The following is a 143,613-nucleotide window of genomic DNA, read 5'->3' as shown; positions in this document are numbered from 1 at the left end:
AGCCGTCTCAGAGACAACACTTCCCAAGCCCCCCACTTCCAGGACCACGGCCATCCCCATGGGTGCTCCACTTCCTCAACACTAACCTCCAGATTTGGGTCTCCAGTGAGACCAGACCTAGACAGATATCTGGCCCACCCAACATTCTCTACTTTATTGATCGAGAACTTGCAGCTACACAGTCGGAACCAGAGCTTGGAGCATCTTCTATTCTAACCAAGAAGTTAAATTATACTGAGGACTTCAGGATCTGTTCTGCAGAAGACACTGAGCAGGGCACAGCTCTGCCACCCAGCCACTCATTTTTCAAGCCTCTTCCTTTGTTTTGTGCGGCAGCAGTCAGGGGCCACCAGCCCAGTCTAGCGGGACCTGCCTCAACTTGAGAACTGGGCCTCATGGAGGCTGAGCTCCTTGTCTAAGGTCACACAGGTGTTCCAAGAGAAACAAAACGAAGGTCTCCCCAGTCCAAACACCTTTCTCCTGGGCTCACTGGGTTTCCTACAGAACCAGAGGGTTGCCCTGAGTTCTGCTGAACTTTCCCTTGGGATGGCATCCAAGAGATTCACAGCCTCGTTGGGGTGCAGCTGATTCCTCCTTCCTCCCCCTACAGTCAGCACTCTCTGCCATGGGTCCATCCTAACTCTCATTCTGTCACTTGTTACTCATTTGTTTCCAAATGAATTCACTAGAGGTTTCCCTCATCATTTTGTGAGTTCTGTCTAATATTCTCGGCCCTTACTTAGATGACCAGTCTACCTGATTACTCACTTGTTTCCTTTAGGTTCAACGAAGTACAAATTTCAATTTCCTTCCAGTTCTGAGAATTTAAAACCAATGCAGAACAGGCTATTTCACTTCTACTCTTGGAGGAAAACAACAACTAAAAGAAAACACCAGTTGATTGTGGTTTTATTAAAGCTTCCTAAATCACTGAAAATTATTCTAAAAATCTTGTATTTATTGCTTTTTAAAAACTGCATTTTTACTTTAAAATATATCCCTTTGTTACAGCAAGTCAGCCCTTGTCACAAAAAATTTAAAACAAAGAAAAACCAAGCAATATACCAACTGGATGCAATACTGCTACCAAAATACTGAAGCAGCCCTTTCTGTATCAACAGAAAACTTTAAACCAAGTCCATGATGTGAGGCTAACCTAGTGGAGAACAGCTAACTGAACTGCAGTCCGAGAACATAATGGTATATTAACTCACCATAAGAAATACATAGGAATTCAGAGAAGCACAGGGAAATGCCTGTCAAGGCAAACTATGGACAAGAAAAGCTTCTCGCGAAAGCAAACCTTGTAGAATCCTAATTGTCAAGCAAGGCCCCAAGGAGAAGGAAACAAGGGCACTGTGGGGGGGGAACCTTCGAAGATGCACACACAGTGTTGGGGTGTTGGCTACAGTTTTCCTAACTGGCTTTGTTACAAGAAAGCTTTGGGGAGGTGCGCTTTCTTCAGCTTCTTGAATGCCCTTTGACACCACGTGCCAATCATGATCACCTACACCTGGTCCGAGGGTGCTGGGTCCCCAGCCTGGAATGCTCTCCTTCCTCTGCTGCAAATCCTGGTCTCCCCAACGAAAAGCCCACCCTCTACAAGAAGCCTTCCCCCAATCCTCCTACTCATGCTGTATGTGCTTGCTTTGTATACTTTTTTAATGCTGTTTCTCCCATTAAGGTACAAGCTTGAGGGCTGCAACTGTCTTTCATCTCTTTTTATATACCTTGTGCTTAACATGTACAGTCATTTCAGTTCTCCAAATCTTTGTGCCCCTTTTAGGAGTTTTCTTAGCAAAGATACTGCAGTGGTTTGCCATTTCCTTCTTCTGCTCATTTTATAGGTAAGGAAACCAAGGCAGACAGGGTTAAGTGACTTGCTCAGGGTCACACAGCCATTAAGTGTCTGAAGCTGGATTTGAACTCAGGTCTTCCTGACCCCAGGCTAATCACTTTATGTACTATGGTGTGGCACATAGTTGCTTAATAAATGTTTACTGATTTTCTGTTGGGTGGGTATCATTCCAAATTGCTTTTGAAAATGGCTGAACCAATTCACAGCTCCATCTTCTCACTGTCCTAAAATACGGATGATTTGCATCTCTTGTCACGTCTGCCAATTTGCTGGATGCAGAAGTTGTTCTGGTGGGCATTTTTATTATTAATAACGTGGGGCAGTCTTTATATGGTTACGTTATGATTTTGAGGGAAGAGTTGTTTGTTCATATCTTTTAATCACTTATCCTTTAGGGAGTGGCTCATTTCCTAAAGGTAATTCAGAACCCTGTCAGAGGCATTTGATAAAAAGATCATTCCCTGACATTTCCTCTTATCCTAATTCCACTGCCTTTTAGAATGAATTTTTTTAAAATTTCATGCAATGGAAATTATGCATTTCTTTTTTAGGACTGTCTGCATCCTTTGTTTAATTAAGAATTCTCCAACATGTCACTGTAACCTGGCTTTATTAAAACTTTCAAAAATGGTATTAACTTTTCATATTCAAGTCATGTCTTCTTTGATCTTGTGGTATGGAGTGTACAATGGTGGCCTAACCCTAATTTCCTAAAGGACTAATTTACAATAAAGTTTAGTGTTAATAAAACAGCATAAATGTGAACAGCTAAATGAGCAGCCAAAGGACAATAGTTTTTTTTTTGGTCTAAATGGGTTCTCCATCCTTATTATTCAAGAGTATGAGTCTTTGGAGAGATGCCTTTTTTTTTTTAAATGGAGGATGAACAATGCATCTTTTAAAATCCATTTTAAATACTTCTCTTAAATTTTCACAGCCCATTCCTAAGGAGGTAAAAGCATTCTAAGTCATCTGAAGTCCAAAGGCAGGCTTGATACCTCACTCACTTCCTAGCTGTGACTGGGCAAGTCCCTCGCCCTTTCTAGGCCTCAAGCCTGCTCATCTGTAACATTAGAGGTTTGACTCTTTTCAGCTCTAAATCTAAGGTGCTATGTCACAGCAACAATGCAGAGAAAACACGAAGCGAAATGCACCAAGAGTTTCACTCCCAATGGTCCAAGAAACACCCTTTTAGGCTCAATTCTAAAACACTGGACCAGAGGCTCCAATCTGATGCTCAAGGTAACCTGCACCTTGTATACCTCAACTGAGAAATTTCCAGTGAACACAACATGTCCTGACCTAAGGCTTTGCAACAAGAGCTTCCAAATCCTAGGATAAAAGCCCCGTATCATTATTTTAGGGCACCATAAAACACTCAAACCTTTTCTAAAGCTTCTCTCCAGGACAGAAGTGGCTTATGGTACCCATCTTCTCTCACTAGACCCAAACTTAAGCCAACTCATTCTCCTACCATCCCGGTACCCAAGGCCATGTCCCTTAGTCTAGGGCTCACAGATGACAGTCTATGCTCAGGAAGCCTGAATACTACAAATGTCAGAATTTAAGAATACCTCCGAGGACCAAGATATGTCAATTCACATAGTGCATTTTTTTTAAACCCGTAAGACAAAGAAAATAGACAGGATAGAAATTTTTATTTCAAAGTAAAAGCAATAAATTTTTTTTCATTGATGTTCCTGGTCCTTTTGGTGTTAAAAATCACCATCTGTCACCCTTTTTCTGGAAGCATTTTGTCTAGATACCTAGTGTACTTCTGTACATGTATCTCTCTGAACTGGAAAGGAAAACTACTTGAAAGGAGATTCTGAGTATCATCTGCAGAGCCTTCCCCACAGCATAAACCTTATCAAGACTTAATGACTTAATGATCAAGAGAACATACAGTCAAATATATTCATTTTAAAGCTAAGGAACTGAGGCTCCAAGGAGTGATCTGATTCAAGGTTAGGGCTAATTTCTCACCCAAAACCAGTTTGGAAAGTCTGCCGGCCAGATCTGGGCTCTTCCTACAGACAAGAAGGAAGACAAGGTGTTCCAAGAGATCCTCAAGTTACTGAGCATGCTTCCATACTCCAGAAGAGCAGTCAGCCCACCAAGGAGGCAGATTATGACCCTTCCTAGGCTCAATATGGTGTCATGGGTTGTTGTGGCCAACCAAAGGTAGAAGAAAAAAAAAAAAAACCTCAACAAAGTCAGACAAAAACCAAAAAGGCTCCCCATCTGCTCTCCAATCTTTCAGAACTGAGTTTCTTCTCACTTTTTGGAGCTGGACCGATAGTCAGTCTTTCCAGTTTGATGGGCTCTGGCAGAGCCTGAGTCCCTGTCGGAACCTTTGAGAACCTCAGGTCACTGCCACACCATAAAGCCTAGGAAGAGGCGGTTTCCACCAACATCAAGGGTTTGGGCACTGTACGAGGGGCCTCACACGGGCACATGCCGTTAGGACCCAAACACTGGGTAAAGGTTAACAATTCGGAACTGCCTGGAGCAGGTCTCTCTTGTGGGTTTTGATGCTGGTCCCCTAACTACTAAACCACAGTTTCCACAAAATAAATGCAAGGCAGTTAGAGCATCAGCAATGGGGATTCTGAGGCAGAGAACATTCGAGAACGGGAGACAAGCGGTGGAGGGCTGCCTCGGAGAGCCGAGAGCAGGCCAAGTTGGGACCTGGCTGAGACAGGCTTTAAAAGCCAGACACATTTATGTTATATGTGAAAAGCAACAGGGAGCTTCTAGAGCTTATTAAGGAGTGAGAGTGGGGCACACTGAGAACATTTAGTGGGGAGAATCTTAGGAAAGGGAAGAAATGTTTTACAGAGTGCCTACTATGTTCCGGGCAGCATGCTAACCACTGTTTCCAAACAGTATATCATCTGGGGGGTGTGTGCCATTATCACCCACGTTTTGCAAACAGAGGTTAGCATCCAGCTTGGTCTTTTAAGAAAAGAATTTTAACAAACAGAAATGGAGGATGTGGAGGGATGGCAGATGACTTGAACCGATACTGGCTGGCAGGTGAAACAGAAAAGGGGGATGTAGTCTTTAAAGGTAGATGCAAACACAGTAAAGAACAGTTTCTTTGTGGTGGACATGGCCTTCTATTCAAGCACTATTCAGATGCCTCATGAAGGCACAGAGATGGGTACCAGGGCAGTTAAGAGCACCCAGGACCAGCTTTGCTCCAGCCACAGTGGTGGGGTGACTGCAGGGCAACACTAAAGTTGTAGAGGTTCAAAGAGAGGTGCCCACAGCAAGCCACAAGCTCTTGGGGCCCCGGGCTGGCCAATCGCCTACTGAGGCTGTGTTCTATCTGACCTAAGGGTTTTCAAATCCAGTGAAATCTCCACGTAGGCCTTATCTTGGCGCCTTCAATCGTTCAGTGCGGCGGCTGGCACAAAACAAGCACTGAGAAAAGTAGTGAATGGAGCTGGAAAACAGAATGCCAAGCACCCAAACGCTGCCCTGTGAAGACCCTATTCATAATGGAAAAGCAGCCTAGAAAGCCAACAGATGCTGCTGCTCCTGCCCGGCACCAGGAGAACCTGGGGAAGGGACTGGCTTTAACGCAAAGGTCCACCCTGCCCACTTGGACGCAGGAGCTACCCTCTGTTCTGAACTGGGCAGCACCCGCTCCTCCCTGCTGTAACACGAGGAGCCCCCGAGGTCGGGCGTCATTTTGGGGACCCCGGCTCAGCCCGATGGCCAGGCAATCACGGCCACAACCCCGCTTTCCTAATTCGGCCAGACCTCTGCTCGAAGAAGGGTTCCCTCCCCAAGCCTCCCGTGGTGTGACTCAGTTTCTCCATCCTGCCCCCGGGGCATCCACCCCGCCTGGAGAGTCCTACACGCCCCCTCCCCCAGCCAAGCGCGGGGCGCTGGGACAATGGGCAGCCCCCTCCCAGGATCCCAAGCCTGGGAGGGGGGCTCCCCGGTGACCCCGGTACTCCCCACCCGAGGCGACCCCTTAAGCGTCCGCCGGTGAGGGAGGGGTGCGTCTCCTGACCGGTCCCCTCGGATGGGAGCTCCCAAAGCGCTCCGAGCACGTGCCCCAGCCCGGACCCCGGAGGGCGGGGTCACCGCCCCCCGGCCCACGTGGGGCTCCCCCTCCCCCACTGGCCGGACCCCAGGCCCCCCCCCCCCCCCCCCGGGCCCGCCTACCGCGGGGGGCCCGGGCCGTTTGGGGGCGGGCGCCGGGCACGTGCGGGCCTAGGGCCGGCAGGGCCTCCGGCTGGCCCAGGGCCCCGCCTCGGGCCCGCTCCGCTCGGCCCCCCTCAGGCCCGGGCCCGGCCGCGCGGCCCCGCTCCCCACGCCCCCACCCCGCCCCTACCTGCCGCGCTCGCTGCAGCGCGTCCTTAAAGGCGTCATTGACGCCGCCACCGCCACCGCCGCCGCCCGAGCCCGAGGCCGGAGGGGGGACCGTTGAGTAGTCTGCCATGGCCCAGCTGCGGTGGCCGCTGCCGCGCGTCCCGGAGCTCCCTCTCCCAGCGCGCTGCTAAGAAAGAAAGAAAATGGCGGCCGGCGGGACCGGATCACATTCTTGCGCGACCATCGTGCCGTGCAGGGGGCGGGGACACCGGCAGGGAGATCTCGCGAGGCTGGGGGAAGGGGGCGGGGCGGGCGGGGAGGAATCAGGGGCCAGGGGTGGAGTCGGGGTGGGGGGTGGGGGGGTGCGGCGCGGCAGTTCTCGCGAGACCTGTAGATGACGCCGGGGGTGGGGTGGGGGGAATGGCGCTCGGGTCCCGCCTCCGTCGCCTTTCGTTGCTGCTGGCGGCAGGGCGCCCGCCCCCTCCGGCAAGCAGGCTTGGTAAGGTGCGGCGGGGCGACCGCGCTCGGTGTCTGGTAGGGAGAGGAGGGTGGGCGGCTGGCCGGGGGAGGGGCCGCGGTGCGGAGCGCGGGCTGGTGACGGAGCTCAGCGACTCGTTGAGGACTGGGGTGCGGAGAGTGAGGCGGCCATTGGGAGGGCGGGGATACGGGCGGTGACGTCAGCACGCCAGCGACGCAACAGTCCCAGAAGACGTCGGGACGTCGGGGCGGCCGCGGGCGGGGCAGGCGCGCGCTGCCCCGGGGCTTCCTCTGGCGGCGGGGCGGAAGCGAGAGGCGGGCGCCCCGGAGAAATGCCCCGCCGAACGCGGCCCGGGGGCTGCGGGGAACCTCCGAGAGCCGGCCTAGCTGAGGGAGCCCAGCATGGTGGTCGGGAGAGGGAAACGTCCGTGACCGAGGAGGGGGGCTCCCGCAAGGTGGGGTGAGTTGGGGGGACACGCCCTCGAGGACTGCCCTCCCCACGCCCCAGGCCTGAGTCGCCCCCATTCCGCTCGTTCCTCCCTTCGGTTGTTGGGGGACGCCCCTGTTCTGTCCAAAGCCCGGGGTGGGGGAAGAGCAAGGATGAGACAGCCCCCTCCTCTGGGGGCCCGACAGTGAGGGGGGAAGGTAAGATCGCCCCCTCCCCTGGGAAACAAGACAGTGGGGGGGGGGAAATAAGATCACCCCCTCCCCGGGGGAACACGGGGGGGGGGGGGGGGAGGGTAAGCTCACCTCATCCCCGGGGAAACAAGGGGGGGGGGGGGGGAAGATCGCCCCCTCCCCTGGGGAGAGAGATGATTAGATAAAACAGCCCCTGCTGTGGGGGAGGGGGGTCCAGAGAGGTCTTGGAGATTGGGATTAGAGGAAATCTGGCATCTTCTCTGTCATTTAGCCAGAGACTTAATCCGTGGGTTTCCTGGCTTCTCTCTTCCCCCTCTTCTGCCAGTTGTCCCCAAAGTGACTGATGACCTCTTAGTCCCAGGCCTCACTTCTCTCTGGGTTTTTGTGATAAAGCTCTCCTGGTCTTTTGTCCAAGTTGTGCCTTATCTCCAGTGTCCCCCAGAGCTCGGTCCAGCGTCCCCCATTCTCTTCTTGCTCTGTACTGTTTCACTGTGTGATCTCCTTGGTTACCTCTCCCACCCATTTGCTCTCTACCTCCCTTCTTGCATTAAATTGTTCTTCCCACAGACATTCTATAGTCTCTTGTCTCCCTTATTGTTGTGGAGCTTCTTACCCCCCCCCCCCATAGCCTTCACTCTCACCCCTCCTATCAACTCCTTGTCAGGTCCTGCCAGTTTTCTCTTGGTTTCACTCCTCTGACAGGGCCCTCATCACCTCCTGCCTAGACTGTTAGAAGAGCCCTTTCTAGTCCATCCTCCACTCAGCTGCCCCCCTCCCATCTGAATGCTCCAGTGGCCTCCCCCCAAGATCGACCCCTCTGATGTTCCAAGGCCTTCTTCCTTAGACTGTCCTAGACGACACTCCTTAGTGTGCTCTGGACACTCCACTGGGCTGGGGGCATTTTCACTCACTGTCTCTCATGCCAGGGCTTCTCTCCTTCCTTATCTCTGTCTCCTGGCTTCTCTGAATTTCTTCAAAGTCTTACCTTCTGCAAAAAGCCTTTCCTGATCCACCTTCGTACTAATGCCTTCTTCCTGCTGATTAGGCCGTGGTCTTGTATCTGTCCTGTTTGTATGTAGTTTGCATGATGTCTTCCCCTGTTTATGTGAGCTCCTTGAGTGCAGGCACTGGCTTTTGCCTTTCTTTATCTCCCTCCCTAACCTTGCATACAGTAGGCATTTAATACAAGTTTTTTGAATCGATTTGACTACTGCTTCCCTTGGGGTTCTGGGAAGAACCCTAGTGGGTTGGGGCATCTAGCACTCTAGTTGCATTTAATGTGTTCCTCATTGTTGATCAGCCAGTAAAGCTGTAAGTGTCTGGAAGGGTAGAGCAAGAACAGTAAGTCCACAACATTTGCCTCAGCTTAGGGGAGCCTGTACATCCATACCAAGGTCCTTGGGGATGGTGGGCTCAAATTTAAAGTAATAATGAGAATGGCACACACGCTGAGAAAACATGTGTGACTGTTTCAATCCTTCTGATAACTTGGCCCTAGAAGCCCTTTTCTTACTTCGTAGAGACCTCATGAGGTTCTCATCGGTAGCTAATGTTTATACAGCACTTACTATATATCAGGCACTATGCTAAGCTCTTTACAATTATAGTCTCATTTGATTCTCACAACCACCCTTTTTTACACTTGAGGAAACTGGAGCATATGGGTTAAGTGATTTGCCATGAGGCCCAGTGTCTGAGGCTGGATTTGAAATTTGGTTTTCCTGATTCCAAGCCCAGTGCTCTGTCCCCTGAGCCACCTCACTGCCCATAGCTCTCTGCTGGGCTTGGTGAATCAGTGCTTTTCTAGAGGTCACAGTCAGCATTTCTCTTCTTTTGAGGGAGGGGCCAAGATCCCTGAAACTGCTGCTTTCCTTGAGGGCCATCTTGTCGTTGGCCACGACTTTTATATCAAACTCACTGACTCAGGTTGCTGGTGGGACCTCTCTGATAGACCCAACTCACTGATGATCTCCAAACTCTCCTCTCAGGATATTCATTCGCTTTTGACAGATCTGGAAAGGATAAATCCAAAAGAAGCCAGGGCATCATGTGCACTTACTTCTGACTGCCTCTTTGGAGCCATGATTGCTGCAGTCCACAACCTCTCTACCACCCACTGGATTGATCAGCTGCCCATCTGAGCAAGTTCTAAGGAATGAAGCTGGACTGGCTATTTCTCTCTTTAGATTATGATAAAAATGTAAGAAAAGTTTTCTAACAATGATATCGCTCCAAAATCAGGTGGCCTTGTTAATAAGGCAGGGAGTTTCTCCTTGTCAGGGGAGAACTTCGTGTTGAGGATTTTTTGGGTCGGGTTTGGGATTGGAGTCGATGGCATCTGAGGGCCCTCTGAGATTTCGAGAGGTTGGAAGAGAAGAGGAGTGAGCACGTTCCTTGGTTGGTAACCGTCGGTCCACATTTCCTGAAGCCGAAGTGCTTTCCAGAAAGAAGAGCTGTATGGCTCAGGAGATGGGAAAGTTGGGGTGAAAGAGGTTCTGGAACCTCTTTAAGTACATTTGTGGGAACATAAAAGTGGAGCTAGGTTATAAAAGCTTGGAGTGCCTTTTCAGGCAAAGTTGTGGGGAACCCTTTTTGATGAGCAGTGGGGAGGAAGGCTAATTAGCAACAACTGCAGTAGCGGGAGAAATGCTCAGGGTCCTGGCGGTGGGAAGAGAAGATAGCACCTTGCAGAGATGTGTTGGGGAATACCTAGAGAGGAATCCTGCATGGGTGGTGCAGGAAGGAGGAGGAGGAGACAGTGAGCTCAGGTTTGGATAGGTTGACTAGGACACCTATGTCCAGTGGTCTTTGGGAAAGGCTTGGGAGTGGATCCACTTGCAGAAGAAGAGAAGAGCTCCGAGAATAGAAGCCTGCAGACTGCCTAGGGTAGGAGGCATTGGCAGGGTGAGCCGGCAAGGTCACGTGTCATCCGGCACTTCCAGGACTGAGCACAGCTTAGCTTTGGGGTTCAGCAGCAGGGAAGATTGGTTTTAGTACAGTGGTGGTGACCGTTGCAGGAGGAGACGTGAATACAGTGGACTTTTGTGAGGTAGCTTTCTGCTGCAGGGGATAGAGTGCTCTACCTGGTCAGGAACATCTGAGTTCAAATCTTGCTTCAGACTAGCTGTGGTTGGCAATTTATTTAACTTCTGGCTGAAAAAATACTCTGTATCATTCATTGAGAAATGCAGAATAACAGTCCTGAGGTTCCATCTCATACCATCAGACTGGCAAAGATGATAGAAAAGGGAAATGAAGATTGTAGGAGGCACTGTGGGAGGACATGACCATTTTGTATGGCGGTGTGGAAATACGTTAAATAGATCATTATTAGGTCTATACCCCAAAGAAGTCAAGGAAAGAGGGCAAAGACCCACAGTACAAAAACATAGCAGTTTCTTGTTGTAGCAAATAGCTTTGAGCTGGGGCACCTGTCACTTGGGGAATAGAATATTGTTGCAGTGTGAGAAATGGTCAAAGGGATGGTTTGAGAGAAACCTAGGAAGGCTCATAGGAATTGATAGAGAGTGAAAGGAGCAGAACCTGGAAAACATTTTATGCAATAACGATACCGTTGAACAGAAAAGACTATTTTGAAAATCTTAATTTGGTGACCCTGACATTACTGATGTTACTAATTGTTTAGTTGTATCTGTAGGATTCCCTGAATAAATCATCACATCATCTCCATGTGTTAATTTTGTTTCCTGTTTGATTATGAGGCAGATAAATCACTCAGTGGATCAGGTGCTGGACCTGGAGTCAGGAAGACCAGAGTTCAGATCTTACCTCCGATGCATACTAACTGTTTGACTCTAGACATCTAACCCCTGCTTTAGTTTCTTCATCTGTAAATGCAGATGATAACAGTATCTGCCTCCTAGGGTTGTTGTGAGGGTAAAATAAAACGAGATTATATTTATATTTCTATTTCTAAAGCACTATGCAAACCTTCAAGTGTTAATACAAATACAAACCAATGTTGTTATTTCCTCCAGTTATTTTTCTTATTTTGTTGATGGTAGTCAGCATTTCTAGAACTATATTAAATAATTGCTGGAGAAGCCTCTAGGGTAAGGGGTGGAGAACTGCGGCTTCCAGGAGAACACGTGGCCTTCTAGGTCCTCAGGTGTGGCCTTTTGACTGAGTCCACGTTTTACGAACCGATCCTTTTACTGCTCTAGGGTTTTTCTGTTACAGATAATGTTAACTCTTGTTTTTATATTGAGCTGTGTAGTTTGCCGTATTAAGTAAAAGTCCATTTATTCCTGGTTTTTTGACATGAGTGTTTTATTTTGCCGAAAGTTCTTTTTATGTATTGGTATTTTAGTTTTTGATTTTTTTTTTTGTGATCAGTAACCTGTTTATAATATTCATGATGTTGAGCCAACCTTGTATGCTTGATAGAAGACGTAAAGCTTTTCATAACAAACCCTTTTCAGGAGCAGGGAGAGTGGACCACCACTACGTTTGGGCTCTTCACATCATGGTTCAAGAGGAGCTTCTTGAGCAAGCAGAAATGGCACTGAATAATTAAGAAAACCAAGTTGAGAAAAGAAGCTGGACTACGCTAAGTATATATGGGAAGGTCTGACCTGGTGCAGACGATGTGGTGAGAGAGTTAGGAAGTCAATGTTCACGATGTCTGATGGAGGGGAGATGCCACAACGTGACTTGGGCCTTCGAAGCAGAAACAAGGTGATTTATTGACCAGTGTGTCCGTTTTCACAATACTCCAAATGATCTACTTATGTAAGATGCTCGTTATCACAAGGGAACACACAAACTTGCAAACACAGTTGACCGAAGGATGTAGAGAATACGAGATCCCAGTGTGCTGCTTGGTTAAGCTCCCCTGCCCTACATGTGTCAATCACGCAAAGTCCTCAGAAAAAGCAGGTGTCAGCCAGGTCCTGGAGGAGCTCCAGCACAGGAATCTCTGTTCCACAAAGCTTCCCTCCATAGGAGCTCCATTTGTATCAAGCCCTGTAATACGCTGCAGAGCCTTTGGATAATGTTTGGCCCAACCACCTGCAATGAGGAAAAAAAATCCAAGCACCTCAAGAGTAACTGTTCTCTAGACCAAAGGAGGCAGTTAGTTAGAGGCAGGGACTGAAAAGGAACAATTGAATGAATCAGATCAGAGGAAGCTGGTCTGCATTGCCTTTGGGAATTTGGGCAACATTCTTATAATAATCTCAAACTCCTTCCTGCCGAACACATACCTGTCTTAACACCAGTAACCTCTTGTGATTGGTGGCTGTGGGGAGCCTGGAGCATCACAATTCTCCAAACAATCAGAAATGAGTAGCACCCAGAGGGCAGTAGGGGCACATGACAGACATGAAAAGGCTGCAGTACATGTCAGATAAGCATTTAGGAAGGAGAAACTTCATAAAGGATGCCACCAAAGGGATATGTGAACAGAAAAAAAATTACGGACCAGCACATAGTTGTTCATCCTTCATTTTCAAAGAGGATCAATGACATCACGATGTTGGGGTAAAATAGCAGGTGATGGGTGATAGTCTTGACTCGTGGTTGAATTGGATTTAAGAGAGGCAAAGTTGGCACACTCCCTTCAGGATAATTGACGGCCAGCCCTCCCTGCTCTGAAAAACCGTAGAGGGAAGTTTTGGGTTTCTTACCAAGTTGAGGTTTAAGATTTATTTTCACTGATTACAAATCTGTTGCAGTTATTCCCCAACATGTAATTCATATTGTATTTCTTAACATGGAGTATTCAAGAGACAATAACCTGTCTCCTCAGAATTGCTGGATTAGGTAACTATAGGAATTTAAATTTGTCCCACCTTGAATAGCGCAGTATTGTAAGGAGAGTTGTAAGGAGATGGAAGACCATGACTTCTGGTCCATAATGTTGATTTATTCCGAGTCTGTGCACGTCTTTTAAACACATCCTCACTTTTTCTGTCAGAACAATCAATAAGCTCCTGTTCGGGCCAGGACTGTGTTTCTTGATGAGGATACGAATATCAAAGTGAGACATCTCGCTTCAAGGAGCTTACAGTCTGTAGGGGACACAACATACTTACAGATAAGTAAATAAGTATGAAATAAATACATAGGGACGGGACAGGGCTCTCCTGGACTTACTATCTCATCCCACAAATCCATTCAGTTGCCAGGTCTTGGCATCTTTATCTTAGCAACATCTCTTCACTCACAGAGCTGCCTCCTTAGTTCAGGCCCCCCCTTGCCTGGACTCTTCTCATCACTCCTGTCCATTCTACACATTATCTCTAATTTGCCTTGATGGATGTAATAACTTCCTTTTAAGCACCATAATCCAACCAAATGGCCCTTTTCTCAGAGCTTAAGCTGACCTTTGAAGGAAGCTGGGAGTGCATTCCAGTTATGGAGGAGACAGTCTTTGAAAAGCCAAGTAAACTGGCAGTGGATAGCATAAAGGCCACTTTGGCTAAATCGTTTTGGGGCGGAGCATAATGTGTAATAAATCTGGAAAGGTAGACTGGAGGTGATTTATTATGAATTATCATACATGTAATATATAACTATGTAATATACATTAAATACCAAATAGAGGTATTTGATCCAAAAAGCAACAGACACCAGAGCCTTATTTTGACAGGATAGAGAGGTGGATGTGACGTGATCAGACTTGGATGGATTAGAGAGGGGAGACTTGATAAGGGCCTGAACTAGGGAAGGGATAGTTATCACAAAGGAGAGGAAGAGATGGATGGATGTGAGAAATGTGAAGATAGAATTGACAGAGTATAGAAATATTGGAGGAGAGTATGGAATCGGTTTTTGCCCTGAGGTTGAAAACTTGGCACTGGCAGTTTGGTAGTACCCTTGACAGAAATAGGAAAAAGGAGGGGGAAGATAAGAAGCTCTACTTTGGGCTAGCTGAGTTTGAAATCCCCAAGGAACACCTGGTTTGAGATGATCACTGGGCCCCAGAGGAATATTGTATTTGGGAGTTCTGATGATAGTGTTGCTGCCATGGAAGCTGATGACGTCACTGTGCCGGTCAGAGAACTGACCAGAAAACTCAGAGAAGTGCCAAGAAAGATGAGAAGTGAGAAGAGGCCTTTTAGTTTGGTGAGTGAGAAACTGTCAGCATTTTGGAAGAGAACAATTTCAGTTAGAAACCAGATTGCTTTGAGGTGTTGAGAAATCAGTGAATGGGAGAGAGGAAATTGTGGCAACAAGTAAACAGAACCTGTTTTTTCTTTTTTCTGACAGAAGAAGAATATTGCCAATTCTTACAATTGAACCTTGCTACAATATTAGTTGTGGAGTAGATGTTAGTATAATGTTGGTAAATCTTGAACTCCATATAAGGCGATGAAGACTGAGGAAATCCAACCCAGTTAAATACGTGAAACACCTCTGGGCAGATCACTCTAAAAGCATCCTTTCCAGCCATGTGTGAGATTGGACTTCCTCACCTCCATTGCAGCACGCTATCCATTGTACCACCCGGCTCCTTTCAGGTTCAGTGTGTAAGCCTATGGATTCTTGAAAGGTATACACAACAGTGGTTCTAACCTCCTCTCCCAAGGCATAACCAGTTTTCATTGATATTTGATCTAAAGGTAGGATGTCTGTTAAAATGTGGTCATATTGATTTGGCTGTGATTGAAGGAAAAGTTAGTAATGATTATATTCAGATGTGTTTAGGGTAAAGAAATAAATAGCAATTGAGTGGAAGTAGGCAGTTTCACTCAAAGGTAGAGAGTGTCCATCCATTCAAGGGTTGTTCTATTCAAAAGTATCCACTTATCCTAGGTGCTTAATGATTTTTATTTTAATAAAATAATTAAATTATAGTGACTAACTAATATGACAGTCAAATGAGATAATGTACGTAAAGTGCTTTGCTAGTCTTAAGGCCATATGGTCTATTATGGTCTTTAAGGTTTGTGAAAGACTGTGCATATGTAGTGCCCCTTCTGGGCTTATACCTGTGCAGGCACTTGCACTTACAGGTTGAGTTCCCCAGGGGGAGGCTAATACTACTCTCATTGCTCTAGGGGTAATCCGTGAAGGACTATTGTTTTATTTTATTTGGGGGGGGAGGGCCTAGGCAATGGGGTTAAGTGACTTGCCTAGGGTCACACAGCTATTAAGTACCAAGTGTCAGAGGTCAGATTTGAACTCAGGTCCTCCTGAAACCAGGGCCGTGCTCTATCCACTGTGCCACCTAGCTGCCCCAGGACTATTGTTTTAGTATGTAACTCTGGAGTCCCTGTGTACTCTGGGAAGGCATACAAAGAATAGTTGGTTGGTTCAAAGTATGTCTCCTCACAAACTGGTGCATGCCACTCTCTTCTTGCTCGCACAAGGTCCCAGGGAAGACTGGGTTCAGAGTACAAAGGTAAGGAAGCACCAATACAGAGAACAGCTGAGCTAGAGGGCTGGCTTGCAACTCTTGGGACCAGAAAACCCTTTTTTCTTTTCCTGGCATCTTTATGAAATTCTCCTTCAGTATAGCACCTGCTGGGTTCCCTGCCCCTCCTGAGTGTGTAGCTAGCACTTCATGGAGGCTCCTGCTACCTAAAGCCATCTTCTCTCAGGGGCCTCTCATCCCACTACTCTGGTTGCCATTTGGCTCTTCCTCTCTCTGGACCTTTGGATCTCCTAAACTCATGAGGTTGGTTGCCTGAACACTTTCATCTTGGAACTCTCACTCAACTAAGATCAGAAAAGAGTAAGTAGACAGAATGAGGCAGCCGTGTGTGAGCCCAGCTGCTGTGCCATGGCCAGGTAGGAAGCACGACAGGGTTAGGTCAGAGTTGTTGTGTCTCATTCAAAACCACAAAGGAAAAACCAGGGAGAAAGGACAGCTGATTCCTATTGTACGCCCACTCACTTTTGCCTCAGCAACCCCCAAGTCACAAGCCGGCTCTGCAGCCAGTGAGAAGATTTCTCAGTCATATGTGGGCAGAAACCTGCTCCTCAGTTTCCCCTTGCTGGCCTGGACAGAGATAACCAGACCGAGAGGGCATGGGCATGTGCTGGTGGCTGGCTCCAGAAGCTGCTTGGTTCTCACAGCCAGCTTACTGGTGACTTGCCCATCATCTCAACGAGAGGAAATCCTGGTTTGGCTGCCGTTTGACGTACAACCTTGGGTTTGGTACCTCACCGCTCTGGGATTCTATTTCTCCGTCTGCCTAAGCAGGAACTAGGTGATCTTGAAGGCACTTGCTAGCATTGACTTTGTCATGTGACTTGTGTGAATACACCTGTCTTCAGTTTGTGCTGTACTCATTTGGCCTGGATGCTGCTGCACTTTATAAACTTGCTGAATTGTTTTTCTTCGTATGTTTAAGTTCTATTTCATGAGAGCAGAGATTACCTTTTTCACTCTAATACAGCCTGTGGAAGAGTTAATCAACACGTATCGAATGGCTTTTTGGTGAGGTGGAGAAAGAAAAAAAGTAAGTTGTATTTCCTTGTGAATAAGACACAGGTTAGGGACTATCTGATCGCTGAACACTCAAGGAGAACTGTGATCTCACGGATTTGAACATGCGCTCCACCGGTTAAGATTCCACCTGTGTTCTTGCCTGCCTGCACATCCATGAAGTTCTCAGGGCCGGCCTGGCTGAAACGTATCATGGAATAATTGAATGTTTGGGTTTTTATTTTCAGTTCCATATTTTCTCTCCCTCTAGCCTCTCTTTCACCCATTGAGAAGGCAAGAATTATGATACCCATTATACGTATGGAGTCATATGTAACATTTTCACATTAGCCATGTTCAAAAAATAAAAAAAGAAATTAAAAAAGGAAAAAAATATGTTTAAATATGAACTCTGAAGTTCACCAGTTCTTTCTCTGAAGGTGAATAGCATTTTCTGTCCTGAGCCCTTTGGTGTTCTGGTGAATCATTGTATTGATCAGAGTTCACGCCTAACTCTTTCACAGTTGATTGTTTTTACAGTATTGTTGTTACTGTGTAGGTTGTTCTGCTTCTGCTTGCATCACGTTGTATAAGTTCACATAGATCTTCCCAGGTTTCTCTGAAACCATCCCCTTCATCATTTCTTACAGCAAAATCGTATCCATCACGTTGATATACCATGACTAGTTCAGCAGTTCCCCAATTGATGGGCGTCCCTTCAGCCTCCGTGAATAGTTGAGTATCAAAGCCTCTAGTGGTGCTGTGAGTGTCCTTTATTCTAATCCTTGGTTTTCTGTATGAACAGCTGAATCCCAGAGAAGTTGATGGCTTATCTAGAGCTAAGCAGCCAGCTAGTCATTGAGCCAAAATGAAAATGCAGTTTTTCTGACCCCCTCTTCTGTATTCTGTCTATGATGTCACTGAATTGGTTGCATCAAATAGTGGTACGTACTAAATGAAGGTGTGCTGTTATTCTCAGTTTGTTCTTCTGTTTCTTAGGGTTATAGTGGGGGAGAATTTAACCAAAGGTTATTTATAGTGACTCAGAACCATATGTTGATTTTTCAGTTAAGAATCATTAATAATTCTTGTAAAAATCTTATTTTTATCCTAAATCTTCCTTTAGAAAAGGATTATTAGATTAATCTTTTCTTCTTTCCTATAAAAACAAACAGATAATAGACCTGAGAATATATAAAATTACATTCGAATAAGCTTTTTTTCCCCCTGAAATAGGACTCTTCTCTGTTTTGACATGTCTCTTTATATTTATAGTAGTGATCTCTTTGGAATTTGCCTCCTGGTTTCACTTGCTCTTGTCTGTCACTTCATTGAATCCTATTCTAACTTCATTTTTTTTATACATTTGGAGGAGTTATTAAAGGATAATAAGGAAAAATATTTGTATTTTTTAATATTTTGCTTGAAATTTTATTTTTAGATAAAATAAACATTTGAAACACCCATATCATAGATCTTAGTGATCATTTGTCCAGTCCTCTTAATCTTACCAGAATCTTATTAATAATATAAGTTTAGCAAATAATTATTTTAAAATACAGTATAGAACTGAATTCTTTTGAGTACCTCCTGTATATGAGATACTGTGCTAAGTGGTACAGGAAGGCATATAAAATAATTAAGAAATATTCCCTCCTTTTGAGGGACTGACAGCTTAATGTAGGGGGGGAGACCAATAAGTAAGCAAATAAAAGTAAAAACAATGGAACGTCCCAAGATAATAAAGTACAATGGAGGGTAAGTGTTGGGGTATTGCACACTAGCTATGAAGCATGGGGCAAAACTTTGACAGGCTAGAGGTAGCATTTCAGGCAGAGAGAACAGTTTGGACCCTGGTGTGGAAACAGGAGTGTAGGGGGCATGGTCAAAGAAAAGTGAGCAATCTCATTGACTTGAAATATGAGGAAGAAGAAGTATGACTTCGAGGTATAATGTGAATTGTCTCAAGGTAAAGCCCTTGTTATCCTGGAGAAATCTCGCTTTTGGATTCTTAATAGCTTTGTTACCATGACTGTTTAGCCAAGGGGTGGATAGCCAGTAGGACCTAAAAGGTCTTTTAAGCCAAAGCAGCTCTCTATCCCAAGGAAAGTATAAACTAGTAAAACTTATTACCAAGGCTTCATCTTTTCCGTGATTCTAAGAAACGCTGCATTTTATCCCAAGCTGATAGTGTTGGTTGTTAGGAAAGGTTTTTGTTGTGTTGAGTTGTTATTCAGTTGTATCCAACTCTCTTGTGACCTCATTTGGGGTTTTCTTGGCAAAGATGCTGGAGTGGTTTGTCCTCTCCTTCTCCAGCTCATTTTACAGATGAGGAAACTGAGGCAAACAGTGATGTGGCTTGCCCAGAGTCACACAACTAGTGTCTGAGGCTGAATTTGAACTCAGGTGCTTACTCCAGGGCCAGAGCTCTGTCCACTGTACCCCCTGGCTGCCTGATGTTCAGAAAGGACTGTATTCTTACTAACAATTAATGGCCTTTTGAAATTCTCCTCTTAACATTAGCTGTGTGACCATGGATAGGTCACTTAGCTTTTCTCAGCTTCAATTTCCTCATCTGTAAAATGGAGATAAGAATAGTAAATAAATAGCTCACAGGGTTGCTGTGATTTATGCCGAGTGCTTTGGTGATGAGATATGGTGATAAAATGGAGTAAAAGTTTTTATCTCAATTTCCATATCACTAAAAGCGAGTGATTTTCTCCTTAAATTGTATTTAGGAGGCGTGAACAGCAGACGCATTCCAGAAATATGTTGATCCGTAGCAGCACCACTGGGATCAGTTGCACAGTCTCCCAAGGGATAGTCCTGGGTCGTGACTTACAGTTCTGACCCTGCCATTCATTGACCACTGCCTCAATTTCTTTGATCCTCCACTTCCTACTCTGGTTTCTGAGCCGTAAAGTTGTATAAATGTAGACGTTTGTTATTATTTGTATCGACATCCTGCCATTCGCTAAAGTGGTTTATTACTTCATAGTCATCCACTTCCCTTCTTCAGACCTTCCGGTAATTGTGGTTTTGTTAGAATGGACACTCTCTTGGTGCAGATTGCAGCCCATCTCTGAAACTAAGCAGATAGTCTTTGAGAAATGCCTTGACTGAAAAATTAAGTACTTAGCCAAGTCACATTTATGTAGTGCCTACCGTGTGACAGATGCTGTTAAGTGCTTTACAAATATTATCTCCTTCAATCTTCATAACCTCCCTTGGAGGTAGATGCTATTATTATCCCCATTTCATGAGGCAGACAGGAGAAATGACTTACCCAGGGTCATTCACCTACTAAGTGTCTGAGGCCAGATTCCAACTCAGGTGTTCCTGGCTCCAAGTACAGAGCTGTATCTACTGTGCCACAGCTGTTAAGAGACATTGTGAATTTAGCTAGTGTGGTACATGGGCAGCAAACATACCACGCTCATTTCAAAAGTCTTTGCAGCTTGGTGGCACCTCAGGCACGGCCTCTGAGCACCTGGAAGTCATCTGGCATTATTGATAAAGCATTGCAATAAGACTTTAGGTAGCCCTAACCTTAAATGCCTCCGACTCTAACCCCCACCTCCCTCATTTTAAATGTCTTCTCTTCTCAACTAGGTTACAAGCCCTTAAGGACTTCCCTTATACTGTGTGTGGATGTTTCCCACTACTTTTCACGTAGGCCTTAAAATGTGCCATAATATGGATGAGAGATTGTTAGACATATTTCCAGATAATCAGACCCTAAAATATAACATTATTCTGAAATCCAACTTCCCAAATATCCTGCTAATTTATTTATGTGTTTAAAAAACACAGCAGTTTTACAGTGATATCAATTGTCCCAACTAGAAAAACACCTCTCTGGGCACTTTAGTTAGGACTTAGAAAGGCTGGTTGAACCGAACAGTTGCATTGAGGTTACTTAATAAAACGAGCAGCATTTGAATATTGTCTCCATAGAGCACTGACTGTATCAATCACTGAACAGCTACAGTCTTGGCAGTAGATGGCGGGACCCGGAGATCATAACGGACCGTTGATTCACAAGTACCATCACTAATTTTTTGACAGACCTAGGCCATTCTATGCATTGTGTATTGCAAATTGTTGCTTCAGATTTGAAGCTGATGATTCAGATTCAAGAGAAAGCTCTTGAAATTTTTTGAAAACTAGTGGAGACCTACAAAAAAATGAGGAGCTAAGCAGTGTATCTATAGCTCAACTCAAAAGGTCATCTCAGCCATCCAGAGGGTCAGAGTGTGCTTTCATCTTCTTCTTGCTAATTTAAGGCAGCCCCTCCTCCTTTTCCATTCTTAGTTCTCTTACTTAGGCATGTGCAGTGAAACAGCTGTTTGTACTTTTGAGGAGCTCAGTTGGCTGTGCTGTTGTGTTGTTGGGAACCAGGGAATGGCTGGATCCTCGAGTGCGCTCGTTCCTTTCACTTTGGGCTGCACACACAGATTCCACTCACAGTCCTAGCCAAGTAACCCATTTGCCGCCACGTAACCCATTTGCCTCCAAGTAGTCTTCTGCTGGGATTTGAAAAGGAGAAAGAAAAGGTGGTAAGCCCCAACAAAGGAAATTCCTTTTGCCCCCTCTTCCCCAGGGCAGGTTTGACTTAGAGTGGTATAGAGAAGTGTGCTTTGGGGTGGGTGAGTGTGGCTGCATCAGTAGAATCCTTCCCACTCTCCCAGAGCCCACTGCCAGCTTGGCCGATTGTTGGTCCGTGGTGCCAACTTGCTGAATTTCTTAAAACTCACTCCGTTTCGTAAGAATGGACGTATATTTTTGGAGATCATCTTTTAAATGACATTGTTTTTGTGGAAATGTGGGAGTCTTGATAAACAGGATTGATTTCCTCTCTTGAATATACTGCTTGTCAGTTCCTCTGCTCTTTTCCTGTTCTCTTCGCTGGAAGGAAAGTCTTGAGAGACCGAGGTAAGACACTTTCTCACTCAGGTGTTTTCATTCATCCAAATTGTAAATGCTTCCTTAGTGCCCGGTAGTGCTAGATGTAGTTTTTTGTAAGGTACAAAAACATGATAACAATAACTGACATTTAAAGTTTGCAAATCACTTTACAGACCTTTTCCTGCTTGATCCTTACAGCCATGTGAGGGAGGTGCTGTTGACCCATTTTACAGCCGAGGAGATCGAGGCTCACGATAAGTGACTTGAAGCCAATATCGGAGGTAGGAGATGAACACAAGTCTGTAAATCCAAGTGCAGTGTTCAGGCCACTAACCCTTGTTGCCTCTAATCCTTGCCTTCCTGGAGACTGCAGTCTTATTGCAAAACAAGAATAACACTTAGGAAGCGGTAGCAAGCAACACTAGGAAGCATGTGAATGCAGGAGGACAAGACGTGGATTGCGAAGGCCCTAGGAGGGTGAAAGGGAAGAGATGAATGAGTGCTCAGGTTCAGGGTTGGTCAGCAGGGGGCTTAGACTGAGGGGGGGGGAGGGGAGGAGGAGGAGGAGACTCCAGCTGGGAGCACACAGTCACACGTCCAAAGCTAAGGTTATGATCTTCTCCTCCAAACCTGCTTATCCCACCAGGGCCAGTCCAGTGTGTGGTAAGCATCTTCTTCAAGTGTGCAGAGTGCTTGATATCTGTGCATGTGTGTCCACATACGTGGTTATGCACGTGTTTGACACAGACACGGGGGTATAATATGTGTACCCTGAGTTAGCTCTTCCCCAGAACCTTGTCTGGTAGGTGCTCCAGGTGTCCCCATTACAGATGAGGAAGCTCTGAGTCGGAGAGATGATGTCTTGCCAGTGGCCACGTAGCTGGTAACTCTATGTCAGGTCACTGCTGACTCCATGTCTAGCATTTATTAAACACCTACTGTGTTTCAGACACTGTGCTAGGTGAGGGAGATACAAAGTTCAGGTCACAACCATTTGTGCCCTCGAGGGGCTTACTCTCCATTGAGGAAACAACATGCCCACATATAAATAGATACAAAACGTAATGTTGATGCCAGGTAATTTCGGGGGAGGCACTCGGGATTGGGGAGCAGCAAAGGCCTCATGTGAGAGCTGGCTTGAGCTGAGCATTGAAGTAGGTGAGGAGGGGGAGGGTATTCCAGGGATTGGGGAGAGTCAGCCTAAAGGTGAAGCCACAGGAAATAGCGTCATCAGGTTTGTCTGGGGAACTGGCCAAGGCTGGAGAGGTGGATTGTAAAGGGCTTTAAATTCCAAACACGTGTGTTGTGTTGGGTTCTAGGGAGAAGGGGGAGTCACTGGAGTTGATGGAGCAAGGGAGTGATGTGGTCAGGCCTGTGCTTTAAGATATCACTTTGGGGGCTATGCGTAAACTGGATTGGGGAGGAGAGTGGTTTGAGTGAGGCAGAGGCACAAATTTAAAGACTATTTTCCTGGCCCAGTTTATGAAGAGGGGTGTGTATGACTGTGCTGGGGGAGAAAGGGATGGATGAGAGAGCTGTTTTGGAGATAGAATTCACTTGGCGATTACTGGGGTGTGTGAAGAGAGAGTGAAGAGTCAGGGAAGCCTCCTAAAGATGCAGACCTGAATGACGGGTAGGATGGCGGTGTCCTTGGCAGAAATAGGGAAGTGCGGAGAAGGGAATAAGTTCTGCTTTGGACATGATGCCTTCTCTCCATGTAATTTTAAAAAACCCTATACAACTAATTAAAACAAACCAAAACAGTGGAGCAGTTTGGGAAGTGGGTGAGGTTGAATCCCCTTACTTGCCTGACATTTTTGAGTTTTTCAAATGCTGTGTTCACAAATCCCTTTGGATAAGCGATGGCATTGATGCCCCTTTTAGTGGGTGAAGATTTTGTTGGGTAGAGGTCAGGCTGAATAACAGCTGAGAGTTACCTGGGTTAAGGTGGTGTTTGAAGCCATGAGAAGCTGATGGGTAGAGAATGGGTAGAGAAGAGGGACCGAGGCAGGGGCTTGGGGGGGACACCCATATTTAGGGTGTGGGATATAGATGATGATCTATAAAAGGATTGGACAGACGAGTGGGAGAAGACCAAAAAATAATCATTGCTAATAAGAACTAGCATTTATTGAACACTTTAAAGTTTGCAAATCATTGTACAAATACTGCATAACTTGAATTTCACAGCAACCCTGGAAAGTAAGTAATTATTCCTGTTTTACAGGTGAGGGAACTGAGGGAGGCAGAGGATAAGTCTCTAGAGCCCAGGGTCACACCGTTAGTATCTCAGGTCAGATTTTAACTTGAATCTCACCCATTCTATCTATTGTACCACCTGCCTTTTGTACTACCAACCAAGAAACTGTGGTACCACAAAACTCAGAGAGGTCCAGAAGGGTAAGGATGTTGAAAAGGCTATTGGTTGTCCTTTGGCATGTCTGACAACTGGTTTTACTTTGTTGTATGGCACTCATTTCTCTCCTATTATTTAAATTTTCTGTTGTTTATCGCTGGTCTTTAAATATGGGTTGTAAAATCTTTCAGGTCAGTGACTTGTTTCATATACATACACACACACGAACACACACACACACACACACACTTGCAATTAATAATCTCCTTAAATGTTTGTTGATTTATTGACTAGAAGAGAACCTGATTGGAGTTAAAAACCAGAGATTCCTTTCGGTAAGGGTATACTTACTCCCAGATCACTAATAGTGGGATTTCAGTGTTTTGCACAGTATTGCCCTCCATGGTTCTTTTCTTCTCCTTTCAGGGTAGTCTTGAGCAGATGAAGCAAAAATCAACCCATCCTTTTTGCCAAATACTTGTTCCTGTGTGTCTTCCTTTAGAACTGTAGGCAGTACCTTCCTCAGTTTGTTATCGTTTGACAAATCTGATACATATATCATCTGCTTTTTTAGCTTACTAATGTAAATAGGTTTAAAAAATTTTTTCCCTCAAGACAATTTAGGTAATTCTCACTTCTGGGGAATTTTTTAAGACAAAATTACTTTGGATGAAAGGTCAGACTGATGCCCTTGAAAAATGAAAGAACAAAACCTCACTCATTTAGGAAGCATTGATTGAGCACCTGCAGGATATCGGTACCCAGCAGATCTGAGACTTCACTGAGGTGGGACAGTTTGCAGCCCACCCTGTGTAACTCTGCTCTGAGCCCTTTCTTAGACTAGCCAGCAGCCATTTTCACATTCTCTTGTTGTAATGTGAATACAATGGAGTGTATGACCTAGTAGCCGTCTTTTCTACCCATATATTCCACTATTTCTCCTAAAAAAGATGAGTTCATCCTCTGTAAGGTTTTGCAGTTTTCTCACTCCCACTGCATGTGTCTCCTTTGCTCATTGACCCTCCAGTTCAGGTCTTCAGAGGCTGTGATATTTCATGACAACTCTATATTATATCACCAGAAGAATACTGCCTTTTGTTTTGGGGTCATTCAAAGACTGCCTTTGACTTGCTTCCATTTCAGATCTGAGCCCAGCTCTGTGGTGGTGTCAGTCCCAGATAGATATGTTGGTGGATGAGCTTCATGGGTTGTCCGTCCAGTCTGGACAATGGGTATTCTTCATCTACTTGGTAAGGCCAGCCTCTCCTGAGTGCTGAGGGGATCTCCTTTTGAGACCCTGTGGTTTTATGGGGCTTGATGGTGTGTCTTTGGAGACCCTTCCCATCTGTAGCAAATGCCTCTTTGAACTGGCAGCTGTGCTGGACCTCTTCCCTTGACTGTGGTGAAATGGCCAGTTTTCAAGCCTTCCCTAATATTTATGATCAGAGTGTCGCCATTGTTTTCTCTAGTTACATCTTTCAAGGTAACATACACAATGCCTTTTTATCATCTGCAGCTGGTGCCTAGATTTCAATTAGTCTTATGGTGTTTGGGGGAAGGATTGCAAGTGCTTCTCCCTGAAATCAAGATGATCAGATAGCCTGTGAAATGAGAGTGGTTGGCCTTTGACTGTGTGATAAAGCCAGGCCTGCCAGCTCATCTTTTTTTCTTCTCCAGGGAGAACCTGTGGGCCATCTTCCCACTTACCTGCAGTCTCCTTCTGTCTTCAGGTTTTATGATTTTCAACATTGATGTGGTTCATTTTTGCCAACCTAATGATTGATCTTTAGCTCCCTCAAGTACTGCAGAACAGAAAGGGCCATACAGGGTTGAGGAGGGCCATTTTGTGTCTCTCTGCTTGGCCAAAGACTTCACCTCCATGTGACCAGCTTGTTGGTTGTGTACCTCTCTATCCTTTGTGGAATTAGTCCTCAGAAAGCAGACATTCAGCATAGGAGAGCTCTCAGAGCCCGTGTCCCACTGGCAGAGACTTCGGTAGCATTTCCAGAGTGCTGCCCAGCACATGGCAACTCTGATCATTACAACAACCCTGGGAGGTAGGGGCAGCTATTATCCCCATTTTACAGGTGAGGAAACTGAGGCACAGAGAAAGCGTGACTTGTCTGAGGAAGGATTCAAACGAGGCTTCTGGACTCTTCCTTATCTACTGTGCCTCCTGAGTCACCGTCATGCCAACACGAACATGGTTATAGGACTTTAGAAAGGGTATCCCGAGGCACATATTTACTAGCTGTGTGACCCTGGGCAAGTCTCCCTAACCCTAAATGCCTCATCTGTAAGTGGAGATCATATTAGCACCTACCTCTCAGAATTAAGCTAGATAAAATGCTAGCCATTGTATTTTTAAAAATAGTTTCCGTTATACTTCGTTTTTCTACAGTACCTCTTCTCTCCTCCAGACTTCTTCCTCTTAACTGTGGGTGCCTCTCAAGGCTCTGCTCTGGGTCCTCATCTGCCTTCGTTCTCTATCCTCTTGATCCCATCAGCTCCTGTGAGTTCACTTATGTCCAGTGGGTGCTTTCTCCTCTCTTGGGAACTTGAGTCCTGAATCACCAACAGTTGGCTGAAAAATTCCACGTGGATATCCCACAGGTGTCGCTTCTTGTCTCTTTGTCCCAAATCCATCTATCCTTCCTGTTTCCCTTTTTCTCTCGAGGGTGCCATCATCCTACCGTGGGGTTAACCTGATTGTTTTAATTCTCTTTTGCCCCTACAAGTTGCCAAATCCTGAAAGAGCCTTCTCGTTGCCTGGTACGTAGTAGGTGCCTAATAAATGCTTGTTGACTGACTGGTCTTTCTCCTTGCTGCCGTCCTCATTTCACACATTTGCTAAATTGATGTTCCTGAAAAAGAACTGATCATATCCCCCTTCTCTTCACTCTGTACTCTTCCATGGCTCCTTAGTGCCCTTGGTAAAAGCCCAAATCCTCAGCCTGGAAACATAAGCCTCTTGGTGGTCTGGATCCTCCCTGCCTTTTCTGTCTCATTTCATGTGAGTCACATTGGCCTCTGAGCTGTTGCTTGTGCTGTTCGTTGTTCTTCGCCTTCAGCTCACCATCTTGTCTCCACACTTTTGCACCAGAAGCCCCTCATAGCTGGAATTGCCCCCCTCCTCTCCTCTGGTTTTTCCAGATACATGCACCATCCAGGAGCCAGTTGGCAAGACCTCCTCCCCTCCACCTCCTCACCCTGTGACTGCCTCTCCTTTGACTGGCACTCTGATTTTCTTGAAATCAGTCAGTCCACAAGCTGTTAGAAGTGCTACCTATGTGCTACGCCCTGGGGATACAAAGAAAGGCCTGTTGTTTTGTATTTACTCGGGGCAGGGAAGATTTCATTTGTCTTTGCATACAGTGCCACGCATGCAGCCAGTGCTTAACAAGTGTTTGATTGAGGCAGTGTTAAGCACAACATAAAAATGAAAATGTCAGCCTATCTTTGCTCAGATTTCTTTGAAACAAATGACTAAGATGCTTTTCACAGGAAGAATTTGTACAATAATAAAATAGTTAACACTACCCTCTCAAAGCGCTGTGGAATTGCATCCCTGGCAACCATTGAAATACTGTGTCCACCTCAATTCCCAAGTGAAGAAGACTCACCAAGGCCAAGAGGGGCCATGTTTCTCTCTGAGGCCCTCTGCAGTGGTTCTGCCCAGCTGCCATATGATGAACATTCTTCAGACAACAACCTTGATTAATTCATGAGTTCATACTTACTGGTTAGATATGGGCATTGTTAGTGATTACAGTCATGCAGATTTGTTAGACTCAGGCCATTAAAGCAGGTTTTTTCTGTGTAACATCAACTTCCTTTTATAACCTCATGGAATAATTAATCAGACCACACAAAGATTTGGAAAAAGGTTATTTCCAGTATTAACAATCTGGTGTTTGTATAGTATTGATTGGCGAGTTGCCATCAGAATAAACTATGTTTTAGCTCAAACAAATGACATAAGTATTTGGCAGTGATCCATCCCTGTATTTAATCAGGGGCTCTGTCATTTTCCTTCTTGACACTCGTCGGACAAAACAAACTCTGTAGTATAACCGTGTAAGTAGGCCTTGTCCATTGGTTATGGGTTATGAGTACAATGGCACAGAATGGAATGAGCCACATTTTATGTAGATCTAAAGCAGATTTAGCAACAATCTTAAATGTTGTGTGAGGATGTTCCATCTTGTACCAGCTGTGAGCAGGGAGCTCTTTTTTGTGCCAGGAAATGTCAAGCTGAATTTTCTTTCTCAGCCTCTTGCACGCATGGCAATCCCCCTGACTAGTTCTGGAGTGTGACGTCATGGTCCGCCATACTGTTTGCGCGCAGTTCAGGGTGCTCTAGTATTATTCACTTTTCATTGGGACTGTGTGAAGCACTTGCTTATACAGTGAGCAGTAGCTCAGTTTTCTGAATTAAAGATGTGACGATAAAATCCACAGTGAAAGGGAGACTCTGGGCAAGGCACGGAATCAGCCGATTTCAGACTTGGAACAGGCTTCACGCCACCATAACATCCTTGACAAGCAAGGGGGCCTTCAGCTTCTGGGCCTTCCCCAGGCAGCCCATTTCTGCTTTTGGATAGGCCTGTTAAGAGGCACCTTCCACCCTTGTTCTCTCTGGAGCTTCTTTCCTACTCTTAGCCCAAGGTTCCTGGTTCTTCCTTAAATTCTCACATGACCTGGAGTCAAGCCTCTTCACCAGCTACACACCTGATTTGGGGTGATCTCCAGTTTATCAGAGGCCTCCCTAGACTGCAGGCAATGCCCAGAACTGAACATAATGCTTGAGATCCCCGTCTTGTGCCTCTGTCAGTGAAGCCTAAGATGTCAGCTTCTTTGGCTGACCCATCACTGATGACCTATAGGGAGGTTTCGGGTCACTAAGATCCTCAAATCTTTTTAGGACAAAACTTCTCTCCAGCCATGCTTCCCCCAACCTGTACTTGCAAATTGGATTTTTGAAACCCTAGAGGGAGACATTACTTCTATTCTTATTGAATTTCTATTTATTCCTAATTCCTAATATTATTCCTATTGAATTATTTGATTCAGCCCAAAGAACCCAAACCTCTTTTGCAGCTCCATCCCCAGAAATTGATCGGCATTTAGTAGTTTTTGTTCCTAGTGTGTTATTTTCAAAATTCTGTTAAGAGGTAATAATAATAGCTACCTGTAAGATGTTTCCTTCTTTTAAAATGAAAGTTGAAATTATTCCACAACATAATAGCCAGTGTTTGCATAATGCTTTGATGTTTGTGAAGCACTGCATGTGCTTTGATCCAGAGATCTCATTATTGGGTGTGTGGCCCAAGGAGGTCAAAGACAGAAAGGTCCCATGTCCACCAAATGGGCCATTGACTAAATGGCCACGAAAATTGTATGACGTGAATATTAATGTGCCACGAGAAACGGTGACTGTGCAGAATTTAGAGAACCGTGAGAAAACAAACAAACCAAGGCAGAATTAAGTGAGCAGGAGCAGAAGAAAAACACACACACACACACACACACACACACACACACGAACTGAAACAATGTGAAGGGAAGAAGCAAACAATAGTTTAGACTTAAAAATATGTAGATATATCTGTTGGTTTCTCAGTGTTGATTACTGAAGGAAATTCTCAGGGTAAATCACTGGTGTAATTTACGTATCTATTGTTTTGAGGGCTAACTTCCTAATACAAATGTTAAATATTCATCTGTTTGATGTTTGTCACCTACTGTGTGCAAGATACTTTACTAAGCATTGAGATAGATGCAAAGATAAATCAGGTCTGACTCCAACCCTAAAGGAGTTTCAGCTCTAATGGGAGAAATAAGACCCATAATTGTTGACAAAATATATGTCAGTAAGAGGTGTGAAATAACCAGGGAGAGGTATCACCTGAGCTGGGTCTTGAAGCAAGAATGGAGTTGTGGTGGTAGATACTGAGATGAAAAACAGTTCGAGGGACGGGCAATGATGTGAGCAAAGGCCCAGAGGTGGGAAACTATGAGAAGTATTTGGGAGACTGGTGAAGTGCAGGAGGAAAGAACACTGGAAAGGGCATAGATGGCCAGGTTGAAGAGGGCTGAGAATTTCTGGGGGAAGGAATTTTGGGTTTTTATTTGGCAGCCATTGGGACGCTTCAAGATTTTTAAACAGTGGAGTGGTGTATAATAGGAACATTAATCTGGTTACTGATTGGGAAGGGAAAAAAGCATTCATTAAGTGCCTGCTGTGTGCCAGATACTGTGCCTAGGTCTCATTTGATCCTCACAACAACCCTATAAGGTTGGAGTAATGATGATGATAAACATTTAATATCATATTTACTATGCTAAGCACTTTACAAATATCCCACTTAATCTTCATAACCCTGGGAGGAAGGTTGCTGTTTATTATCTCTATCTTTTCTGAGTCGAGGAAACAGAGGTGAAGTGGCTTGCCCAGGATCACACAGCTGTAATGGGTCTGAGGTCACATTTGAACTCAGGTTTTCCTGACTTCAGAGCCAGTGCTCTATGCATGATGGTGCCCCCTACCTGCCCCTTTTATTTTCCTAATAGATGAGGAAGCTGTTTTAATTGTCCATGCAAAAAGCAAACACCACCTGAACTAGAATTGGGGGATTGTAAATAGTAAAGAGGAAACTCAGGGGGGCAAGATGACTAATTTGATGATTTGCAGATGACTCATTTTGCAGTGGCAAATAGAGCTTTGATAAATAATCACTTCATTAACCTTCTGCATAATTACAAAATTGGAATACATCACTTCTATAAAGATGTCCTGGGTCTGTCTCTGAGTTATGGAAAACATGCTGTAAAGTTTTGTCAGACCACAAAAATCAGCACTTTGTAGAAAGGAAATTGATTGGTCCAGACATGTAATTTAATTGAAATTTACCTTTGTAATTTAAAGAAATGTTGCAACCATTTAAACTAACCAACCAAAATAACTACTAGCTGGACAGTTTGGCAAATTGATGAATGAAAGCTTTGACTCCACTTGAACTACTTTATATGCCAGGTTTCTTCCTGGCAGTTTCCATGAATCCCCTTGGATCAGGTGCAGTACTTTTATGGTTTGTATTTCTCCATCCTCTCCTGCCTACTTTGGTCTAGACCACTGGTACATCTTGGTTTGTACAGCTGATTGTATGATTGTATTTCCATTAGTGTGTCGAAAACAAATCTTAAACCCTTCACTGAACATAGCATAACCCTGATAATATTTATGGCCACTAGAAAACGATTTGGTCTGGTGATAATTTGCATTTTCCTCAGTGCCACCCACCAGAAACGCTTTGGACATTTTTCATCATGGGCTCTGATGTTCAACATCCCTTGATGTAATTTTTAAAGAAACTCAGTGTTTTTCCTAGAAAATACATTCTCACTCTTGGGTCACTTTCTTGGATTCATGCCCGTTGCTTCGGGTGTTTGTTCCTGTCCTCGAATTCTTGGCGTTGGGCATTTTAGAATAATTGAAGTGAGAAGGTGGCCTCACAGGGTTGTGCTTTTCCCCTAATACGAGATCAGGCTGTTCCCAAAGGTTCAATGCCATTGTTAAGTGATTAAAGAACACTAAACCTTGGAGCCTCCCCATGTGCACCTCTGGCCTCAGCTCTTTGGCCTCTGAGGTGAGAATCGAAAGACAGCAAAGAAAAACGGGGTCACCTTTGTCCAGTGCTTTAAGGTGCGTCACGAGCTTGCCCCACAGGTTCTGGGGGATGCATTGCAGCTGGTAGCACTGCCATTTTACAGAGATATGGTGACTTGCTGATGGACACACAGCCAGGGAGTGTCTGATGGGAGAGTTGAACCCCGGGCTCCCAACTCCACCTTCACGACTTTTCCCGTAATATCCATGAGTTCTTTTATTTAGGTCTTTAGGGCAGTTTTTAAAATGTTTAATTTTTTCTTTAATCTCTGAGGGAGAAGATTTTGAAAAACCAGGGGCCACGGATGCCAAAGGAGGTAGAGATGAGGAACCTCCAAGAGGGTTGGCTCCTCACGACCTCCCATGACCCCCCACGGGGTCAGAGATTTAGAGCTGGAAGGGACAAGAGCCCCCTCATTTCCACAGATGAGGAGATGGAGGCCCAGAGTAGTTAGAGGCAGTCTTTTTCAGTTCCCACTGAGGGCAGTTGTCTGAGGTGGCATTCAAACCCAGATCTGCTGGAATCCCAGCCCGACATGGTAGGATACACTCTGGCATTTTGGTATTTCCCTCCTGAAGCCCTCTCCAAATGAGAGTGACTGTCTTTGAAAGACCCCAGATTACAACAGGACATGGTGTGATATGTACTGCCAATATTTCTCCTCACTGTTCTGTCTGTATTAGTAAAGGCACTAAGGTTGAGGTTAAAGGCTGCCTGCCTTCCCCTCTTTTGGCCTCAGTTTCCGTCCATGTGAAACAAGGAGGCGGAACCAGACGACCTTTCGGGTTCTTTCCAGTTTTAGAGCTCAGCTCCTAGGATCCTGTAACGAGCATTAGGACAGTAACCTGATAGGTGATTTTCTGCCAGCATTTCAAAGAGTCAAGAGGTTTTCAGCTGAAAACTGTATAGTCATCTCATGACTCGGGATTGCCTTGTTTGAAGTGACAGAATTCTAGTGTTCCACTTTAAGAACCAAACATTTGTTTGATTAGATAGACGGATCCTCTTGTGTGACTTCACGTGTTACAAAGCAGAGTAGCTAACCTGGCATTAGTGTTGAAGTATCTTCTGAATTTGCAAGAACCGATGGTGACTTTTGGCATTTATTCTGGGTTATTTTCCTTCACCTTTGTTAGCTTGCCATTTTTAAAAGGCAAATTAGAAAATAATTTGTTAGGTTTGTAGAACCTGGTGCTATCTTAAAATAAAAATAGGAGAAAGTGTAAACCAAATAAGCTTGGGTTAAAGATTAAATTCTTTAAAAGCTAACTTGAAATTTAGGTGCTTTTCTGAAGAGTGTTCGGAGGCAGCACTCTTTGATCTTGTTTTCTGTAGGATTCTTAATGACTGTCTTATGATACAATGTTTCTGATCTGGAACAGATAGAGAATAATCAGGCTGTTGGCATGTTGTTTCCCCAAGCATTTGGGCCTCTGAGAAAGAGAGAAACACGTAGTAAAGCGAGAAGGAAGGTGAATAGTTAATTAGGAAGGAGAGGAAAACAGCTCCGTACTTTGGCCAGAGGCAGCCTGGGAAGTGACGTGCTGTAGCGTTTGCTATTCTAGAAGGTGCAGAGAGGCGTAGTATAAAACGGGAGGACCAGGAGAGAGGCTGTCTCTGTTTGGCTCTAAATGAGCAGAGGGAGGGAGGGAGGCAGGGAGGAGGCAGCTCACTTCTTGTGCTACTGAAGGAGCTGGCCCTGGGCTCCCGCCGCAGCTTTCCAATGCCCAGAGAGGTTTGTTTTTCTTAGGGTCCGTCTCTCGCTGAGACCAGAGATACAGCTGTATATTTCTTCTTACATAAAGGGAAATCTAAATTCATTTCAAGACATTCGGAATGGGGAAAGACTATTATTCCATTTTGGGGATTGAAAAAGGAGCTTCTGATGAAGAAGTTAAGAAAGCTTACCGAAAACAAGCCCTCCGATTTCATCCGGACAAGAACAAATCCCCTCAGGCAGAGGAGAGATTTAAAGAGGTGGCCGAAGCCTATGAGGTTCTGAGCGATCCTAAAAAGAAAGAAATCTATGATCAGTTTGGGGAGGAGGGTAAGTGTTGTGTGAGAGAGAGAGTGTGTGTGTGTGTGTGTGTGTGTGTCTGTGTGTGTGTGTGTCTGTGTCTGTGTGTGTCTGTGTGTCTCTGTCTGTCTCCCTCCCGCTCTCCGTCTCCTAGTTCACTAGGGCTCTCACATGTGTACATAGGGGAGAAAATAACCGGATTTTGTCCTGGTTTATTGTTTGTTTGAATTGTGTATGGTGAGAATGAGAATAGCAGTGATTCGACTGTATTTGCATAATTTGCTGTTTGAACACATTTTCACACTGCACACTTTCCATGATTTGGCTTAGGCTCAGTTTTTGAAAAGAAGCTTAAAACCATTCTGGGCACTGAGTTTCAGAAGTTATGCCCAACCTCTTTTGGAATTTGTTTTATTTATTTGAGATATGAATAAATAGCCTTTTGTTCTTTTGGGTCTTGTTTGATAATGAAAATTAGAGGGATTTGTATGTATTTTATTTTTAATTTTAAAAAGCAGAAGATTAATCCCCATAGATACAGGAACTCTAGAGGAGACTGAAGAGGACGGGACAGCCCCCAGAAGTGGGAGCCCAGGCATCTAGTTTCTAGCTTGTTTTTGGCTTTGTGCCTGGAAAGGAAAGAATTTGCCTGATGTCATAAAATACCAGAACAAGTTTTTAGCTTAATTGTAAACAGTAAGCATGTGCCAAGAAAAGGAGGCCCCTGAAATGTAATTTTTTACCCTAAAATGGCTACCAGGTTAGAGCCTTGTTTGACTTAGTCATGGAATCTCAGAGCTGGAAGAGACCTGAACATTTCAGACAAAATTGTTCAAAATTTTAATACTGAGCCAAAAGCATGCTTTTCTTCCCCTCCCCCACCTCCATGTTTTTACATATATTAAGAGATTAGATACTGGCCAGAGACAATCTAGGGGCAAAATCCATCTCATCATTTTGTCAATTTAGAATTTGTTTTCAAAGTTACCCTTCATCTCTTCCTAATTTTGAAGAGGAAACTTTGAGAAGGCTCTCTTGTGAACTGTGAAGGGAAAGAGGGCAGGGGTCTGTTATTAATAGATTTTTCATAATGTCTGTGGATCAGTACTAAGTCATTAATTGGGGTCATCTTTGTTTTCATCGTGGCAGCCATAAGGGAGCTGTGGGGTTTCCCCTGGACCACAGGAGCATCACTTACTGAGCTTGTCCCTGTAGATAGTACTTGTGCTATGCTCTGATAGAAGTTATCTCAGTTTAATTTTGCCAAGTAACTGCAGTTTTTTCTAATCTCTAAAATGTAAATAACCAACTTGATGGAATATTATACTTTTCAACTGGTTATTTTTTGCATAGATAGCTCCTGCCAGATTCTTGCAAAGAAAATATTGGAAAAGGCATAAATATTAGGCAGTTCAATGCTACCAAAAGATACTACTTTTTAAAAAAAGTCATTTGTCATATAAGAGAGTTTGAGCAATCTAATGATAAAATTGTTGTTGTGTTTGTCCTTCGTTCTCGAATAGGACCATGACATCAGGGCGGTGACATGACTTGTAATTGACTTTGGTTTGAGTGAGGGAGGGCTGTGCAAGGTCACCAGCCTCACTTTCTCCTCTAGAGCCATCTGGGTCCAGCGGCCAGATATTCATCAGGACGGCTGGAATGATAGAATATATCCTTATGGCAAACAAAAAGTTGTTTTGGGGGGGGTGTCTAATAAATTTGCCTAAATTTCAATGATTGCCCAAGTTTTGCCACAATAAATAAGCCACAGTCAGTCAGTGTGCTTTTATTAAGTGCCTCCTATGTACTAGGCACTATGTCTTTAACACTGAAGATACAAAGAAAGGCCTGAAGAACATTTAACCTTATCATAAACCTTATATAAACAAACTGTACCTTTGCCTTGGCTTAACAGTTCACGGGATGGTGGGCCAAAGACCTCAGTCAAGTCCTCTGCTACATACCGCCTCCAAGACCCTAGGCAAGCTGCCTAAACTCTCAGTCCCCCAAGACTGTCTTTCACAGACATGCCGCCCACATTGGAAGGAGTGTTTCCTCATCTGTGAGCTCCTTATACCAATGAAATCGGAGCCTGGTCCCTATGCCTACCGTTAAAGACCTCATTGTTCTGTCTCTGTGTCTACCCATCATCCGAATTCATATTCCCGTAATCGCAGCCCTACATGGCCCCCAGCGTTGTGTGCCAGAGCTCGCTTTGGGAATGAGCTTCAGGTTTGGAGCCTCTACTTAAGGTGCTCGGATTAAGGAGGACAAACATTGTGTTAAAAAGGAGGGACCAGTGAGAGACTTTAAAAAAACAAAAAACAAAAACAAACCACAACTACCAAGCTGCACCTCATGGTGAAATGCCAGTCGCTGTGTTGGTTTTGCCTTTTTGTCTCACTACATGTAATGGATGCATGTTCCAAAAAGAACCTTGTGGAAATCTAGGATGTGTTAAGAATTCTGACCCTTAGAGAAAAATGGAGGATTTAACAACAGTACAATTAAAATTGTATACAATAAAAAAGGATCATAGAATCATTCAACTTTAAAATGAGGCCTTTGAAAAAGAATGATATATCCTGAGAAGGAAACGTAGGGTTCTTCCTCATAGTTCTAAAGATAGACAAATGATCAGAAATCATCTATAGAAAACTTCACAGAAGAATTTTAGTGTCTTTTGTATTTTTTTATTCATATTTTATGTAAGATGGTTTTATTTGTAAAATAAAATCTTACTTTTTTATGGTTTGCTGAATGCTGTATAGATACTAAATAGTAAAATCGGCATTATCTGCCGTTTGCTCAGGTGTGCTAATCTTTTCTACTTCCTTCTTTTCTACATATTAATGTATCTTTCCCTTATTTTGCCAAATGAATCTATTGCAGTAAAGTTATATGCAAATCAAATAATTTTAGATTCCCAAAGAGAGCTTGCTATTTCAAAGAAACTAATCATCCCCCTCCTCAATTTATCCTTTTGGTAAATTGAGATTTTTCTCTATCAGGTTTGCTTCCATTTCCTCCATCCTTTATCCTCTGATTCCTTTCCATTGCTTACAATCTTAACCAAGTCTTCACTTTTTTCCTCCCTCCCCCAACAAAAATCCAAAAAAATCTTGGCTTAACCCTTTCATTCCCTCAGGCTGTCCTAGCTCTTTCCTTCAAAACTAATCTAGGAAATCAGTGTTAGGTTCACTGCTTTCATATTCTTAACTGCTTACCTGTCTCCCTTCAGCCCTAGTGTCTCCAACACATGTCTCTAGCAGGACTCACCCTAGTTCCCTCTTCCTGTGGAGGGCACCAGACTCTTTTTGAGCAGCCCAGGTCTGTAGCCTTGGCATCATCTTGAACTTGTCCGTCACCGTCCCTCAGCCCTGACTTCCCTCTCCTCCATCTCCTCAGCACCTCTCACCTGGACGTTTCCCTTCAAGTGCGTCCTCCACACAGCTTCCCAAATGGCCGCCACCCTGACTTCTGACTGACTCTCAAGGAAGATACAAACTCCTGATTTGGGGTCACTAACGCCTGTCATCATCTAGTGCTGTCATGCCTTTCGATTGTTTTTTCCTTTGTTGTAGTCCCTACATTCTAATTTCCTGCCTGATACACAGCCTACCGTCTGTGACCTCCACGCCTTTGCATTGCCCTTCCATTTCTAGCTCTCCTCTCCATCTGTCCCTGTCTACCCCCAGACGCAGGCCAGCCAGCTCTCATGGGCCTTGAAGCATTCCTGATCTCTCGGACTTTACCTTCGTAGAGTTGCCACGGTTCCTTTGCTAGTTTAGACCGTTCCTTGGAGCTTGATTGTCTCGAGGCCTCAATACAAATTCCCAAGTCTGGCCTCTAACCTTTTACCTTGTTCTCCTCCATCCATTCATGCTGGCTCTTAGCTGTGCAGGCCACACCTGAGTTGTGTTCTCTCCGGCTCCTCTTGCTCCTTCCCTTTTCAGTAGCAGCTTCGCTGATGCCCCTGTGCTGAGAGTCACATCTCCCTCCTCAAAACGTCTTGGAGCACTTTACCTCCTTCGCCCCTCTCCTGGGAGCATACATTTAAGGCCCGAAGAAAACCTCAACATTTTATGAATGAGGAAAGGGAGACCCAAAGAGCCTCAGGGATTTCCCTGAGGTACCCCAGGTGGCAGGTGGTAGAGGCAGGATTCAAACTCGGATCCTCTGCCTGCCTGTCTGCAAGGAGACAGATGACGTCCTTTTTTTGTTAAGAAAATCACCAATGCCAGCCTATGGAACAGGTGCTAATTCCAGGGTCAGAGGGCTCAAAGGACCCCAGGGGACCATTCTGGGAGGCCTTTCTTTGCACTGCCCATGCCAGTGCTTCGGGTTTCATCTGGATCAGGAAGAGCTGGCATGAAGGACAGGCCACAATGTCCAGGTCTTCTTGGTGTTCCTTTTTCAGTAGAGATGCTAGAGAAATGGAAGTAGATGGAGATCCTCCTAGTGCCTTTGTTTTCAGCATGAACGGCCACCTCAGTGAGAGGTAATGAGCTGTGGTACATGGGTCCTTCACAGTATTTCTGCATGGCAGAGAGAGGGACATGATTCAAGATCGGACTCCGATTAAAAATAGAACTGGACTCAATGGACAGGAGTTGGAGGGAGAGGGATTGCAACTCAGGATAAAAGAAAACTTCCTTCACATTTAGAGTTGTCCCAAGAGCTAAGAAGTCCTTGTCACCAAATGTTTTCAAGTGTGTGCGCACATGTGTGCGTGTGTGCATGTATATGTACGTGTGTGTCTGAGCCTTTGGGGTGGAGTGAGAGGTGGAGGGAGGGGATGGCCACTTCTTAGGGATACCATGGTGGGGGGCTCATTCCTTAGTAAAGTATTGGACTAGATCAGGAACTCTTTACCCATTTGGTAGCAGTCTGGAGAAGACGTTGAAGCCCTTCTTGAAATCATGTTTTTAAAGACAGAAAATAAAATACAGAGGTGTACAAAGAAGACCAATTATATGAAAATAGAATTAACAAAATTTTTGAAGTTGATGGATCCCAGCTTCAGAATCCTTGGGCTAGATGGGTATGTGGGTTTCTGGGTGTCAGTGAAAGGTGTTGGCTTTGGTAGTGAAGGGCCTCTGGCTCTTGGCTAGTGGGAAGATATCCAAATGAACGTTTTCTCATTAGACTCTATCCTTTGATTGATGGAGTTGTTGTCTTAACTTGGCCTCTGCAAGTGAAAGAGGTGTCAGGAAAAGATGTCCACTCTCCTGCAGAGGGGAAGGTCAAGCCTTAGATGATGGGGAGAAGACATTCGGATGGAGGACAAAGCATGGGGAGGGGTGCCTCTTGGAGGGGAGAGCTGGGTTTTCCCAGTGAAATTTTTACTTGTTGGAATGATTATGCATCTTTTGTTGTGATTGTTGTGATTTCTTCTATAATCTGAAGCAAAGAATTACATTTTTGTAGGTGGGATTTAGCAGGATATTTAGCCTCTTGGAGCTTTCAGCCCTGTCCTTATCATAGTCTGTTAAAATTTCCTCAGTTTTTTTAGTCTTTTACATTTTATTCTGTATGATTTTTTTGATGGGGAATATTTGAGGCCCCTCCAGAAGTTTAACCAATGCAGAGTCGAATGACAAAACCCTTGACTCTCTTAGACTCCTCAGAGATCCTGTGATTTTCTAGCTTTTCAGCTTTGTGTATATTCTGTCTCTAATCATGGCCTCTTAGTGATGTGGGGACAGTGGCAGTGCCCTGAGGAGTCAGGGAGCGGCAGCCGCAGCTGACCCAACAACCATGTGTTCCCAGAGACTCTTGGATATCTCTCTTTCAGTAGGGCTCTGTTTGATTGAAGTGGCAGGCTTAGATTAAACTGTGATATTTCGAAAAATGATATTTTCCATTGAGGGCCTTCATGATTAGATTTCTACCCTTTCCATACCTGAAAAGTCTTCTCTTTTTATTCTTTACTAGGAAAGTGAGATTTTAGGGTATTTTTTTTTAACAGCTCCTGGTAAAAATTTCCTGTTTTAGTGTTAGTGCCAGTCAGTAAGCATTTATTAAGTACCTACTGTGTGCCAGACACTGTGCTAAGTGCTGGGGAAACAAAAGAGGCAAAAGAAAGTCCCTGCCCTCGAGGAACTTAGAGTCTAATGTGTACAAGCGCCTGTGGCTTGAAATTCCTGGCTCAAGTAAAGACCTGGTTTCTGAATATTAATTTGCTTATAGAAAGACTATTGACTTCTCTCTTTAAAAGTTACAAGTCAGAAGTCATCTCTGTGGGGTGAAACATCAATGCAATGAGAAGTTTGTCACACCATTTGTTGTTTTCCTTCTCTTTCACTGTGTTACGCTGCTCTTTAGGATGGTAAAACATTGTCAAAGAACAACAACCCTAGACCCGAGAGTCGAAAGTGACACAACCTTTTAGATGTTTAATTATGAGAGGCAGATAGAAGGCCAACCTTGGAGCAGGAAGACATAAGGTTCGCCATCTGCCCCTGAGACAAGCTGGGTGACCATGGCCAAGTCACTTAACCTGTTGTGTCCCCAGGCAAATCAGTCCTTAGAACAGGGAATTAGACTTAACTGTTCACTCTGGAGAAATCACAGATGAAACACACCCTGTGTTATCAGGCCTAGGGTTGTAAAGTAGGCATCTGTATTTTACGTCGCACGGGTCTTTCTAACATGTTGCTCATCTCATCCAGGTTTGAAAGGAGGAGCCGGTGGGACTGATGGACAAGGAGGTACCTTCCGGTACACCTTTCATGGTGATCCTCATGCCACGTTTGCAGCGTTTTTCGGTGGTTCCAGTCCTTTTGAAGTCTTCTTTGGTAGAAGAATGGCTAATAATAGAGATGCTGAAGAAATGGAAGTAGATGGAGATCCTTTCAGTGCCTTTGGTTTCAGCATGAACGGGTATCCCAGGGAGAGGAACTCTGTGGGTTCATCCCGACCCAGGCAAGACCCCCCAGTTATCCACGAACTTAAAGTCTCTCTTGAAGAAATCTATAGTGGTTGTACCAAACGGATGAAGATTTCCCGAAAAAGGCTGAACCCTGATGGGAGAAGTGTTCGAACAGAAGACAAAATTCTCACCATTGAGATAAAAAAAGGATGGAAAGAAGGAACAAAAATCACTTTTCCAAGGGAAGGAGATGAAATGCCCAATAGTATTCCAGCAGATATTGTTTTTGTCATTAAAGATAAAGAGCATACGCAATTTAAGAGGGATGGATCAAATATTCTCTATCCTGTCCGAATCAGTTTGCGGGAGGTAAGTGATAAACAGGATCTGACTCAGTTTGTGCTGTGAGCATCTAGGAAATGGGTGTGGAAAACACCTCCTGACCCTAAGGAGCTCTGAGTGCCCAGCTGCGCTGTTGGGATTGCCACAGAAGTGGGGTGAGCGTGGGACACGTCGGTGCATGTCAGTGGGCCCCCAGCTCTGCCACTTGTCAGTGGGAGTGGGCTCAGTGGCCTTGGAATGACTTTTAATCCCTGTACAAACGTGAGGGTTAGTTATCTCGGTAATGGAAGCTTCCAGTGCTGTGTGTTCATTGTAGTATATGTTAATGATGGTTTGTAACCTACTGTTTAAAGGAATAACTTTTATCTGTTTTGTAAATTAAAACTGTGGACCTTGTGTATGAAACCCTAACGACAATCCTTCCACAAATCCGTGGTTTCCTTGGCGTGGTTGTGCCTTCCACTGAGCCCCCTCATTCAGCTGCCAAAGGCTTTTTGAGTATTCCCAGAGAGATCCCGAGAGGTGCCGCGTGCGTGGTGGAGAAGGCACTGGATTTTAACCGGAATCCTGGCTCTTGGCCACCCACCGGGTGACTGAGGGAGGTCCCTGCCTCCCTTGGGTTCAGTTTGTGCATTTTCCTTTGCATCACACAACTGACCCACCTCCTTTTCTGGTCATAAACATCTAGAAAATGTCTGTTACATGTGCAAGCTGATGATGCGCTCTGATGGACTTCTGTCCCTGTGCGTCTTTCCTCGCCCTTTGGCCAGCGTCACCCGGCGGGCGATCGTTTACCCAGTGTCCGCCACCTAAGCAGTTCCATGCCCAGTTCAGCATTCCCCTGCCACACTTAAGGATGGTGCCCATAGTGATCGATTCATTGACTGGATCAAGCCTATGGGTCAGGGTCTCGTCAGAGTGCATGGGTGACATTCTGCCACGAAGACTGTGCATTTGATCTCTACAGTCTAGATGAAAAAATGGAAAAAAACAGTATCCTAAAATGTTCGTTTTGAATTGAAGCATTATGTGAATGCAGTAGAAAGGGAAATACGTAGCTTATAATAGTCACGGCCTTCTTTCTAAGGCATCGTTTCCTACACTGCCAAACAGTATCCTAAAATGTTCGTTTTGAATTGAAGCGTTATGTGAATGCAGTAGAAAGGGAAATACATAGCTTATAATAGGCACGGCCTTCTTTCTAAGGCATTGTTTCCTATACTGCTAAATGTAATGCCAAAAAGGAGAGGATATGCGTACGTTGGATCAGTGTGACCTTCCTTGCCAATCCAGCAGTTCTCAGTTCTCTCCTTTCCCACTTCTTGAGTAGTTTGTCCCCCTGATCCCAGGGCAACGTGGAGGCAAGACTCCCCCACTCCCCTCTTTTTTGTCGATGGACCTCAGTTGAACAAAATTGTATTCAGCACTGGCAGCAGGCAAAGCGTGCTACTAAAGTCTAAGGATAGGCCGATGAACAGTACATTGGCCCCTGTCCTCGATGGGAGTTTGGAATAAAAAGTTGGATGGTCTCTGACAGTTGTGGTTACAAGATTTGCCTTAGTTATAATTGATGTCATCTTTTTGCATCTGATTTTTTTTTTTGCGCTAAGCTTTTAAAAGATAATGTGACAAGCTTCTACTTTGTTCTTGATCTTCTAGGCCTTGTGTGGCTGCTCCATCAACGTCCCCACAATTGAGGGAAGAACCATCCCGATGTCAATAAATGAAGTTGTGAAGCCTGGAATGAGGAGAAGAATCATAGGCTATGGACTGCCCTTTCCAAAAAACCCTGACCAGCGGGGCGACCTGCTCATAGAGTTCGAGGTGAACTTCCCTGACACCCTGTCTTCAGCATCCAAAGAAGTCCTTCGGAAGCATCTTCCGACCTCCTAGGAGGAGGGCGCACTCACCTGGTTACCAGGGTTTTGGCAAGGCACTGAATAGACATACCATAGACAAAGTGGGGTGAATGCCTTGAGGGTTCAGTGATATGCTTGAATAGAGAGGGTCAAATAAAGGGCAAGAGGGAACTTGCAGTTAAATATGGAGAAGAAAACCACTTCTGTATTTTATTTTCTTCTTAACCAGAAATTTCATTCACAATTTTGCATATGTGTAAAATTTAGTTGTTTTGTGAAGCTAGTGTATGTATTGCTAATAAAGTACTTGATTACGAAAGTACTTTATTTCTCATATATCTACATCATCAATAGATGCTGCCATTTATACTGGAGAGCAGAATTCATAGATGAAATGACATGTACTATGCATCTTCAGGACATTTTAAAGAGGCTATTTAAAAATAGAGAAATTAGGTTTAAATCTGCTTCTATAGTAGTGCTATAGGGCTGGTACCCTGATAGAGAAATTGCCTGGTAGATAGATTTCATTACTTTGATTTTCAAAATGTGAATTTATGTCAAGTTATTTTTTCACCTGTGGAAATCCTAGTTGCCTGAACTACTGGGTATTTTCAAAATATCAGGCTCCTTTAAAATGTCACATGTGTGATTTTTATCTGTGAAAGTAGAATACATATGCATAGGCATGTATGTACTTATATACATGCCTGTCAACATATATGCTGGGCTTATGAAATTAGAGACTCAGCAAGCACTGGCATCAGTGATCTATTTTAAAATGGATGTGCTCTTCAAGGCTCTTGTTGAGTCCGTTTTTCAGCTCTGTCATCATATTCTCATAGTGTATACAATCATAGGCTTTATGAGTCAATTTAAGTAGTTCCTGGAAAGGAACCAATAATCACTAGTATAGTGTTACAACCAAAATACAGGGAAAAACAGTAACTGCTGCTTGTAGTAATGTTGCTACTATATAATATGTGTATGCATGTAAAATATTTTGTTTCCATATGTACAGTATTGTATTTCTCATGTTTTTAATTTAAAAATTGTAAACTTATTTTTAACTTTCTTTGCTTTTGTTACCATAGTGAAAATGATCTTTTGAAACAGTGTGTTCAGTAAAATTTTCTGATCCCTGGGTCTAGATTTATTCTGCATGTCATATTTATAGTACTTTGTTAGACTTTAGTTATGTCAAGTATACAGAACCCTATCACAATTGAAAAATCATAGTAATGAAATTTGCATTTCACAAATGAGATCTTCAGTAAGCTTATACTTTTGTTATAAAATCAAAAACTCATAAAATAGCAATGAATTAAATTATTCCTGCTTATCATTCCATTTCCTCATTCATAAAAGATTCTTCTATGGCCATGTTTCTCAGACTGAAGTTAGGAGCCTTCTCAGAAGCCACAGAAACATTGCATGGAGGCGTGGTAGCACCATTCTATTTCCGTTTTCCTCTTCTTTACCTTCCCCTTCTTCCTGGATAACACCACCATCACCACATTTCAACCATTTGATCCAGTTAATATCTTTTGTGTCAATATTACATTTAATTCTTACCATGCCTTTTTAAAATTGAATGATGATATAGGATATAGGAACTCTTCAAAATAGATAAAATAAGCTCGCTTGTTTTTGGAGAGGGTAAGACAGTCATGGGATAAAAATAAAATTATTGCTTTACGGTCATTGAAGCTATGTGGACTGAAAAAAGGCAAAAGTCTACCATGTCCATTTCCTACATGGCTTCAGATCCCAGAATCAAGATTTATAGGGGACTTACTGATATTTTGACATGAGGAAGTTCATAAAGTCGATGCTGAACAAATATTTATTAGGGAATGAATGTAGAGACGAAGTCGGATTTTCTACCCCAATCAGAAAAGTAGTACTCTTTAGTGCATTAGACCTTCCCGTTTCTAGGATGAATACTAAGGGACCATACATGCTAGCACAGTTATGAAGAAAACACTTTGTGAAGCTTCAGAAAATGCTCTACGAGGTTAGGGGTACAGAACAAACGAGGTGTTTGCAGACTTTCACCGAGGCATGGCCATAGACGTATAGCCTTTTTTGGGTACAAGGATCAGAGCTTGTTTTCAGTGATTTATTTGTAAGAGAGAATTGCCTTAACTGTGGATGAAGGAAATGTAATAAGAAAATGGAGTTGTACTTATGTCATTAGTAAATTGTTTACAGTTACTGATGTAGATCTTTATAACCAAAGGATTATAACTTCCTCACTGAATATAATACTTCAAAATTGAAATACCCATTAAATTTAGCAGCAAAAAGCTTCTCTGAGGTATAGTAACCTCAGATGTAACACTAAGTATGTGTCTTGCTAATTTCAAATTGTGTCATACTTTATCTGGGAAACTTAAGTTTTATAGATTTAAATATAATTTTGACTGTCATTGCACATTAGCTATAATTATTGAAGCAAAGATTAGAGTAAAATAAATGTCAATTTTATTGTTATTTGCAATAGTTTAATAACTACTTACCCTATGGTCCATTAATATCTCACTATAAAGGCCATGCATGTTCATTTAAAATGCATTTTGAGATTTTATTAAAAACTGTGTAAACTCTGTAGTGCAAATTATGCTAATTAGAAAACTTCTATAGTATGTATTGCAAGACCAAAGTGGGCTCAATTTTCTTTTCAGAAAATAGTGCTACCTCTTTATGTCATGTATTTGTGCTTTTGTTGAGTTGGGTTCCCAACAGTCTTTATCTTAGAGAGTTCTCTGAGGCTTAGCGAGATTAACACAGCAACTCAATGTCTGAGGTGGGATTTGAACTCAGGTTTTCCTGACTCCAAATCTAGGCACTACCGGTAAGACATGATTAATTAGCAACAGACAAGTAGCATATGAGAATTTAACTGATTAATTTTGTGGCTTTTCAGTAATAACACTGTTGCTTATTAAAGGAGCCACAAAGTTGATACATTTAAAAGAATATGTTTATTTCATATAGTATGCTTATTTATTAGAGTTCTATAATAGTTTTATCAAAGAACTCAGAGAATATGTACAGACTTTAAATGAGATGATTCCTAAGTTAAAACTATAACCGAGAGACTGTTCGTGGAACAATAATAAAGCTGAATAAAATGAGATAACCTAGTGAACTGATTTTTCTACCATGAATCACCAAGGGGCTACTGAGGCTCATCATCTTTTGTTAGGAAATGGGGAAAAAAAGATCTTGGTAAACATTTTGAATTTGGGCATTGCAGTCTGGGGGGAAAGAGCCCTGGTCACGGAGTCCTGTTCTGCGTCAGTCACTGTGTGATACTGAGTTAGTCGCTCTTTTATCTGGCCTCAGTTGCCTCATCTCTAGAATGACCAACTATTTGGAGATTGTTGTGAGGGAAGAGCTGTGTAAATGAACGTTCTCCCTAAATGTGTGATAGTGGCTTTTATTGATGATGATGATGACATTTGCTAAGCAGCAACATCCTTATAAAGCCATTCTGAACATTGTATACGTGGTTATTTCAAAAAGCTCCTGTAAAATTTGAGGATTTCAGAGTGGATCTCATAGGGATGGATTAGATTTTTTCCCCTTGTAAATACGATGCCCTTTGAGGCACTCAGCCATAATAAGTTTGTTTCTGTTACTTCCAATTTGCCAAATTTCAAAAAACTTTTTTACGTGCATTGCAGAGGCAAGTCAATCTCATAAAGAATGTTAAAGGAACATCTAGGAGGCAGAGTCAAGATGGTGGAGTGAGAGCATTTTTTCCCAACTCACCCAACATACGTTCTCCACAATAATCCATAAACGTGCCAAACCGAATTCTGATGGGGAAAGCCAGGAAAAAGTCACAGTAAGCCTTTTTTTCCATCCCAGGGCAGCCTAGGAAGACAGAGAGGTCTGCAGACAGTGGGGTGAGGGCTGGCCAGGAGCACAGTGTGGCAGAGACGGTACAACAGTGGGGATCATTCTAGGGTAAGGGGGCTAAGACTGAATACCGTGGGGGCCAGGGCAGAAAGAGATCCTAGGGAGACCCCTGAACCAGTGTTGGGAGCAGAGCAGGTACACCCCCCACCCCATGCCTGGGCACAGATCCAGGGCCAAGAGGACCAGTCGTGAATGTAGAGACCCTGGCTGTGTACAGGAACAGGTTCCAAACACTGAGGTCCATGGTTCTGAGCCCAAGAGCAGAGTGGAGACTCATTGCTAACCTTGAGCTCTGAGAATAAGCCTGTAATGAAGTAATCCAGGGCAGAAAGCCAAGACCAAAGTGGGGAGAAGTCAAGCGATTCAGCCCCTCTGACCCTACAGGACATCCCAGCAGCAGCCTGTGGAAGCTCAACCTTACACAAGCCAACAGAACCCAACCTGGGCCAGGAACGTGCAGAGCTCATACCAGGAGGGCAGTGAACAGACTGTTCCCCAATTAAGACCACTTTGAAAGCACTGAAACCTTGCAGGCCCCAAACTGCCCCAGAATGAGCTGTGGAAACAGTAGAGAGACATACAAAGACAGAAGCTCAGGTCAGACATCTCCCTCTCCCCAAGAAGTGAGCGTAGCCCAGCACTAACATTATACAAGTGCAAACTCAGGAAGGAGACAGGAAGAATAAGCAAACAAAAAAGAACCCCAACTAGTAAGAGCTAACATGGTGTCTGGGAACCTCAAGACAGACTCAGAAGAAAAAAAAATAACATCTACATGCAAAGCTGCAAAGGAAAAAAAAGTGCAGGCAGGACACAAGTCCAACGACAATTCCTAAAAGAGATGAAGAGATTTTTAAAAGAACAAAAAATTATTTTAAAAAGCAAATAAAGGCAATAGAAAAAATGGGAAAAGAAATCAGAGCTATTCAAGAAAGTTATGAAAAGAGAAGAGCTTTGTAAAAGAGGTATAAATCTTCTGAAGAAATTAGCTCCTTAAAAATTAGAATTCCAAATGGAACCTAATGACTCCAAGAAATAATAAAAACAAAGTCAAATGACTTTAAAAATAGAAGAAAATGTGAAGTATCTCATAGGAAAAACAAGGAATCTGGAAAAATAGATTGAGGAGAGATAATTTAAGAATCATTAGACTACCTGAAAGCCAACAACAAAAAAAGAGCCCAGACATCGTATTTTTAGAAATTATAAAGGAAAATTAGTTGCCCAATTACCTTAGAGCCAGAGGACAAGGTAGAAGTTGGAAGAATTCATTGTGACCTCCTTAAAGAAATCCCAAAATGAAAACTCCCTGATCTCTCTGTCTCTCTCTCTCTCTCTCTCTCTCTCTCTCTCTCTCACACACACACACACACACACACACACACACACAAATACTGTAAGCAATCAGAAAAAAATAATTCAGATACCAAGGAACCACAATCAGGATTGCATGAGACTTAGCAGTTACCACTATAAAGATATGGAGAACTTGGAACATGATATTCTGGAAGGCAAAGGATCTAGGATAACAGCCAAGTGTGAGCTATCCAGCAAAACTGAACATAATCCTATAGGATAAGGGGGTGGGGTGGGCATGCAACAAAATAGAACACATTCAAACATCCCTGATGAAAAGACCAAAGGTGAAGCATAAAAAGGGAAACATGAGAGAGAAGAAATGCTAAAGTACTGAACAAGGTTAAATTGTTTCCATTCTTATATGGGGAGAGGATGCCCTGTAAAACTTTATCATTGGGGCTGTTAGAGGGAGTGTGGTTCGACAGAGGGCTTATGTGTGATTCTGTTCTGTTGGGATGATCTCAAGAAAAGAATGGAAGGGTGATGAAAAGGAATGCACTGAGAGAGGGGAAGGGAGAGGAAGGAAGGGGAGAGATAATGTCACATAAATGGGGTATTCGAGGAAGAGTTTACACAGCAGAGGAGGCAATGGTGGGAGCCATATTTGGACCTTGTTCACATCTAAATTGGTTCAAAGAGAGATGAATAAACATATACACAGTTGGGTGCAGAAATCCGTCTTACCTGAAGAGAGCAAAGGGTAAACAGAAGGGGAGAGGGGAAATAAGAGAGAGGGTAGATTAAGGGAGACAGTGATCAGAAGCAAAACAGATTTTTGAGGAAGGGACAGAGTGAAAAGAAGGATAAGTACAAGAAAAAAGGATGGAGGGAATACATAGCAATCTTAACTATGTATATAAATGGGATGAATCACCCATAAGATAGAAAAGGATGAAACAGATTAGAAACCAGAATAATCCAAAAACGAATTCTTTGCAAGAAACACACATAGAGTTAAAGTAAGGGTCTGGAACAGAATATGTCATACTTAGGCTGAATTTAAAAAAAAAGTAACCATCTCAGACAATGCAAAAGCAAAAAATAGGCTTAATTAAAGGAGATAAACAGGGCAGGGAAACTTCATTTTGCTAAAAGGTACCATAGACAATATCAATACTGAGCATATAGGCACCAAATGGCATAGCATCCAAATTCTCGAAGGAAAGAAAGTTAAATGTAGTTATAGGAGGAAAACAACAGTAAAATTATACTAGGTAAATCTAACCATAAAGTAAGAAGTTAAGAACATTAGTAGAATTTAGAAAAGTTAGATATGATAGACTTCCAGAGAATATACCTATTTCTCAGCTGTGCACCTTCACAAGAATTGATCATAAAAATCTCACCCACAAGGGCAGTAAAGTAGAATCATGAAGTATCTTTTTCTGACTATAATGCAATAAAAGTAACATTCAATAAAGGGCCTTGGAAGCATAGATTAAACATTAACTAGAAACGAAATACTCTAGACCTAAAGAATGAATTGGTCAAAAGTCATAGAAAGAACCAGTAATTTCATTAAAGATAATGACAACAATGAGAAAACATACCAAAATCTGTGGGATGCAGCCATAGCAATACTTAGGGGAAAATTTATATCGCTACACCCTTACATCAATAAAAGAGAAAAAAAGCGGATGGAATTGAGCATGCAACTAAACTAAGAAAAAACAAAAATCCCCAAAGAACAGAAATCTGAAAAGCAAAGGAGATATTAACCAAATTGAAAGCTTAAAGGAAAAAAAACCCACATTGAACCAGTATGTAAAACTAGAACTGATTTAAAAAAACCAATAAAATAAATATTAGATAATCTTAGAAGGATGGAAAAAAGCCAAATTACCAGTACCCAAAATGAAGAGGATAAATTCACAACCAATGAAGAGGAAATGAAGGCAATTATTAGGAATTATTTTGCCCAGCTACGTGCTGACAAAACTGACAATCTAAAGGAAATGGCTAAATGTTTACTAAAATATGCGTTGCTCAGATTAGCAGAACGGGAAATAGAATATTTGAATAGCCCCTTCTTAGAAAAAGAAATTGAGCAAGCCATACGTGAGCTCTCTTAAGAAAGGGAAGAAAAAAAATGTGACCAGATGGATTTACAAGCTAATTCTACCAAACTTTTTATTTTTTTGAGGCAATCTGGGTTAAGTCACTTGCCAAAGGTCACACAGCTTGTAAGTGTCAGAGGCCAGATTGAACTCAGGTCCTTCAGACTCCAGAGCCTACCGAACTTTTAAAGAGCAGTTTGTTTCAATACTATGTAAGTTTAAAAAAAAAAAAAAGGTAAAGAAGTCCTATGATACAAATATGGTCATGATGTCTAAACCAGGGAGAGTCAAAACAGAGAAAGAAACCTATAGATCTAATTTCCCTAATGAATATTGATGTAAAATTTTAAATAAATACAAGCTAGAAGATTACAAAAATATATCACAAGATCATACTCTGACAAAGTCAGATTTATACCAGGAATGCAGGGCTGATTCAGTATTAGGAAAACTATCAGCATAATTTACCCACATCAATAACAAAAATCACAATTATTTCAATAGATGCAGAATAAGCTTTTGACAAAATACACCACCTAATTCTATTAAAAGCACTAGAAAACACAGGAATAAATGGAGCTTTCCTGAAAATAATAATAGCTATCTCTTGACTTGCAAGTGAACTGGATTTCAGTGAGGCAGAGCTTCACTTTTTCCTTCAGAGTCATTAGAGTCCAGTGGCAAAACAAAAGTCAAGAGGACTGGCAAAGGCCCAGGATGCAGTGGGTGACCTTGGCCTTTCCAAATTAAAGTCTTTCCCAGGGTTTAGTTCATCTGAGGGAACAGTAGCTGCCTAAAACCAAGAGTGAGCATTCTCTGTAATGGGGATAAATTAAAAGCTTTTGTAAGAAGATAAAGAGTGAAGCAAGGATGTCCATCATTATTACTATTTGATATTGTGCTAGAAATTCTGACTCTAACAAGACAGGAACAAAAATAAAAGAGTAAATAAAGAGGAAACAAAACTCACTTTTTTACAGATGATATGATTGTTTATCTAACACACCATAGAGAGTCAACTGAAAAAGCTAATTGAAACAATTGGCAACTTCAGCAAAGTGGCAGAATATAAAATAAACCCCCACAAATCATCAGCATTTCTGTGTAATTTCAACAAAATCAAGCAGGAAGAGATAGAAAGAAAAATTCTATTTAAAATAAATAGAGACAGTATAAAATACTTGGGAATCTATCTGTCAATACACACACACACAGAGGAACTACATGAACAGAATTACAAAACAGTTCACACGAAGATCTAAACAGACCTAAATGATTAGAGAAACATTAATTACTCATGGGTAGACTGAGCCAATATAATAAAAATGGCAATATTACCTAATATAATTAATTTATGTATTCAGTGTTATATCAATCAACCTCTCAAAGAATTACTTTATAGTTAGAAAAAAAACCCAACATAATTCATCTTGAGGATCAATGCAATCAGTGGGGAAAAAAATGGGAAGGGAGGAGGCCCAGCAGGACCTAACATATTTCAAACTCTCCTACAAAGCTGTAATCATCAAAATAATTTGGCACTAAATAAGAGAAATGCTGATCAGTGGAACAGATTAGGTACACAATATCCCCTAAGCAAATAAAGATCCCAGATATTCAGACAAGAACTCACCATTTGACAAAAATTGTTGTGAAAACTGAAAAGTAGACAGGCAGAAACTGGGCATAGACCAACATCTCCCATCATATCCCAAGAACAGCTCAAAATGGGTGTATGATTTAGACATAATGGCGGACATCAGAAGCAAATTAATAGAACGGGCAAGAAACTGCCTATCATACCTGTGGTTGGGGAAGACCACAGAAGAGATAGAGAGGTTAATGGGAGGTAAAATGGAGAATTTTAACTATATGAAATTCAAAAGTTTTTGTATTAATAAAACCAACGCAACTAGAATTAGAAGAAAATAGGAAACTGGGAGGGGGAAAATCTTTGCCACAAATCTGATAAAGGCCTCATTTCTAAAATATATAGGGAATTGAGTCAAATTCACAAGAATGTCATTTTCTAATTGACAAATGGTCAAAGGATATGAAAAGACAGTTTCCAGAGGAAGAAATCAAATTCATCAATAGTGACATAAAAAATGCTCTGAATCATTAATAATTAGAAAAAATGCAAATTAAAACAACTCTGAGGTGCAATCTCATACCCGTCAGATTGCCAAAGATGACAGAAAAGGAAAATGACATGCAGGAGGGGATGTAGAAGAATGGGTTCACTAATAATCCATTGTAGGTAGAGCTGTGAACTAGTCCAATATTCTGGAAAGTAATTTGGAGCTAAGCCCAGAAGGCTTTTAAACTGTGCACTCCCAATGACTCAGCAATACAACTTAGGACTGTACCCCAAGGAGATCAAAGAAAGAAGAAAAGGACTCTTATGTACAAAAATATAATAGTTCTTTTTGTGGTGGCTAAGAATTGGAAACTAATTGGATGTCCATCAATTGGGGAATGGCTAAACAAGCTGTGGTATATGACTGTAATGGAATGTTATTGTGCTATGAGAATGACAAGCAAGATGATTTCAGAAAAACCTGGGAAGACTTGTATGAACTGATGCAAAGTGAAGTGAGCAGAACCAGGAGAACAATCTGCATGATAACTGTGACATTACAAGGGTAATCAACTAAGAAAGACTTAACAGCTGATCAACACAATGACACACCACAATCCCAATTCCATAATTCCTCATGATGAAACATACTGTTCATTTCCAAATAAAGAACTGATGAACTCAGTGAAGATTGGAGTATATATTTTTCTTCTTTCTTTTTCTTTTTTTTGGGGGGTGGAGGTGGGACTTGACTAATGAGGAAATTTGTTTTGTATCATCCTATATTAGGTTTGGGTTTTTTTTTGCCTTCTCATTGGGTATAAGAGGGGTTAGGGAAGGGAGAGGATTTGGAACTAAAAAAAAAAGGAATTACAAAATCTCTGCTACTTTAAAATAAATTTTTAAAAAGAAAAATTCAACTTTTTTGTCTTACTAAAATTTTGCTTCAAATATTCCTCAAAATAAGTAGGTAATGTTAACCAAAGCTTAAACAAAAAAAAGTGTATGTTATAGTGACTTTGGTCATAAAGAGATCAGACGTGATTTTTGGCAACTTTATCAACTCATGGATTTGATCTATGCATAAACTAAACATGTTATTGATGTTAATTTCTATATGCTTGTTGCTATAGTAATGACTTAGAAATTGTTCCAAGTATTTCAAGTAGAAGTTTTTATATAGTGTAGAAATTTCCAGTTTCAAAGCCGTGGGAGTTTTGGTTTTGTTGTGTTTTTTGTTTTGTTTTTTACCAAAATGAACACATCATAATTTAAATTAAATTAAATGCTCCATAAACACGTGATTAGATTAGGCAAGAGTAGAAGACCTCAAACATCTGGAAATTCTGACTCGTCTTGTCAGTTCAGCATATTATTATGAACTTTTATTATACATATAAAAGAGATAGGTATAGATATTTGCTTTGAAAGGACCAGTCCACACTACTGAAGTTACTTGACTAATTCAGGCTATAAGCCTTGCTTTTCTTTCCCTTTAGTTATATATGTATGTACATATGCATATATATGTATATATGTGTGTGTCTATATATGTATATATACATATGTGATATTACCAAATTTTAACAAACACTTGCCATAGTATGACTGTGAAGGAGGGGATTCTTATTATCTCCATTTGTTCATTCCAAGTAGAGAAAGTAAAGCCGTGACTTAAGGAGATGAATGAAGCCATCCCATGCTGAGTGACTTTTCAGTGAAAACAATGAATGATGGATGATGCCTTACCTTCTTCCCCTGCATTCTCATTGATTTTGTGCAAGGGATGGGGACTTGGGATGTAGTTGGAAAGGTCAGATCCAAGCCACTGACCTTTCATTATTCTGTGGGAACAGAGACTGGGCCTTGCTCATTTTTCTAGCCTGCCCAGGATCCAACTTAGGAGGAAACAAATAAGTATCTGTGGAATGAATTAATGAAGAGTGTTCTATGGAAGCGCTCTGGGGATTCCAAGATGTGCAGTGTATCCTCAGGTTCTACAACAAGATAGAGTTGTGGGAGTTGGGATCATGCCACTTTTTAACTGCTTTACTTATTTAGATGCTTTGGCTTAGGTTGAGCTAGAAGTCTGCCTCACTGTAACTTTGACTCAGTGGTCCTAGTCAGGTCCTCAAAGGCCAGTCAGAACAATTAAAATTCTCTTGCTGGGCCATCTTTAAAAAGTTAAGGAAATAAACATGTGCCTCTTAAATCTCTACTATATTAAATATCTAAAATCTTATCAACCATTCAGTGTATGGCAGGAAGTCGGAATTGTCTCATTAGCCTAGATGTCTTCTGATCAGGCCTAACTTGTCTGAACTCAAAGACTAAATTCAATCCAAGGCTAGATACAGTCTTCCAGATGTGGTCAGTATAGTCTAGTAGAAATACCACATCTGTCATTCTGGGTACTTTACTTCTCGATGCATGAGAATGAAATACCTATTGAAGTATCTGAAGTTCCAGCAAGAAAATTAAGCATTGTGTCAGTGATATGAAAGAGTAACATGGGCAGAGCCAAGATGGCAGAGTGAAAGCAGTGACTTGCTTGAGCTCTCCGTCAAACCCCTCCCAATACCTGTAAAAAATAGCTCTAAACAAATTCTAAAGCAGCAGAATCCACAAAAAAACAGAGTAAAACAAATTTCCAGCCAAAGACAACCTGGATGGCTGATCAGAAAGGTATATCGCCCCAGGCGGGGAGAGGAGCGCAGTTCGGCATGGGTGCGCAGGCTGCAGCGAACCTGGAACAGGCCTCAGGGGACTGAATCGCAGGCAGCTGTGGTGGTTTCCAGACTTCTCAACCAACAAATGCCAAGGACAACTTAGAAGGTCAATGGGAAAAGTCTGTGACTGCAGCGAGAGAAGAAGCTAGGTCTCAGCCACCACCAGGGCAACGGCTGCCTCCTCAGCTTCTGGCCCACAGACTGAGGGGGAATCGAGTGGCCAATCAGAGGGGGATTGCAAGGATCTCTTTGTCAGTGCTGAGGCAGGAATCTCTTGCTTTGCCCGTGCTTGCATCTGGGTCACAATTCTGAGAGGCGGTCCTGGGGGGAGGAGGAGAACTGGCATGCTGGAGCTTGTTGTGATGGTGGAGAGGAAACACCTCGCTCCTTATCATAGCATCTTGGAAGAACTGAAAATTTACAGGTCCCTAGAAGTATCTCTGAAAACAGCTGTATAAACCCCCAAAGCTTGGGACAGTACATTCTCCGCATTGGAAGCAGACTCTTACCTTAACAAAGAGTTTAAAACTCAAGTAATTGGTTGGGATCATGAGCAAGCAGCACAAAAAGAGTCAGACTATATTATCTTACTTTGGTGACAAAGAAGATCAAAATATACAACCAGAAGAAGAAAATAAAGTCAAAGCTCCTACATCCAGAGCCTCCAAGAAAAATATGAATCATTCCCAGGCCTTGGAGGAGCTCAAAAGGGATTTTGAGAAGCAAGTAAGAGAAGTAGAGGAAAAACTGGGAAGAGAAATGAGAGTGATGCAAGAAAATCATGAAAAGCAAGTTAACAGCTTGCTAAAGGAGACCCAAAAAAATACTGAAGAAAATAATACCTTAAAAAATAGCCTAACCCAAATGGCAAAAGAGGTCCAAAAAGCCAATGAGGAGAAGAATGCCCTAAAAAGCAAAATTGGCCAAATGGGAAAGGAAGTTCAAAAGATTACTGAAGAAAATACTTCCTTAAAAATTAGAATAGAGCAATTGGAAGCTAGTGACTTTATGAGAAATCAAGACACTGTAAAACAAATCCAAAAGAATGAAAAATTAGAAAGCAATGTGAAATATCTCATTGGAAAAACAACTGACCTGGAAAATAGATCCAGAAGAGAGAATTTAAAAATTATTGGACTATCTGAAAGCCATGATCAAAAAAAGAGCCTAGACATCATCTTTGAAGAAATGATCCAGGAAAACTGCCCTGATATTTTAGAACCAGAGGACAAAATAGAAATTGAAAGAATCCACCAATCTCCTCCTGAAAGAGATCCCCAAAGGAAAACTCCTAGGAATATTGTAGCCAAATTCCAGAGTTCCCAGGTCAAGGAGAAAATATTACATGCAGCCAGAAAGAAACAATTCAAATATTGTGGAAACACAATCAGGATAACACAAGATTTAGTAGCTTCTATATTAAGGAACTGCAGGGCATGGAATATAATATTCCGGAGGGCAAAGGAGATAAGATTACAACCAAGAATCACCTACCCAGCAAAACTGAGTATAATTCTTTAGGGGAAAAAAATGGTCATTCAGTGAAATAAAGGACTTTCAAGCATTCTTGATGAAAAGACCAGAGCTGAATAGAAAATTTGACTTTCCAATACAAGACTCAAGTGGAACATGAAGAGGTAAACAGGAAAGAGAACTCATAAGAGACTTATTAAGGTTGAACTGTTTACATTCCTGCATGGAAAGATGATATTTGTAACTTAAGAGACCCTTGTTAGTATTAGGGTAGTTGGAGGGAAAAAATTATATATATATAGGTAGATAGATAGATAGATAGATAGATAGATAGATAGATAGATAGATAGATAGACAGATAGATAGAGGGCACAGGGTGAGTTGAAGATGAAGGGGTCATATCTGGAGAATAAAATTAAGGGGTGAGAGAGGATTATACTAGGAGAAAAAGAAAGGGAGAGGTAGAATGGGGTAAATTATCTCACAAAAAAAAAACAAAAGAAAAGGCTCTCAGTGGAGGGAAAAGGGGGAAGGTGAGAGGGAATGAGGTAATCTTATTCTCATAGGATTTGACTTAAGGAGGGAATAACATACACATCCAATTGGGTATGGAAATCTGTCTTACCCTACAGGAAAATAGGAGGGGAAGGGGACAAGAGAATAGGGGGATGATAGGAGGGCAGAATGGGAAAGGAGGTAATCAGAAGCAAATACTTCTGAGGAGGGACAGAGTCAAAAGAAAGAATAGAATAAATGGAGGGGGGTGGGATAGGATTAAGGGAAATAGAGTTAGTTTTTCACAGCATGTCTACTATGGAAGTGTTTTGCATAACTGCACATGTATAGCTTATATTGAGTTGCTTGCCTTTTCAATGAGTATGGATGGGGAGGGAGGAAGGGAGAAAATTTGGAACCCAAAGTTTTAAAAACACATGTTTAAAAAAAAGTTTTCACATGCAACTGGGAAATAAGAAATAGAGGAAATGGGGTACAGAAATCTATCCTGCCCTACAGGAAAATAGAAGGGGAAGGGGATAAGAGAAGGGGGGAAGAAATAGAAGAGAAGGCAGACTAGGGGGAAGGGGTATTCAGAATGCATGCCATCTTAGGGTGGGGGGAGGGGTGAGATGGGGTGAAAATTTGGAACTCAGCATCTTGTGGAAGTAAATGTTGAAAACTAAAAATAAATTTATTAATTCAAAAAAAAGAAAAAAAAGGGTAACCTGGGCTTTTACTCTACATATTTGGAAAGGGCTTCATTTTTCTTGCCTGCTCAATGGATGGGGGATGGGGAAGAGGGAGGGAAAGAATTTGGAATGGAAAATGAAATTAAATTAAAAAAAACTAATAACCTATGACCTTTGTGCCATTTATAATGTTAATCAATATAAGTTAAACCAGCACCGTTTTGAAATACTAAGTAACATGAGCTGCACATTAATGGAAACTATGGAAATAGCTCATGTGAAGAACGAGTTCAAATCTGGCCTCAGACACTTATGACCCTGGACAAGTCACTTAACTCTGTTTGCCTCAGTTTCCTCATTTGTAAAGTGAATTGGAGAAGGAAATGGCAAACCACTCTAGTATCTTTGCCAAGAAAACCCCAACTGGGGTCATGGAGAGTCGGACATGACTGAAATGACTGAATAACAATAAATATTCCATGTGGTTGAGCAAAATAGAAATACAATAGAATATCAGGGAAGTTAGTTCTCCTGGCTGGTTGTTTAGTAACATAAATATAATTTATTATCTTTTGATTTTCCTTTCAAAGTTAAGATGAGAGCAAAGATGATAAATTGTTATATTTGTATAGTTCTGTTTACATGCTTCTGTCATGAGCCAACCCGCTTCCTGGTAGCTTATGAACAAATGAGGGACTCCAAAACTATCTGAAATAACCATTATGTTACACTAGATTGTAAGTCAGAGGACTTGAGCAGATCACTCAACCTCTTCGGGCTCCACTTTATTTATAAAATGAGGAAGTGGTCCAATGGAAGGAACCTAACTTGGCACATTGAACTTTAGTTGTGGGTGCTATATCTGAGTCCTGTCTCTGCCAGCTTTCCCTATATCACTGTGGACAAGGCTCTTGCCATGTCTGGACCTCATAGCCTCCATCTAGAAAATGAAGGGGATTGATCAGATTATCTCTAAGCTCCCTTCTAGCTCAGAGTCTGGGATCCCATGAGCTCTGTTAATTTAGTGCAAATAAAGGGAGCTCTTTTGTAATTGAGCACCACATATATGTGGTCTGTATCACATATGACATCTTACGGATTTCTGTTTGGGGTGATGAATGAAATAAACAAAAATCCCAGTTTGCAGCATTTTAAACCATATTTAATGTGTTCTGTTCAGAATCCACCTAAATGCTGGAAGAGTAATGACACCCATCCCTTCTTGACTGTAGGATATCAAAGGTGGCTTTCCAAGTTGACTGCAGGGCATCTCCTCCTCCTGGGTTCATTTACTAACCACATGTGAAGCATCTCACAATGTTCTTCCATTTAGACTGTGGTTCAGTTAGAAATTGAAATCTAAGTTAAGAATATTCTTTGAATAGAAAATACACAACTTGGAAATACTGGACATGTGCCTCTTGGAACAAAACTTGAAGCAATGATATTCTAGCTCAAGAAAGCACTGTGCAGAGATTATAGAACACCTTTTCCTCTTGTTGTCACAAGGTCTTCCTGTAGGTAGGTCTTGCAGGCTAAGAAGGATTTGGGAAAGAATGAGTCTTGGTTTTGACATTATTCAGATGAAGAACATAGTCTAGTCTAAAAAAGGAAAAGCTTATAGAAGGAATATACAGTGAAATAATTTATTAACTAGACTGTTGGTTGCATTTTCTAAAATATCTATTACCCTTCTTTCTTGCATCTTGTGAAGAGAATTTAATCCATTGTGTAATTTGAGCCCCAAAGCCCATTGATGGAGGACTCTCTTTTCATTGATGGAGAGATGCAGTCTCTTCAGGCTCTTCTGGCTTTCATATTCAAGAGAGAAGGTAGATAATACCAACTCCTCTCATGTCAGCTTCTTCCTCAGGTTTTTTTTTTATCCCTTCATCAACTTGAAGAAGGCTTGTCATTGTCCATCTTCTCTCTTGAGGATGGAAGTCAGAAGAGTCCCAAGACTCAAGAGACTTTGTTCAGGTGCAGGGATTTCATCTCCACAAAGAGGAGCAAGTTTCACACCAATGGGCCCTGGGGATTGGGTTACATTTGATTTAGAACTCTCAATCTTGTGGTGCCTGTAGGTTTAGGTATCCTGAAAAGCACTTTTTAAAATGATATAGTAACAGAGGTATTTATAAAAGATGTAAGAAATTGATTTGAATCTATACCAACTTTGGGATAAATACAATCGTGTTGGTGATGCTGTTGTGTGTACTAAACCTTTGTCATAATCTTTTGTCATACTTTTCTTCCTCCTAAATAAGGTAATAAATATTTGTGAGTATCTCTTCACTGTGATAGATCCTTAAAACTGGAATGTAAAGGAGAATTCTGGTTATTCAAGCATCTTAGTGGTCTTGTCATTCCTTGAAGTTTAATTTGACCTGTGTTACTTGTCCATCCTAAGAATCCTTTGCTTCAACCAAAGTAATCTCCTTATTCTTCCCAGGTTTGGGGGATGGAAACCTCATCTGCAGCACTGGTTCTTTACTTGTGTGGGTGTGTGTGTGTGTGTGTGTGTTGTGGGTGGGTCTCTTTGATCATCTACTGAAATCTGTAGAACTTCTCTCAGGGTGTTTTTAAGTGCAGAAAATACAATACACAGGCTTATAAAGGAAATCAACTATACTGAAATAGTCCTCAAGCTATAGAAAAAGTATTGATTGACTTCAGATTTAGAATCTCCGATCTACAAGTTCTACATAAAGTCCTTAGTGGTATCTTTAAATATCAATTTTAGGTTATCATAGAAAAAATTGTAAGCAAACTAATTATGGATCAAGACGATTGCATTCCACAGTGTATTCCCATTCAGTTCCTGGGACAAATGAAAAAATGCCTATATAAGACAAGAAAGTAAATTGTTCAATGAATGAATGACTGACAGAATTAAAGTCCAAATCAGCTGTGAGATGAAAGTTCAGTTTGCTTCTAAATGCTTTTTACAGATTTTCTTCCCATCATACCTTCAACTTCAAATTATTAAAATTTAAAAAAAATTTTTTAAAGCACATAAAGACATTATGAATACAATTTTAGCAAAGAACTTAGAGCAGCTCCAATATCCTAATAAATTATGCCTATGTATACTAGTACAGTACCTCAGGATAGATAAAAATGGAAACAGGCCCTTTTTCTTAGTGTTAGTGAATTTAGCTTCAGTGCACATCCCCTGGGTAGTAGTGGTAGGGCAAGGGTTAATTGTAAAAACAGAATCACCAACAAAACATTGCATGTCACACAGAGGAACCCTCTAATCTAGCTGTCTACCCTTGCCAGCATCCAAACCATTCATTCCTAGATTGTGTATGAAAGGAAACTATTAAGGCATTGACCTACAATCTTTTCCTAGGATTTCTTTCCTCTTAGCCATCATCAAATGAATGACATTAAAGTAACACTGGGAATTGGAAGGTGTGCACCAAAGGTTCCGTTTTAAGCAATCAAGCCTCAGGGATTTAAAACCACGGATCTATTCATTGTGTTTCTGTGTATCTGGATGAAATTCACAGGCATTTAGGAAAGTGCTCTCGTTTGCCACTGTTATTTTCAGTCTGAGAAGGGGCACTCCTGGGATATGTAAAAATGGGCCATGTACCCATCCACCCATCCCTGAGGAATTAGAACTTCTCTGGTTTGTCTAGTTCTGTTCTCTGATCAGAATTACAGTCAGAAATGATTGGGAAGAGGAATGTTATATCAATGTGTAAGGGAGCTTGGTCACCTGCATGCCCCACATCAATCTAGGCATCTCTCTCCCCTTGTAAAGCCATGCCAATAGACATATCTGGACAACTGACAACTCTGGGTTGATTCCTATTCACTAAGGCTGTCATGCACAGTTTCTCCCCTTAGAAATGGGCAATGAGAACAACTGAGGCACTGATAAATCTGTCCTGCAGAATCAGACATGTCCAAGCCAACTCTGTCTGAGAAGGGAGACCATGGACAATATTCTTTAAAAAAAAAAACCACCTAAATTTTGTTTTTCAGTCCACAAAAATCTGCCTTTTCTTCCTCCCATCCCCAGCCCTCACACTGGCCATGTCCAAAGGAAAAAAAAAGTGTGTGTGTGTGTGTGTGTATGTGTGTATACACACATACATATATATTAAAAAGTTTACATACAACAAATAACACTAGCTAGCATTTATATAGTTTTAATGTTTTAAAGAGTTTTAATGTTTGCAAAACACTTTATAAACATTCTCATTTGATATCAAACAAAAATCTACACAGTGGTCATGTCCAAAATTGCATGTCTCTTTCTGTACCTTGAGTTTATTTGTAAAACACAATGCCTCACACACTTTAATAAAAACTAACTACTACTGTTAATATTACAAAAGAATCAAACAATCGCCCAGTACTTCTGTTATGCTCTCCTGGACTGTAGGAAAGATTCCTGGGACGGTTGGGAAACTCATGAACAGATTTTCCTCTCCTGTCAGTTTGCACTGTCTGAGCAGCAACTCAAGGTCCAGGTCTCTTGCCCACTCAGAGCATAGCTTGGGCTTTCAGATTCTAGTAGGATCCCATCAGGATATTGGAGCTCTCCAATGTAGCTGCCGAAGATAGGAGCTTTCATTTCTTTGGTTCGATGGTTGGTGTCTGGTAATCAGGCCACAACCAAACAGGAGAGGCAGCCTGGCATTTGAGGTCCTGTCCCAGGCTCACCCAAGTAAGCACATGTTCTTGCTTCCATGTGCTATCCCACATGATATTCCAGAGCTAGGGGCACAGGGAGAAGAAGGAAAAGTTCTGTATCAGAAATAGCAAGAAGGCCAGTTGGACATAGAGGAGACATGGAAGGTGTAAGAAGACAGGAAGGGACTAAGTCATTTCATTCCCAAACTCAGGAGTTTAGAGTTAATCCTTGAGGGAAAGAATAGCCACTTGAATTTATTGAATGGGGAGAGGGAATATCACCTTGTCAAGTTTGTGCTTCAGGAAAACCACTTTGGTCGCTGTTTGGAAGATGGATTGGATCGGGGACAGATTTGAGGTAGAGGGACCCATGAGGAGGTTATTACAATAGTCCAGTGAGAGGTGATGGGGGTTGACTAGAGTGTTGACTGTGTGACGAAGAAACTGCGACAAGTAGGAGGGATGTTGTGCAAGTAGAATCAACAAGACATAAAATTGATCTGGACACGGAAGAGGGTCAAGGGAAGTGAAGAATAGAAGATACTGAGGTCAGGACCAGCCAGGACTTGCTGATCTCATTTTCCTCCTAAACCTATTAGTGCTAGCAATGGACTTTGCCAAGTCAGAGAGAACTTCCGAGTATTGGATCTTGGAGGTTGAACCTTTGTGGATGTTGAAGCAATCAAGGCTATGGTCATCCTCATCTGTGGCTGAGGGAGAATGAAGGTGTAGGTCAAGAGAATGAGGAAGAATGATGATCTGGGAAGCCCCTCCATGTTTGAGCCTCTCTAGACTCTGTGAGACTGGTTGCAGTGTACATTGACAGTATATACTGGGATAAGTGCAGAGCTAGAAGGAAAGTCTGCACTGAACTCTTTGAGGAAGGAGGACAAATGAGCTGGTGACCACTGCCACCAGGGTCTGGATAGATAGAAGTACAAATGAGAAGAGGTTGCTGAATGGAAGGGAGAGGTCTGGGAGTGGCAAGGAGGATGAGAAGCAGGCTTCCTCTCCCTCCTGATCTAATAGGTCCGCAGGCACGAGAAGAACATCTAGTCAGCGCTTCAACCAAGGATGCTATGTCTTCTGGAAGGAACCAGGTTTCACTGATTGCAAGGAAATGAAAGGGGAGTGAGAGAAATAACTCATTCAGTAAGGGCCATTTGGTAACAACGGAATGGGATTCCAAAGGGCAGAACCAGATAAGGGTACAGCAGAGGCAATGAGGAGTGATGTCAGGGAAAACCTGCTTTCTCCTAGGTGCACAGGGATTCAGAAAAGAGAAGGGGGAGAGTAACTAGCCCAATGACAGTAGATCGTCACACTTCACCCAGTGACAATTGCACTCCCTGCCCCCTCCCCAACCTAAGTTTATTTAATATTCTTCCTCGGGGATGAGGGAGGAAGGGCAGGGGATGAGGCCTTGGGTGGGGTCCATGGGGGGGGGGTCAAGAGACTTGATGTCTGGGCCCTTTTTTGACCAATAGTAGATTCACTTACTATCTCTTTAATCATGTGGTCTAGAATTTTGCCAGAAGAGAAGTCAAGCTCCCAGGCCTAGAGTTTGCAGGCTCTCTTCCAGTTGTTCTCCAGCCTTTTGGCTCAGAGTGTTCCTTAAGGGCTAGAATCCAGAACCTAGAACCTTTAAGTTGGTAACATTCTAGGAGAACAGGTGGGTGAGGATAGGTGTGGTTTCCATTCAAGAAGACCCACCATTTTTGTAGAGTTCATTGTGAGTTCAAAGTACAGTTTGTTTTGAATTTAGTATATTCTGTTTATTTTTTGAATACTATACTTACCACAGTACATATGCTGGGTAGGTAAATTTTATATTTAAACGATTTCCTCTGAAATAACATAGCTTTCAAAACTTCAAGACACACCTTGTGAAACTTGTGCATAAGCATTCCTGGCGCCCCCTTAGGGTACCACTCCTATTCTCTTGCTTCTTTGTGAAATAAGGACATTTGCCCTTCTCTAGTCATGCAGCACTGATGGTAGATTAGCACGCCTGTCTGCCAGTCCCTTTGGTCTGTTACAATGTAGTTCATCTGGTCCAGGTGACTGGAACTCATTATGAGAAGCTAGGGGCTCTCTTCCAGTCTCCCTGTTAATCTTGGATATCAACTTCCCGTCAGTCATTTTCATTCTGTCCTTTCCCAACTGTCCAAAGGTCATTCCTCTTGGCACAGGAAACAGAAGGCAACAAGGACTGAGCCGCCCACTCTGCTCTCAGTGCTTAGTTACTCGCTGTCCTAGGCATCCCAGCAACAATCTTCAATCTTCCTCTTTCCCGCAACAGACCTGAAAATCTCCTTTTTGTTCCTTAGCCATCTATCCTCAGCAACCTCAGCTCACATGCCATTGGTACCCATCCTCTGTTACCACTCTTTGCTTCCGACTCCTGTGCTTATCTTTCAAGAGTTGAAATTGATTGATGAGTTCTCTGTGTATTCGCCTTAGTAGCTACAGTCAACTTTTGTTTTTCCTCTTTCTAACACTGGATTTCAGTATAATTGGTGTCCTTTGTAATCCTATGTATTTTATTTTTAATTATTTTTTTCAATCAACAAAATTCCTCCTCTCTTTCCTACCTCCTCTATTCCTCAATAAGAAAGAATAAAAAACAAAACCCATTACAATCACGAATAGTCAAGCAAAAGCAAAACAAATTCCCGCATTGGACATGTCCAAAAAAATGCCTACAAAAAAATCACCTCTTTATCAGGAAGTGGGTAGCATGTTTCATCATGAGTTCCCTGCAATTGTGATTGGTCATTACATTGATCAGAATTCCTAAATCCTTCAGATATTGTCAGTATATAAATTTCTCCTGGTTCTATTCACCTCACTCCTCATTAGTTCATACAAGTCCTCCCTGGTTTCTCTGAAACAATCTCCATCATTTCTTACAGCACAATAGCACCCCACCACAATCCATGCCTCATACTTCTTCAGCCATTCCTCAGTTGGTGGGCACCCCTAAGTTTCCAGTTCTTGCCACTATGAAAAGGGATACTGGAAATGTTTTTGCTTATTTTAAGTAACGTTTGTTTTGCTTAAGGTTCATCCCTCCCTTAATTTTCACCCACCCCATTCTTCCCATTCTCATGTATTTAGAGGGTTGTCTGAAGCTCAGAGAGATTGTGAGCTGTCAATGGTCACATAGCTAGAAAGTGTCAGAAATGGGATGGAAATTCAGATCTTCCTAATTCCTAGTCCATCACTCCATCCACTATGCCACAAAGACACACACACACACACACACACACACACACACACACATGTATGGATCTGATTTCAAGCATATAACACCTTGAGTAACACAATGATCTTGCTGCTAGTATACCTTTTAGGCAGAAAATAAAAGCAAAAGTCCTTTGAATCATGATTATGTTTCTGAGAAATTTGATGTTGTTTCTTTATGTGTTTGCTTATCTGCGTCATTAGCATATCCGCTTACAGTAATGGTGGTGGTACATTCTTCAACTTGAAAAGGCTACAAGCCAAGATTAAAGTGGAGGGAGTGTTGGTGCATGATTATCTTTTTGCAGATGATTGTGCACTCGATGCAGCCTCTGAAGTTGAGATGCAACAAAGTATGGATCGATTTTCTCTGTTGCTTGTGCTAATTTTGGCCTAACAATTAACACCAAGAAAACACAGGTGCTCCCGTCAGCCTCCACCACACTATCCATACGTGGAACCGTCGGTTACAGCAAATGGAGACGTTTTGAATGCTGTGGATAAGTTCACTTACCGTGGTAGTGTACTTTCCAGGGATGCACACATTGATAATGAGGTTGACACATGCATTGCCAGAGCTAGCTCAGTGTTTGGAAGGCTCTGAAGGAAAATGTAGGAGAGAAGAGGTATTAGACTGACTACCAAACTGAAGGTCTACAGAGCCATTGTGCTGACCTTATTGTTGTATGCCTGTGAAACCTGGACAGTCTGCCAGCTCCTTGCCAGGAAACTGAATCGCTTCCATTTGAATTATCTTGGGAAGATTCTGAAGATCACCTGGCAGGATAAGATACCAGACACTGAGGTTCTTTCTTGAACTAAACTGCCAAGTATTCAGACTCTATTGCAGAGAGCGCAACTATGATGGGCAGGCCACGTTGTTCGAATGCAAAACATAGGCTTGCCAAAAAAATTATTTTATGGAGAACTCACACAGGGCAAGCGCTCATATGGTGGTCAGAAGAAGTGATACAAGGACACTCTCATGGGCTCTATAAGAACTTTGAAATTGATTGTGTGAGATGGGAGACACTGGCGTAGGATCACAGGACCGCCCAGCATGGCGTGCCCTCATCAGAGAAGGTGCTGTGCTCTATGAGCAAAGCAGAACTGAAGTAGCTCAAAAGAAATGTGAGATGCCCAGATTTAGAGAATCTACCCCAAATGTTCACATGGACTATTTGTGCCCCACCTGTGGTAGAATATTCTGAGCTCATATTGGACTGATCAGCCATAGTCTGACACACACATAGTGATATAATTTTGGTTGTATTTGAGAATGAAGGACAACAACCAATAGTAATGGTGATTAGTCAATCAATTAATAAACATTTATTAAGTTCCTATTATGTGCCAGGCACTGGGCTATGGACTGGGGATGCAAAAAAAGGCAAAAGACAGTCCCTGCCTTCTATGAGCTCATAATCTAATGAGAGAGAGACAGCACACAAACAATTACATACAAACTACATACAGGATAAATGGGAAATAATGAATAGAGGCAAAGGCATTAGAATGAAGACAGACTGGGAAAGGCTTCCAGTAAAAGATGAGATTTTTGTTGGCACTAAAAGAAGCCAGGGAGGTCTGTAGTCTGAGGGGAGAAGGGAGAGCATTCCAGGCATGGGGGACAACCAGAGAGAATGCCCAGGGCTGAGAGATGGAGGGTCTTGTTCATGGAACAGTCAGGAAATGAATGTCACTGGATCAAAGAGTTCTTGGGGAGGAGTAAGATGTAAGAAGATTGGAAAAGGAGTAGGGGACCAGGTTATGAAGGGCTTTGAATGACAAGCAAAGGATTTTGCATTTGATATCAAAAGTGACAGAGTTAGAGTTTATCGAGTAAAGGGGTGAAATAGACCTGTGAAAAATCACTTTAGTGGCTGAATAGAGAACGGACTGGAGTGGGAGAAACTGGGGTTGTACTTGAGGGATGTAATAAAAATTGAAACAACAGGGTTTGGCACCATATTCGATATGGGAGTTGAGAGATAATGGGAACTCCGAGAGGACACCTAGATTGAGAGCCTGAGGAGGGAGAATGGTGGTCCCCTTGACAGTAATATGAGGGAGGCTAAGGGAAATGAGAATGAGTTTAGTTTTGAGCATGTTGAGATGTCTACTGGACATCCAGTTTGAGATATCTGAAAGGCAGTTGGAGATTTGAGACTGGAGGTCAACAGAGAAGCAGGAAAGGTAGATTTGAGAATTCTCAGCATTAAATCCATGGGAGCTGGTGAGATCACCAGAGAAGTAGTATTTCAGTAGAAGAGAAGAGGGCTCAGGATAGAACCCTGAGGGACACCTAGGGTTAGTGATCTGGCTGAGGACTCAGCAAAGGAGACAGAGAAGGATCGCCAGAGAGATGGTGAGAGAACCAGGAGAGAGAGAGAGGTGTCTGGAAGACCTGGAGAGAAGAGAGCATGGAGGAGAAGAGGACGATCTCCAGTGCCCAAGGTTGTAGAGAGGTTAAGGAGAATGAGGATTGAGAAAAGGCCATTGGATTTGGCCACTGAGATCCTTAGTAACTTTGGAGAGGTCACTTTGGGCGGAATGAAAAGATCCGAAGGAGTGAAGAAGAGAGCTGGAAGAAAGCAAGTGGAGGCCTTTGCTAGGCATTTAGTCAGGAAGGGCAGAAGAGTCATAAGACGAGGAGCCAGACACTCCTCGAACTTGTGTCTGGTGCCTTCCTTCCATCGCCAGCTGGGGCCAGCTTGTTTTTGAGAGAACGGGGCAAGGAGCTTCGTCCGCTGCCCGACAGCAGCTCTCCCTGCCATCGTCTCCTAGCCAGCTTTCTCAGGTGAGAAGAGCGTCCCTCTAGCCTGCCATCTTCTATCTGTCCCAAACATCGCCTTCCACCTGTGCCTGCACAAGGCAACTTTCCCCCTCACCTGGGCCGCCTCTTGGACTCTTAATTTCTTCCTCCTTATAAATAAACTGCGTGATCTCGGCCAATCACCTCCTCTCTCTGAACCTGTTTCCTTATCCATTAAATGGAGATAACACTCGTTCTGCCTTCTTTCCTCAATCAGCCACCACGCATTCATTAAGCTATCAGTGGGAATAAAAGGACAAAAGAGAAACGATCCCTCCTCTCAGGGAGCTCACATTCTCCTGGGGTGACAGCGCGGAAGGGGGTTGGAGCCATCAGCCTCAGCCAGCCAGAAGGTCCTTGGCTAATGTGGGCTCTTTATCATGGTGTCTGGAGAGGCGCGTGGTACAGGAGGTGTGAGCCAGCCGAGGTCTTTGGGGATAAAGCCTGGGGGTAAAGACCTGCCCCTGACGCCGACACGCTCCGGGGCCCTGAGTAATGAAGTCACTGAGCTGCCCGTGCCCCCGACGGCTTGCGAACAAAGACTCGAAGACAAGCTGCTGATGGGCATCGCTGGAGGGAGGTAAGGAATCCTCAGTTTCCCACTGGGAAGAAACCAAAGTGCAAGGCCCGAGTAAAACCGGCACTTCCACTGCACTTTAAAGTGGGCAAATCCGCTTATAGACCCGCTCGCCCAGGACTCTCCCAACCCCAGGCGAGGGAGGCACCACAGCTATTATGTAGGATCACCCGTTTGCGTCGGGGCCTGCAGTGGATCTGAGGAAGGAATCGGGGATGTTCCTTTCGGAGAAGGGAAGGCTGGGGACTGCGGCTCGCGATAGCTGGGTTTGTTCGTTCTGTGGAATTAGGGAGATCAGGCTTGCCGGTTGGGCTCTAGGAAGAAGGAGCCGGGGCCACGAATGGGGGAAATTGCCAAGAGGCCGGTATTGGTTGACGTTGTCCCGAAGGGGTTACCTCAGAAAGACGGGGCGGGGGCAGTTCGCTTTCATTATCGGGTTCTTTTTCTGTTTCGGTTAAACTAGACTGCGCTTGAGGCTTCTTCCGACTTTCCATTCCTTCTACTCTGCGAAAACGCAGGCTCAGAGGGGTCAGGCGATTGAGCCCAGGACACACAGCGAGTGTCAGACAGGGGAACCTCTTGATTCCCAGTTAGGCACTCGAAGCCATGTTTGACGCGTATTTTCCTATTATCCTTCCCGGGGATCCTGGAGACCGAGGGTAGCCCCCTCACCCAGCGCGCCTCGCCCCGGTTCCCCGGGGCGGGATTTCTAACTCCAGTCCTGTCATGGAGACCGGAACCGTTCACCCTGAAGTCCCATCTTCTCCCTGGCTCCACTCCCTCGGTTGCATCCTGGAGCACCCCCCTGGCTCGCTTCCCTTGACTCCCCAGAGGCGCAGCGGCCGTCGGAGCGGGAGAGGCCCGTGGGGCCGAGGCGATGCCTGGCCAAGGAGGAAGGCGCAGGCGACACCTCGCTTCCATTGGCCGGCGTCCGCCTTTCACCTGGGGCACACCCAGCCCAGGCCTGCCCAGCCCCTCTGGCCCTGCCCTCGGGCCTCTCAGAGCAAAGTCCGCTGTCCTCGCCGCTGTCGCTGCGGGTCCGATAAGACGCGGCTGCCTGTGCCAGCTTCCTGACCCCAACGGGCGCACAGACGCCCGGACGCCCGGAACCCCGTGGGGCCCCCTCCCCGCCCAACCGCGCCCCCTGACCAGCCAAGATGCCGCTGGGACTTCGGGGCAAGAAGAAAGCCGGGCCCAAGGACGCGTCCAAGCTGATGGAGGGCGAGCGGGTCGCTCGGAGCACTGGGAGCGCCCGGCCCCTGCCCCTGGAGCTCCAGCCCAAGCCCAAGCCCAAGCTGGTGTTCCACACGCAGCTGGCACACGGCAGCGCCACGGGCACAGTGGAGGGCTTCTCTAGCATCCACGAGCTTTACGCCAAGATCGCCCAGGTGTTCGAGATCTCGCCCTCCGAGGTAAGGAAGGACACGGGGTCAGTGCCGGGTGCCGGGTGCCGGGTGCCTCGGCTGGCTGTCGCTTGCTGCCTGTCCTTCGATGCCCCGCAGATGGCCGCAGACCCCCTCCCCCGGCTCTGGAGGCAGGATCCCTGTGCCTCGAGGGCAGAGAGGGACCCACCTCAGACGCCATCCAGTAGGGCCCCCTCATTCCTCAGATTAGGAGACTGAGACCTGGAGACTTGAGACTTGCCTTCGCCTCCCAGGGAGTAAAGGACAGACCCTGGGACTCAAACCCACTTCCCTTTCTGGCTTCAAATCCCTCTTGAAGATTCCGACCACTTTGTCCTCGGGCAAATCATTTAGGCTTCCAGAGTCTCAATTTCCTTATCAGCCCAATGAGAAGGTCCGACTGGGAGGCCTGAGACGTTATCTTCAGCTTTAGAGCTACCCTCCTCGGCGGAGGGCAGGCGGAAAGAGGCCGTCGTGGCCATAGTCAAGGAGGGCAGGAGCCTGGGAGTCAGCAGAGACCAGAGTCCACAATCCATCTCTCAACATTTATTAATTCCTGAATCCAGGAGTCAAGTCGCTCAGCTTTCCTGGGCCTGACAGACCTCTTCCCTTCCCTGTGAAGCAGCTAATCACGCCGCCAGTAGACTCTTATGGAGGTGGAATGAATCCTACCGCGGCTCTCAGACTTTTTGGTCTCAGGACCCTCTCACTCTCATACAAACGACTGAGGCCCAAATGCCCCCTCCCCCGCTTTGGTTTATGGGTGGTCCATCTGTATTTACCATTTTAGACGTTCAGACCTCTTAGTGTTCCATGAAGATAGTTTTGATCTCAGTGACCCCCTGAAAGGGGCCCCTGGACCACACTTTTAAAGTAATAATGCATTAAAAGTGCTCTCTTAAGAGGCAGTGTGGGGCAGTGGCTAGAGCTGGTCTCGGAGTCAGGAAGCCCAGGGGTCAATCGGACTGAGACACACTAGACGAATTAATAAATAACCTGTCAGCAGCTCACACTCCAAGTCTACAAGGGAGTTTCTTCTCTGCATGCTGCAGGGGTTTCCACTCTGGAAATTCTGTTCCCTGAGAGTTTAAAAATCAATGCAAGGCACAGTGCACGAGGTTCTAGGGCCGGTAGAGAAAAGAGTAGGAATTTGCCTGGAGCAGGTTGGAAGACGGGAAACCCAGCTCCCGGGTCCCAGATGCGAGAGACAAGGATAAAAGCTGGAGGGTCTTGGAGGCTCTGGAAATGGTCCTTGTTCCCCGACGCCAATCCGAAGGTCCGAGTACTTGGCCGGAGAGTGAGGGGTCTGCCCTTTGGCTGTGAGCACCTGTGAGGGGGAGGGCAGTCAGGACCTCCTGGCCTAGGCTTCCACCTTCCGCTCAGATTCTTCCCGGAGGGACCAGAGGCCCTGCTTCGGCAGCACTTGGGGAGCCAGGTGAGGTGCCATCTCCCAGCAGAGCCAAACGAAGAGCAGCTTCCCTTTCCTCTCACCCTTGCTGTTTGCAGCATTACTCCCCCCAACCCCGCCCCCACCCCACAAGAAAAAAATGGGTCGCTGCGACCGTGAGACCAGTCTAAGCAGTTTAATTTACAGAGGGAAAGGACAGTGATGATAACGCCTGACCCAGAAGCATTGAGTACTGAGGAATCGCGCCGCCATCCTGGGCTGAAACGCTAATTCTAAGGCTAGCCTCACTACCCGAATGACCTTGGTTAAGTTCCTTCCCTTCCCTGTGCCTCGGGCTCCTCACGTGTCACTTGAAGGCCTGGAAGCTTCCTTCCAGTTCTAGAGTAAAGATCTCTGTCGGGCTTTGAGCCGTGCAGAAGGCTGTTGGTATGGCATCCGTGAGGCTCCAATGGATTTGTGATCTCATCCATATCGACCAACCAGTCAATCAACAAGCGTGCTGTTGTAAGTGCCTGATGTTTGCCAGGCACTATGTTAAGTGCTAGGGAAATAAAGACAAAACCAGAGACTGCTGTCAAGGAGCAGCGGGCATTGGAAGGGAGGAGACACATGTAAACAAATAGGTACATGCCGAAGACGAGGGGAAAGAAGGTAGTGTCAGAGGGAAAGGCTCAGTTGGCTGAGAGGAAGGGAGGAGAAGGCCGGTCCCTCCTTCTGTGATGACTCTTGACTGTGGCCTCCCATGATGGCTAGTCACTCTTGTCCCTTGTCTGTCACCTCCCAGAAAGTAGCCCCAGAAAGTCTACCCAATATGGCATCAGCCTTTGTCACTTTGTTTTGACATCTCTAAATTACCAGTGAAGCGCTCAAGCTGCCCACAGCAGGTAGGTAGCACAGGCATTATTTATTTCCATTTTACAGGTGAGGAAACTGAGGCTCAAATCAAGTCAAGAGACATTTATTAAGTGCCTACTATGTGCTAGGCACAGTGCTAAGCATCAGGAATACAAAGAATGGCAAAAAAAAAATAGTCCCTGCTCTCAAGGAGCTCACAGTCTAATTAGGGGAAGACATCATGGAAATATGATGTGGGGGTGATAGTCTTACTGGGAAGGTATAAGATTCAGAAGTAGTGGGGGTCTCAGAGAGCTGGTGACTTGTCCAAGTTCACACAGTCGATATCTGTGATTCGGCCCTGGGTTCTTTCAGTTCTTCTTCTTTGTCCTATCTATAGCTCCCTTTCTATATATTTGTTTGCATATTGTCTGGCCCATTCGATTGTAAGCTTCTTGAGGGCAGGGACTGTCATTTGCCTCTTTTTGTATCCTTAGTGGTTAGCAGGTGCTGGATTGATTGAATGAATCTGCTACACAAACTACTATTCAAAGGATAGTCAGCAGCACTGGCATAGGGTTGGCATCTGCCATAGACAAACTATGCCTGGAGAAAAAGAGGTTGACTTTCTCAGCTGATGGTTTGGTTAATTGGGTTTGTAGAATGGACGTTTAGACACTGAAGCATTCAGCTTTGGCCCGGCACCCAGTAGGCACCAATAGAGGGACTGTGAGATCTGTTTTTGCTGCCTGTTTGTTTGGGGTGACAGGCAAGGGCGGGAGAAGGTGTCAAGCACTTTTTCTTGGTGTGAGCCAGGGGGGACCTTATCTTCTCCTCAGTCCTAGAAACAGTCCAAAGGCCAGGTGGCCTTGAACCAGTGGGAAGGCACCACCAGGGCTTTGAGCTGACCCCAGGGGCATAGCCCTCCATCTCTCCTTTCCTATTGTTTCTGCATTTTTGCTGAGGAAAAAGTGAGGTCAAGGCAACGTTCCGACAAAGAACATGAAAGGGAACTTTCAGTGTAACATTTCAGAGCTCCTCAGGGCCTGCAGAAGTGCCCAGCAGCAGACAGAAGTCCAGAAAACCAGTTATTTTATGATAGTGAGGGAGAGAAATGAGGAAAGTCACACGCAAGAGCAATTTCTGAATGAGAGCCTATAAACTGTGACCTGGGTTCAAATTCCACCTTTGATACTGACCAGTTGTGTGACCATAGGCAAGCCATTTAATGTCTGTTTGCCTCAGTTTCCTCATCTGTTAAGTGAGGAGGTTGGATTGGCTCTGAGGTCCCTTCCAGCTCTCTGATCCTTTGATCTATAACATGGAGAAGGGGGAAGAGAGTTGGCCTGGAAGACAGGGGTTCAGGTCTCCCCTCTCACCCACTGGCTGAGAGACCAGGAAGTCCTTTAGCCTCTAGAATATCAGTTACAGAACAGTGGCGGATGTACGGACTGTCTTTCCTCAGTGAAAATTCCACATGCCAAAAGTCTAAAAAGCCACACAAAACAAATAACCCAACTTTTAGGTACCCAGCTGATCAGATGGGTCAGTTGGTCTGGCTGAGGTTTTGGGGGACATCCCTTCCAGCCTCCTGGGACAGAGGAAGGGTGCTGACCTTGGAATTACAGGACCTGAGTTTGAATCCTAGCCCTGTCCCTTTTGACCTGCCTGACCTTGGGCAAATCATTTCATGTCTCTAGACTCCACTTTCCTCAACTTTAAAATGAAAGGATTAAGCCAGATGACCCCTGAGTCTTCCAAGTCTAGGACCTGTGGCCTAGTACTCTTGAAAGAGAGGAGACTTCATAGGACGTGGCCTAATGGATAGAGCCCTGAACTGGGCATTAGAAGGACCTGAGTGGTAGTTTTTGAGTGCAAACCTGGGTAAATTTCTTCAACTCTCTGAGCCTCAATTTGCTCATTTGTAGAATGGGGATAATAACATCTACCTATCTTACTTGATTCCTAAATATAAGTTGTTATCATTTTGTTCTTTGACTAGAGGAGGGCTGAATGGATCAAATAGGTTATTTCTGTGGGCAGCATTGGAGTTCAGGGATACTTTTTTTTATAGGTGTGCACATTTCTCACACCAAGTTCTAGCCCAAGGCGTTAATGCCTCTCAATGGTGTCTCAGGTCTAAACAAACAAACAAGCAAAAAAAGATTAAAAAATCCCCAAGCCTCACAAACTAGATGAAAGGCATCATTAGGTTAGTTTATTGTTCATTCCATCGCGAGGAACTCAGTTGATCATTTAGAAAGAAAAGTAACTTATTAAAAGAGAAGTGTCTGGCAGCACACTCCCTTCCCGTCCCACTCCCCCAGAAAGGACAGTGGCACTCTGGGCTTTTGAGCAGTCATCTGGGTCACCAGAGCCAGAAGTGTTGGGAAGAGAAAGGCCTGGCCTTGCTCTGGGCCCCGGCCAGTGAGGATGTGAATAGCTTTGTCTGAAGAATCCTGTGAAAATGAATCTTGTCTAGAGAACGGGGGAAATGAAAACCCCAGGTTCCATCTTTTCTTATATAAAATGTCCAGCACTGTCCTGGAAGATGTGGAGAAGGTGTTCATTAAATTCCCATTCAATGTTTGTCCTGGAACTGGTCACATAAAGCTTGCTTGCTGATTTTAAAAGGAAACTCCACATGGACAGGCATTGCTGCACAGACCCACTTAAAATGGACACACATTTCACAGAGGATATTTCTTTTTACCCTAATTTTTGATTCATTGTTTGAAATGTTAAGGCTCAGTGATGGGGAGGATTCAGAGTGTGACTTTTTAAAAAAATTTTTATTTTTATATTAATTTATTTTGATTTATCAATAATCACTTCCATATGCTTTTGAGTTGAAAATTTTTCTCCCCCTTCCTCCCCACCACCCTCCCCAAGATGGTGCACAATCTGATATAGGCTATACATTTACATTCATATTAAACATATTTTCACATTAGCGATGTTGTAAACAAAAATTAAAACCAATAGGAAGAACCATCAGAAAGAGGAAACAAAACACAACTGAAAGGAAAAAAAAATAGCAATTCAACTTCCATAGTTCTTTCTTTGGATGTGGACAGCATTTTCCATCACAAGGCCTCTGGAGATGTCTTAGATCCTTGTATTGCTGGGAAGGGTTAAGTTTATCAATATTAGTCATCACACAATGTGGCTATTATTGTGTACAACGTTCTCTTAGTTCCGCTCACTTCACTCAGCATCAGACCATACAAGTCTTTCCAGGTTTTTCTGAAGTCAGCCTGTTCATCATTTCTTACAGCACAACAGTACTCCATCATATTCATATACCACAACTTGCTCAGCCATTCCCCAATTGATGGGCATCCTCTCCATTTCCATTTCTTTGCCACCACAAAAAGAGCTGCTATGAATATTTTTGTACATGTGGGTCCTTTTTCTATTTGTATGATCTCTTTGGGATATAGCCCTAGAAGTACTATTTCTGGGTCAAAGGGTATGCACATTTTTATAGCCCTTTGGGCTTAGATCCAAATTGCTCTCTAAAATGGTTGAATCATTTCACAACTCCACCAACAAGGCATTAGTGTTCCAATTTTCCCACACGTTCTCCAACATTTATCATTTTCCTGTTTTGTCATGTTGGTCAATCTGATGGGTGTGATGTGGTACCTCAGAGTTGTTTTGATTTGCATTTCTCTAATCAATAGTGATTTAGAGGATTTTTTCATATGACTATAGATGGCTTTAATTTCTTCATCTGAGAACTGTCTGTTCATATCCTTTGACCATTTATCAATTGGGGAAAAAGTGTGGCTTTTTAAAAAACAAAAATGGTGAATTTGAAAGGGGGCCCTTTCAGAAGCAGATACATCATTTCCCCAGAGCTTGACATTTTCAAAAACTGAAACTGCTGTGTATTTTTGTTTTTGAATAGATTTCAAATACTATTATCCTTCACTCACTTGTATACATGTTCTTATTTTTGTGAGGAGGCATTTCTTCTAGATAAGAGAGAGAATTGTAGCTTGGCTACAATTCTACAGTGAGACCTTGGATAGTTCACTTAACTGCCAGGGCCTCAGTTTACCTATCTGTAAAACAAGGAGGTAGAATAAGATCACAGAATCTCAGGAGTTGGAAGAATCCAACCAATGGCTGAGAATCTCCCCTACAGTATTTGCCTCAAGTGGCCATCCATCCTTTACTGGAAGACCTCTAAGTGAGAGAGAACTCTTGACCTCTTAAGACATCCCAACTCACTCTTGGAAAGCTTTGATTGTTGCCTTGGAAGGGAACCTAGAAGAGTTCTAATCCAAACCTACCTGAAGCATAAACTCCCTTCGCCACAGAAGCCACAAATGTTCATCTTGTCCCATGAGGAGGCGCTCATTGGCTTGGTTCTTGTAAGTCCTGGGAAGCTCTTCCTTTGGTGGAGTCCCAGATGGCTCCTTGACCCCTCTCCCCTCAGCCGCTTCCCCCCACAAATGACTAAACCACTTTTGGGTGGTCTTACACTTAAATCCTTCAGAATGACTGGCCACCTTCTCTCCAGGCTCCATGGGCAATGAAACAGAAATCTACATTCTTTTTCTGTTTTGGCACAAACGACTTTTTTTGGACTTGATTTACCAGCCAATCTTCAAAGCTTGGTATCACTCATGAAAGCAGGCATTTTGAGAAAGATTTCATTTTCATAGCATCAATTAAGAGATAAATGGTTCTGCAAAAATATTGGTTGGCACAGGTGGTTGCTGAGAGAGAACCAAGAGGGTTATAACTTTGGTGGTGCCCTCTAGAGCACGGTGCAGACCAAGTGAGCTTATCATCTGGTGATGTTGGTGAATGAAGGAACCAAGCATGTATTAAGTGTCTACTATGTGCCAGATATTATGCTCATTGCTTTATAAATGTGATCAGTTTTAGCCTTACAACGATCTGGGGAGGTAGGTGCTGTTACTATCCCCACTGTAAAGTTGAGGAAACTGAGGCAGACAGAGGTGAATGACTTGCACAGAGTCACACAGCTAGGGAGTGTCTGGGGCTGGATTTTAATTTAGGTCTTCCTGGCTCCTGGTGCAATGCCCTATCCACTATGCCAGTAGCTACCTCAAGGGGTGGAAGCCTGGCATATGTGTAGTCATGCAAAACATATCCCTAATAGTCATATTGTGAAAGAAAATATAGACAAAAACTCAAGAAAAATAAAGTTTTAAAAAAGTATGCTTCAATCTGCATTCAGACACCATCAGTTCCTTCTCTGAGGATGGATAGCATTTTTCATCCTAAGTCCTTCAGAGTTGTCTTGGATCGTTGTATTGCTGAGAATAGCTAAGTCATCCACAGAAGAGGCTTAAATTTTAATAGGAGCAGACAGCACATAAAAAGGAAGATGGAAAGTTGGGGGTGGGGAGGGAGAAGGAGCTTCAGGGACAGAGTGAACCTCCCTGGGAAGAAGGAAGAACCAGGGTGATGGAGAAAGGCTAAAAAGGCAAGAGAGGAATGAAGACCTGTTTCAGGAGATGATAGAATCAGAAGATGGTCCTGATATGGGCACCCAGGTGACCTTCGACTTCCAGCAAAAGACATTGGGGAACCTGTCTCTGATAGAACATTTACCTTTAGAAATCTAATACGTGCAGCTAGGTGGTGTGGTGTGTGAAGTGTGGGACTTGGAGTCTGGAAGATCCAAGTTGAAATCCAGCCTCAGACACTCACTGTGTGACTCTGGTCATGCCTCTTTAACCACTGACAGCCGCAGCTTCTCCATCTGTAAAATGGGTGTAATAATAGCTTCTCTCACAGAATCAAATGAGCTAACATAGGTGAAATGCTTTGCAAAGCTAAAAAGAAAACCAAAACAACTCTCTTTAAATACCTGTTTTTGTTATTTTATCTTCATTGAGCAGTGGCTGAAGAAGTCATTCAGAAAATGTGTTCACTCTGTTTTCCCCCATGGTTTAAGTCCCTTCTCTTAACAATTACAAGCTCTCAGGTTTCGACTTTAAAGTGGCCTTAAAGGGACGTGTGGAGACCTGGGGCTCCAGGAAAGGGCTCCTGTTTACTGATCCTTGAAATGATCCATAGCCATCGATGGAGCCATGGGAAGAATTGCTGAGTTCTCTGCCAATGACAGGGTCAGATCCCACATCCCAGAGTGCATCCTAAGTATCATTAAGTCCTGCTCTCTGGTCTCCTCTGACATTTCCCTGCCCATCCTTCACGTAGCTAAATGTGTTCTGTTCTTTTGGTTCATTCCTACCCTTTATTCTTTAAAAAAACAAAAACACAAGCACACAACTTCCCCTCCAAAAAAAAAAATAAACCAACATCTAGACATTTTATTGATGTTGTTTGTTTTCATATAACACATATTTTTGAATAGGACCTTCCCTCCTCCCTGACCAGCAAATATGGTTATTTTTTAAACCACCAAAAAGCAGTTCAGTAAAACCTTCTGGAAAAGTATGCACCGCTCTCCACAGTAGCGCCCCACTTCCATGAAAGGAGGGAGGCACATCTTACTGCTTTTCTTGGGTGAAGATTGGTTGTTATGATGAATCGCACCCCATTCCCTTTCACTTTCACTGTTCTTTTTGATCTCCATTGTTTTAGAGTCATTCTACAGATTCTGGATAGTCCCTTCACATAGGGCTTCCCATGTTTCTTTGAATTTTTTGTTTGTCATTTCTTACAGTACAATGATACTCAATTACTTTCACATACTACAACACAACTTGTTTATCCATGCCCCAATTGATGGGCACTCGACTCGTTTCCAGTTTTTTACTGCTGTGAAAACTTATTGCCCTGAATATTTGCCCAGATTGGGACCTTTGACCTCTTTGGAGGTGTAACATGCCCAGTAAGAAGTGCTGCTGGGTGCCGGGTGCAGACTACTTTTGTGGTTGCATCGTTTCAGAGTGTTTCCCAGAATAGTTCTGCCCCTTTATTCTTGGGGTGATTCGCTGCCTCTTCACCGCCAGAACATTGAAGAATAAAGGTGATAGAGGTAAAGCAATGCAGAGGAGAGAGGACTGACTGTGTCTTCTGCTGGTGCAGCCCTTCCAGTGATCCAGTCATTGCCACCACTAAGCCCTCCCTCCCCTGCTCGCTCTCTCCCTCCCCCAACCATCTGCTCATCCCAGTTGGACAATTTTCAGCCCTGACCCCCCCCCTCCACCCCCTACCCCTACTATTTTTTTCCCACTCTCAGGCAGCTGAATGTTCCTGGAGACAGTTTCCAGAATATGCTGCTGTCATTCATGCTGTCTCGGATCAGCTGGCTTTGACTCCTCTCTTGCTGACTCCCTCTCACATTCCTAGGCTCAGCTGTTCCAAACCTTTCCCTATTCTTTCTTCTGGAGCCTTCGGTCACACCCTGGCCATACCTCTTTCTTCAGATGACTTCAGTTCCATCCACCCCCACCCACCCCACCCACTCTCCATTCTCATTCTCTGCCTTAGAAGGTTTTCTTTTCCTCTATCCAATATTATTTTCAGAATCACAGAATTTCAGAACTGGAAGGGACCCTAATGGCCATCTATACCAACTCTAACCTGGAAAAGAGCCTCATTCTAACCTTTCCTGAAACTTGTCTGAAGCCCTTCAAAGAGGAGAGCTTACTGCCTCTCATGGCCATCCCTAACACTTGGACAGCCCTAAACATCAGGGAGTTTTCCTGCCTTCGAGTCCAAATTGGCCTCTCTGCCGTTTCTGCCTATTTCCCTGGATTCTGGAGCCAAAGAGAACATCCTCTTCTATATGACTGCCTCTAGTCCTCCAAGACAGATTGTCTCCCCTCACTCAGTTCCACTGTAGTTCTTTCAACTAACCCTCAGAGGGCAGGGACTTGACGCCTCTTTCTTCATATCCCTCCTACATGAAGCATAAGATCCCAGGGGCAGCTTCACCAGGCCAGAGCCTGGCTCGATGATAGATGAGATCTTGTCGTTAGCGCCTTGCACTTATTTTCTTAATGAATCCTGCCATCTAACTAGCTGGGCTGCCATCTTATACTTCTGACTTACCATTACTGCCTCATCTTACGGGTGGTCTTTGCCCATACAGATCATAATTCCCCATGTCTTAGTCACTGTGGACTAAAAAATTCACCCCCCCCCCTTTGGGTCAACCTGGAGACAACACTAATATGGAGCATTTGTATAGATAGTACTTTAAGATTGATAAAGCACTTTACATGTTATCTCATTTGATTCTCACAACACCTGGGAGGTAGGTGCTGTTATGATACCCATTTTATAGATGAGGAAACTGAAGCAGAGGTGAAGTGACTTGTCCAGGGTCACACAAGTAGGACATTTCTGAGGCCAGATTCAAATTCAGGTATTGCTGAGTCCGGTCTTGGCGATGTCTCAAGAGCTCCCCTGAGCTTCTTGCTAGATGACCACAAGATGGGAGTGGCATTTCCAAGTTCTAGGGGTTGTATTAGACCATCAGCAGGATGATGTGACTGCCAAGAAATTCCTATAAACCTCAGCTGACGGGGAGAGGCTTGGGTTTGTGTTCTTCTTCACTAGTGGTCTCCAAGCCAAGCTAGGAGAACCATTTTTGACAGGGTTTTTTTTTTTTCTTCAGGTATGAACTGAACTGAGACAGTGTAGTATGGAGGATAGAGAGCTGGAGCCAGGAAGACTTGAGTTCAAGTCTCACCTCTGACCTTGGGCACTTCTCCTCCAAAGGTTCTAGGCGAGTTTTGGAGAAGGAGCCAGTCTAAGTTAGTGGAGAGAGTTTCCTCACCTGGGAGTCCCTTATGCCAGTGAAAGCACCGGTGTGGGCATCTTCCTCCCTGTGCCTTAACTTCTCATCTGTCTGAGAGACTGTATTCGAAAAGGGACCTGGAGTCTGTGAATTTGAAGACAATGGCTAAGTGGGTTTTCCTCTGACTGACTTCTGCCGTTACCCTCCGTGTTTGATTTTCAGCCTCTGTCCCTAGGCTTTAGCAGGCTGTCCCCCCAGGGCCAGGCACTTCAAAGGCGACTGGATGTCTCCAGGGTCCTACCTAACTTTCCAGCTGTCACACATGCTTAACTGAAGCTCTGTGTATGTCTCTAATTTCCCCAGGCAGTAATAAAATGACTCCTTCTGTGTCCCCAGTGCCTTTCATTTTGTCCTTAATGTCCTTGCCAAAAACCCAAAAATGGCCTGGATGTGCTCCCTCAAAGGCGCGGGAATTTGAGGAAAATACAGTGAGAGGTGCAGATGTCCATCGATAAGCATTTATTAATCATCTACTATGTGCTGGGTACTCTGTTAAGCTAGAGGGATACAAAGAAAGCCAAAAGACTGTCCTGCCCTCAAGGAGCTCACAGTCTAAACACCCAAGCAACTATGTACCAACAGGATAAACCTGGATCAGTTGTGGGAACAACAGAGGGGAAAGCACGGAGGGGGAATCAGGAAAGAAATTATGTAATAATTTCCAAGTTATTCAGGTCCTTCATTTCATTGTGTGATGTACACACCCTGTTGTGTTATTTCCCACAAGCATGCACAATTCCTCTCTCAGTCAATCAACAAACATTAAGAGTCTGTTAGGTGCCAGGCATGTGGAAGACCAGTGGTAGCCTCACAGCAGTCCTGTGAGGGAGGCGAGGGTGGTGATCCGAGAGGGAGAATCAGGCTGGATCAGGGCAGTCTGAATGTTAATATCCCCATGAGATGGGATATTATTTGTAAAGTCCTCCCTTCCACAAGCAGGCTTGTCAACCTCCTCTAATCTGGGATCTTCCAATATCTTTCCAAGTTCCAGGGAGTTTTTCCTCCCAGGATACCTGGGAATGAGAGAGAGCTTAGAGATGAGTGCTGGATGCATTCAGGATGGAAGAACCAAGCAGTCTCTTCTTTCTCCTTAAATGCAATCCGATTGCCTTTGAATCTCCCTTTGCATATTCCCTCCTCGGATATTTACCGCCTGAAATTGGACTGGCTCACTGGCGGGAATTGTTGACCAGAGGGGAAAGATGAGAGGGGGTGAAACGCCTCCTTTCATTGACCTCAATATGGGGAGGGAGGGGCTGGCAAAGGGTATTGGTGCATTTTCAAAAAGCAGTTGGCTTGTATGGAAGGAATGATTGCCTCTTACTTGAGGGTAGGAGACTTTGGGTGCTGCTAGACCAGGGGTTCTTAATCCGGAGTCCGTGAACTTGTTTCAAAAATAATTTGATGAAGATATTTCAATGTAACTGGTTTCCTTTTTAATCCTAGATGTTTTCTTTTATGCATTTAAAACATTATTTTGAGAAAGGTTTTACTGATTCCACCAGAATACCAAGGGGTTCATAACACAGAGAGGCTGAGTCCCTGTTCTAAGAGAAAGCCTCTCTGGAGATCTTCAGCCCCTCCCTCTCTCATCAATCCCAGGAGTCCCAAGGTCATCTGGCAGTGACTTGGGCAACCGAAGATTGACAAGTTTTATTGCAGAGAGTGGGAGGGAGCTGCAGTCCTCAGGCCCCAGTGGCTGTGAGGCCGTAGGGTGGTGGAGAGGTTTGGACTTGGAGTCCACCATTCCTGGTCTCCCTCTGACTCAGAGCCGTGTGACCAATGACAAAGCAACGACCTTCTCTGAGCCTCTGTGTTCTCATCTGGAGGCTGTAGATGAGAGAGAACACTTCACCTGCCTATCTCACGACATAAGCATTTTTAAGCCTTCATAGAATCCGAGGTGGAAGCAGGCAAGTGTTTGACAACCGGCTCTTGAAAAAAGAAAATGCACACCTGACATATTTTTTAAGCTTAATCTGCATTATGAACGTTCTCTCCACTTTCATAAGTCTAGAAATCAACAAAACAATAAATCAAGCCCTGTTTTGTAGCATTCACCTGTTTCTGAGAATTTAACCATCAGCTCTGTCCAACCTGTTGGAACTGGCTCCCATACACTTCTGGGTGGAAGAGACCTCCTGGGCAGTGCAATCCCATCCGTCCCTAGTGAGAAACACCAGACCCCAGTCGAACATAGCCTTCCAGTGATCATCGTGCTTCTTCGGGAAGAGTTTGGGTGAGGAGAGACCCACCTCCTCCCCAGGCAGCCTTTCCCTTTCGGGACAGCTCTTGGGTGAGGAAGTCCTACCTAATGCTCAGCTTTAAAATACTGACCTCCTGGTTTTGTCTTTCGGGGTTCACCCCTTAAAGTGGTCTATCATAAATGTCGGCTAATACGGTATTTTAGTTCTGGACTGTGATTCGTCAGGGCAGGAGTATTTTCAGTGTGGAAACTTCCCCTGGTGACGGAGGTCACCATTCTTATAGCTTTTAGGTTTAGAGATGGGTAAACGGCTTCTTCACGTGTCCTTCTGATCTATACAAGCTGTGAGACCAGGGCGGGTAACTTACTCTTTCAGCGCTCTCTTGGACTGTTAAATTGTGAGGTGGCCACCTGCTTTGGTGGAGGGATCCTTTGGACCGTTGAAACCACTGCTCCAGGTTTTATGCTCTTCCTTTTCCCCCTCCTTCTTCTATTCCTCCTCTTCCTCCTCCTCCTCCTCCTTTTTTCTTCCTCCTCCTCCCCTTCTTTCTCTCCTTCCTTCTTCTCTTCCTCCTCCTTTTCCTTCCTTTCCTCCTCTTCCTCCTCCTCCTCCTCCTCCTCCTCTTCAATAATAATAACAACAATCATTAATAGTATTAGAAAGATATTGTCCTTTCAGCCAGGACTATCTGGGTGTTTCCAAGTCTGAGGCATAACTGTCTTTTTGAGTATTGTCCTCTATGTCTGCCCCTCACCCCTCATTCCTCCTATTTAGGAGCTGATAGGCATTTTAAAATGCAATAGTTTGGAGGTTAGAGCAGTTCTTGCACTCTTTGAGAGCCCAGAGTGGTTTTCACTTAGCCCCTGACCAAAGCAATCCCATCCTTAGTTGGCCAAGGCCCAAGTTTTCAGGAAGTCGAGCCACCGTGGAGGCTGCCATTAACTCTGGGCATCTGGGTTATGGATTTTCCCAGGGCTAATGAGATGTCCCGATGTGGAAGCATTATTAAAACCTCCTTCTTTAGTGCAACTGAAAATGTTAAGAAATAACAACTATTTCGTCAGTCCTTTCCAGATTCACCTGAAGGAAAAAAGCTTTATCGGTACTTAATGAAGCTTGTGAGGAAACTATGCCCTCCATTAAAATCCTTTCTTTCCTGCTTTCTCTTAGGCCTAACCTCTCTTTCCTCTTAGACCTTTTATTTATGTGAATTATATGTAGGAGCCTGGTAGTAAATGTTTAACAACAGGCTCTCCAAAAAAAGCACTCAGACACACTTTTAAGTTTAATCTGTGTTATTGACATTTTTCTATCACTTTTTAAAGCCTGGACAATCCACAAAATTATAAATTAAGCCCTGAGCTGTAGCTTTGTTTATTCTTGGGGTATAAAAGTTGATGTCTGGCTCTCTCGCACATTCATGGGCATCTATGGATATTTACTGTACTGGAAAGTAAAATGATCAATTTTAAAAATATTTCTCAATTTATTAAAAATAACAATAAACTCACAACATATTAACATAAGCAACAGCATTAGGAAAATAACTATATTTCCAAAACAAAAATTTAGTGAGAAAAGTGGCATTACTTTACATCTTTTTGCAAATTTCTTTCTTTCTTTTTTTTTTTAAAGGCAATTGGGGTTAAGTGACTTGCCCAGGGTCACACAGCTAGCAAGTGTCAAGTGTTTGGTCTGAGGCCGGATTTGAACTCAGGTCCTCCTGACTTCAGGGCCTGTGTTCTATCCACTGTGCCACCCAGCTGCCCCTGCAAATTTCTTTAATTGCTGGTTTAAATAGGAGATGGCTGGCCAGCTTCTCCCATCTGCTTCTGCCTTCAGTTTGTTGTGCTATGTTGTTTTGGTTGAAACGTGAGGAAAATCTGATTTCACACAGAAGTGTGCTTGGAAAGGGGCAGAGTATTTTAATACACAAATAGTTTTGACCTCCCAGACCCAAAAAGGACCTTGGGGGTCTGCAGGGCTCTGGGCACCACACTTCCAGAGCTGCTAGGTTAAGGTCTTCCACAGAAGCCTTTCACTTTTCAGATCCCTTGTGACAGGGGTTGGGGCGGGGAGGAGAGTGGTCAGAAGGCTTAGCTGGCTCCAGGACACTGATTCTCCAGGGCATCCCTGAAAGACTAAAGATTAAAAATGTCAACCCTAAACTATGGAACGGTATTTTATTTTGAGATTTCCCTCCTTCAAGATTCCTACAAATGTTACTTCAAAATGTCTTGTATGGGACGACATTCCCAGGTCATAAGGGGACAAGTCAGTTTGGGCATCTTTTTTCTCCTGGCAGAACAATGCTTGGAGGAGAATAAGGATCAGTTAACAAAATTGTTTCTGGCAGATTTGGGCCTAAAGTTCAGAACGTGTAGTACCAACATTTTTTGTTTGACACGGTGTAGGTGGGAGTAGACTTCCATTTCCTTTGCTTGTGGGACATTTCATGACTATCAGTTCATTTCTTTCATTTCTGTATCTTCAGTCAACCTTTATCTCCCACCCCAGAGAAGAGTAAAGAACAGAGCAGACTTTTAAAAAAAAAAAGCCATGGCATCCAAGCTCTGCATGCAAGTTTCCCCATGTCTCCTGCTACAACTGGTAGCTTTTCATGGGATAACACACAGACTCCACCTCATCAACAGGACTGCAAACCAGCCTGTTCTGCCAATATGGACAAGTGCCACTCTCCACCATTCTGGCAGGTTTTAGGATTCAGAGGTTTTCAAAGAAGAAATGGCCCACCCAACAGCAAAGGCAACACACCTTAATTATTTAACTCAAGTTAGATGTGCTGGAGGCCCTTTGCCTCTTGGTGGAGAGCCCCAGCTGGACTGGCTTCCCCAGTCTCGCTTGTATTGGTGGGCTGGGACCCTAGAGAACTGCTTTTGTGGTGAGGATTCTAGGGAGACCCCAGAGGGGCTAGGGTGCTAATATTGTTGTTCCTGAACTCCCACTTATGTGCTTCCGATCAACATTAGTCAGCTGGTCTTAAATTTGCTTTTTACAAAAGGGATTTGCTGAGAAGATATGGAATGGACATTTGATTGGAAAAAAAAATTCCCTTGAAACTGGGGAGAGGGAGCATGATTGTCCCCAGAAAGAGGGGGCCCAGACTAAAGTAAAAAGATAGTGAAGCCCATGTGCAGGGAGTTTCTGCCTGGAATGTCTGTTTGAGGAAGCATTCTGGCCAGCCATGCCTCATGTCTCTCAGCTCTGCTCCTAACTCTCCCCACTTCTCTACTTTGGCCCTTGCAGATACCTTGTCCCCCTCCTTCATTTCTCCTCGTTCTGTGTGTTATCGTCCCCTTATTAGAGTGTAAGTTCCTTGAGGGTTAGATTGCCTTGTTTTTGGTGGTGGTGGTTGTTTTTGCTTGTATTCCTAGCTCTTGGAATAGGACCTGGCACATAGTAAGTGCCTGATACAGGCTGTCTGTCTGTCTGTCTCTCTTTGTTTCTGTCTCCCTTCCTGCATCAGTGAGTGTCTTGTTCTGATCTGGGCTGAAGGCTGAGACCATGGCATTATCTGCTTCCCCCATCCCCAGAGAGGAGGACACATACAGAGGAGATGTCTTTCTACGTGTTTGATCATTTTGGGGGCATCAGCGCAATGCTGAGTTCTAGTCATTGTCTCTCCTTCCCTCAGTTTTCTTTTTTCCAATTAACCTGCTTCTAAGGGGCTGAGTTGGAGGAAGAAGCATACAGTCATCCCAGGCTTTAGAATTTCCTCCCTCAGGATGCTTAGAGGCCCAGTGGCCACGGCTCTGCCCCACCTGACTCCTGGCGGACGGTCACTATTAGTATTCTGTTGTAACCTTCTTCCATCGACCAGATGTCACCCATGATTTTGATTCTTCAGGTCTGGGCACTCTATGATCACAGGGCCATTGATTTTGAGCTGGAAAGCACTTAGAGGCCATCAGTTCCAGACCCTTCATTTTACAAATGAGGAAACTGAGGCTCAGAGAGGGGATGTGAGCCATGAGGTATCAATAGAAGAATATTCATGGTGAAAAGAATGGGTTTTGTATCTGGGAACAGGGTAAGACTGTTGAACCTGTGACAGCCACTAATATCCTTGAGAACTCATGATTCCCTGCTTTTATGCCCTATCTGATGCTGATGATCAAAGGATTGTGTAACAAAATGTTCTCTTTGTGGCTGCATCTTTCAAGGAGTCTGGTTCAATTTCAGCATATGTGAGAACTCCTCCTTGTTGGAAGAAAAAGAAGGACCTTTAGTCTGTATTTTGTTTTACTGAGTCAAATGGTTTTAAAATACACAACAAAAGACCATCTTTAAGTTGCTTATGTGTCCCTAGAGAGGCACGCTGCTGAAGAACAGTACTCTAGCCCAGTGTCACTCCCTGGGACAGACACAGTGAAGGCAGAGCCTAGATTTTCATGTTTCTTCCTTTTAAAAGTTTATTTCTTCTTCACAAGCATAGATTTCCTTTCCCTTCCAGTTCTTTCACATTGAAAAAAAGAAAGAAAAACAAAACTTGTGTAACAAATTCCTGCATTGGTCATGTCCAAATATATACACATATATGCACATATGCTTGTGTTTACATGTAACATATGTATGTACACACACATTTTACATGTAGGACCTTCTTCTCTCTTATTTGGGGGTTGATGCCTTGTAGTGGCATCACTGGGTCAGAGGTGAACCAGGTTAGTGACCGTTTGGGTAGCAATTGCTTTCCACGGTGGCTCCTGAGAGGGCATCGCTGTGTCTCGTTTCCCACAACCCCTCCAACATTTGTCTCCCCGTCTCTAAGGCCATCTGCTGAAAGGCAGGAGGCTTCTTGGTTCTCTGAGCTGGATATTTTGAAAATGAAGACTGCAGCTCTCTACACTAGCTGCTACAGGAGAGGCCATTCCATAGTGGGAAAGTGAGTGCTGAACAACTCTGAGACTGAGGATCCTCGGGTGTTTAGATTGGACGTCTCCAGGATGAAGTCCTCTCAAGTTCCTGATTTGGATGGCTGCAGAATGAAGTCCTGTTGGGTCGCTGGGCCTGGTATTCTAGCGCTGGACACTATTCACTTCACTTTTCAAGGGGGAGTGACTGGGTGGGGAGCCTCCATAGCTCAGGCCTTTGCCACTTAGGCCAGCAATAGCTTCAAGTGGCTGTTGTAGGCATGCTAGTCCCAATGGATACCATCTTAATGCCGCTCTGCATGGCCGAAGTGGAAGAGCAGGTGGCACTCTGCTAGCCTGGCCCTGTAGAATTTTGGCTCTAGAATGTTCATTTCTAAGGAGTCCATAAAATCTGATTACAGCTCAGGAAGCAGAAAGCCCCATGAAGCCGGGGGAATGGTGAGGGTCCACATCTGGAGGCGGGAGTTAGGCAAGACATGCTCCATTCTTTCAAAGAACTGTTCCATCCTCTCCGGGTCACTCTGCATGGTGTCATCATCATCCCTGGAGAGGTCCCAGAGGCAGGAGCTGAAGATGACCAGGTCAGGAGGCCACAGTGTAGCTCAGACAGGGTACTCCACACATCTCACAGGTACACACGTGAGATGATAGGGTGATAGGAAGTGATGGCCTATCACCCTCAGGCCTCCTGCCACCCCATCCTACTCTGTCCGAAGCTCAGCTCTAACTTGGTGGTGAGCTGGGCTCCTGTCCCCTTTCCCCTCCAGAACCCCTTTCTTCCTTCCCACCTTCTCCCTGAAACCTTTCCTGATTCTTCCATCAGCTAGTATCCCCCCTTCCAAATTGCCTTATATTTGGATACTTTGGATAGTTTAATTTGGATCCTCTTAATATTTATTCTGTTTACATCATATGTGTGCATGCGTGCCATACATATACATTGTATCCATACATACAGTATATGGCTTGTCTCCTCCATTAGGGTGTGGGCATTTAGCATTTAGCACAGTGCCTGGAATACACTAGGTATTTCATAAATGCTTCTTGGTTGTTGAGTATGTTCAGCAGTCACCCAGTAGATTAAAGTAGGATGCCCACAAACACATGATGTATTTGAATATGTATTTCCCCATGTTTTATAAAAATGTAATTTTGCCTTCACTATCCTGTGTGTTGAATAAGAATAGTCTCCCTAAGCCAGGAGAACAGGAAAAGTGATTCCTATTTTATTTCTGACATGCTGCCGCTGACCCAGGAGAGCTCATTTAGAAGTGATTCATTTATAGAAAGTTCTCCGATGTTTGAGGCCAAGCTCTGGATACTCTGCTCCCAGAGGTCTAAATAGAGAGCTCTGGCTCATGTTCCCAAATCTTCCATGCTGTCTTCTTGCCAATTTTATATCTTTTCAGAAGTGTGAAACTTGTTTCTGGATGGTCACTCGTAGTGGAGAAGGTGGAGGCAAGGACACCTGGTGGGGGTGTGTGTGTGTGTGTGTGTGTGTGTGTGTGTGTGTTTTCTGTCTCTCTCTTTCTCTCTCCTTTCTCTCTTTCTCTCTGTCTTTCTCTCTGTGTCTCTCTCCTCTCTGTCTCTGTCCCATCTGTGTTTTGAAACAAGTGCTAGATGTTTGGTATTTGATTGTTATGGAAACATAACAAACGAGCAGGCATAAATGACCGAGTAAATATTTCTACTACCAAAGCGATGACTCAGATGTTTTAAAATGACTTCCCAATTGTGACTTTCAGTTAGAATAACGGACAAGATCATGATGTATTGTTCTTTTAATATTCGAGCACCTTTGGTGCTGGGCAGCCAGAGTCTATAAGGGACACTTCTGAGGGCTTTAAGTTTGTCTCTTTCTATTGGCATTTGTATTGCGATCCCTTGCTGGCTCCTTGGTGGATCTCCTTCATTTCTGTATGTGTTCCTCCTCTTTCCTTTATCTAATGAGACAGCTCTTGGAACTTAAAACAGAAAGGTCAGAAAAACAAAAAGAAACATGCCACAGCTGAGTCTGACAGCATCTGCAATGTCTCCTACCCATCTTTCCAGTGAAGGGAAGGAGGTAACTTGTTGCCTAGTTGTTTTTGTGGATAAGCTGGGTCATTACAATTACACACCATTCAGTTTCTTTTGTGTGTTTGTTTCTTCTAAGGATTTAGGTAACCTTTCAGAATATTACCAAGAGGCAGCATGGTCGAGGGTATAGGAGGCAGAAAGATCTGGGCTGAAAGCCTTGCTCCATTTGACACTGAAGTCCTGTGACTGGCTCTCTGCCTTTGATCTCAGAGTGCCCCAGACATTCCTCTAGGATAAGTTATTGATGAGCTGTTGATCTGTATTCGGGGTGAGGAAGAGTTTCCATGCTGGGAATTCCTTATCTTAAATCAGACCCTCCCCTACCTCCATTTCTATAGTGTATCTGCAGCCTATATATGGTATGGACCAAGGCGGTATGTCACGTTCATATATTCAGTGCCCTGAATACATATGGTAGTAATGACAGTGGCTCGTACTTACCCATGAATATATGACTAATAGATGTTGGAGCCAGGATTCAAACCTCCAGGGTCTCCAGGGACCAAGTCTGGCACTGTGTCCTTTATGGTGTTGCTGTGGAGGGAGCTGTTCAGTCCTTTCAATCACGTGGGACTCTTCATGACCTCATTAGGGGTTTTCTTGGCTGAAGTGGCTAGCCATTTCCTTTACCAGCTCATTTTACAGATGAGGAAACTGAGGCAAACAGGGTTAAGTGACTCACCCAGGATCACATACCTACTAAGTGTCTGAGGTCGGATTTGAACTCAGGAAGGACAATCTTCCGGGATTGCAGGCCTAGCACTCTCTCCGCTTTGCTGCACTACGTAATTGCTGGCACATAGTCGAGCTTAATAAATGTTGATTGATTGATAAATGTAATAAATGTATGCCTGGCATACAGTAGATAGGTGCTTAATAATTGTTGATTGACTCTAGCACTCGGTACAGTGCCTGGCGCATAGTAGGCGCTTAATAACATACTCGTTGCCTTGATTTCATTTTCTTTATCCGAAGCCCCGCCCACTCTCCACTACCCCGGGAAGGTGTCACCTGAGGTGAGCCTTTACAGAAGTTGAGGCACTGCTGTTGTTCAGACTTCTCCACCTCATTGTCTTCGCGGTGCAATCAGTGAGTGGGTGGTCGGCGCCGGCCTGCTGAATGCTCGGAGGCAGTGGCTTTCAAACTTTTTGGTCCAGGGACCCCTTTACACTTTTAACGCCCCCCCCCCCCCCCCCCCCCCCGTCTTCTGCCTATGTGGGTGATATCTATCGGCATTTGCCATTTTAGAAATTTAAATGGATAAAAGCTTAAAAGTTAATTATTAGTTCATTTAAAATGACACCAATAATCCCATTAAATGTTAACATAGCGTGTGTGTGAAAATAACTGCATTAAAGAAAACAAAACCTGATTGAGACAGCGGCGCGTTTTTGTCAATCTCGACCCCTCTCTGGCTTCAGAGAGGAGGGCTTTTCGGAGCTGCTTCTGGTCCCACCCCTCGCCGGGGGTGGTTTTGGTAGAAGATCCGGCCTCAGGGGTTTTAGTATGCATGTAATACCTGAGGATTATTTTGTGAAAAGAGTTTCGAGTCAGGCCCCCGGAAAGGGAGCCCAGGGCCCGACCCCGTGTTATGTGAGCAGGGCTGCCCCCGGGGCACAGTAGGGAAGCAGGAGTGCAGGGGGGCTGTTCCCTCTTCCTCCCCGAAGCCACTCACCTTTCCCATATAGATCGCAGTTATGCAGTACAAAAAACCTAGCCTACTACGGAGAACTGATGTGCCCCAGCTCTTCCTGTTCAGATTTCTGTGGTTGGGAGAGTAGGCGACCAGAGAGAGACAGCTGCTGGCAAGGTAATTAGTGTCCTGGACCTGGAGTCAGAAAGACCTGAGCTCGATTTCTGTCTGAGATACTTATTAGCTATGTGACGGTGGGCAAGTCACTTTACCTCAGAGCCTCAGTTTCCTACCTGCAAAATTAAGATTAGGATATCTGCAGTCCCTGGCTCTAGTTCCGGCTCCTGAGGCTAATTTGAACAAAGCTAACCCTCCTCCAGGGGACAGCCCTTGAAATGCCTGAATTGTCTCAATAAGCACTTAGGAAGCCCCTACTATGTGCCAGAGACTGTGCCAAGCGCAGAGACAGCTAGCTTGTACCCCTTCAGGCTAAACACCTTCAGGGCTTGCCTGTAGGCGGTCCTTGGGTGGATGGCGTCATCCCCAGGCCCCTCCCCTTCCTACAGCTTTGGGTTTGGAGTCTGGGTCTCTCCTTCTCCTGGCTGGAAGTGATAGTTCTACCCAATCCTGATCAGTAGGAAGGGTTCACCTGCTCTGTTTTCCTGACCTAGCCGCTGCCCCTTTGGGAAACCCTATGGCATCCCCACCCCCACTCCCAGACACTTGCCAGCTTGGGTTTTGACCTAGTCCAGACTCTTGCTTGGCTTTTGTCCTCCTGGGGCACAGAATCAGTCCCCCCCCCCCCCCCCATCGGGGATCACAAGGCCTGAGCCACCATACCCAGTTCCAACTGCTTTTGTCCACATTCTGGTCAACTTTCTTGGGAAAGTTCTTTTGAGTAAGCTTTTCCTGCTTTTAACCTTCTTCTGTAGACCAGGAAATTCCTCATTGTGTCTAATCTCATTGTGAGGCAGGGGGGCCTCTCTAGCTGGTTGGAAAGCTGAATCAACTCATTATTTGACAAATGTGTTTCCTCTCCCACCCTAACCATGCTTTATACTAGAAATCAGGATATTTTCTCATAGTTTTTAGGTGTTTACAAGGCAAAGAAGTGATGAAATCAGTAAGAATTGTGGAGAGTGGTGGAATTGGGAATCCAAAGTTAGAGGAAGAGCGTCTTTCAGAAAGCTTCCAGGAGGGCCACGATGGGGGTCCAGAGGCAAAAGGAGGGGAGACTTCTGGGCCAAGGGTGCTGCAAATATATTTATGTACACAACTCTGTGTTTGTGTGTGTGTGTGTGTCTGTGTCTGTATATGTGTGTGTTTATGTGTATGTGTGTATGTCTGTGTGTGTCTCTGTGTGTATGTGTATATATGTGTGTCTGTGTCTGTGTGTGTGTATGTGTGTGTATGTGTATGTGTGTGTGTGTGTGTGTGTGTGTGTGTGTGTGTGTGTGTGTGTGTGTGTTCCCTCCTTTGATCAGCTCAGAGGAGAGTGAGGTTCAAGGGTTTCTGTCCACGTAAGCATGGACTCCTACTTTCACACCCCAATTAGATGAGATCATTTTCTTCATTCTCCCTCCCCACCAGGTGTATTCCTCTTGCCTTCTGTTCCCATTCTTCTTTTAAGGTCATCAGAACGTAACAACATCAATCTCAGGCCTTCTGTCTAATTAGCTTGCCTCTGTGACCCCTGATGATGATAGACTTCTGAGGCATCATCTCCCCATATTAAAATGTAAAGTTTTCCTTGTTTAGTCCCATATGATTGGTCACATGCTTATGTTGACCTTTTAAATGTTTCCCTTGACTCCTGTGTTTGGACATAAGAGTTTTTCTGCAGCTCTGGGCTTTTCATCAGGAATGCTTGGAAGTCCTCTGTTCATTAAAGGGCCATTCTCCCCCCAGAAGTGACCCAGAAGTGGATGAGAGCAGCAAAGCTGTCGTTCAGCACCTGCTCCCATGCCCTATACAGGGTGTCCCCTAGGCTGGATCTAGCCCCTCCCTGCCCTAGAAAGTCCTTTCTAGGCTAATCCCCACCCCCACTGAATGCAGACCTCTCTACCCATCTCCTTATGTGATCCTGGGGAACTTGGCCGTCCTTCCTGCTGCTCCACCACTTTGGCTCTGCTTTGGCAATCCCTGCTTGGAAGGAGCTTACATTCTAATTGGAATTTACATTCTAGCCTAGCCCAGATTCTCAGCAATGTATTAGAGTATAGGATCCCTGAAGCAGGTTTTTTTTTTTTTAACTTCTTATCTTTGTCCCTCCTCCCCAGCACAATGCCTTTGCATTTAGAGATGTCATTTATTTAACATTTTAAGATTAGTTTTTTTAAAAATGTTGTCAGTGTTTAATGAATATTGAATTGAATAATACACCTTTCAGCATTTCTATCTTAAGATTTAGACCTTTGCCCTTGGATTTAGTTTCAAATGAGATCACCAGTTATTATCTTTCTCTAGGGCTCCACAAAGTTTATGGCCCAACATTGCAGGCACTTCCTGTGCCAGCTTGGATTGTGAACACCATTACAGGCTGTCTTTTTGAGTTTCTATGGACAAAACCATTTCACCTTGGGTAGAGAGCCTTCAGAAAGTGACTCAGAATTCTGTGGGGGCAATCTGGTCCTCCAACGAAGGAAATACTCCATTCCTAAGGTGGCTCATAGACCAGGACTTCCTAATTTAGTAGATCTGGCACTGGCTTGCCCTTCTTTGGAGAAGCCTTCAAAAAGATGAACTTAAGTGGAGCTACTTTTCTCGTTATCATGTTTCCTCTTATTACCACCTTTCTTCTGAAGGAAAGAGCATTCCAAATTCTTTCATGGGATTGGGAAAAGATTATTTGTTTAATAGAGGAAAATCTTTCTCATGGCTACTTTCCAACCCCCTTTCATTAGTCCACATCCCTCTGCATCCCAAACTGAATTTCATGCCTACCTAAAGCTAGCAAGATCCTTAACCAATGCCAAACATTACTGTAAGAATTGGAGAATCTGCAAGTTAATTTCCTTTACTCCAAACAGAAGAGAGCAAATGGCAGGCAAGAAGGCTTCATGTTGGACCAAGGCCTCTCCCCTTCCATGGCTTCCTTTGCTGGCCCATCAGAGAAGGAGTCAAACCAAGAGAGAGCAGATGAGGGACATGTGACAGAGGCCAGCTAGGGGCCCTCAAAGGCACCCTAGCTTCTGGTGACCAAGGAGGCTGCCACCTATCATTAGTTAGCAGACTGTCTATTGATGCTCAATGTCTCTTGGAGGTATTCTATTTTGGGTCCTCATACCTCTCCTGGAAGCAGGCTGTTCAGCCTCCTTCATGCCAGCTGATGGGTGGGCTCATCCCCAAAGTTCTCTCTCTTGGCTCTTCTGCCAAACAGAAGAGCAGCCCATTCAAAGAGCAGAAGATGTCCATGGGGCTCCCTGGAGCCTCCATATCTTCACACTCAGCTCCTGGAATTAACCCTCAGTGGTATCATCTCATTGCTGCCCTCTTGACAGTCTGGCAGGCAGTAGTTAACAAGTGTTCATTAAGCATGGCATGCCCTGTGCTGAGCAGGCGAAGGAAGTCCTTTCTCCCAGGGAGCTTGAACTCTAAAGGGGAAAACCATGTGTAAATAGCCAGGAAGGCATTGTAGATAGAGGGGAATCTCAGAGGGGAAGGGGAGGATGTGAGCAGTAAGGGGAGAGGGGGCAGGAAAGGTCTCCTGGGGGAGGCAGGGTTTGATCTGAGTCCTGAAGGAGGCCCCTGAAACTAAAGGCAGTTGGAGAATGCTCTAGAGATAGGGACAAGCAGTGCAAAGGCGCAGAGGAGACTTAACACCTGCTCACTGGTGGAGTGAGTCAGCCCAGGATAAAAGAGCCAGCATTAATGTAGGGCTTGAAGGCTGACAAAGGGTTTTACAATTACTGTCTCATTTGATCCTCACAACGACCCTTTCTAGGTAGGTGCTATTAACATCCCCATTTCACAGATGAGGAAACCAAGGCAGGCAGCGATTCAGTGACTTTCTTGGAGTCACACAACCAGGAAATTGTCCGAGGCTGGATTTGAATTCAGTTCTTCTTGACTCTAGGTCCAGCACTCTAACCACTGTGCCACCTAAAATGCTTTTTTCCTTCTCTTTCTTTCTTTCCTTCTTTCCTCCCTTCCTTCCTTCCTAGTTGACCTCTGAAGTCCATTTTAACTCTTTCCAGTTTTTTTTTCTGAAATCATCCTGCTTGTCATTTCTCATAGCACAATAATATTCCGTTACAATCATATCCCACAGCTTGTTTAGCCATTCCCCAATGGATAGGCATGCCTTCCATTTCCAGTTCTTAGCCACCACTAAAAGATCTGCTGCAAATAGTTTTGTACCATGTGGATCTTTTTTCCTTTTTTATGATCTCTTTGGCATACAGACCACATAGGGGTATGGCTGGATCTAAGGGTATGCACAGTTTGATAGACCTTTGGGCATAGTTCCAAATTGCTCTTCAGAATGTAGACTGTGGGTTCTAAATCTTTTTTTTTTTTTATGCCTTAGACCCTTCTGGCAGTCAAGTGAAACCTATGGACCCCTTCTCAGAATGATGTTTTTAAGTGCATAAAAGAAATTATATAGAATTGCAAAGGAAATTGATTTTAGTGAAATACAGTTAGCCAAATATTTTTTTAAAAAAATTCACAGACCTAATTTTAAGAACCCCTGATGAAGACAAAAGCCAAACAGTCTTGGGCTGATCTATAGGCTAGTGTGGCTCTATATCTACCTATCATCTATTTATCAATCATCTATCTGTAGCATCATCATCTATCATCTCTATCTGTCTGTCCATCCATCTATGTGTCTGTCTGTCTGTTGTCTGTCTTATCTTGCTGTGGTTCTTCTCTAAGCCTCCTTTCTTTCCTTTGGAGAGGAGAGCACTATAGGGCACACATGCACTCTCTCTCTCTCTCTCTCTCTCTCTCTCACACACACACACACACACAGACACAGACACACACACACACACACACTCACACCAGGCCTCCCTTTTGCCTTTCTATTTCATTGACCAGAGGGCCTGAATTTGCATCTCCTCTCTACTCCTCCCTTGGCAGGTGGTTTCACCAGGCACTTGACGATCCTGATGTACAGAAGGAAGGGATTAGCCAGAGGTGTCAAGATTTATGGCCTTCCCCCAAGCAAGGGTCTGAACCAGATTAAAATGTCATTGGGAAATCTTTCACAAAATAATTAAAAATATAATACAGTATAGGGAATGCTAGTTTGTGGTTTTTTTCTTTTTTTGCATTGGACATCCCTGGCCTGGATCCTTTCCATCTGTAACAGTCAGCAAGCATGTATTAACTACCTATGTGCAATCTGCTGCACGCTGGGGATGATGGGAAGGGAAATGAAAACTCCTTCTCTCATTAAATAATAATAATATAAATAGGTCTTTCTGAGAATTTCAGAATTCAAGAGATAAAACATAAAATTATAATGATATTATGTAGCATAACATGTGCTAGGTGATATACATGCACATGTGTATGTATGTCCACCTATGTGTGCACACACATAAACACACATATGTATGAACATCTACATGTGAATATATGTGCATACATACACACCTATATGTAGGTGCTCAGGTTGTAGAAAGTGATCTCTTTCAGGGCAGGGGCAAATTTTCATTTTCAGATTTGATTTCCATTAGTAACCACTTAGCAAGTGCCAAATGAGTTGACTGAAGACTGGTTCTTCCTGTATTTCAGGTCTTATTTTGGTTTATTTCTGGTGGAGATGGTGATGCTCTCTGCTCCTTTGAGTTTAAGCAGGTGATGCTTGGAGGATCGCTGCAGTTCAGTCCTTGGTGGATAAGCCTGTCTCCTGGCTGTCATTTCTATGACCCTGTGGACAGGAAGAGGCAACTGATGCATGAACTTTGAGAACAAACCCCAAGCTGGGGTGTCTTCTGTCTTTTCCTAATGGAGGTAAAAATGTTCCTCTTTTCCCCTCCATCCAGATCTTGTACTGTACTTTAAGCACTCCCAAGATTGACATGGAAAGACTCTTAGGAGCACAAATCGGTCTGGAAGATTTCATATTTGCCCACGTGAAAGGAATTCAGAAAGAAGTGCATGTGTATAAATCAGAAGACGCCCTTGGCCTCACCATCACAGACAATGGCGCTGGCTATGCTTTCATAAAGGTAAGCTTTAGCTGATTCATTTTTACATGAATGTGTCACTATTGGAGTCAGTGGTCTTTAGAGGCTTCTCGTGGCCAGGCTACTTAGAGAACCATTGAAGGCATTGCCTGCCCAGAGTTCATCCCATTCTTCCCCAAGAATTGTATCCAATTAACAGTCTTCTTCCTGGGACTGTGGGGCTGACACAACATGGAGTGGGGAGACCTGTTCCGCACTGGGAGCATATTCAGCTCCACTCCTGACTTGCTACTCATCACTGGTGGGGTGGAGCTGCTGACTGTTCATTCTCTGTGCTGCCGTCTTGGTTTCTTTTAAATCCCTTTAAAAAATCTTTTCAACTATGAGGGAAATTAAACCCAGGGCCCTTGAATTTGTTTTTAAATATACCTTGAAAACTGTATTTTGATATATTTGATTTCCTATATCATATCTCCACCATGTTGACCCCCCTTTGTGAATTCTTTGGGAGGGTGGAAACTTCCATTTTGGGGACGGGCTTGGGCTGGCCAGTCTTCATTCCCCTTCTGGCTGGGCTTCTGACTGTCTGGACTTTTGCCTGAGGATCAGCACCTCTGGTGTGAGGCTTTTCCAGCCCTTTTCAGGACTGCTGATCCACCTTTTGTGTTCGCCTCTTACCCAACTCTCACCTGTGGCTCCAAGAAACTGTAGCCAGCAATGGCCACACCCCATAAAGCCACCTTGGCAGATGGGCTAAACTAGTTTGAGGGTAACCAATGGATGGGTCTCAAATCCATTGGTGAGGGATGTTTTCCCTAAGCATGTGAAGACTTCTCCCACCAGAATAAGGGCTGATAAGAACAATTTGTTCCAGTGCCATGAAGGTGGCTGAAGCAGGTGCTGTATGTAGAGTGCTTAGAGCTCGTTCAAATGCTGAAGATGCCAAGGTCATTCGCTACATTCTGAGCCATTGCCAGTTGTCTTGACTTTTATTCTGCCACTGGACTTCGATGACTCTGAAAGATAGAGTGAGGCTGACAACTTTGTGGAGCTCTGCCTCACTTAAATCCAATTCACACTCGAATCAAGACCACCTCTTGGTGTTACTGATCCTCTTCAAAACTGAAGGATGAACAACAATTCGTACCCTTAGTGCTTGTACAGTGCCTGGCATACAGCAAGTGCTTAATAAATGCTTGTTACATTGCAAAACATTATCCTGAGAGGGAGTTCATAGGCGGTGCCACGCTGCCTAAGAGGTCCATGACACAGAAATGGTCAAAAAGCCTGGAATGATATGGTTCCATAATGGAAACATAGGGTAGGAAGACCTGAAGGCAAGAGTGAGAACTTTGTTGGGAAATGAATAAGAAAGTCCCAGTGTTTTTCTTCAGTAATTTAGACTGATTGGAAGAGAAAGTCTTTATTCTAAAGTTTGAATACAGGTTGCTGTTCATAAGAGCATAGGTTCACTATGATGGAGTTCACCCTCCATTTCGTAAGAATTTTTTCAGTCCTGGTATCGTGACAGACCCTGTCATGTGGCTTTAGGTAGCAAAACAAAAAACCTGTCCCTTGTCCAGAAGCTTACATCCCCCCCCCCCCCCCAGGGATAAAACCTGTAAACAGATTTAATTCAACAGTTATTTCTTAATTGCCTACCTTGTGCTGGGCACTATGCTAGGTGTGGGTGGAGAGAGACTAAAGTGAATGTCTTGCCCTCGAGGGGCTTATGTTCTATAGTGTATATGGGGGGTCAGGTCGATGCACAACACGTCCAAACGTAATAAGTAAATAAAAAGCGATTTTACAGGTAGGGTCAACCACAAGTAGAGTGATGGGAAAACAGCTCGAGGAGGTAGAAATCCCTGACACTAACTGGGAGGACCAGGAGGTAGGGGCTGAACTGAGCCTGGAAAGGCAGGTGAAGAAGAGTGACTCCAGGCAAAGAGCTAGAGGCTGGAGACGAGGACCCACTGTTTGGTGTGAAGAGAGCCAGACTGAAGCGCTCTAAAGGCCAAGGCGAGGAGTTGGTGTGGAGGCCCCCTATTCATAGCCCTGCCAGAGGGATGACTCGGTCAGAAATCCTGGGGGTTGATGGAATGGAAAATCCTCGTGGTGGGAAAGTCATGCAGGATTATCTCTGGGAATTCAGGCCACGAGGCGGAGACTTCACTATCTCTGCAGCGTCGCCAGCCCAGGGGCCTCTCCGATGGGGGCATGACACTGGACATTCAAGGACTGCCGAGCTGTTGGCATCCACAGCAGGGCCTCGTGCTCGATCTCTTGGGGTGTGCCCACTTCCCAGTACTAGGCACCGTCCCTTTTTGGGTTGGAACGGCCATTGTGGGTGAGCAAGAGACTGGAGCCAAAAGTTCAGCAGCAAAGGCAGAATTGGAAAGGAAATAAGAAAGGAAGATTGTGGGGTTTTACAAACTGAGTTTAAAGTTTTCATAGAACGCAGGCAAGACTGCTGGGCTCGGCTTTAGGAAGACCTCAGCTTCAATCTTGCGGCTGAAGCGCTCCAACTGTGGCAATCTGGGAAAATTACTTAACCTTCTGTGCTTCAGGGGATCGCTTCCATAAGAGTTAGGGATGTTAGATCTTTATTGGTGGAGGGCTTTCCGCACCAAGAAATCCTGGATCCTTTGTTTACAAAGCTGTATTCAGGGACTGGGACGTGGGGAGGAGAAAGGAATAAATGACGAGCCCCCATAAACTAGGACGTGCCTTGTTCCGTTGGGGAAGGAGAACTTGAGGAAGAGGCCCTGAAATGGCGGTGGGAAGGCCTGACTTGGAACCTCCCTGTCCTAACAAAGGGATCTGGCTCCAGCACAGCTTCAGATGACAAGGAGGGAAAACCACTCAATCCCCAGTGTGGCTAACTGGGGAAAGGGAAGGGAATAAGGGATGTTTCTAGACGTTCTACGATGTGCCTGGCACTGTGCTGAGTGCTGATTGAGAAGAAACAGACACTTTCATTTATTTTTCATTTCTTTAAAAAAAAGTTAGGTGCTTAATTAAAATTAATTAAAATTTTGTCATCAGGCATCAGTGGAAGCAAATGTGTAACAATTGACATGTAAATTAAAGTATCCTAACCCTTTTCAGGGTTTCCAGCCTGGTAAGTCCTGCTCATTTTCCTTTTCTTTTCCCACCATATTGTTATTAGACGACTTTCGTTTCTTTGGTTCTGTACTGAAAACTTTGTATTATTTCATTCAGATGTCTGCAGGCTTTTGGGGTGTTCTTTATACTTGTCACTTTTAATAGCAATATAGGCGCTCCACTCCACGAACACAACATTTATTTGTCTTCTTTGCTTGGACATTTAGAATTTGGGTTTTTTTTTTGTTTTTTTTAGCTCATTACTATAATGTAGATATGAAAATCTTTGGTACAGTGGAAATAACATTGACCCTAAAGGTAGAAGACTCTGATGCTTATTTTTCTGTTTGAATGTGGAAAAGACGCTTAAGCTTCCAAGCCCTCAGTTTCCCTTCCTGTAAAAAAAGTAGGTTGCACTAAACATTATCTGAGGTCCCTTCAAGTTCCAAATCTCTGATTCTTTAAACAGGTAGATTTTTTTTGAAGGAGGGGGTTTGTTTTTGATAACATTTTCAAGGTATTTTCCCAGCAATGGCCTTTTGGGGTTCAAAGCTGTGATTATTTTTGCTCTGATTATTGTGTACTTCCAGATTGCTAACCCCAAAACACTATTCAATAGAGGTGCTTAACCTGAAGTCTGTGAAACCTTAAAAAATATAGAATTTGAGATCTGTATTTCAACAGAATGGGTTTTCTTTGTAAGCCCTTTGTATTCTTTGTAATTTTTTTGGTATGCATTTACAAACATGATTCTGAGAAGGGATCAGGTTGCCAAAGGGGGCCAGGACACAGACAAGGTGAAGGACCTGCTCTACCAAATGGAGCAGCAGCCACTTTTAAATGAAAAACGAGAATCAGGTCTGACAGCATCAGTCCTTTTTGGAAAGTGAAGGGAAGGGTGTGTGTTTTTCTTCTTCATTAAGTGGAGAACTATTTTATAAATAGGCATTAACCTCATTCTTTTCAGTGTCCCGCTTCTATCTATAGACATTTTGAAGATGTTATGGTGCTCTGTTGGAATAGGGCTAGAATGTCACATAGCCCCCGGCTCTCTCATTCAGGGGGCCGATCCATTTAAATAATTTCTTTGGGAGCTAATCGTGGCCTGGGCCAGAGGCCACAGAGAGGAGGAGTCTTCCTGCTCTCTTCCTTCCCCCGCTCCTCCCTCTCTTCCTCTTCACCCCACCTACTTGTACCTAGGCACATCATCTTTAGTAATAGTAATCATCTCTCTTTATCTTACTGCCCTCCCTCCCTCTCTGTCTCCCGAGATGGGCTCAGGGCCTGCTCAGTATTTCTCAAATACTTATAAGATCATCCTGTTGGAAGAGCCCTGCTTTAGAGACAAAGAATTTAGGTTCGAATCCCACTTTGGCTCCTCTCTACCTGTGGACCTTTGTCAAGATACTTTACCCCCTCAATGGACTAGACTGCTCTGAAGTTCCCTTCACTCTCTTTGTTCCTTCCTTTCCTTCTTTTTTCTTCCTTCTCCCTTTCTTCTTTTTTTTCCTTCCTTCTTTCCTTCCTTCCTTCTTTTTTTTCTGTTTTTGGTTTTTTTTTTTTTTTCCTAGCGAGGCAATCCAGGTTAAGTGAGTTGCTCAGGGTCACATAGCTAGTTAAGTGTCAATGTCTGAGACCAGATTTGAACTCAGATCCTCCTGTATCTCCACTCCTGCTCTATCCACTTCACCTCCTAGCTGCCCTGGTTTCCTTCACTCTCAATTGATGATTCTATTCAGCGCCAGGTACTTGGCACATGAAGGGGAAAAAAAGCAATGTAACCTGCCCTTGAGGAGCTCATGTTCTAATGGGGGAAGCAGTGCCTATACAGAGAGGAAATACAAAGTATTTTAGGGAGTGGGGAAAGGGGGAGAAAACTGGGAGGACCAGGATAGACCCTCCTGTAGGGAGTGACCCTGGAAGCTGAGGCTCAAAGGAAGATCAGAATTCTGTGAGGCAGAGAGGAAGAATGCATGCACTCTAGGTGGGGGCACAGCCTGTGCAAAAGTATGGAGAGGGGAAACAGCAAGCAAGTCAGTTTGGCTGGAATAGACAGGGTATCCCAAAGCTATTAAAGCTTCTCTAAGACTCTTGGGGATGCCCTGTACATCGCATGAAGGGGCATAATGGACAATCAAACTAGAAAGGAGATGATGCCAGGCTTCAGAAGTCAAGAAGAATTGTTTGTATTTTTTAGTTCAGTCAAGAGGGAGCTAGTGGGGCTTCACTGGAGGCAGGGGGCTATTTCCAGCAAGAAGTGAGGAGGGTCTGAAGGATTCTGGCATCCGGGCACCTGGAAGCCTGGATGGAGGCATGACCAGATAGGCATGTGCACTGAAGAACAGAGTTTGGAGAAAAAGCCTCAGGCTGGCCAGGGATCTTGCCTCAGTATTTTGTTGACTTTTTGATGTTTTGAATCTTGGTTTCATAATGATTTTTTTTTTTCCCACAGACAGTATGTGTCAGAGGTCTTCCTGCCATTCAGGTCAGCCCTCCCTTTAACCACTACACCACACTCTTTCCCTATATCTTGACCAGATTGTAAACCCTTTGAAGAGAAGGACCATAGTTTAATATTTAAGTCTCTTCTAGCATGTAGGATATAGCTTTGAGCTTTGTAGGTACTTGATGCTTCGAATGACTTGGTTTCCCCAGTTTGGGCACTTTCCTGGTGATCCCTTTTTGTCTTTTGCCTGTGGTCTAGCATGGCAGTTTTCTGAAATTCTGGCCAATAGTCACTGGGCTCCACCATCCTCAATTTGCCCTGTTAGAGTGTAACCTTCTTGAGGACAAAGACTATCCATTTTCACCTGTACTTTATGAACATCTGGCCATATCCCAGCTATTTTTTACTAGGAGGATGTGGACCCTTTACATGGAAAGTCATCTGGGTCTTTGGATAGCTGATATTTCTTGTGTTCTGTCGCTGCTAACCCTCTGTTGGCTTTTAGGGCCCTTCATGACTCAGCCCCTTCCTACCTTTCCAGTCCTTCTATATACACTTTCTTATGCCCCTCCACATACTTTGCCATCCAGTAACCCTGGCTTGGCATCCTGGTTCCTTCCCCTTTCCTGTCTCCCCCATGCCTGGAACTCTCTCCTGCCTTCTCTGGAATCCTTCAAGTCCCAGCTGAAATCCTACCTTCTACAAGAAGTCTTTTCCAATCTTTCCTTTTAGATGACCTCCAATTTATTCTGCATGTATCTTGTATATGTGTGGTTGTCTGTCCATTATTCACCCTATTAGATTGGCAGGTACTTGAGAGCAGGGACTTTTTTTTTTTTGTCCTTTCTTTGTATCCCCAGTTCTTAGCACCCAGTGCCAAGTTCACAGTAGGCACTTTATAAATGCTTGTTAACTTGATTTGCTATTCCCTTTTTCTTCGTATTATTATTATTGTGGGTCAATAGAATAATCCCTGTTTGGAGGGGCATGATTCCTTTCCTTTCAGGAAGGAAGTTAAACCAAATTAACTATCCACTGTCAGCAGTGACAAAGTGTCTAGGCTTTATTCAGATTTTCCCCCTTTCATTCTAAACCATCGATTATCTTCCTTGTCTATTTGAATTCTTCTTCAAAACCTTCACTTTCCCTTTTTAGCTTTTCCTTTAATTAATCTAATTCATCCAACTTTTCCCTTTCTCCAATGGTTGCTTAGTGGCTCCTTTCACTTGCCCAAGGGTACACTAGTGCTTGAAATGTAATCATTAATTAGGTAAATTGCTGTGCTCGGAGGAATCCAAAGCAGGACCTAGGGAAGACCAAAGCTAGGTTTTTTTCCAGTCCTTTTTGCGCTAAATGGGTTGGTGAAGATTATGTCTTACCCGGACCAAAGTTGTCTTTAGAGACCATTCTATTCCCAGCATTCGCTTTTCCTTTTGTCCCCAGAGTCTTTCCACTGACTGGATTTCATTGGGTTTTCTATGGGCAGTTAAGGAGTGCTCCCCCTCAGTTTCTCACTGTTCCCAGAGCAGCTGCTGTGACTTTCCAGGGAGACGCACACCCTGGCAGGCCACGTCTAGAGGGTGGGAGAGTTCAGGTTTCCTTTGCTTGATCCTGACCTCCTGGAGCTGTGTCTACAGGGCGGGGCATGATCAGGTTACTTTTGTGAAAGAAGTTAATTAACTCTTGGCCACGTTAGCGTGTGACAAACTAGTATTTTATAAGATTTTATAGCTTATGGAGAAGGCAAAGGGGAAGCCCAAACTGACTTTGGTATTAATGAACAAAGTAAAGAATGAGAAAAAAAAAAGCCACCTGGGTATCTCTCAATGAAGATTTTTTTTTTAATAGCAAAATACTGTTACAGAGATGACTGGTAGCACAACTTTTCCAACCTAATTTGGTCCAATAAGAATTTATTTAGTGAGTAATGTGTTCCATGTGCTGGGGACCTGAGGACCAGCCTAGAATGCATTGATGGGTTGATTGATTCTACTGGGGAGGGGGGGCAGATCACACTACAGGAAGACTTGAGCTCAAATCTGGCCTCAGATACTCCTAGTTGTGTGACCCTGGGCAAGTCGCTTAATCACTGTCTGCCTCAAATTTCTCCAGCTGTAAAATGAGGATAGTAATAGCTCCCACCTCCCAGAGTTGTTGTGAGGATCAAATGAGATAATATTTGTAAAACTCTTTGCAAACCTTAAAGAGCCATATAAACACCAACTATTTTTATTGTGATCTGCACCCAGGAATGTACTGGAACCAGTTGTAACAGCTCACTAAAGCTGATTGTTAAATTTTCATTGTGTGCATTTACACTTTGGAAATCAGAAAACACTACAAATCAGGGCTTGATATGTAATTTTATTGATTTTCTAGACTTGAGAAATTGATGGAGAAAATCGTAGCAATGCTGAATAACTTAAAAATGTGCTGTATGCACATTTTGGGATGTTGGCTTTTTTTTTTTTTTTTAGGAAGCAGTAGTGTTAAACATTCACCAGCACCCCCACCCCCACCCTCCCACCTGTGAAGGCAGAGCCCACGCTGATAAAATCCCAGGTCCTTTGTGGAACTGAAGTGAGAAAGAGGTCATCTGCAGGTTGAAATAGACTGAGTCTGACCAGGTATTTCAGAAATATGATTAATGCCTGTGTTTTAGGCTTCCCTGCACCCGGTAGGACAGAACCTGCTGCTCTAGGAAGTCCCATGATGAGAACTCTCAAGTTAAGGACATTCCTTCATACGCCAGGCACGCTTATATGCTTGGATCTGCCCCAACACTTTCAAATCAATGTTGTCGGCGACGTTTAGAATTCTTCTCAGAGGGATTATGGCGCTGGGGTCCAGAGCTAACGGGACCATGAAAAGGGTCCTTTGAAAAATACTTTTGAAAAATTAGAGGAGTCGCTTGAGAATGTTGTTACATGTTTAATGTGCTTTTCCCCAACAGAGAATTAAACACGGCAGCCTGATGGACACAGTGAAGACCGTCTGTGTGGGGGATCACATCGAGGAGATAAATGGCCAGAACATCGTTGGGTGGCGGCACTATGATGTCGCCAAGATGCTCAAAGAGCTAAAGAAAGAGCAGTCATTTTCGCTCAAGTTGATAGAGCCTAAGAAGGCTTTCGGTGAGTATTTACAGTGCTCGATGAGTCTTTGCCACAGACTCGCCAGTGACCGAAGTAGGCGAGGTGGCCGCCCTTGGGTCTAGACCTCTGCAGCCGTCCTCAGCACTTCCTGTAAGAAAGAGAATGGCTGGGCCCTGGGCCCAAAGGCTCCGAGAGGCCATAGCACCACCCACCTCCTCTTTCAAGAGGAGGAAACTGAGGCCTCGGGACTTGCTGGAAAGCCTCAGGTCTCCTGGACCCCGAGTCCCTTTCTCTGTCGGCTGTACCAGGCTCTTGGAAAACGGGCCGCCTTTTAGCGGGGAGCACCTCCAAAGTAGCTTGGAGCTCTTCCATCCCTCAACGTGGCCGGCTGAATTCTAGGCTTCCCCAGAAGGCAGCTGCTGCTTGGACTCAATTCTTAGATTCAGCAGAAGTGGCTGCTTTGTGCTACGCACAGAGTTAGAAATAATACCATTTTCTGGCCCCCTGGCCGCTTTTCAAAGGCCAGAAGGAAGCTTCCCCTTGGGAGTGACGTCCCTCTTTGCCTGTTCTGGCTCCAGCAGTGCTTTCCAGCCCGGTCTTCAGCCCCACCCCCTGCTCTGGGGACATTTTTTCTCAGCCAGGAAACCATCTTCTTGGGTCTCTTAACATCCAACACCATTTGGATGGCTGCCTCTGATGGCCCCCTCTCTAGTCAGTGGAACCTATTTCAAGGCTGCAGTGACTCCCGGGCGGGGGCGGGGGGGGGGCGCGGGTGGTGGTGGTGAGCCACCTGCCACCCCTGCTATTCTGAGCCCACAAAGAATGCTAGTTTGTTGGTTACTTATAGGCAGAGAGGGGAGAATGACTCTCTTGCTCTGAAATGTGAGTGGTGGATTTGGGGAGATTGAGCGAGATTGAAGGTGGGTGGATGGAACAGTGGACAGGGCTCTGGACGTGGTCATGAAGCCCTGGGTTAAAACCCAGCCTCAGACACTTACTGGCTGGGTGGCCCTGGGCAAGGCACTTCACTGCCATCTGCCTCAGTTTCCTCAACTGTAAAATGGGGACAATAATAACACCTGCCTCCCAGGGTTATTGCGAGGGTCAAATATGATAACATTTATAAAGTGCCTGGCACACAGTAGGTGCTCTAGAAATGTGAGCTATCACGATGAGAAATCGCAGGACTTGAGTTCAAATCCTAGCTATGCCATGTGGAGCCTGAGTCACCTTGGGCCTTAAATCTACAATTCTGTGCTCTGAGGACACTCATGGCACAGAATGTTTTCTTGGTTTGGCCCATACCACAGGCATGGCTGATGGACACTTGGGTGCCCTGCTCCATGTTGGCCCCAAATTGATGGAGTTTCGGCCTGAAACATAGTGATGCCACCCCGAGATCACATGTGTGTGCTCATACATCATGATCGGAGTGGGTAGGAGCCCCAGGAACCCACCTGGGCTAACCTGTCAGTGGGACCATGCATGTTCTTCTGGGCATGGTACTTCTATGTACCACGTTATTCCAGGCATAGTGTACATAGCATCTGTATGTGGTACAATGTTCTGGGTGTGGCACTTGCATGTAGCACAACATTCCACAAATGGTACTGACACGGAGCACATTACAAGGATGGTACATGCATGTAGCACAATGTTCCAGATATGATACATGTATGTAGCATAACTTTCCAGAGTATATGCATGTAGTACATTATGCTGGGGACAGTAAATCCAGGTAGTATCCCATACCAGGGATGTTACATGCATGTAGTACACCATTCTGGGGAAGGTAGATGCATGTAGTATGACATACTGGGGATGGCACATATATGTCACATGCTATGCCAGGGATGGTACATGTATGTAGTATAATGTTCTGGGCACAGTAAAGCCTGTTCTCCCCCCTCCCCATCCTGTGCAAGTTTCTTTGACTTGGTCAAGTCTGCTAGTAGTTCCTAATTTTGTGCCTCTGGTGACAGCCATTTTGGGCCACATGCCCCCATTTCATATCAGTTCTTATAATATTAGGAGTTCGGATTCAGAGCTGGAAGCAAACTTAGAGCTCATCTGATCTGATCCCTTCCTCACTCCCATTTTTACAAATGAGGAAAGCATGTCAGAGGCAGAATTTGAACCCAGGTTCTCTGACTCCAAAGTCCTTGTTCTTTTCCCTGTAACCTCTTTGCTTTCTAAACAAACAACCTCAAAGTTGACATTTTTACAGCGTTTTTAAGGTTTTTGAGACATCTTATATACATTATCTGAACCAGACACTATTGATAGAAATATTTTGGGTTTGCAGATGAAGAGATCTGATTTCAGAGTAGTCCAGTGATTTACCCATGGTCACAGTAAGTGGTGGGAGTGGGTTTGAAGCCAGGGCTCTAGAAGGCCATGCAGAGGGTACTGGCAGCGACTTCAGTAACCCTCTGATTGCAGGCAGATGCTGAGGACACTCTGATACATTCTCAAGGGTGCACTTCTTGGCACAACTCACTGACACCCAAGGGTCAAGGCATCTGACCTTTCCCTGCTGGACCTTGTTGCAGGATTGTGGCTCCTATAAAGTCTGCTTTTGAGATGCTTTTGGTGGCCTCAGTATACCCAAGTGCTTTGTTGGGTTGACCTGTGCTCCCTCCTGGCTGGCCCCTTCTGATCTGGACCAGGAGGTCTGGGCAGCCCGCCCAGCCCTTATCAGGCAGTGACTGGAATGCTTCCTGGGAAATGGTTTTAAGGGTAGAGGTCACTTCCTTTCCCTCTTCTGCCCTTCCCAATGACCTCAGCCCTGTGAAGTTGGCCTGTAAAACTGAACATTTTCCCAAGGCTATGGAAATCTGTTCACTCCTTTAAAGGTCTAGGCCTTGCCCTGGCTAATTAACCCTTTGTAGGTTTTAATAGCACAGAAGTCACTGCCAAACCCTGGGGGTGGAAAAAACTGTTGGCTTAGTTTGGTCAATGATGAGCTTGGAAGTCAGATTGTAGAGAGTGAAGAAGAAAGTGAGAGGACAGGAGGTGATGGCAAACCTCCAGGAGAAGTGCAGTGACCTGCCCAGGGTCACACATCACAGCTAGTTACCGTCTGAGGTCAAATGTGATCTCAGGACTTCCTGACTCCAGGCCCAGTGCTCTATCCTCGTACCACCTGCTGCCTCCATGATGGTGATAGGACAAGGGGGTAAGAAGGGGAGGGAATTCAGAGAGGGGAGGATGGTGTGGAGTTTACAGAGTGGAAATGGGAAAAAAAGGAATATGAAGTCAGAGCAGGGAGATGACTAGGGAAGGTCCTGGAGGGCAAGAGGTTTAGAGGTGGGCCATGGGATAGGCGGTTTGGGTCATGGGATGGTAGGCAGTTTGGGTCAACTAGAGGGTCACCAGAGTCTGTGACTGAGGAAGGGGAAAGCTCTTCCTTGAGGTCCAGTGTGAGACCATTCCCCATATGTGGCTGAGGTGGAGTGAAGGTGGAGAGGCTGAGGAATTAGGAGGTTAGCAAGCTTAGAAGGTCGTGACCCAGGGATAGAACTCCTTGAGAGAACTGGGGAAAATGACCCTGGGCTGGCTTATAGCATCCACCATGATATGTATGTGGCAGAAATTACTGAATGAACTTCCAAGGAGAAGAGGCAGATGGACAAGAGATGGCAGTAAAGAGAGTGTCTGGTGATTAGGAGGGAGGAGTATTGGGGAGCCCCCTCTGGGACTGGCCACATGGGTGCCACAATGATGTTCTTAAAGATTGGGTCTGAGCATGTAACTCTTTTGTTCAGTAGACTCCAGTGGTACCTTATTGATTCTAGAACCATATGTCTATCTTTAGCTCAACATTTTACATGTGATTTTTGTTTCTAAGTTTTGTAATGCACACAATTATTGGCACTTTAGGACACGATATACTTTATAAATAGTTAAATGTACAAATATTGGGGGGGCTGTGATCAACTTTTTTTTTTTACTAATAGATGTTATTTTTTCCTAACTTATTCTATATATAGCTTGTTTGTATATAGTTGTTTGCATGATGTCTCCCCTTTGGGTGGAGAGCTCCTCCCCGGCAGGGTCTGTCTTTTACCGTTCTTTGTCTCCCCAGAGCTTAGCACAGTGCATGGCGCACAAGAAGTGCTTAATCAATGATTGTTAACTGACTGCATGATCAAAAAAGTTTGGATACCCATTTTCCAGAACACTTAGAGTCTGGTTTCCATTGCGCAATGATCGATTATCCCTAATTATTTCACATCCATATCCATAGTTTCCAGCCTGAGCCTCTGAGATCTATGTGGTAAAGCACCTTCTTATACTTAGTCTGTGAAGCCCATGGTGCTTCTCAGAGTCTTAAAAGGTAGTATGGCATAGTAGATAGCACGCTGCACTTGAGCTCAGGAAGACTTGGGGTTAGACACCAGCAGGAAGGACCAAGCTACCTATTAGCAGAGGACTCAGCCCATTTGCAGACAGGCCAGTGTTTATAAATGCATCACAGGGCATCGTGGTTGCAGTAGCTTGAATGGGATGAAGGAAACCTTTCTTACCCAATCAAGAATATATATGTGTATATATATATTTGATGATAATGATGTCACTTCTGGGCTTGTTTCTTCCCGTGTAAAATGGAAGTTAGATTAAATACAATTCCAAGTCTCCAGGAGCCTGAAGAAACTTGCCAGACATTGACGGAATAGGGTTTAATTTAGCTTTCCTTTGGTGACACCAAGTGGTCAACTTTGGTCTAGTCTCGTACAGTTCTTTTCTGTGGGCATTATACATTTTTTACTTTATCAGAACCAGATAAGTCCTTTCCTCTGATTACTTAGGCGCTGCCTAAAGGTTTGCAGATTAGAAGTGGTTCCCAAAGGCAAAATATAGGGAAAACTTCAGGAAAATTTATTCATTTTAGAATAGATGGGGAGAGTTACAGGATTTAGATTGAGGTCTTCAAATTTGATAATTCTATTTATTTTATGACTTTATATTGCTCTCACCCAACTCCTGAAAGGATGTCTTAATATATGGTGATTTTTTTGTTTTAAGTTAGTGTGAATGAAATTAAGATAAATTTCTTTTTGAGATATTGAGAATTTAATAAAGATCTCTTGAGATCATTGAATGAACATAAATAACAATTATTGTCATTCCATTCCATTCATTCATTCTTTTTTAAAATTTATTTACTTTTCATTTTTCAACATTCACTTCCATAAGATTTTGGGTTTTAAATTTTCTCCTCTTTCCTCTCGTCTCTCTCCTCCCCTCAAGACAGCGTGCAATCTGAGATAGGCTCTATTTATACATTCATATTAAACATATTTTCCCATTAGTCAGGATGTAAAGAAGAATTAGAACTAAGGGGAGGAACCACGAGAATGAAGCAATAAAATAAAACAACAAAAGAAAAAGAGAGCGTCATTTGTTCATTCTTGGGTCATTAGCAACTTCTTGTGATATCATGAGAGTCCTATTGTCAATTATTACTATAATCTTAGGAATATTGACTGGCGTAAAAATATGACATTTATCTCATTGACATCTCATCAGTATCTTAGTCTTTTTTATTGTCTACCTAACACTTTGCTCCTCTTTAAGGCATGATATATTAGAAGATCTGTATGTGTGTCCCACTTTCCACTAGTCTCTATGAAAGGAACAGGGAATCTCCCCTGTTTAAATTAAATGTTGGGCCTCCTCCAGTGCCTAGGACAGTGTTTTGCACATAGTAGGAGCTTGATAATTTAAAAAAAAATGGAATAATGAAGTGTAGCCAAGTTCGAATAACCTAAATTGGCAAATAATCAAAAAATAATTCTGAAATTGTTGAATATTAGATTTGGAATGAACCACAGAGACTCTGTAGTTCAATTTGCTCATTTTATAGATGAGAAAAGTGAGACCCAGAGTTGCAAGTTGCTTCGGTGGGAAGGGGTTTATGGGAGAAGAAGGACCCAGTTTCAAGGAGCAGGAGGCATTTTGAAAGGAGATTTGGAGGGCTTGGGAATTGTGAGGATGGCCAGGGATTGAAATTTGGGGAGGAGAAACTTGAAGAAACAAGAGGTTGGAGCAAAAGAAGAGTGGTCAGAGCCAGAAGGGACCTGGGTGAGCACTTGGTCTAACCCATGCCTGAAAAAGGATACTGTCTCCACCCCCTGTCCTCCCCCTTCTCCATGGTTGTCTGGCTCTGGCTTCCTCCTCTGGCCAGGGGAAACATCTTGTTTACAAAGTCAGCATGTCTAAGACATGATATTCACCCCTCCTGCAAATGTCCCTCTTTTGGTGCCCTGTTGGACCATGCCTTTTCAGTCTCTTGGGCAGTCACCATAGGTTTACAACCTGGAAGTCAGCCCTGACTCTTCCTTCTCCTTCCACGCCCCACATTCAAAGAGTTGTGAAGTCCTGTTGATTCTATGCTCCTGGCATCTTTTGCCTCCATGCCCTTCCCTCCATTCACATGGCTGTCATTTGAATGTGGGCCCTCATCTTTTCTTGCCTGAACCACTCCAGTAGCCTTCTAATTGATGTCCCGGCCTCAAGTCTCTTCCTACTCCCATCCATGCTCTCACAGCTGCCAAAGTGTGACCAGGGTACTCCTCTCTGCAAGAAGCTGAAGTGACTCCCTCTGACTTCTAGTATAAAATGCAAAGTCCTCTGTCTGACCCCTATCTGTCCTGGCTTATTGCCACCGCCTCCTCCTTCCAGATACTCTGGTCCACTTCCTCTTCTATGCAGATTACAATCCATCTCCCACCTCCGTGCCTTTGCAGGGGGTGTACAGGTATTCAGGGAAGACGAGCACCTCTGGTGTGGGAGCTGCTTATCCACCTTTGGTGACCCTCCTGTCACTCAGCTCTCACCTGTGGCTCCAGGAAGGCAGCCAACCTTTGCAAGGGTTGCCCACGCACCCCCCGTGTCTGTCACGAGCTCCCTCCTTGCCTCGGTGTTACCTCCTAGAGGAGGCCCTTCCTCATCCTTTCCCCCATTTTCAGTACTCACTACCCTCCCCCACAATTGCTTTTATTTATTCTGAATGTGATGAATACATTTGTGTGCATGTTGCCTGCTGCCCCCAGTGGGATGCAACCTTCTTGGGGAGAGCACTGTTCCACGCTTGTCTTTGAATTCCCAACGTGTAGCCAAATGCTCAGCACACAGCAAGTCAATGTCTCTTTCCTTAGGCTCCTTTCCCTCCAATGTGTCCTTTCCAAACGATTCCTCGAACTCTTCGTGTGAGTTGTCTAGACCGCTGGATAGTCCTGTCACCTCTTTAGAAATGTTGACACATTGTCCATTAGCATAGCTTGGTGCCAGAGGGTTTAGAGCTTGAAGGAACTTTAGGGAATGTTCTGTTCCTGCCCCTCATTTTATAGACCACATACCTAGAGCTGAAGGTGCTTCAAGGGCACCTTGGCCGATCTCCAACCAAGTGGAATCCCTGAGATCATCCAAGTGTTAAGTGACAGAGACAGCCTTTGAACCCCAGGCCTCCTTCTACTGAGAAATCAAAACTCAAGTATTTGTGAATTGGTACTTTAATGCAGAGCCTGGCACACAATAGGTGCTTATCTTTTGTACCTGGCTGTCTCTCTTTACGGCTCTGAAACCCCTTCTCTTAGAGCATTAAAATCAGTCTACCCTTGCAGGCAGGACTGAGGTAGATATAGATGTAACTGGTGTCCAAGGACTTGGGTTCAAATTCCAGCTTTGCTGCTTACTACATGGTTGTTCTTGAGACTTAACCCTCTCTGGGTCTTGGTTTCCTAATATGTAAAAGGAGAGGACTGGTCTCGGTGGCCCCTGATGTCTTTTCTAGTTCTAAACATGGGCTTCTGTGACACTCACCACTCTCTTCACTTTGGTTGTTGTTCAGTTGTTTTCAGTCATTTCTGACTCTTCAAGACCCTGTTTGGGTTTTTCTTGGCAGGAATGACTGGAATGGTTTGCCATTTCCTTCTCCAGCTCATTTTTACAGATAAAGAACTGAGGCAAACAGGGTAAAATGACTTGCCCAGGGTCACACAGCTAATAAGTGTCTGAGGCTGGATTTGACCCCTGGTTTTCCTGACTCCAGGCCCTGAGTTCTATGCACTGGTCCGCCTAGCTTCCCCCCTCTTCACTTTAGGGATAAGGCGCTGTTCCCTCATTGACAAAATGAGCTGGAGAACGAAATGACAAAGCACTCCAGTATCTTTGCCAAGAAAACCCCAAATGGGATCATGAAGATGAAAAATGACTGAACAACATGATTGCCAACCTCAGTCTTCTCCACAGCTGCCCTGTGCCCTTCTTACAGGGCTGAGCCAGCATTTATTAAGCACCTGATGAGAGCCCACAGACACAGAGCTAGGCCTGGGGCAGGGGTACAAAGAAAAAACAAGAAACAATTCCTGCTCTCGAGGAACTCATAGTCTGTGGAGGGGAACAGTGTGCAAACAACTATGTCCATTCAAGCCCTATAGAGAGTGAATTGGAGGCAACCTCAGAGGGAATGATAATGATAACAATAACAACGATAATAATACTAACTAGTACTTATACGGAACCGGGAGATTTGGGCAGCACTTCACAAATATTACCTCATTGGATCCTCACAACAATTTGGTTGCCGCTATTATTACACCCGTTTTATAATCGAGGAAATGGAGACTCAGGTTAAGCGACTTGCCCAGGGTCACATAGCCAGTAAATGTCTGAGAGTGCGGGTGGGATTCCAGACAGTGTATTTTTCATCATTGAATCTGTGTATGAACTAGGGAAGAAGGACTGTTACTTTCATCTTGGGGAGCAAGTACAGCGGTAATAATAACTGACATTATGGAGCCCTTTACGGTTTGTAAGATGCACCTTTCCAGTCTCTCTTTTGGGCCACAGCAGCCCCGGGAAGGAGGTCATGCACAATTATAACCCCATTTTGTGGATGAGGGAACTGAGGCCGAGGAAGATGAAGTGGTTTGGCCCAAAGTTACCCAGTGGAGGGGCTGGGACTTGAAGCAAGGTCTCCTGACTCCAAGTTCAGGGCCCCACCTGAGTCACCGGTCTACACCCAGAACGCTTTGTCCTTCAGGGCTTTTTGTAACTGGGGCTGGTTGTTGGAGCAGGCAGGCCGAGTTTGGTCTTTTAGCAAGCTGTGCAATCTCACGAACCCGATTCATTCTGTTCCTCGTGTCTTTGTTTATAGAAATACAGCCAAGGTCGGGGACTGGGAGGACGACGGTTGGAAATATCGCCTCTGGCAAGGGAACCCTACGGCTGAGATCAAAAGGTCCCGCCACTGTAGAAGAGCTGGTAGGTTGGGGCCGGGCTTAGGACTCTGAAAATCTGCAGATGTTGGCGGGCGGGGGAGCTGGACCCGGGCCGAGGTCGAGAGAAGGAATCAGGCCGCCCCGCTTCCGAGAGCGTTGGTGCGCCTTTGGAGTCAGGGTAGAGGCTGGGGTTGCTGAACGCTGAGAAGGAACCAGAGCAATACGTTTCGGCTCGTCCTTCAGCTGGGGTCAGGGGACAATGGGATCCATCGAGAAACTTGGGCGACCCAGAACGTCGGGCTCCCGGAACGCGCTAAAAATAACGAAAAGAAGGAAAGGCTTCTTGGGCAGTGATGGGGCAGTCCAGGCAGGACTGAGACTCACTCAGAAGGTGGAACTGTGAGGCGCAGGCAAATAAATCCGGAGAGACGAGGGAGTGGGCAAATTGGAAGGGACGCCTTGAAATTCAAAAATTCTTGTTAAAAATTTATTCGGTTTTGCTTCCTATTTGCAAGTCGCTGTGCTGGGTGTTAGGGACACGGAGACAAAAGGAACAATTTCTGCCCCCATGTATCGGACTATCCTAGATTTAGAGCTGGAGAGACCTCAGAGGTCTGTTTTACAGATGAAGAAACTAAGGTTAAGTTAACCAGCTGGAAAGTGTCTGAGGCAGTATTTGAACTCAGCTCTTACTGACTCCAAACCTGGAGCTCTATTCCCTGGGTCACCTGGTTGCCTTTAGGTAGCTAGAATGAACCTGGTTTCCACAGCACCATGATGGCCTTGAATTCATGCCGTGGGAGAATCACTTGAAGAATCCCAGAGAAGAGAGGGCTTAGGGAGGACATAATCTTCGTCTTCAGGAATCTGAAGGGTTGGTTTGTGAAAGAAGAATTTGGCTTATTTTGCTTGGTCCCAGAGGGCAGAAGTAAAAATAAGAGGAATAAGTTCCCGAGAAACAGATTTTGGCTGGGTATGAGGAAAAACTTTTCAATAATTGGAGCCAACCAGAAGAGGAAAGGCCTTGGACAAAGTGACTGAATGATGCCTGGAGGAGTACATTGTGCAGGGGATTGTAGACCTCCACATGGACCTCTGTGGCCCCTGACAGCTGGAATTCTGTGACAATTAATGGTGTGGAAAGTTGGCCATATTATGTCTGTGAGGTGGTGCTGGGGCAAGTGCCTTGGTGGACCTTTGGGACTGAGAGCCCCGGGATGCCTTTTACAAGAAGTCACGCCCCCTTCAGTGTCCCAGGCAGTGTGTGCTCAATCTGATCCCTGGGAGCACACAGGGACTCAGAAGACCCCAGGCAAACACGTTCTGCTGTCTTGTGTCTTTTGCTAGACATTTCCCTATAATGTTTTGGTCTGGTTCAGGACTGTTGTGGTCATGTTTGACACCTCTGTCTGTACTGTTGGCAGCATCTTCTGCATGTCGAAGAGCTCATGCCCAGCATAATCACCTAGGCTAATTAAGTAAAACTTAAATTATGCTAATTATCCTATATTTATGAGGGCAGAGTAGAACATCATCCCTTATCCAAAGTGTTTTCACAAAAGCTTTTCGAAGAAAAAATACAACCTTCAAAGAGTCAATCCCACGTTTTCTGGGAGCTGAACCTTGGTACTGTTGGCTAAGGGTTCTGAACAACCATCTTTGTGGGAGGGCTCAGTTAGCTTCTAGATGGAAAAAGGCCTTGTGTATTAAATCAGACGATGTTTGTGAGAGCCAGTAGGGACCCAAGGCAGGCCCAGCGAGTGTAGGTTGTTATGGTTTTGCCAGTAAGATAACATTCTTTTTCTCTCGTCTTTAATAAAGCCTTCAGAGTCAGATGAGAAAGCCATTAAGAAGGTGGATTCTTTTCTGGAATTATACCTGGGTGTCGGAGATATTGAACTAGGTAAGAATTTGCAATTTATAAATAATGACTTTTTATACCTCAGTCCCACAAATTCAGTTGTATTTATTGCTAACTTGTAATTATATCCAAAGCTATAATTGTCAAGGTAATGAGAGATGGCCTTGGCAGAGATGACCCCAAATGGCAGATTAAAATATGGAAATTAGGCATAGGTAATGAAGGCTAAGTGTTAGAGAAAGAAAGAACTGTGTGTGAATGTCAGATGGAATTGCTCTGTGAAGGAGTATGGTGAATCTTTTTTTTTTTTGTAGTAAGTAGTATTTTATTTTTTCCAACATGTAAAGATAGCTTTCAACATTCATTTTTTAAAATAAGATTTTGAGTTCCAAATTTTTCTCCCTCCCTCCCTCCCTCCCCTTCCTTCTTGTCACAATGGCAAGCAATCTGATACAGGTTACACATTTTCAATCATGTTAAACATTTTTCCACATTAGTCATGTTGGGAAAGGAGAAACAGAACAAAAAGGAAAAGCCATGAAAAAGAAAAATGAAAAATAAACAAAAGTGAAAACAGTAGGAGTGTGCCTAATCTTTACAAGGTAAGTAAGTGCCTTAGTAGCAGAGACTAACCACTCAGGGTGTGTGACCTTGGGGAAATCCCTTAATCTTTGCTTTCTCCTCTATAAAATAATGGGTGGGCATTTAAAGCTGTTCACAGTCTGGCCTACCCTTCAGGCAGCCACATCTGCTAACCTCTCTAACGTGCCTTTCAGGTCCTTTACACTCTTCCTTTCTAGCAAACTACAGTCCGGTGAAACCAAACTGGCTAGTTTCTGTACATAAACTCTCTGCCTCCCATCTCCATGCTTTTGCAATGGCTATGCCCTGTGCCGGGAATGCACTCCCACTCACTCAGAATCCCCAACACCCACTTTCACACGAAGGCTTTCCTGATCCCCGGGTGCTAGTGCCTTCCCTCAATTTACCTGGTGGCAAATTGGTGCCCATTTTGTTGGTGTCTCCCTCTATGTGTGCATGGGCTCTTCACTTTGCTCTTTGTGTTTCCAGTGACTGACTAGCATGGGATCGCTTGGAGGGTGTTCACCAAGATCTGAGTTCCTTAGCTTGGGCTCATTTCATGGCTTCCTGAACTTGGGTGGGAAAAAATCAACTCTTTATTTTCATCACCCTCTGACAGAAAGTGAGCTATTCCTTCGAAGACTTGTGATGGAGGCTCTGAGCTTCCCCAGCCTGGCCAGGGCTCCAGGACATGGGGCCATCCCCTGGCTGAGTGGCTCCCCTTCCTCTGAGCACCTCTGCACCAGATAAAGAAGTTGAAGGGCGAGGGCTCTCCTTGCCTGTTGCTTGGAGGAGGTGATTATGTCCCACTGACACTCACCCTGACCTGACACTCTCAGGTTCCCCCTTTTCCCTTCCCCTCTTTCTTCTGCTGTTTTCTGCTTTCCTTCCTTTCTTCATCAGACTCTTGCCTGCCCTGTCTTTGGTTCTTAGATTGTGCTTTGTGACTGATGTTTCTTTTCAGAGCAGAAAGAACCCAGACGTTTTAGGGTGAAGCCAGTTCAGTTGTTGTTTGTCCTTTGTTCTCGGAGAGGACCATAACGTCATGGAGGTGATGCCATGACATGCAAATGAATTGGATTACAGTGAGGGAGGACTGTGCAGGGTCACAGCCTCACTTTCTCCTCCGGAGCCATCTGGGTCCAGTGGCCAGATACATATGAGGATGCCTAGAGCTGGCCCCAAATGCAGTGGAAGACCTTGGCCTTTTAAAGCTGAGGTCTTGGGGCAGCTAGGTGGCACAGTGCATAGAGCTCCAGCCTTGAAGCCAGGAGGACCTGAGTTCAAATCTTGCCTCAGACACTTGACACTTAGCTAGTTATGTGACCTTGGGCAAGTCACTTAACCCCAATTACCTAAGCTAAAAAAAAATAAAGCTAAGGTCTTTAGTAGGTCTCAGTTGGACAACTGGTCATCCAGTTTGTGCTTGGATCCAATAATGGGGGACTTACTCCCTCCCATGAAGGGAAATTTTAGCTTAGTTGTCTATCTCCCAAAGGGCCTCCAAGGCCCCTGACACCTGAGATTCAGTGAAAACTAATTTTGTGCCCCTCTCCCTAATTTTGTTCTTCAGTTGTATCCATCTTCTCATGATCCCATTTGAGGTTTTCTTGGCAGAGTGATTTGCCATTTCCTTCTCCAGTGCATTTTATAGATGAGGAAACAGGCAAATGGGGTTAACTGACTTGTCTGGGGTCACAAGCTAGTTAGTGTTTAAAGGTCAGGAAAATGAATCTTCCTGATTCCAAGTCCAGTGCTCTGTCCACTTCATCACTTGGCTGCCCCTCCCTCACTCACCCAGGACTGGCTTTCTCTCCATTTTGTAGACCTTTCCCTCCATCTATGTACATTGTCTCCCATAACTAGACTCAGTTGTTTGAGGATAGAGACTTTTCTCACTGGTCTTTGAATCCCCAGTGACAGTGAGTCTAACCCTAATTCCACTTTTGGAGAGTTTTATTAGTAAGTTTTCCCCGAAGCTACACCTAAATGCTGCCATTCACACTTCCTATGGCTCCTGGTTCTGCCCTTTAGGACCAAACAACAAATGTGGTCCCTCAGCTACCTCATGAATCTTCACAGAGTTGGTGACAGATAATGCTGGTTGTTCTGGGTCTCCTTTAGCCCAAATGCCCCTGTTCATCAAATACTCCTCCTATCTCATGGAGGCTCTCCTTCCACCTTCCTGGGTGTTCTCCTTTGGGTGCTTTCTCTTTGATCAGTGGCCTTTGCAAGAGGTCTGACAAGAGCAGAGTAGGGAGGGAGAGAACAGGAATTTATCAGGTGACCACTTTATGCCAGGCATTGTGTTAAGTGCTTTGAAAATATTTCATTTAATCCTTACAACAACTTTGGGAGGTAAATTGGGTTATTATCCCCATTCTAATAGTTGAGGGAACTGTGGCAGATAGAGGTTAAGAGACTTGCCTAGGGTCATGCAGAGTTTGAGTCTGGATTTGAATTCAAGCCTTCCCGACTCCAGGCACAGCATAGAGCTCTATCCACAGGACCACTAGCTTCCAGAGTAACTATCATCTCCTATGGCCATTTTAATGGCCCCCAGCAGTGAATTCCCATTTTTTCAACTTTTTAACATTTTTATTCAAAGTTTAGAGTTTCAAATTCTGTTCTTCCCTCCTTCTCTCCCATCCCTCTTCCCTGAGACAGTAAGCAATTATATACAGGTTGTACACATGCAATTATGTAAAACATTTCTATATTAGTCATTTTGTACAAGAAGACTCCAACAAAAGAAAAAAAGTGAAAGAAAGAAAGTGAAGAGTAGCATGCTTTAGTCTGTAGTCAGACATATCAGTTCTTTCACTGGAAGCAGATCATATGCTTCATCGTTTGTCCTTTGGGATTGTCTTGGATCATCATATTGCTGAGAATAGCTAAGTCATCCACACTTCTTCATTGCACAATATTGCTGTTACTGTGTACAACGTTCTCTTGGTTCTGCTCGCTTCACTCTGCATCAGTTGATGTAAACCTTTCTAGGGTTTTCTGAAATCATCCTGATTGTCATTTCTCATAGCACAATAACATTCCATTACAATCATATACCACAGCTTGTTTAGCCATTCCCCAATTGATGAGTATCCCCTTGATTTCCAATTCTTAGCCACCACAGAAAGAGCTGCTCTAAATATTTTTTTGTACAAATAAATCCTTTTCCCCTTTTTTGGATTTTTTTTTGGGATATAGACCTAGTGGCGGTATTGCTGAATCAAAGGGTATGTACAGTTTATAGCCCTTTGGGCATAGTTCCAAATCGCTCTCCAGAATGGTTGGATCAGTTCACAAACAGTACATTAGTGTCCCACTTTTCCCACATCCCCTCCAACATCCAACATTTTTCTTTTTTGTCCTATTAGTCAATTGGATGGGCATGAGGTGGTGCCTCAGAGGTGTTTTAATTTGCATTTCTCTAATCAAGAGTGATTTAGAGCATTTTATGAATTCCCATTTTTGCCTTCCATAAGACACTGCTGACTCATCTTGTTTTTGTAGTCCACTGAGACCCCCAGAGCATTTAGTAGTATAGGACACTGTTGATTAGCCACCCCTCCCATGTTCTGTCCTTGTGAGGTTGAGTTTTGGAAGTCCAGGGTGAGACTTTATTCCTGTTGATTTCACTTTCTAGTTAGCCCAATGTCCAGAGACATGATATGCTTAGCCCCATACCCCAGCCATCCATACATCAGCCACACCAGACTCTTGTCCCAGGCTCTTCCAAATGCAATCAGTGAGAGGAGAGAGGAGGAGGCTTCTGGTTTCCATCTTCAAGAGAGAAGGGAGAGATCCTGGAAGGAGAGAAAGAGTCTGGCAAGGAGCCAACATATACTCTCCCAAGAGCTTGCCAACTTTGCTCCTCATTGAGGCATGAAGCATTGAGTAAACAGTCCCCTCCAGTGAGGAGAGCCTTATCACTGATGGGCTTTGAGTCCATAGTTAGAGAGAAAGAGACTGAGTCAGTGGTTCAGGACTTCATGAGGCTCATAGGCACACAATCGAAAAATGAGAAGGGACCTTATTTATTCCAGTTCAGAGCTGTCCAAGAACCCCATACACAGCCTTTTTAACAAGTGTCCATGAGGTCTTTGCTTGGGCATCTCCAGGGAGGGTTAGCAAAAAGTTCAAGAGCCTTTACACAGTAATGGTGAAAAAGAAAAGAATCCAGAAATCTCTAGGTGTAGACATTGCCCCCTCCCCCAAATTGTTTATTTGTTATAGTTTCTCATTGTCATCATTCCTCACCAGGCTCTTCTTGAAGGTTGACTGGTAATCCCCTTATAAAGTTAATTAGTCACTTGTAGCCAGTGCCTCCCCCTAGCACATTACACACTGATGAGAAGTGGGAAGCGGAGGGAATGTTGGCATGGCTAACTTGTGAATCCCTTTCTTGATTCAGGCCAGATCAGCATAACTATAAACCAGACCAAGAAATGGGCTGCTCTGCCCCCGTGTTGCCCTCCCAGTAGTTTCTGACTTTCCAAGTTGTTAACTCTTCAACCAACAAAAATGTGAAGGGCCACCACACAATCCATGCCACTACGGAGCTGGGAGTTATATACACACCGAGGAAATGTAATGTGGAATGGAACAAGGGTGAGAGAAGAACCTGAACAAGGCTTCTTCAGTGTCATACTTAGTACCATGGAGAGAGCCCTCACCCTAGAATCTGATGATCAGGATTCAACTCCCTCCTCTTACACATCCTACCTTTGTGACCTTGGGCAAGTCACTTCACTCCCTGGGACTCAGTTTCTTGAATTGTAAAATGAGGGGCTGAGCTAGATGGGTCTGAAGCTCCTTAAGCAAATGCTTCAACTTCAGCTTCTGCTTGAGGACCTCAAGGGAAGTCCTGCAGCAACCCCATTCCTCTTTGGTGTTGCTTATTAGGAGGATTTTCCTTGTATTCAGCCGAGTTCTTCCACCCCTGCCCTCATAGCTCCGCTTCCTGCACCTGAGTTATGTGTGTGACCTCAAGCCCTTTCACAATCCCAGTCATCTTCCTCTGGGTGCTGTCTAGCAGCCTTTCCCTCCCCTCCCCCTCTTTTCCTTCTCTCCTTTTTGTCCCCATCACTATCACTTGGTACGATTTCAACAGGTAGATGTGGTGGTTGGGAAGTGAGGGCATTCCTGGTTTAAGTAACAGCATGGGCAAAGGCTTGTCGGTAAGATCTCTACAGGGCACAAGGAGTGTGAAGCATAGAGTACAAAGAGGGGAAAGTCATATGAAATAAGTCTGGGAAGGTTGACATCATCTATGCATAAGGAAGATTGATCTGTTATCAGTGTGAAATAGCAATTGGAGGGAGGGAATGACTGGAGGTTGGAAGACTGAAGGTACTAAGAGCAGGTGACCTTGACAATGGATGGAAACAATACTCTTAACATTTCAGTGTCTTCTGGGTATTTAAGGCAAGCATAATCAAATAGTTACTTATCATTTTAAGATTTACAAACTTTTTTCTGTAAAATATTTCTGTGGGGTCAGTGATGCAAACATTTTTGTTCCTTCCTTGTAGACAATGAAGGAGATGCAGAGATGCTGAAAGCTCGTGGCCCTCTGCTAGTAAGGGCCAGAGTAGGGACTGAACCCAGGCTTCCATGCTGGTTCCACTCTGGTGACGTGCTGGGGAGTGGGCTTTGGTGAATGCCCCTCCCCATTACAGTTACAATATGGTATTTCACAGAATCTCAGAATTTCAGAGTTGGAAGGGACCTCAGGGCCCCTGAGTCCAACTTGGAACCCTGGAAGGATCTTCTGTCCAACAGTCTTTGTTGCAGGATAGTTAGGAGATGTTCGCCATGCTCCCGAGGCAGCTCATCCCACTGTGGAACAGGGCTCTTTGTGGGGAACTTCATTCACCCTGAATTGCCCTCTCCTGGTTGGGCCTCTGAGGCCAGAAGAGAATGGGTCTCATCCCACTTCTTTGGTAAGAGCCCTTGAGGAACTTAAAGCTGTGGGGGGGAAGGTGTCCTGGTCCTTCAGCTGGTCCACTGGAGGCACGGACTCAAGACCCTTCCCCACTCTGGTCATGCTCCTCTTGACACTCTCCAGTTAGTTATTGCACTTGAAAAAAAGTGTTGTACGGAACTGAACCCAGGACTCAAGGTGTGGTTTGGCCACAATAAGCATTGTACACATTGTAGAGGTGGCTAGGAGGCGCCACAGTGCAAAGCACTGGGCCTGGAGTTAGGAAGACCTGAATTCAAATCCCAGCTCAGATACTTACTACCTGTGTGACCTTGGGCAAGTCACTTCATCTTCATTTGCCTCAGTTTCCTCAACTATAGAATGAGAATAAGAATGGCACCCAGGGCCCAGGGTTGTGGTGAAGATCAAATGAGATATTTGTAAAAAGCTTTTCCCACAGAGCCTGGCACACAGTAGGTACCACATGCGTGCTTTTTTCCTCCCTTCCCTACTTCCTACACACATTCAAAAAGGGTGGGAAGAAACTAGCTTGAAAAATACCGTCAATAGAAGCCTTTCCTTAAGATGACAAAGTATTAAGAATAGTAGGATGTTTCCCAGAAGGACCACCAGAGGGCAGCATGTAGCTATCATATTTCCTTAAATTCTAGAGCCACGGTTTTTGAAAGGGACCTTAGGGCTAATCTGGTCCCATACTCTCATTTTTGCATTTGAAAAAACTGAGGCTGAGCATAATGAGTTAGTCACAGAGATGGAGCTCCCTGACTCTCCACCTCACTTTTTCTTATCTCTACAAAGACGGAGCTGGTTCAGTGCCACTGAATGCTGCTTGTCTCACTTTCCTCATCTGTAAAATGAACTGAAGAAGGTAATGGCAAATCACTCCAGTATTTTTGCCAAGAAATCCCCAATGGGGTCACAAAGTGCTGGTTGCGGCTGAAACAACTGAACAACAACAATAACAACAATAAAATTTCTTGACTCCAAGTCCAGTGCTCTGTCCACTGTGCTACCCAGCTATGACAGTATATCACCTCCCAGCTCTATCTCTTTCTGTCTCTCTTTGTCTCTCCCTCTTTCTTTGTGTCTCTCTTGTTTGCCTTTTTTCTTTCTGTCTCTGTCTGTTTCTGTGTCTCTGTTTCTGTCTCTTTGTCTTCTGTCGTCATGTATACATACTTTTTTAGATATGTAATCTCATTTGCTTCTCACAACATGTGGGTAACTTGTTGGCCTGTGCCTCACATGAGGACACTGAGGTGTACAGAAATGACCTCCTTTGGAGGTAGTGCTTTGTTCCCAAATGGAATTCAGCCCTAGCCCTGTTCCTGAGCCTCTCCCCATCCCCCAGCCCTTGACCCACCGCCACACCGTACTAGGTTTGATAAACACTCTAGGCTGAAAGGTTGTGGGGCCCCAATGAGACAACCTTGAGCATGAATGTGGACTCAGACCTGGTGCCACATGTCAAGAACTTGCTCTTTACTTAAAGCAAAATCTGAGAGGAGGAAGCTAAAATTCTGTGTGTTCTGATATGTGCCCCCAGTGAATGGATTTCTCCACACCTGGCTCACCTGTAGTGCTCACATGGCTTCCTACCTTGTTTTACTGGTGCATATCTTGTTTTCTCCACCATATTCAATGTCCTTCAGGCCTTGGGGATTTTATGCCACAGACCTGGGACTACACAGGCAGATCTTGGGGAGCTGTCTGAGGCACACAGAGTGATCTGAACCCAGGCCTTCCTGACTCCCAACCCAGTAATCTGCCTCCTCTGCTATGTTACCTCCAGGCTTCTCAAAATAGGGCCCAGGGACCCCTGGGGGTCTTCAAGACCCTTGTGGGCATCTGAAAGGTTAGAACTGTTTTCATAAGAATACCAGGATGTTTTAATTTCTTATATGGTAACTATCAATAAATATAACCAGGGCTGGGCTGGAGCCAGTAGAGAGCTGGTTGTTAAATTTTCAGCATGAACTTTTATACTTCTGAAATCAGCAAATGCTACAAATTGAGGCTTGAGTTATTGTTTTGCTGATTGTCTAGACTTAAGAAGGTGATGCAGATTGAACTTAAAAGTGTATCCTGTGTTTTTGGAGAACTGAGTGTTAAACATTCACCAGCACACATACATAAACAAAAGCTTATTGGGACCCTCAATCATTTTTAAGAGTATAAAGGGGTCCTGAGGCCAAAAAGTTTGAGTGTCCCTGCTCTAGAACAATAGCGGGCCAGAAGAATGTCACACCCTGCTCTAGAAACAATGACATGAATATTACACTCTGCTTATTTCACCCCCTCCCTCCTCTCACTCTCCCTTCACTCTCTTCTTAACCCCTCACAGTCTGGCTTCTGACCTCACCATTCCATCAAAACTGCCCTCTCCAAAGAGGCCAGTGATCTCTTAGCGGCCAAATCCAACAGACTTTTTCTGGGTCTTCATCCTTCCTTGCCTCTCTACAGCCTTTGATCATGCAGCTCACCATCTTCTCTTCCATACTTTCTTCTCTCTAGGTTTTCCTGATATTGTTCGCTCCTGCTTCTCCTGCTGCCCACCTGAGACCTGCTCAGTCCCCTTTGCTGAATCTCCACCCAGATCACGCCTATTAATCAATCACAGTTGTTCCATCAGACTCTGTACGGGGCCTTTTTTCTCCCTGCATACTACTTCACTTGCTGATCTTATCAGCCTCTGTGGATTCAATGGTCATCTCTGTGCTGATGATTCTCAATTCTTCTTATCCCATCCTAACTTCTCTCTTGACTTTCAGTCTCTTCTCTTCAGCTGCTGATTGGACATCTCGCACTGGATGTCCAGAGACATTTTAAATTCGGCATGTCCAAGGCTGAACTCATCATCGTCCCCCTCTTCCTTCACTATTATTGTCCTCCCAGATGCCCCACATCTACTCAGTTGTCAAGTTCTGTTGTTCTCACCTTCATGCCATCTTTCAGAGGACACTGCCACCCCCTGGTGCAGGCCCTCTTCAGCTCACACCTGGACTATGGTGCTGCTCTACTGGTTGGGCTTCCTGCCTCAAGTCGCTGCCCACTCCAATCTGTTCTTCACTCATCTGTTGGATTGATCTTCCTTAAACACTGGTCTGACCATACCATTCCCCTGTCCCCAGTTCAATAAACACCATGGGTTCCCCATTATCTCCAGGATAAAATTTAAAATCCTCTGTTTGACTCTTGAAGCTCTTCATAACTGGTCCCCTTCCTCTTTCTGTCTTCTTACACTTTATTCCCCTCCATGTATTCTTTGATGCAGTAACACTGGCCTCCTTGCCATTCCATGGACAAGACTGTGTGCCTTTTCACTGGTTGTCCACTATACCTGGACCCCTCTCCCTCCTCATCTCTGCCTCCTTTAGCCATTATCTCATGAAGCCTTTCCCAGTCCCCATTAATCTTGGTGCCTTCCTGCAGACTAGCTCCCAATTTCTGTTTGATGGTACGTACACTTGCATGTATATTGTCTCTCCCATTAGATTGTGAGCTCCTCCAGGACAGGGACTATTTTTGAAGCCTTTCTTTGCATCCTTAGTGTTTAGCACAGTACCTGGCACATAGTGGGTGCTTTATTAATGCTAGTTAATTGACTAACTTCTGTCTTCCCTAGGAGATAGCCCCCATCATCATCCTCACTGTCTCACTATTTCAATGTCTCCCTATCAGCTGGTCCCTTCCCTGCTGCCTAAAGATATCCCTAAGCCTCCCCATAGCAAAACAAAATCCTCAACAATTCCCACCTTCCTTCACAGCTGTTATCCTGTCTCTCCTGTCCTCAGCCAAGTTTTTTACAAAAGCTGTCTACACCTGTAGTCTACTCTTCCTCTCCTCTCACTCTCTTCAACTTCATTTTTCAACTGCCACTGCTCCCTCCAAAGTTAAAAATGATTTCTTAATTGCCAATGGCTTTTTCTAGTCCTTCTCCATCTTTTTTTTTCTTTCTTGGTGAGGCAATTGGGGGTAAGTGACTTGCTCAGAGTCACACAGCTAGTGAGTATTATGTGTCTGAGGCTGGATTTGAACTCAGGTCTTCCTGACTTCAGAGCCAGTGCTCTATCCACTTCACCACCTAGCTGCCCCTACTTCTCCATCTTTTTTGAGCTCTTCACACTTGACAGCATTGAGTACCCTCCTCTTTCCCCAGATGCTTCCCTCAGCTTGTTGTGTTTTGTTGGTTTGTTTGTTTTTTGTGACCCTCTTTCTCCCTATCTGATCCTTCGCTCTCAGTCACCTTTGTTGGGTCTTCATTCTTGTCATTTCCCCGAGATTCTGTCCATGATCTTTTCCCTCCATCCTCTGTCACTTGGTGCTCTCATGAGGTCCAATGGGTACGGTGGTTGTCTCTATGTAGATGATTTCCAGTTCTCTTTACCTAGCTCTAGTCTTCCTTCTGAGCTCTGATGCCTCATCGCCAGCCATCTACATGTGGTTGTGAACTGGATGACCCATCTTAAAACTGAATGTCCCATCCCAAACTCAACAAATATTGCAAAGGGAGCTCATGATCTTTTCTTCCAAACTGACCTCTCTTCCAAATTTCCTTATTACATTGAGGGTACCAATATCCTTCCAGTCAGCAAGATCGGAAGCTTCAGCATCCTCCTCAACAGCCCCTTACCCTCATTGTTGTGGTTGTTTGGTCTTTTTTTCAGTTGTGTCCAACTTATTGTGACCCCATTTAGGGTTTTCTTCGCAAAGATGCCAGAGTGGTTTGCTATTTCCTTCTCCAGCTCATTTTATAAATGAACAAACTGAGGCAGACAAGGTTAAATGACTTGCCTAGGGTCACATAGCTAGCAAGTATCTGAGACTGGATTTGAATTCAGGTCCTCCTAACTCCAGGCCTGGTGCTCTATCCACTGTGCCACCTTGCAGCCCTTCCTTGATCCTACTCAGCCTATATATTCAATCGGTTGCCAAAAATTTGTTGTTTCTTTGTCCAAACATCTCTTGGATAACATTCCTTTCTTTCCATTCCCACACTACCACCCTCCTTCCAGCCCTTACCATGTCACCTGGACTGTTCCATCATCTTCTCTCCAGCTTCCCTGCCTCAAGTCTCTCCCCATTCCCAGCCATCTTCCACATTTTGCTACAGCGAAGTTGCTAAAGCACAGGTCTGATCATATCATTTCCCTCCCCAAACCAATAAACTCACTCCTGATGCTCCATCTCTCATCTCTGTGCCTTTCCCTTGGCTGTCCCTCATGCCTGGAATGCCTTCCCTCATTACCCCCCACCTCTTAGAATCCTTGGCTTCCTGTATGACTCAAGTGACATCATCTTCTTCATGAGGCCTCTCCTGTTCCCCCCAGTTCCTAGTCCCTTCCTCCCTAAGATTCCCTTGCATCTCCTCTGTGTGTATCTTGTATTTGCCTACTTATGGACATGTAGACTTTCTTGTTAAAATGCAGGCTTGAAAAATAGGTTCTGTTTCCACTTTTTCTTTGTATCCCCAGGGATTAGCACAGTTCCTGGTGCATAGTGGGTACTTAATGAATGCTTGTGGGGAGATTCATTGATTGGTTGACTGGCTGGTCCCAGAGAGCTGACCCAGAAGCAATGGATAGGAGTTGTAAAGAGGTGCGGGAAGGCCCTCCTAATAATGACAGCACCCCATCAGAGGGGTGGGCAGCCTTGCCTGCAGGTACACAGATTCCTTCATTGGAAGTTTTCAGACAAAGAGTGGATGACTATTGAATACAAGGTAGTGAGAATTCTTCTTTGGGAATGGGTTGGAGGAGATGGCCATTGAGGTCCCTTCTCACTGAACACTGTCATTCTATGAATTTTGAGCAGAATGAAAACGATAAGGAAGACAAGAATTGTCTTTTTTGTTTTTTGTTTCAGATGATTCATTTGTGTCCCTGTCTGACTCAACAGCTTAGTAATTCTCACCTCACCTCTTTTTCCTTGGCATACAGTATTTTCCAGTGGAAACTTTGAAAGGACATTCCAGAAATCACATGACACATTGTCCATTTTAAATATTTTAAAAACATTGTTTCCCAGTCTCCTTTTTGGAGTATGCAGATGTGCCAAGGACTAGGCTAAGGATCTCCTTATTCTTGTTCTAGGTTGATCAGGAACCCCGTGCCAGTTATTCTGTAACTGTTCCATTTCTTCCACAGTGTCTTTCTAGATTTTCCCTAACCCTGGCTTCCTTTCTTAGAATTAGTCAAGTTATTCTGGGTTCTTCTTTGGTCTCATCCATTGATTTAGGGATTTTAATTTTTAAAATGTGCACATGTGCCATTTCTTGTGCCAAGGTTGCTTTGGTTATGTCCTTCATCGTTTGTCTACTTAATAATAGCTAATAAAAGTAGCTAACATTTGCATGGGCTGCTAGGTGGCACCGTAGTGCAAAGAGCATTGGGCCTGGGGTCAAGAAGACTCATCTTCCTGAGTTCAAATCCAACCTGAAACACTAGCTGTGTGACCCTGGACAAGTCATTTAACCCTGTTTGCCTCAGTTTCCTCATCTGTAAAATGAGCTGGAGAAGGAAATGGCAAACTTCTGATATCTTTGCCAGAAAATCCCAAATGGTTGGACATGACTGAAAAAGGACTAAACAACAAGCATAACAGCAACATTTATATAGCATTTACTAGATAGCAGGTACTGTGGCAAGTACTTTACAATTATTACCTCATTTCATCCTCACAACAACCCTAGGTGCTGTTATGATCTCCATTTTATGATTAAGGAAACTGAGGCAGACAGAGGTTAAATGACTTGCCCAGGGTCACACAGCTAGAAAGTATCTGTGGATTCAAACTCGGGTCCTCCTGGCTCCAGGCCCAGCGCTCTATCCACTGTGCCACCTAGTTGGTTGTTTTCTACTAAGTCAGTAGTATGCACCGTGTAGGTAACTTCCTTCAGCATGAGAATGTATTTGTGGGAGGGGGAGTAGTCCTTGGTCTGAACCTTATTAGCGAGGAGCCCTTGGGCAAGTCCCTTCATGTTTCTCAACCTCAGTTTTGCCATTGGTAAAATGAGAGATTGGGCCAGGCAGCCTCTGAAGTGTCTTACAGGTCTAGGTATAACCTCCTCCAGGACAGACACAGAACACAGGACCTTTTAACCCTTTTAAAATTAATTAATGAATTAATTTTTAGTTTCCAACATTCACTTTTAGAAGATTTTGAGTTCTAAATTCCACCTCCCTCCCCAAGATGGCACGCAATCTGATATAGGCTCTACGAGTACAATCATATTAAACATATTTCCACATTAGTCATGTTGTGAAAGAAGAATCAGAATAAAAGGGAAAAACCATGAGAAACAGAAAACAAAAAAAGACAGCAAATAGTCTGCTTTGATCTGCATTCAGACTTCAGAGTTCTTTCTCTGGATGTGGACAGCACTTTCCATCATGAGTCCCTTGGAATTTTAACCCTTTTTTTGGTGTGTGTGTGTATCACAGATTCCTTTCGTCGTTCTGGTTTCACCAGAAACCTATGAGACCCTTTCTCAGAATTAAAAAGAATCCAAAATTGTAGGCAGTGCTAAATTTCAGTTAGAGGTTAGTAAAAATAAAGCTGCATTTTTTCCTGTCCAGGTTCATGGGTCCCTGACATCTATCTATCCACAGGTTTCTTGGGGAGCAGACAAGGTAAGGTAAGGCTAGACAAGTAGGTTGGGATCAGATTGGCTATGCCATGGGCCTTATTTGTGTGAGGCAGTGATAGGATCAGAGCTGTCAGGCTGGCAGGTAGCAGAATAGATGAATGGGGAGGTCACACAGGCTGATGATAACCAGAGCCCACATTGGAGCTCTGGCAATGAGACTGAAGGGAGAAACATGGTGGAGGTGGAATCCAAAGGCCTTGGGGACTGATTGGAGTTGGGGGTGAAGACGAGGGAGAAGTCAAGATGACTCAGGGTTTCAAGTTGGAGTTTCTGCAAAAATGTAAAAGGGAAAACCCCAAAAATTAGTCTGGCAGGGAGAGAAGAGAAATGATGAGCTCCCTTTGGACACATGGAGCTTGATAAATGTTCATGGGGTCATCGATTTAGGGTTGAAAACCTTAGAGGCCATCAAATCTAAATAGTTTTATTTATTTACATTTTTTTCTTCTGCCTTTGAGTATCAAATAAAATTGGCATTTCCATAAACACAATAGAAGAGAAAAAAAAAGACCTGGAACTCCAGATCTCAATGGATACAAGCTGCTTTTTAAAAAAATGTGTTACAAATTCAACATATCACTTTTAAAGCTGTCCTCTTTGTGTTTCCTTCTCTTCTCTTAGGTGTAATTTTTTTTTTTTAAAGATGCTCTGGTAGTCCTCTTTTCTTTCTTTTTTAATTTGCTACTTCACCCTTATCTCTCTTTTTCCTCCACTCCACTGCCAACTGGAATGCAAAAGAACGAAGCCCTTGTAACAAATATACAAAGTCAAGCAAAATCAATTCTTATATCGCCCATAACTGAAAATGCATGCTTTAGTCTGTGTCTTGGGTCCATCACTTTTCTGTCAGTAGAGGGGTGGCTTGCTCAATCATCAGTCTTCTGGAACTGTGGCTGGTCATTGTACTGATCAGAGTTCTTAAGTCTTCACAATTCATTTTACAGATGAGGAAACTGAGGCTGAGAGAGATTCAGTGACTTGCCCAGGATCACAGAGGTAGTAAGTGGTGGAACAGGAAGGGAGCTGAGGACCTCTGACTTTAAATATGTTGCTCTGTTGAATGGGAATTGAGCTGCTTTTGATCACATCCAGGTTGGGATCTCAGGCTCATAGCTTATGAGCTAGAAGGGACCTGAGAGGTCACCTGGTCCAACTCTTTCATTTGGCTGGATCCAAGGTGGCCAGATAGTCTGCCCATGTCAATATGGGCGGCAAGTGTCAGAGGCATGATTTGAACACACGTCCACTGAGATGTCCAGAATCCATGTGGGAATACAGATCTGGAGTCTGGGAAGGAAGTGAGGGTTAGAGATGGAGATTTGGGCATCATTCCCATAGAGAAAATTGTGGAATTCATCAGGGTGGCTGAGATCTTTGAGGAAAGGAGAAAACCTAGAGAAAGAGAAGAGGGCAGGGGACATATTGTGGGGAATGGTGGACAAATCGTAACCCAAGAGATTGGCTTTGTATCTCCTGAACACTCAGTCTGGAAATACCCTCTAAGAAACAGCCTTTTTCTGTTCATCTTAGTCTGACTGTGGAGAGACATATCTTTCCTGAATGACATTAAAGCATTCCTTATGATTCAGCCACACTCTTCCAAAGCACAGTTAGTATTTGTAACAAAACCTGCTAAGTAGCCACAGTGAGTATTTTTGTAGATTGCTTTAAGCTTTGCAAAGCTCTTCTCATACAATAACCTTGAGAAGTGGGTGGTATTAGTATTGTTGACCCCTTTTTACAGAAACATATACTGAGGCTTTGAGAGGTGAGGTCACACAGCTTATGTGAATATTTGAGGTGAGATTGGAACGTGGTGTTCTCTCAAATCCCCACAAGTCTCTCAGATCCCTAGAAATCTCCTAAATCCCTGCAACTCCGATACTTTTTCCACAGTTGACTTCCAGCTGAGAGAAGAAAGGGAAGTGATTCTCCTTGCCTTGTGTTCACCTTCCTGCTCCTTCATAAGTATCCCAGAGCATTTTATCCCTCATGGGGCAGCAGATGAAATCTCTCCTATTTGCTTAGGAGGGATTAGGCTACTCGATTCTCGTTTTTTTTGTTTTTTTTTTTAATGGAAAACTCAGACAAAAACTGAAGCACACTTTATTTGAAGCCAGCGTATGTGAATGAATTATATAAACCAACACTGTTGGTCACCAAAACAGGAAGACATAGAAATTGATATGTGGTGTAGGAAGGCAATACTTATTGCCAGCATAATTGGTAAGGATACCAGTTTCTCTCTCTTGTCGGTTGCCTACAAAAATAAGCTTATAAAAAGAGAGCTCACATTTTATTTATTGTTTATTAAGTTCAGAGTCTTTTTAAAACAATTAAAATATGAAAACAGAGCTAGGCCCAGGCTTCTGGACCAGTGTTTGCTAAACTGGTCCTTAATCCTGCAGAACTGACTGTGTTACAAAGGGAGACAACCAGAGACCCAGGTGAGATGTTTTGTGGCAGAGCAGGGTCACTTTAGGGAATCTGGTTACCTGGGTAGGATTCTCGTTATTTTTGTTGTTGAGTCGTTTTTCAGTCATGTCTGACTCTTCGTGGCTCCATTTGGAACCCTCTTGGCAAAGATACTGGTGTGGTTTGTCATTTCTTTCTCCAGCTCATTTTACAAATGAGGAAACTGAGGCAAAGAGGGTTAAGTGACTTACCTAGGGTCACACAACTAGTATATGTGTGAGGCTGGATTTGAACTCAGCAAGATGAATCTTCCTGATTCCAATCCCAGTGCTGTCCACTGGACTGTCTAGCTGCCTATTTACAACTAATACTATGTTATTTACAATGTCTTCTGTCTTACTTAAATGTTTTTGCAATTGGAAAAAAGAAGTTTTTTTCTTTAGGTCCTCTTCATACTCCATAATCCCAAATAATAATAAAAACAAAATAATTGGAATAAGCAATCCTGTGTTTTATTGTAACATTGACCAAGCCACAGTCTTTTTTTTAGTCTTTGATGCTTATTTTTCCAAAGAATGCTTTAAAATGTTTTTCCTTTTCTTCTCCCACCCTCCAACCCCCACCTTTTTTGGCAGCTGCAACAATATTTGAAGCCGGAAAGGACAAGTTGAACCCAAATGAATTTGCCGTAGCGCTGGACGAGGCTCTTGGAGACTTTGCCTTTCCAGATGAATTTATCTTTGATGTGTGGGGTGCCATTGGTGATGCCAAGCAAGGGCAATTACAGTGAGACCAAATGCTTTTCTTCAAAAGCCTTCATTAGTAGAAGCTCCAACTATCATTTCTTGAAACAAGATCAACAACATTTATGTACAATGAGATTTCTAATGCTATTGAGAACTCTGGTTGGATTGGATGTATATGTTTATGACATTTATTCCTAATGAAAAAGCAAAAAAAACCCCACTGCATTGGTTTCTGGGTAATTTTTCAGTAACTGGTACATGTTATAAATTTTTGCTTAATACCATCTGGTAGTCATTATCAACTGAAATGTCAGCCCAGTGTGCTTATGGATGTAAGTTTGAGGCCCATTTCCAGGTGGACAAGCTTGCCCCACTCTATACCCTCAGCTTCGATATTTTCCACAGTGGACATACAGCTTTTTACTTTTGCTATGTAACTCTTTTGCAGAATTTTGAACGGTGCAAGGAAATTTTTGGGCTTAAATTCTGGGATTTTTCTTTTTAGCATGCTAATCACTTCTTTTCCTATTTTTAGGTAAGCCTAAGAGATATTCTGGGGATAAAAGAGGCTCCCCAAAGACTCCCAGGAGTCAGGCACATTGTTTTTGAGTTACTGGGGGATATGAAGAAAGTCACTTATCTCTCTGGACCCTCTTTGTCCCGTCCCAACCAGGGAAATGTCCTTTTCTGCTCTTTCTTCTTCACAGGTGCTCTTGCATATTTCAATTGAATCCATTGATCACGTGAACATAGCTTACATAGTTTTTTTTTGGGTTGTTATTTGTTGATTAATAATAGCTAACATTTACATAGTGCTTGCTATGTGCCAGGTGCTTTACAATTATTATCTCATTTAATTCTCACAAGGTGGGTGCTATTATTACCTTCCTTTACAGATAAGGAAACTGAGGCAAGCAGAAGTAGTGTCTGAGATTAGATTTGAGCTGAGGTCTTTCTGAGTGGATAGAGCACTGGGCTTGGAGTCAGGAAGACTCAACTTCCTGAGTTAAAATCTGGCCTCAGACATGTACCAGCTGTGTGACCCTGGCCAAGTCGCTTAACTAGTTTGCCTCAGTTTCCTCATCTGTAAAATGAACAGGAGAAGGAAATGGCAAACTACTCCAGTATCTTTGCCAAGAAAACCCCAAATTGGCTCACAGAGAGTCAGACGGGGCTGAAAAACAACTGAACTGAATTTCCTGACTCCAGGCCCAGTGCTCTATCTACTGGGCAATCAAGCGGCCTGATTAGTGTGGGAGGGGGACTGAGAAGAAAAAGTACAAGTAGGGAGAAATATTCATTTATGCCACAGGCATTTAAACAACAACATTTCTCTATCCATCTCCAAACTGTTTGCAACCCTCCAGTTGTGGGTTTATGTTTTTTGCAATATCTTTGTATTTGAGACATTTACTCAAAACCAAGTGACACTTGAGATCATTTTTTCTGTTCTTGGAGATGGGGTATAATTTATTAACCCTCAGGAACTGAGTCACTGCCTCCAGACAGATCATTTTGGAAGTGAAGAAATGGTAGAAAATGGAGGCATTATCTAATGTGTTATTTAATGACCTTAAAGTTTTAGCACAATGGCTTCAAAGCCTGATGCCGTCGAGGAAATTAGGGACAAATGACTGCCCTATGAAACTTATTGGACATTTCACACATGGGAGATAGAAGGCAAATGAATGGTTTTGGCAAAGATGATTTAATAAGTCAGAGCATAATGTCCACGAATGGTTCTCTCTAAGCTGTGGGGGAAAGATCTTCTCTGCTATTACAGTTATCAGAAATAACAACCTGTAAGCAACAAATCAAGAGCCACTTTTTTCCCAGGCTGGGTTATTGTCCATATAGACCTATTGTTTTCCTTAGAAATGTCAGCCTTTGATTAGCACTTACATGGGCTTAGTCATCTGAATTGAGCCAAGTTTGACGGCATCTGAACCCAAATTGAAGTGGTGGTTCAAGAGTCCCTAGTGTATAATCGGGGTAGCTTAGAAAATGTTGAATTTCTGATTGCCATGAGAAGGAATTTCACAAGAATGCGGCTACCCTGAATTCCATTAGTTGGAAGTCTTAACCCTTTAATTAGGAGTTTTCAAAATATCAACTCACATTAGCCTTAATCCTTCCTCTTCATGGTGGGGTAAGAGATATCTTATGGAGATGCAAAATGGAGGATTCTTAGGGATGGGATAATTCAGGGACCACTTAATGTATGCAAGCAAGAGTTGAGAGCAGCTTCTCACTATGCAGCCTCACTTTTCTCATTTATGCCCATTCATTCAACATGACCAGCTCTTTCTTTTTTTTTATTATGGTAATTTTTATTAATTTTTTTGTTTTCAACATTTACTTCCACAAGATTTTGAGTTCCAAATTTTCACCGCATTTTGCCCCTCCTGTCCTCCCCAAGATGGCATGCATTCTGAATACCCCTTCCCCTAGTCTGCCTTCCCTTCTATCTCTCCCCCCTTCTCTTATCCCTTTCCCCTTCAATTTTCCTATAGGGCAGGATGGATTTCTGTACCCCATTTCTTGTATTTCTTATTTCCCAGTTGCATGTGAAAACATTTTTTTTAAACATGTGTTTTTAAAACTTTGGGTTCCAAATTTTCTCCCTTCCTCCCTCCCCACCCACCCTCATTGATAAGGCAAGCAACTAAATATAGGTTATATATGTGCAGTTATGCAAAACACTTCCATAGTAGACATGCTGTGAAAAACTAACTCTATTTCCCTTAATCCTATCCGCCCCCCATTTATTCTATTCTTTCTTTTGACTCTGTCCCTCCTCAGAAGTACTTGCTTCTGATTACCCTCTTTCCCAATCTGCCCTCCTCTCTATCATCCCCCTACTCTCTTGTCCCCTCCCCCCCATTTTCCTGTAGGGTAAGACAGATTTCCATACCCAATTGAGTATGTATGTTATTCTCTCCTTAAGTCAAATCCTATGAGAATTAGATTACCTCATTCCCTCTCACCTTCCTCCTTTTCCCTCCACTGAGAGCCTTTTCTTTTCTGTTTTTTTTTGTGAGATAATTTACCCCATTCTACCTCTCCTTTTCTCTTTCTCCTAGTATAATCCTCTCTCACCCCTTAATTTTATTCTCCAGATATGACCCCTTCATCTTCAACTCACCCTGTGCCCTATATCTATCTATCTATCTGTCTGTCTATCTATCTATCTATCTATCTATCTATCTATCTATCTATCTATCCATCTATCTATCTATCCATCTATCTATATCTATATATACATACATATAACTTTTCCCCTCCAACTACCCTAATACTTACAAAGGTCTCATGAATTACAAATATCATCTTTCCATGCAGGAATGTAAACATTTCAACCATAATAAGTCTCTTATGATTTTCTCTTTCTTGTTTACCTCTTCATGTTCCACTTGAGTCTTGTATTTGAAAATCAAATTTTCTATTCAGCTCTGGTCTTTTCATCAAGAATGCTTGAAAGTCCTCTATTTCACTGAATGACCATTTTTTCCCCTGCAGGATTATACTCAGTTTTTCTGGGTAGGTGATTCTTGGTTGTAATCCTATCTCCTTTGCCCTCTGGAATATTATATTCCATGCCCTGTGGTCCCTTAATGTAGAAGCAGCTAGATCTTATGTTATCCTGATTGTATTTCCACAATACTTGAATTGTTTCTTTCTGGCTGCTTGTAATATTTTCTCCTTGACCTGGGAACTCTGGAATTTGGCTACAATATTCCTAGGAGTTTTCCTTTGGGGATCTCTTTCAGGAGGAGATCGGTGGATTCTTTCCATTTCTATTTTGCCCTCTGGTTCTAAATTATCAGGGCAGTTTTCCTTGATAATTTCTTGAAAGATGATGTCTAGGCTCTTTTTTTGATCATGGCTTTCAGATAGTCCAATAATTTTTAAATTCTCTCTCCTGGATCTATTTTCCAGGTCAGTTGTTTTTCCAATGAGGTATTTCATATTGTTTTCTAATTTTTCATTCTTTCAGATTTGTTTTACAGTGTCTTGATTTCTCATAAAGTCACTAGCTTCCAATTGCTCTATTCTAATTTTTAAGGAAGTATTTTCTTCAGTCATCTTTTGGGCTTCCTTTTCCATTTGGCCAATTGTGCTTTTTAGGGCATTCTTCTCCTCATTGGCTTTTTGGACCTCTTTTGCCATTTGGGTTAGGCTATTTTTTAAGGTGTTATTTTCTTCAGTATTTTTTTGGGTCTCCTTTAGCAAGCTGTTGACTTGTTTTTCATGATTTTCTTGCAAAACTCAGTTTTTCCTCTACTTCTCTTACTTGCTTCTCAAAATCCCTTTTGAGCTCTTCCAAGGCCTGGGACTGATTCATATTCTTCTTGGAGGCTTTGGATGTAGGAGCTTTGACTTTGTTGTCTTCTTCTGGTTGTATGTTTTGATCTTCTTTGTCACCAAAGTAAGATAATATAGTCTGACTCTTTTTGTGCTGCTTACTCATGATCCCAACCAATTACTTGAGTTTTAAACTCTTTGTTAAGGTAAGAGTCTGCCTCCAATGTGGAGAATGTACTGTCCCAAGCTTCGGGGGTTTATACAGCTGTTTTCAGAGATACTTTTAGGGACCTGAAAATTTTCAGTTCTGCCAAGGTGGTATGATAAGGGGCTAAGTGTTTCCTCTCTATCACCACAATAAGGTCCACCACACCAGCATTCCTTCTTGCCCCAGGACCACCCCTCAGATCTGTGACCCAGATCCAAGCACCAGTAAAGCAAGAGATTCCTGCCTCAGCACTGGCAAAAAGATCCCTGCAATCCCCCTCTGATCATCCACTTGATTCTCCCTCAGTCTGTGGGCTGGAAGCTCAGGAAACAGCCGTGGCCCTGGGGGTGGCTGAGACCTAGCTCCTTCTCTTACTGCAGTCACAGACTTTTCCCACTGACCTTCTAGGTTCTCTTTGGTGTTCGTGGGTTAAGAAGTCTGGAAACTGCCACAGCTGCCCGCGATTCAGTCCTCTGAAGCCTGTTCCAGGTTCGCTGCAGCCCATGCTAAATTGCGCTCCTCTCCCCCACCCGGCACAATATACCTTTCCGATCAACCATCCAGGCTGTCTTTGGCTGGAAATTTGTTTCACTCTGTCTTTTTGTGGGCTCTGCTGCTTTAGAATTTGTTTAGAGCCATTTTTTATAGGTATTTGGAGGGGTTTGGGGGAAGAGCTCAAGCAAGTCACTGCTTTCCCTCCACCATCTTGGCTCCGCCCAGCCCAGCTCTTTCTTAAAAGACATTCTGCAATCTCATTTGATATCAGATATAAATTTAAACATTTACAAACTGTTATTTGTTATTCATGAATATGAAACTTCCCCCCTTCCACCCCAATTTGGATGCTTAGATGCAAACACTCTTAACACACACATTAGTCCCATTTTCTTTAAGCCAAGATGGCCATTTGTAGAGCACTGAGCCACAGGTCTGCAAAAACAAAGTGTTAAGGAGGGAGGCAGACACCTGCAGAGTGCAGCATTAAAGGAGATGGAATGCTCTTTGTCAAACACTAAGTTTACGTAGAGTACACGCTCAAGATGTTTGTCGAGCAGAATTTGGATTTTAAGTCTTCATGCCCATGATCCAATCAGGAAATTTTTCCCCAATGAATTCCTTTTCATTATTGCTTACAGATGTTACCTGAGTTTAAGGCCTTCTTGTGCTGATAGAAGTTAAAAAACACTCAGCTAAGATTCTTAACATTTTATTTTGGTCTTTGATAAACAATTGAATAAGTAAGTGACTGATCATTCGATCTTAGTGCTCAAAGGGATCCTGGAGGTGATCTGGTCTAACACTAATTTCTTTTGAAATGTTGTATATATTTTTCATTTTCATTCCCATAGATATTTATACCCTCACAACTTCCACCCTGAACTGGCCCTCATAACAAAGAAAATCAGTCAGATGAGACTGATGACTGAAGCGGTGAGAGCCGTTGGCATCCTTGGCATTTTGTCATCATGCTCGCCCGTTTCTCTACTGAAATCGGGCCCCAGATTGGTCATGAAAATGAACCTGAACTCACCTGCCTTTTAGGGTTGTTCTCTTTTGCATTGTGGTCACTTGTACATTGTTTTCCTGGCTCTGCTGACTCCCCTTTTTGTTACTTCATACCCATCTTCCTGCATTTCTCTGAATTCCTTTCAGTCATTCTTTGTTATTGCACAAAAAACATTTCATTCCAGTAACAATCCATCATTTACCAACAGTTTTTTTTTATTGATGAGTGAGAGACTCTTTTCCCTCCATCTGGATGTTCAGAGATCAGTTCTCTTAACACATGCATCATTCCTTTTTCCTTTGGAAGGCATTGCGTCACAGGTTTTTTCTGTCTACATGTATGTTTAATCATTCTCTAATCAATAGACACCCATCTTGTTTTCAATTCTCTGCTACCACAGATAGCACTGCCAGGAATATTTTGCCATATGTGGCAGGGGCCTTTCCTTTTCAATTTTGTCCTCCCTGAGGTACATGTCCAGCTGTGGCATTGGTAGCTCAAAGAGTCTGAGCCAACTTAGTGGCATTTTCCCACATAATTCCAATTTATTTTCAGAATGGTTGGCTCAGTTTGCAGCTCTACCCAAAGTGTATAAGACTGCCTGCCTCATTTATGGGGACTTCATGCAGAGGGTGGTTATTTATTTGTGCAGAAGAGAAAGATGGAAGGCCAGAGCTTGATGTATGACTTGTATTGACTAGTGGGCTGCCAGCTAGTTTTGCTCCTTTTGAAGGCATGCAATCTTGCCGGCACACTGAACATTTGTGGAGGATCCTTCTGTTTGCTCTCATCTCAGGAGATGGTTTTCTAATCAAGGACGAGGTATTTTTATTTGATTTCCTCTGGGAAATGAATGCTTTGGTAACATTTATTTTCTCATTGTCAAATGTCTGCATGCTTGAAAATCTCTTTTGCAAAAGAATTTTGGTTGTCCTGTACGTCATCTACATTTCTGATGATTATAAATGGTCAATCATTGAGTTTGTGGTTGATTCCAAGACCTAAATTCTATAGTAAAAACTGTTCCCAGAATCAGTTACAGAAGCCTTAGCCAGTATACAATGTACCCAATGAGCCAAACCACAGTGGAGAGATGAGGAGCTCATTTCTTCCCAGTGCTCCGACTTGGAACATTTCCCCCATCACTGGAACAAACAAACGTTTGCCCAGCAGGGATAAGCTATTTTTTCTCCCTTTAGTGCCAGAGAGAGGTTTCATCAAGTCTGAGGAGAGACACTCTGGTCTTTACCGGTTACTTACTCCACCCTAACAAAGAAACCCAACTAATTTCTTTTGTAAAAGGAGTTTTCTAAAGGGCAAGGGCTCTATTGAGTAGATCTCTCCTGTCACCCAAAGATCTCAAAGTACTCGTGATGCAGTGTCTCTCAGTTCTACCCCACATTTATCCCTAAAAGCACATTGATGTCTGCTGAAGGTACTGGGTCAAGAGAGCCATTAGGAGGTGACAGGGACAGGATGTGGAATTCTAACCTGCGCACGCTCTCTGGAACATGGAGCTTCCTTCTTTTGCCACAGGCTGAAGGAGCTGTCCTAACTACTGCCCAGATCATGCCAACAGAATGTTTCTGGGAATCTGGACTGGACCAAATGTCACACATCATCCTTGTCCCAAGTACCCAAAAGCTGTATTCTGGGAAATGATCAGCTCTTCATTACTATGAAGGTGAAAATGGGGGCGTTTTTTGGGCTCCCAGGGCTATTCTGTGTGAATGCTGCTTTACCTGGTTGTCACACTATAGGATGACAGCCTCAAAGAAAAGCTGAGTTTCCAAAAGCAGTTTTACGGAGATATTTTATATCTTTCAGAGTTTCCCGTAATAGCCTGATATCCCCCCACCCCATGTTATCTCCCTCCTCAAACTATCTTTACTTATCTTTTCAGTGTGCTTCTATCTTCTTCACCTCACCCCCAGAATGGGAGCTTCCTAAGAGCAAGGACTGCTTCCTTTTGGTCTATATTCCCAGTGCCAAGCATAGTGCCCTGTATGCCACAGAGAGCTTAATAAATGACTGCTGAATTGAATAATAATGATTAAAATATTTTTCATTTTTGGTCAGTCGTGTTCGACTCCTTGTGACCCTATTTGGGGTTTTCTTGGCAAAGATGTGGGGTGGTTTGCCATTTCCTTTGTCAGTGGATTAAGGCAAACAGAGATTAAGTGAGTTGACCAGGGTCACATAGTTAGTAAGTGCCAGAGGCCAGAAGATGACTTTTCTTGACTTGCTGCATGGTGGTGCCACCTAGTTCCCCCAATATATTTAATACAAGATGACTAGTGGAACTTCAAAGAGGCCACACTGGAGACTAGGT

At 43.9% G+C, this 143,613-nt stretch overlaps 3 protein-coding genes across 23 annotated transcripts in view; 2 read left to right on the top strand and 1 right to left on the bottom strand.

The window, feature by feature from the left end:
- Positions 1-6,385, bottom strand: part of FUBP1 (far upstream element binding protein 1) — a 25,292-nt gene extending 18,907 nt beyond the window's left edge. For 2 of the 4 annotated variants that reach the window (XM_027874062.1, XM_027874063.1), the window contains exon 1: positions 6,210-6,383. In XM_027874062.1, coding sequence (XP_027729863.1) covers positions 6,210-6,317 — 108 coding nt within the window. In that variant the 5' untranslated portion in view covers positions 6,318-6,383. Of the gene's footprint in view, positions 1-6,209 lie in introns of all 4 variants that reach the window. The other 2 variants (XM_027874061.1, XM_027874064.1) reach the window with 2 other exon arrangements.
- A 215-nt stretch (positions 6,386-6,600) lies between these two features.
- Positions 6,601-45,871, top strand: DNAJB4 (DnaJ heat shock protein family (Hsp40) member B4). Of its 18 annotated transcripts, none has more exons than XM_027874076.1 (6): positions 6,601-6,686; positions 9,314-9,503; positions 21,807-21,889; positions 33,440-33,681; positions 40,329-40,897; positions 42,530-45,871. In XM_027874076.1, the coding sequence occupies exons 4-6, from the start codon at positions 33,471-33,473 to the stop codon at positions 42,761-42,763; spliced, it is 1,014 nt and encodes a 337-aa protein (XP_027729877.1). In that variant the 5' UTR covers positions 6,601-6,686; positions 9,314-9,503; positions 21,807-21,889; positions 33,440-33,470; the 3' UTR covers positions 42,764-45,871. The 18 variants fall into 18 exon arrangements, 17 of the variants coding, with proteins under 17 accessions (XP_027729877.1, XP_027729882.1, XP_027729881.1 ...); XM_027874081.1 differs by having other exon boundaries at positions 6,602-6,686; positions 9,292-9,503; XM_027874080.1 differs by having other exon boundaries at positions 6,602-6,691.
- A 24,118-nt stretch (positions 45,872-69,989) lies between these two features.
- On the top strand, positions 69,990-135,400 carry GIPC2 (GIPC PDZ domain containing family member 2). Its single transcript, XM_027874091.1, has 6 exons — positions 69,990-70,244; positions 98,046-98,231; positions 106,697-106,877; positions 116,002-116,108; positions 117,887-117,968; positions 135,151-135,400. The coding sequence occupies exons 1-6, from the start codon at positions 69,990-69,992 to the stop codon at positions 135,303-135,305; spliced, it is 966 nt and encodes a 321-aa protein (XP_027729892.1). The 3' UTR covers positions 135,306-135,400.
- The last annotated feature ends 8,213 nt before the right edge of the window (positions 135,401-143,613 follow it).

The sequence above is a fragment of the Vombatus ursinus genome, unplaced genomic scaffold (genome assembly GCF_900497805.2).
Source record: "Vombatus ursinus unplaced genomic scaffold, bare-nosed wombat genome assembly UNPS02014804.1, whole genome shotgun sequence".
NCBI classification, from domain to species: domain Eukaryota; kingdom Metazoa; phylum Chordata; class Mammalia; order Diprotodontia; family Vombatidae; genus Vombatus; species Vombatus ursinus.
The sequence above is the reverse complement of the archived record's forward strand: the minus strand, read 5'-3'. Positions and strand labels throughout refer to the sequence as shown.

What these genes read in the sequence shown, in the direction of transcription:
- GIPC2 (XM_027874091.1), top strand. Translation starts at nt 69,990, where the DNA reads ATGCCGCTGGGACTTCGGGGCAAGAAGAAAGCCGGGCCCAAGGACGCG. An exon ending in TCGAGATCTCGCCCTCCGAG is followed by an intron (nt 70,245 to 98,045) that starts GTAAGGAAGGAC and finishes CCCTCCATCCAG; the next exon opens with ATCTTGTACTGTACTTTAAG. An exon ending in CTGGCTATGCTTTCATAAAG is followed by an intron (nt 98,232 to 106,696) that starts GTAAGCTTTAGC and finishes TTTCCCCAACAG; the next exon opens with AGAATTAAACACGGCAGCCT.
- DNAJB4 (XM_027874076.1), top strand. Translation starts at nt 33,471, where the DNA reads ATGGGGAAAGACTATTATTCCATTTTGGGGATTGAAAAAGGAGCTTCT. An exon ending in TGATCAGTTTGGGGAGGAGG is followed by an intron (nt 33,682 to 40,328) that starts GTAAGTGTTGTG and finishes CATCTCATCCAG; the next exon opens with GTTTGAAAGGAGGAGCCGGT. An exon ending in TCCGAATCAGTTTGCGGGAG is followed by an intron (nt 40,898 to 42,529) that starts GTAAGTGATAAA and finishes TTGATCTTCTAG; the next exon opens with GCCTTGTGTGGCTGCTCCAT.